The 123,932-nt window shown below is 38.2% G+C and overlaps 10 protein-coding genes across 11 annotated transcripts; 9 read left to right on the top strand and 1 right to left on the bottom strand.

Annotated features, from left to right (window-relative positions):
* Positions 1-2,873: 2,873 nt before the first annotated feature.
* Positions 2,874-15,105, top strand: LOC115438884 (uncharacterized). Of its 2 annotated transcripts, none has more exons than XM_030162761.1 (5): positions 2,874-2,933; positions 3,044-3,745; positions 14,245-14,358; positions 14,445-14,488; positions 14,740-15,105. In XM_030162761.1, the coding sequence occupies exons 1-5, from the start codon at positions 2,879-2,881 to the stop codon at positions 14,848-14,850; spliced, it is 1,026 nt and encodes a 341-aa protein (XP_030018621.1). In that variant the 5' UTR covers positions 2,874-2,878; the 3' UTR covers positions 14,851-15,105. The 2 variants fall into 2 exon arrangements, with proteins under 2 accessions (XP_030018621.1, XP_030018620.1); XM_030162760.1 differs by lacking the exons at positions 2,874-2,933; positions 3,044-3,745 and adding exons at positions 12,272-12,336; positions 12,447-13,148.
* A 4,667-nt stretch (positions 15,106-19,772) lies between these two features.
* On the top strand, positions 19,773-25,210 carry LOC115439004 (uncharacterized). Its single transcript, XM_030162898.1, has 4 exons — positions 19,773-19,827; positions 20,806-21,630; positions 24,747-24,778; positions 24,866-25,210. Exons 1-4 carry the CDS (start codon positions 19,773-19,775, stop codon positions 24,983-24,985), a joined length of 1,032 nt encoding a protein of 343 aa, XP_030018758.1. The 3' UTR covers positions 24,986-25,210.
* A 5,349-nt stretch (positions 25,211-30,559) lies between these two features.
* On the top strand, positions 30,560-33,823 carry LOC115438885 (uncharacterized). Its single transcript, XM_030162763.1, has 5 exons — positions 30,560-30,636; positions 30,747-31,448; positions 32,047-32,160; positions 32,247-32,290; positions 33,615-33,823. Exons 1-5 carry the CDS (start codon positions 30,582-30,584, stop codon positions 33,723-33,725), a joined length of 1,026 nt encoding a protein of 341 aa, XP_030018623.1. The 5' UTR covers positions 30,560-30,581; the 3' UTR covers positions 33,726-33,823.
* Positions 33,824-39,335: 5,512 nt separating this feature from the next.
* Positions 39,336-41,623, top strand: LOC115438207 (uncharacterized). Its single transcript, XM_030161648.1, has 5 exons — positions 39,336-39,727; positions 39,839-40,540; positions 40,635-40,748; positions 41,082-41,140; positions 41,233-41,623. The coding sequence occupies exons 1-5, from the start codon at positions 39,673-39,675 to the stop codon at positions 41,350-41,352; spliced, it is 1,050 nt and encodes a 349-aa protein (XP_030017508.1). The 5' UTR covers positions 39,336-39,672; the 3' UTR covers positions 41,353-41,623.
* Positions 41,624-47,234: 5,611 nt separating this feature from the next.
* Positions 47,235-48,307, top strand: LOC115439003 (immunoglobulin kappa light chain-like). The gene is made up of 2 exons (XM_030162897.1): positions 47,235-47,289; positions 47,604-48,307. Exons 1-2 carry the CDS (start codon positions 47,235-47,237, stop codon positions 48,305-48,307), a joined length of 759 nt encoding a protein of 252 aa, XP_030018757.1.
* An 8,824-nt stretch (positions 48,308-57,131) lies between these two features.
* LOC115439002 (uncharacterized) lies at positions 57,132-60,866 on the bottom strand. Its single transcript, XM_030162896.1, has 3 exons — positions 60,834-60,866; positions 60,391-60,756; positions 57,132-57,586 (listed from the first exon to the last, which is right to left on the bottom strand). Exons 1-3 carry the CDS (start codon positions 60,862-60,864, stop codon positions 57,132-57,134), a joined length of 852 nt encoding a protein of 283 aa, XP_030018756.1. The 5' UTR covers positions 60,865-60,866.
* A 3,860-nt stretch (positions 60,867-64,726) lies between these two features.
* On the top strand, positions 64,727-66,325 carry LOC115439001 (uncharacterized). Its single transcript, XM_030162895.1, has 6 exons — positions 64,727-64,772; positions 64,894-65,238; positions 65,342-65,383; positions 65,507-65,617; positions 65,736-65,770; positions 66,114-66,325. Exons 1-6 carry the CDS (start codon positions 64,727-64,729, stop codon positions 66,234-66,236), a joined length of 702 nt encoding a protein of 233 aa, XP_030018755.1. The 3' UTR covers positions 66,237-66,325.
* Positions 66,326-74,151: 7,826 nt separating this feature from the next.
* Positions 74,152-75,664, top strand: LOC115439000 (uncharacterized). Its single transcript, XM_030162894.1, has 6 exons — positions 74,152-74,197; positions 74,319-74,663; positions 74,767-74,808; positions 74,932-75,042; positions 75,162-75,196; positions 75,516-75,664. Exons 1-6 carry the CDS (start codon positions 74,152-74,154, stop codon positions 75,636-75,638), a joined length of 702 nt encoding a protein of 233 aa, XP_030018754.1. The 3' UTR covers positions 75,639-75,664.
* A 9,207-nt stretch (positions 75,665-84,871) lies between these two features.
* Positions 84,872-86,396, top strand: LOC115438998 (uncharacterized). The gene is made up of 6 exons (XM_030162893.1): positions 84,872-84,917; positions 85,039-85,383; positions 85,487-85,528; positions 85,652-85,768; positions 85,887-85,921; positions 86,250-86,396. Exons 1-6 carry the CDS (start codon positions 84,872-84,874, stop codon positions 86,370-86,372), a joined length of 708 nt encoding a protein of 235 aa, XP_030018753.1. The 3' UTR covers positions 86,373-86,396.
* A 23,913-nt stretch (positions 86,397-110,309) lies between these two features.
* On the top strand, positions 110,310-112,054 carry LOC115438997 (uncharacterized). The gene is made up of 5 exons (XM_030162892.1): positions 110,310-110,355; positions 110,508-110,852; positions 111,116-111,226; positions 111,346-111,380; positions 111,724-112,054. Exons 1-5 carry the CDS (start codon positions 110,310-110,312, stop codon positions 111,844-111,846), a joined length of 660 nt encoding a protein of 219 aa, XP_030018752.1. The 3' UTR covers positions 111,847-112,054.
* The last annotated feature ends 11,878 nt before the right edge of the window (positions 112,055-123,932 follow it).

Raw genomic sequence — 123,932 nt, 5'->3', positions numbered from 1 at the left:
AAATTTCAAATGTCTACAAAACATCCATTTTGTTTCAATTTACTTCAAACTTGGCACATACAGTACAGGCCAAAAGTTTGGACACACCTTCTCATTCTTTGCATTTTCTTTATTTTCATGACTATTTACTTTGTAGATTCTCACTGAAGGCATCAAAACTATGAATGAACACATGTGGAATTATGTAATTAACAAAAAAGTGTGAAATAACTGAAAACATCTCTTATATTCTAGTTTCTTCAAAGTAGCCACCCTTAGCTCTGATGACTGCTTTGCACACTCTTGCCATTCTCTTGATGAGCATCAAGAGGTAGTCACCTGAAATGGTTTCCTAACAGTGTTGAAGAAGTTCCCAGAGATGCTTAGCACTTGTTGGTCCTTTTGCCTTCACTCTGCGGTCCAGCTCACCCCAAACCATCTCGATTGGGTTCAGGTCCGGTGACTGTGGAGGCCAGGTCATCTGGCGCAGCACTCCATCACTCTCCTTCTTGGTCAAATATCCCTCACACAGCCTGGAGGTGTGTTTGGGGTCATTGTCCTGTTGAAACATAAATGATGGTCCAACTAAACGCAAACCGGATGGAATGGCATGTCACTTCAGGATGCTGTGGTAGCCATGCTGATTCAGGTTGCCTTCAATCTTGAATAAATCCCCAACAGCGTCACCAGCAAAGCACCCCCACACCATCACACCTCCCCCTCCATGCTTCACGGTGGGAACCAGGCATGTAGCATCCATCCGTTCACCTTTTCTGCGTCGCACAAAGACACGGCGGTTGGATCCAAAGATCTGAAATTTGGACTCATCAGACCAAAGCACAGATTTCCACTGGTCTAATGTCCATTCCTTGGGTTTCTTGGCCCAAATAAATCTCTTCTTTTTGTTGCCTTTCCTTAGCAGTGGTTTCCTAGCAGCTATTTGACCATGAAGGCCTGATTCACGCAGTCTCCTCTTAACAGTTGTTGTAGAGATGTGTCTGCTGCTAGAGCTCTGTGTGGTATTCATCTGGTCTCTAATCTGAGCTGCTGTTAATTTGCGATTTCTGAGGCTGGTGACTCAGATGAATTTATCTTCAGCATCAGAGGTGACTCTTGGTCTTCCTTTCCTGGGGCGGTCCTCATGTGAGCCAGTTTCGTTGGAGCACTTGATGGTTTTTGCGACTGCACTTGGGGACACATTCAAAGTTTTTGAAATTTTCTAGACTGACTGACCTTCATTTCTTAACGTAATGATGGCCACTCGTTTGTCTTTACTTAGCTGATTGGTTCTCGCCATAATATGCATTCTAACAGTTGTCCAATAGGGCTGTCAGCTGTGCATCAACCTGACTTCTGCACAACACAACTGATGGTCCCAACCCCATCAATAAGGCAAGAAATTCCACTAAGTAACCCTGACAAGGCACAGCTATGAAGTGAAAACCATTTCAGGTGACTACCTCTTGATGCTCATCAAGAGAATGCCAAGGGTGTGCAAGGCAGTCATCAGAGCTAAGGGTGGCTACTTTGAAGAAACTAGAAAATAAGAGATGTTTTCAGTTATTTCACACTTTTTTGTTAAGAACATAATTCCACATGTGTTCATTCATAGTTTTGATGCCTTCAGTGAGAATCTACAATGTAAATAGTCATGAAAATAAAGAAAATGCGAAGAATGAGAAGGTGTGTCCAAACTTTTGGCCTGTACTGTATATAGAAGCAACTGATATGCGGACATCAGCACATGCATGGACATGATGATATCAACTGGATCGATGCCAAAATAAGCTACAATAAGTGCGAGGGGCGGGGTTTGTTGTGCCTGGGACCTACTTTTTTCACTTCTGTTGCAGTAAAATCACACAAGATTGTGACGTGTCACTTGTACTTTGATGAGCACAAATTCGCTTTGACGACATCAGTGGTAAAGCGTGTGTCTTCATTTGAACTGTAGTCGTACCCACTTCCTCTGACTAAAAGTCCTTTCATCAGGTCGAGAACAAGCACAGTGAAAGCTCCAGTCGACATGGAAGTGTGTACAATACTAACACCAGTGCATGTGTCAGTGTATGTGTTATTTATGCAACGTGAGGGTTCGTTGGTGGTTAACGGTTCATTCTTTATAAAATGAGACAGCAGGACAGAGACAGGTTTCTTCTTGAACAGTGCTTTAGTTTTCACACACTGCCACAACACATCCTGACACCTATCCTCACATGACTGAACTAACCAATCAGGAGCTAGCAGTATTTAGATTGGCAAATGAAAGTGATTTAGAAAGGCACACAGTTTGTATAGGCTACTACTAATGAGAATAATTCAATGTGTAAATAACGATTCTGCAAATGTAAATGTAAATAGTTAACTGGATAAACACTGTTAATATATTTTTATCAAATACATGAATTCACTTATTCCCTGTGATATGAATTTACTTCACTGTTAAACCTTACACTTCTTCAACATAAATTACTTTAACTTGTGTTTGATTATGATTGTGTTTGTTCCTGCTATGAAAGCAGAAAAGCAATGTCACAGAGCCACTTTTAATCCCATGACTTTTGTTTTCTATGTACCTCAGCTGTGACATTTTGTGGGTTTTAGCAGGAAGTGTTTGAGTCTTGCACTTTTTTCTAAAGTAAGCGTTTAAACTTCCAAATCTTTATCAATTTGATCAAACCACAACCACAAAATAACACTAACATTACTGATAATGCAACTACTGTCACACTTCCAGTAAATATATCAAACCTTCTCATCAACCAGCCCTGATGCTAACAGTGGCTGTGATCACATGATCATGTTTGTTAACTAGGACATAGTTACACTATGACACCTGACACTATGTAGTGGAAAATCTGAGCTTTTTTTGTTCATTCAACACAACAATTTGAACAGGATGGCGTCTCAGATCTTTGTGTTTTATCTGACATGTCTGTTCACGGGGAAAATGGGTGAGTTGTGTCTTTAATGACTGCAGTTTGTATATTTAATGGAAATTATTATTCATTTTAATTTACTGATTCTGCTTCATTCTTTGTGTTTCTCTGCTGTTTTTCTTCAGCTCAGGTGACTGATCTGCGACAGTCCCCATCCGATCGTCAAAAAAGTGGATTAATTTCAGCAAATATAGGCGACAGTGTATCTTTACAATGTTTTTTTCCATCTGGAACATGGTTTCACTGGTATAAGCAAACTGTAGGACAGATGCCACGACTTATATCTACCTGTTATTCCTACGATTCAGTTGGTGTTTTTGACAGTGAATTCCAGAACAACCCACGCTTCACACTGGACACTACAAAAGAACACTGCCACTTGAACATCTCAGATTTACGTGTTTCAGACTCAGCTACCTACTTCTGCATAAATAGTCAATCAAGCAAAGTTACATTCTTGGAGAGCATTACTGTTAATGTAAAGGCTTCAGATTTTAACATCCAGACTTCGGTCCATCAGTCTGAATCTGAGAGCGTCCATCCAGGAGACTCTGTGACTCTGAACTGTACGGTTCATACTGGGACCTGTGATGGACAACACAGTGTTTACTGGTTCAAAAAGTCTGAAGACCCTCAACCAGGAATTATCTACACCCACGGAGGCACAAATCACCAGTGTGAGAAGAAAAATGACACACAAACACACACCTGTGTGTACAACCTGCCCATACTGGATGTGGATTATCCTCATGCTGGGACCTACTACTGTGCTGTTGCATCATGTGGACATGTACTGTTTGGAAACGGGACCACAGTGAACTTTAAGTGTAAGTATTCCAACTTACAAAGGACAGCTTATGTAATAAAAAACAAGATTATTTCTAAATCATCTAATGATTAGCAGAAACAGACTTTAAAGTTGTGGACCCACTCATGTCTCATATACTGCTCTGCTTGTTATGTATCTATTTTTGTGTTGTTGTGGCCTCAAATACTTTTTAGATCTTATAATTCTGGGTTGTCCTTTGAATTTCAGGGGACTTAAGTGCAGTCTGTGTCCAAGGTAGTAGTTGGTAGTAGTGGAAGGAGTTTAAGATTTTCTATAATATCACTGGTCTACAAGGAAAATGCTTCCAGAATAAAAGTAATGAAATTTTACCACATGAGAGTCACTGATAAAGAAAAATCAAGTCAAAAATGCTGGTTGGCTGAACTTTCCAAGATACAGCCTTGGGTCAAAATGTGAAATTCAAGAATTAACGAGAGAATGGGTTTGACTCAAGAGGAATATTTGTCTCAGAGCTGCAAGATCTACTTCAAAACACTGTCTGCACATTAGAATACATTCACTTTACAGGTTCTATTTAGTGGAAGATTTAAAAAACTATTATATAAATGTACATAAACCAATATAAGTGTAATAACACTTAATCATATACCTTGAAAATATCAGCAAACCGGCACTTTTGTCATTTATTTTCCAATTAATCTTATTAAAATACGTAACATTTAGCACATTTAATCTCTGAAGCAAATCATTTCTAAAAAATTGTGGACCTGTGTATTTTACTGTTACTATTATCTGGCCATTTTTGTGAAAGAAAGCTGGTAGCTATAAAACATATGCATAATCACAAATGTTTTCATATCCACATCAGTATTTTTCTTAAATTCATAGAAGACTGGCGCATGGTTGGAGGCTTTTCATCAACATTTTTAACTAAAACTGACAAACTCTTGCATCATTTTGCTTCATTGTTGCATTTCTTTGAGATATGTAGTACCCACATTTGGCTTGAATGTTGCGTCTAAACCTTAAAGCAAACTACATCATTTATATAGTGACTTTTACTGAAATTGCCTCGAGGACACAGGTGTCAAACATGCAGCCCAGGGGCCAAATCCAGCCCGCCAAAGGGTCCAGTCCGGCCCTTGGAATGAATTTGTGAAATGCAAAAATTACACTGAAGAAATAAACAATCCTTTTAGTTCAGGTTCCACATTCAGACCAATTCAATACTATCATAATAACATATAAATAATGACAACTCCAAATTTTTCTCTTTGTAAATGTAAATATTTGCAAATATTTGCTAAAACAAAGAATAATTTCTCAAAAAATGTGAATAACCTGAACAAATATGAACAACCTGAAACGTCTTAAGAGAAGCACAATTTTAACAATATTCCATCTGTTATTAAATGTTTTGCGTATTTGTAGATCCACTGTGATCTGTAAGTTATAATGAACATGTGTAAATGATAAACTGAGGCATAATATTGTTAAAATTACACTTATTTTTTTTCAGTTTGTTCATGTTATTCACATCTTTTGAAAGGACAGTTTGTAGATGTAAACCTTTTCATAATGTAAATTTACTTTTTTCGCTCTAAAACACAGAAAAAAGTTTGGAGTTGATATTATTTATTTATTATTATGTTATTATTTTACTGGTTTGGCCCACTTCATCTCAAATTAAGATGAATGTGGCCCCCGAATTAAAATGAGTTTGACACCCCTGCTCTAGGGAGTAAACAAAGTTATCTGAAGTGATATTTCATTTCATGTGCAGGTGATGGAGTCTCTGTTTATTACTGGAGTGGAGCTGTGGTGTTCGCTGTCCTGATAATTTTACTGGGTTTCTTACTGTACAAGATGAAAAAGATGAGCATCTCAGAGTCAGAAGGTAACTGATGCTGTTTGAATCATATTCTGCTGCTTGAACAGTTATTTATTTGTAATAATATGCGAATATCTGTGTCACACAACCAGAGTCTCAAGCACGATTTTCAGCTCCTTCTACAACAAACATAGAGGTAAGATTTGTCTAAATAACCCTTTAGGCAAATTTATCATTATTATTATTTATTTTTATTTTATTTATTTATTTTTTTTGTTTTTTTTATACATATTCAATTTTGATATCAATATCAAAAAGTGTATGTTGCTTGTTGCAATATTGTGACTTTGATGCTTAAAGGGTTTAATTACCTTTTGAAATAACAGCCAGCATTTTAACGTCTGTAATGTAACTGATCTTTTTTTTTTGTTTGTTTACCAGAATGTGGAAAGCCCCCACTATGCTGCTTTGACTATAAACGTCCCCAACACATTTAGACGACAAAGGAACAACACCAAGAGTGAATGCATGTACTCCACTGTGAAGATGTAGAATGGCTCTAAAATCAGATTATTATACTTTTCATGCATTCTAACAAACCAGAGAACCATCTGCTGTGGGCAACTCTTCTCATTAAGATGTAGGACTGAATTTCCCTCATAGTTTATCTGTGTATATGATTATATACTGTGTAGATGTGACGTATACAGTCATGGAAAAAAATATTAGACCATCAAAATTCACCAAAAACAATGGTTATGCAATCAGGTACTAACTCCTGTGTGTATCATGTGACTAAAACAGACAGAAAAGAAACATGGAATGACTAAAAGCATTGTTTTTGTCAGTACAATGCCATAGATATTGATTTAAGAACTGAAGTGATTTGGTTATTATCAAGAAAACCACAGAAAATGGATAGATATCAGCTCTGAAATTAAACTATTATGTGCTATTTTTGTTGTTATCAATATATTTGTCCAAACAAATATACTTTCAGTTGTACCAGGCTTTAAAATGAACAAGAAATTGAAGAAAACAAGGGGGGTCTAATAATCTTTCTCTGCGACTGTATTTTCTGTGCTATGGCAAGCCGAGTGAGCATTTATTAGATATCCTTGATATCCACTGCCGTTTTGCTGCACTAGTAAGGCAAAACGTCACACTAGTTTACTAGTGAGGTGCAAAAAGGTGCACTAGTTAACTGGTGAAGGCCAAAATGTTCACTAGTTAACTAGTGGATGCATTTTTGCCATTCCTAGTTTACTAGTGCAGCTAAAATCTCTCACTAGTTAACTAGTAGGAGCCAAAAATGTTCTCTAGTTAACTAGTGAATGCATTTTTTTACCTTACTAGTTACCTAGTAAAAGCCAAAATCCTCACTAGTTAACTAGTAGATGCATTTTAGACATACTAGTTAACTAGTATGGTGCAAAATGTCCACTAGTAAACTAGTTGAGCATATGCTAATGAGGAGGTGGGTACAAAGATTAAACCGAAGCATCCTATTGGCTTTTCCTGGAAGATTCCCACCTTAAAGTAAAATCATGTCCCAAGGCACGGCTGCACATTACGCATTTCCGGTGGAATATCAGGACGTCTTTTTTTTAATCCGTCAACTTTATTAAATAAAATCTGGACATACATCATGAAGAATTACAGAAATTTTTTTTTTTTTTTTTTTTCCAGACAGAGCATCAGTATTTGTAATCTCAGGACGTTAAATTACTTCCGCCGACCGTAGAGTGCAGAGCTACTGGGCCTGGCCAAGCAAAAGTGAACATCAGGGCCAATTTATTTTTTCTCCAAAACCATATTTCTGATTACTCAGTATGAAAGACATAGACCTCTAAGTTTCTAAAACTGTTTAATTTGTACCTGAATTACAACTGGATATATCAGAACATATATGAGAAAAAACTAATTTTTAATTTACAATTTTTAATTTACAGTGTAAATTAAGAACAGTTAAGGTTGTAAAGCATAAATTCTGAATGTTAATAGCAATGTGTAAATAAATATGTTCAAAATATATGCCTTTGTCTAATCGCATATTATACATTTCATCTTGAATATATATATATATATATATATATATATATATATATATATATATATATATATATATATATATATATGTGTATATATATATATATATATATTTTTTTTTTTTTTTTTTTTTATACATACACACACAAACACACACAGCAGAAAGATATTAAATGAAGTAATGAAACCTATGTTGCCAAAGACTGATAATTTTATCAGTATCTTGATAAAATCTTTGATTATTATGGTGCATCACACTGAACAAACACCTCAACCATGAATTGTTTTTTAAAACTAAAATAATAATGTTAGTTTCATTATTGGATATAATGTACTCTCATATATTAAGAAAAGTGTGGTATGCTAAATATTTGCACTTTCCTTGAGAAACAGCACTTTTTGGCATTTTTTCCAAACCTTGAATAACTGCTGTGCATTTTTCCTTACTCTGTTACTTTATCAATGATGATAAATTCATGTTTTTTTATTAAATATCTGGTGATTATTCCTGAATGGCATGTTAAAGTACTTGCTTAGACCTACAAATTGAGCTATTATGGTTTCTGCTAAATTAATTTTTAAAAACAGATATGGCATAAGACTGATGAGGTCTCTGATACTGTGTATTCAATAGTAACTTTTAATTTGTACGTTTTGTCACTTTTTTCACATGTTCCTGCAAAGTCCACATGCTTACCTTCTGTCAAAGACTGTCAGGGCCAGAGGTCAGGAAGACACAGTCTAATACAAGACAGAGTCCATGTTGAGGAACTTATTTGAAGGATGAAGGCGCGTGAAATGTTCAGTACAGTCATCCCTCTTTCACTCACATGCAGTATAAATCCACTTTACACAGTAGCCTGTCTATTGGCACACTACCAAAAAAGGCCCTTAGTTTAGGTCAGAGCAAGCAACAGTACAAGCAGAAATGCAATGGAACACCTTCAAACAGTGCTGTGAAACAATTATTTTAATCAGAATAAAGACCAAAAAAATACATGAATAAAAACAGTATGAATTCATTCTCAGCATTGTGTCCCTTCTATGTGACTTGTTCATAAGTATTTTGGCAAGTTGTTTTTTTTTTGTTTTTGTTTTTTTAAATATCACATCACTTTTTCAATGACCTTAACAAAGATCTGTCTGTATGAGCTGCAAATATGTCATCATGGGCACAGGTAATAAAGTCATACAAATCCATTGCTTTGATCTGCTTCCGCACTTGTCAGAAATATTTTGCACATGCCACAGTCAATGTCCTTTAAAGCACTTGCCTCCAGAATCTTGTAGGTTCATCTGAAATACACAAACAAAGATTGTAAATTGGTGTCAAGTACATCAGTTACTCAGCAATAATGTTGGAACCATATCTATATGTGCTTCAAGCTGTCAAAGACAAGACAGTTTTGAAATTGAACATGGGCAGTTTAGAGGGTAGCCAAGTAAGTGACATTTAGATTTTCTACCCTGTTTATTTACAGTGTTACAGAACTAGAATTCATGCCAACCTCCACACTCACCTACCCTGGAACTGCACTGCTACATTTTTAGCAAAGGTTTAGTCTTTACTTTGATCTGTTGTGAACTCCACAATGTTTTTATTCATCTTAATTATGTGCAGTAATCATTAATAGCAGCTACATATTTTTTTGCTTCTGTGGTTAGTGAAACTGAAATGTTGCAACGTTAGAAAAGAAAACTCAGGACAAGTTCAGCAGAACTTTGAACGTGACATTTAAGCTACTCGTCCTACTCTCAGCTTCTTCTGTGTCTCTGCCTTTTTCATACAGTAGCAGAATAGCGGTGATCTCTCACACAGATCTCATTTCTCGGCCTCTTTTACCCAACACTGTCAAAATAAAAATTAAATTGCGTTTCTAATAACGTGATTATCTGCTGCTGAACAGATTCCAACAGCCCAACGCTAATGTTAGCTAGGATGGCTAAGGTAACTTACCTTCAACATTGCACTGATCGGAAGACGGAAAAAACGTAAAACACTTTCTCGGGTTTGCTGTGCTAATTGTCCTGGAGCCTCAATAAATCATTGAGGGAAACTTTAGGCAATTCCAACAAACGAGTGAATCTGAACGACTGCCACGATCCTGCTTTCATCCGCTTCAAATCTCCCCGTCCGGCATCGAAAATTAGCCTTCTGTGAAACGTCCTGATATTCCACCGGAAATGCGTAATGTGCAGCCGTGCCTTGGGACATGATTTTACTTTAAGGTGGGAATCTTCCAGGAAAAGCCAATAGGAAGCTTCGGTTTAATCTTTGTACCCACCTCCTCATTAGCATATGCTCAACTAGTTTACTAGTAGGCATTTTGTACCATACTAGTTAACTAGTATGTCTAAAATGCATCTACTAGTTAACTAGTGAGGATTTTGGCTTTTACAAGTAAACTGGTAAGGTAAAATATGCATTCACTAGTTAACTAGAGAACATTTTTGGCTCCTACTGTTAACTAGTGAGAGATTTTAGCTGCACTAGTAAACTAGGAATGGCAAAAATGCATCCACTAGTTAACTAGTGAACATTTTGGCCTTCACTAGTTAACTAGTGCACGTTTTTGCCCCTCACTAGTAAACTAGTGTGACGTTTTGCTTTACTAGAGCAGCAAAACGGCTGTGGATATCAAGGATATCTAATAAATGCTCACTCAGCTTGCCATAAACATATCCAGGTGAAAAACCTTTACACTTCAATGTGAAACCCCATCATAGACCAGCAAGCTGCAGCTTCATTCACATAGTACAACAAAAACCGAGCATTATCAGATCTGAAATCTGGGAGGTTATAATAAGGTGTTCCATGTTTCGGTCTGTAAAATACACATAGGACAGGACAAGCTGTCAAAACACTTGAGGCTCTGTTAGTTCATAATTACCCCCCCCCCTCGAAGGGGAGGCAAGGAGTTGTTTGTTGTTTGTTTCTTAACACTCCAGCAGCAAAACTATTTGTTGAATTTATACCAGATTGGGTTTATAGATTGCCTGTTACCCAGAATGGATCTGATTATATTTTGGGAACAGTACATCAACATAAAAATTTTCATGAATTTTTAAAATCTTTTTTGTGCCATTTACTTATAATGGAAAAATTCCACATGTCTGTAGCAGCAACACTATTGGTTGAATTCATACCAAATTAGGTTTATAGATTGCCAGTGACCCAGAATAGATTTCATTACATTTTGGGAAAAGTAGGTCAAAGTTAAATTTTTTTTGCATTTTTTAAAATATTTTTTTCCCCCTTTACTTATAATGGGCGAAATTTCAAATGTCTGTAGTGGCAAAACTATTGGTTGAATCCATACCAAATTGGGTTTATATATTGCCAGTGACCTAGAATAGATGTGGTTACATTTTAGGAAAAGTAGATCAAAGTTTAAATTTTTTCTGAATTTTTTAAATCTTTTTTTTCTACCATTTACTTATAATGGGTGAAATTTCACATCTATAAAAACATCCATTTTGTTCCAATTTACTTCAAACTTGGCACATATATAGAGGCAATTGACATGCGGACATCAGCACACATAGACATGATGACATCAGCTGGATCGATGCCAAAATAAGCTACAATAAGTGTGAGGAGCGGGGTTTGTTGTGCCTGGGACCTACTTTTTTCACTTCTGTTGCAGTAAAATCACACAAGATTGTGACGTGTCACTTGTACTTTGATGAGCACAAATTCACTTTGACGACATCAGTGGTAAAGCGTGTGTCTTCATTTGAACTGTAGCCGTACCCACTTCCTCTGACTAAAAGTCCTTTCATCAGGTCGAGAACAAGCACAGTGAAAGCTCCAGTCGACATGGAAGTGTGTACAATACTAACACCAGTGCATGTGTCAGTGTATGTGTTATTTATGCAACGTGAGGGTTCGTTGGTGGTTAACGGTTCATTCTTTATAAAATGAGACAGCAGGACAGAGACAGGTTTCTTCTTGAACAGTGCTTTAGTTTTCACACACTGCCACAACACATCCTGACACCTATCGTCACATGACTGAACTAACCAATCAGGAGCTAGCAGTATTTAGATTGGCAAATGAAAGTGATTTAGAAAGGCACACTGTTTGAATAGGCTCCTGCTAATGAGAATAATTCAATGTGTAAATAATAGTTCTGCAAATATAAATGTAAATAGTTAACTGGATAAACACTGTTAATATATTTTTATCAAATACATGAATTCACTTATTCCCTGTGATATGAATTTACTTCACTGTTAAACCTTACACTTCTTCAACATAAATTACTTTAACTTGTGTTTGATTATGATTGTGTTTGTTCCTGCTATGAAAGCAGAAAAGCAATGTCACAGAGCCACTTTTAATCCCATGACTTTTGTTTTCTATGTACCTCAGCTGTGACATTTTGTGGGTTTTAGCAGGAAGTGTTTGAGTCTTGCACTTTTTTCTAAAGTAAGCGTTTAAACTTCCAAATCTTTATAAATTTGATCAAACCACAACCACAAAATAACACTAACATTACTGATGATGCAACTACTGTCACACTTCCAGTAAATATACCAAACCTTCTCATCAACCAGCCCTGATGCTAACAGTGGCTGTGATCACATGATCATGTTTGTTAACTAGGACATAGTTACACTATGACACCTAACACTATGTAGTGGAAAATCTGAGCTTTTTTTGTTCATTCAACACAGCAATTTGAACAGGATGGCATCTCAGATCGTTGTGTTTTATCTGACATGTCTGTTCACGGGGAAAATGGGTGAGTTGTGTCTTTAATGACTGCAGTTTGTATATTTAATGGAAATTATTATTCATTTTAATTTACTGATTCTGCTTCATTCTTTGTGTTTCTCTGCTGTTTTTCTTCAGCTCAGGTGACTGATCTGCGACAGTCCTCATCAGATCGTCAAAAAAGTGGATTAATTTCAGCAAATATAGGCGACAGTGTATCTTTACAATGTTTTTTTCTGTCTGGAGGATGGCTTCACTGGTATAAGCAAACTGTAGGACAGATGCCACGACTTATATCTACCTTCTATTCCTACGATCCAGCTGGTGTTTTTGACAGTGAATTCCAGAACAACCCACGCTTCACACTGGACACTACAAAAGAACACTGCCACTTGAACATCTCAGATTTACGTGTTTCAGACTCAGCTACCTACTTCTGCATAAATAGTCAATCAAGCAAAGTTACATTCTTGGAGAGCATTACTGTTAATGTAAAGGCTTCAGATTTTAACATCCAGACTTCGGTCCATCAGTCTGAATCTGAGAGCGTCCATCCAGGAGACTCTGTGACTCTGAACTGTACGGTTCATACTGGGACCTGTGATGGAGAACACAGTGTTTACTGGTTCAAAAAGTCTGAAGACCCTCAACCAGGAATCATCTACACCCACGGAGGCACAAATGACCAGTGTGAGAAGAAAAATGACACTCAAACCCACACCTGTGTGTACAACCTGCCCATTCTGGATGTGGATTATCCTCATGCTGGGACCTACTACTGTGCTGTTGTCTCATGTGGACATGTACTGTTTGGAAACGGGACCACACTGAACTTTAAGTGTAAGTATTCCAACTTACAAAGGACAGCTTATGTAATAAAAAAACAAGATGATTTCTAAATCATCTAATGATTAGCAGAAACAGACTTTAAAGTTGTGGACCCACTCATGTCTCATATACTGCTCTGCTTGTTATGTATCTATTTTTGTGTTGTTGTGGCCTCAAATACTTTTTAGATCTTACAATTCTGGGTTGTCCTTTGAATTTCAGGGGACTTAAGTGCAGTCTGTGTCCAAGGTAGTAGTTGGTAGTAGTGGAAGGAGTTTAAGATTTTCTATAATATCACTGGTCTACAAGGAAAATGCTTCCAGAATGAAAGTAATGAAATTTTACCACATGAGAGTCACTGATAAAGAAAAATCAAGTCAAAAATGCTGGTTTCCTGAACTTTCCAAGATACAGCCTTGGGTCAAAATGTGAAATTCAAGAATTAACGAGAGAATGGGTTTGACTCAAAAGGAATATTTGTCTCAGAGCTGCAAGATCTACTTCAAAACACTGTCTGCACATTAGAATACATTCACTTTACAGGTTCTATTTAGTGGAAGATTTAAAAAACTATTATATAAATGTACATAAACCAAAATATATGTGTAATAACACTTAATCATATACCTTGAAAACATCAGCAAACCGGCACTTTTGTCATTTATTTTCCAATTAATCTTATTAGAATACATAACATTTAGCACATTTAATCTCTGAAGCAAATCATTTCTAAAAAATTGTGGACCTGTGTATTTTACTGTTACTATTATCTGGCCATATTTGTGAAAGAAAGTTAGTAGCTATAAAACATATGCATAATCACAAATGTTTTCATATCCACATCAGTATTTTTCTTAAGTTCATAGAAGACTGGCGCATGGTTGGAAGCTTTTCATCAACATTTTTAACTAAAACTGACAAACTCTTGCATCATTTTGCTTCATTGTTGCATTTCTTTGAGATATGTAGTACCCACATTTGGCTTGAATGTTGTGTCTAAACCTTATAAAGTTAAAGCAAACTACATCATTTATATAGTGACTTTTACCGAAATTGCCTCTAGGGAATAAACAAAGTTATCTAAAGTGATATTTCATTTCATGTGCAGGTGATGCAGTCTCCGTGTATTACTGGAGTGGAGCTGTGGTGTTCGCCGTCCTGATAATTTTACTGGGTTTTTTACTGTACAAGATGAAAAAGAGGAGCGTCTCAGAGTCAGAAGGTAACTGATGCTGTTTGAATCATATTCTGCTGCTTGAACAGTTATTTATTTGTAATAATATGCGGATATCTGTGTCAAACAACCAGAGTCTCAAGCAAGATTGTCAGCTCCTTCTACAACAAACATAGAGGTAAGATTTGTCTAAATAACCCTTCAGGCACCAAATTTATCATTATTATTATTATTATTTTTTTTTTTTTTTTTTTTTTTTTTTTATTTATGCTTTTTATATATATTCAATTTTGATATCAACATTTTAAAAAGTGTATGTTGCTTGTTGCAATATTGCGACTTTGATACTTAATTACCTTTTGAAATAACAGCCAGCATTTTGTTAACGTCTGTAATATAACTGATCTTTTTTTTTTTTTTTTTTACCAGGATGTGGAAAGCCCCCACTATGCTGCTTTGACTATAAACGTCCCCAATACATCTCGACGACAAAGGAACAACGCCAAGAATGAATGCATGTACTCCACTGTGAAGATGTAGAATGGCTCTAAAATCAGATTATTATACTTTTCATTCTTTCTGACAAACCAGAGAACCATCTGCTGTGGGCGACTCTTCTTATTAAGATGGAGGACTGAATTTCTTTCACAGTTTATCTGTATATATGATTATATACTGTGTAGATGTGACGTATACAGTCACAGAAAAAATATCAGACCATCAAAATTCATCAAAAACAATGGTTATGCAAACAAGGACTAACTCCTGTGTGTATCGTGACTAAAACAGACAGAAAAGAAAACATGGAATGACTAAAAGCACTGTTTTGTCAGTACAATGCCATAGATATTGATTTAAGAAGTGAAGTGATTTGGTTATTATCAAGAAAACCACAGAAAATGGATAGATATCAGCTCTGAAATTAAACTCTTATGAGCTATTTTTGTTATCATTATATTTGTCCAAATAAATATACCTTTAGTTGTACCAGGCATTAAAATGAACAAGAAATTGAAGCAAACAAGAGTGGTCTAATAATCTTTTTCTGCAACTGTTTTATATGCAGCTCTTTGCTCAGTTTGTTTCTCGTGTTCTGCTGTTAAGACATAAATATCTAAGAACCTAATTTATTTGTTGTGGTCTTCTCTCTGTGGTTTCAGTCTTTATTCTTGTATATAGTACTTCCTGCTTGAGATCAACTATGTGTAAAAAGGTCAAGTTTGTTCTACATACTGACTGTAAATAATATAGTTTGCTTTTAGACACATTTGCTCAAGCTATTTCATTTTATCTTGCGATTTTTATGTCCATTATGATTAAAAAAAAAAAAAAAAAAAAAAGCTCTTTGTCGTCTTCTTTTTAACACAGGATCATAAAATATAACCTCACAAACCACAGCGAGTGGCCTTTCAGCACAGGAACAGGAAATAACTTTGCTAAGTTTAGATGGAAAATTGGTCATAGTAGATTCAGAGTAAGGCCTGCCTATAAACTAAAACCACAAACACATTGTGCTTCCTTGTATGTTCAGTGTCGGTGATCTGAGGCTGGTTTCTCAAAGGTAGAGCTCAGATCTAACTACTAGTTCGAGTGAATCTGCTGTAGACCTCATTGCAACCGATTTTTTTCACCTCAGTTCAGTTCAGTGCAGCAGAAAACTTCTATTTTATTGAAGAATTTTAACAAGTTACAAGATATTTTACAGGAAACATTCAGGAACAGGATATATCTAAGCATCTATTATGTTTTCTCTGTGTAAAACCAGCTTTTGGGGATAGAACTGGTAGTATCTTTTGAGGATTAAAGCCAGACTTAACTGTTCTGAACAAGTCTAATGGACCACTGAGAAATATAAAGCCATATGAGGCGCACAGATATGAAGTCACCAAGCACAGGCCCCATCTTCTCTGACCCCTCGTCCTCAACAGCCCCAAGTTATCTTTTTCCTACTTCTTTCTACACTTACTTGGGGTGTTGCCTTCCTGCTCCTAATTTCACCCAATCCCTTCACTTATCCCCCACAGTACAGCTGACTGCTTCATTCTCAGTCCCTGTCCTCACCCCCCAGGTCTCCTTAACTGTTCTTTTCATGGCTAATAAAACAACAAACATTCCGCACGCCTAAAAACCAAGCTAACCCACCTGTGACCCTTTGTCTAGTTTCCCATTCTACCTCTTGAAGCTTGTAATTGTGTGCTTCTATGAAACTGGGTTCATTTTAGTACCTGGCACTTTACCAGCTTTTTAGACCCAATGATAAAAGAGGAATTTAGACATGTATCCCCCCAGGATGTACTTAATGATGACCTCAGATAATTGCAAAAAAAATTATACTCTTGCATTGAGCTATCCCAAAATGGCTCAAGAGGTAGAGTGGGTCGTCCAATAACCGAAGGGTTGGCGGTAGGGATGGGAATCGACAACTGGTTCTTTTTGAGAATCGGATCCCAGTAGCTCGATTCCTTGGAATCGTTTGCCTGCTTTCTTAATGATTCAGTTTATTGATTCCGCCTTCGTTGCGCTGGCACGATGACGTCACAGGTACGCTGCATTGTTTTGGTCAGAACGTAGCCAACATGGCGCTGAGGCAGAAACGGTCTAAAAAGACGACACTGGGTCCACTGGAACACTGTCAAAGCTTCCATTTCTTCAAAAGGGTGGAATCCTGCCATTATGCTCAAACATTTGTCCACAGCATGTGATTCATTTGATTCGCTACTTAGCGGCGCTTGTGAATCTACTGGCAGAGTGAACACCAGGCTGTCATCTGGGCCCAGTTCTGGTTCCGGTGCGGGCAACAAACATCGTACCCCCTCAAATACAAGTTTCCGAAGGTAGGGGAAAGGAAACAAGGTGTACAACAACGGGAGATGGGTGTCATGTCGGCTCCCAGACCGTGTCTGGTTTTTGTCTGTCTTGTCTGTCATTTCTGTTTTGCCTGTAATTTCCTGTTTTATTTTGTTATGTTTCCCTCATGTGTCTTATCTGGTGTCTTTACTTCCCCTCCTTGATTGTTTCACCTGTTCCTGATTACCTGTCTCCGCCCTGATGTGTTCCACCTGTGTCTAATTGTCTTCCCGCCCTCTTGTGTATTTAAACCCTGTGTCTTCCCCTTTGTCTTCGCCAGTTTGTTTGCTCCCTCGTGTGTTTACTTAGCAGCGTTTCTTGGATCCTGTCAGTCTGTCTGCCCGTTGTGACCCGTTTTGTCTACCGACCACCGATTCTGCCTGTTCCTGTTCAGCCTACTCGTCTGTTGTGACCTGGTTCATTTATCCGACTACCGATTCTGCCTTTCCCCGGTGTACCTCAGCCTCCAACGATTACCTGTGTGTTCGATCCATCGCCTTGATTACTGACCGTGAGTTTAGCCTGTCCCTCATGTCCCATTGCCTATCGTATTGCCTTCCCGTGTATGACCTGGCCTGTTCTTTGACATCCCTCTGTTTATTCCTAGTCGGATTGCCATTGGGATTTCTCCGGCTCGGCCACGCTGGCCACCCGCTGACCTCACTCACGGCCCAGAAGACTAGTCCAGAACCCAGCGTCTTCACAGACTTGTTTTTCATTCTGTGTTGTGTTCTAACCTTTGTGATTGTGTTTAATAAACACTCTTGACTTCTAGTCAGTCTACTGGTCTTGCATTTGGGTTCAGCCTCTGTACCAGACCTGTTACAATGGGCAGAGTGAAACTGGTTCCACGTAGTGGAAATGCGTCTTTAGTTTCATTGTACCCCCCCCCAAAACCGGGCCCGGCGTCATCTGTTGTTATTATTTGTACATACTGTATATGTTATATTTTCTGGAAATATAAAAGACAGTTAATGCAAACACACCTGTTTGTACTCTTTTATTCCCTCACCCAATGAGAATCGATAAGAGAATCGATAAGGAATTGGATCGATAAGCAAAATCGATAATGGAATCGGAATCATTAAATTCTTATTGATTCCCATCCCTAGTTGGTGGTTCGAATCCCGCTCTGTCCTGGTCAGTCCATTGTGTTCCGTTGTGTCCTTGCCTCCAGTGTCACTCACACTGGTGCATGAATGGTGTTGGTAGGTTTGGTGTTGGTTTGGTGTAGGAGGGGCCATTTGGCGTGAATTGGCAGCCATGCTTCCATCAGCCTGCCCCAGGGCAGCTGTGGGTACAGATGTAGTTCACCACCACCAGAGTGTGAGTGTGAGAGCGAATGAATAATGGATCAATAACATAAAGCTATAGAAATCTAATCCATTATTATTATTATTATTATTATTATCATTATTATTATTATTATTATTATTATTATTATTAAAAATAGGACTAAAATTAGGACATGAAAAACTACCCAGGTGTCAGTGCATTTGGTCTGGAAAACATGGCTGTAAATGGTCTTATATACCGCTATAAATAAAGACACTGTGATAAATTTGACAGTTTTAGTGGCTTTTCTAATCCAGACCTGCAAGTTTTTCATCAATCTCAGGTTTTGTGTGTAACCAATCATGTCCACTTGTGTTACACACAGAACCTGCCCATTTAAACACAAATAAATTGCAAGTGATTTTGCTACAGCTGTCAGTTTTGTAAAACACTCTGCCTTGCATAATTAGATTGATTCCCAAAATGTACCTGTGAGAGAATGAAAAAATATTCAAAAAACAGTAGCGTGTAACTTTGGTGTCCTTTTGACCGTGTTACATACAGATTTTTGGATAAAAAAATAATATAAAAAAATGTAAGATGTGTTTTCTCTGAAAAACAGTTTCTTTTTTATCTCAGTAGATATTTATTTTTTAAAACGGACCCAAAGTGCTTCCAAACTTGCTTCATAACATTAGTCTACATCTGGTTTGAATTTTGAGCCCCCATGTCCTGTTTTTAGGGACCAGTTTCATAGAAGCACCCAACTCTTAAATGTCAATATACCAAATTAAGAACAAATCAGCAAAACACAGAAATCATAGCTATATCATATTAAATTCCGATAACAAAACATAAAAATCATGGTTATAACGTATTGCATTGTAATTATATAATGCTTCAGTTTTTTTATATGTTCTTCAACTGTATAATTCTAACATAGTTCAATTCTGTTTCAGACATCCTTACACCTGACGGGGGTGGACATGAAAGTGGATGTTGTGTTGTTGAAGATCAGAAAAGACCTTTGTTCTCCAAACTTCTCAGTTGTATTATGGGCTGTTGTACCCTTCTGAACTGCTCACATTCACACTGTCTAAACAGCTGTTTTATATATAAATGTAGGTTCAGTACACATTGGGTCAGATTGTCCAGTTTCAAAGCAAATACAAAGATGAGGACTCTTAACTGTGTCTTTATATGATAGGTGACACTGATCATGTGACTTTTTCCAAATGAGGTCATACAGCGTCACTTGTGTCGGACCAATCAAGTACAGTCTGATCTTTGTAGTGATGAAAGGATTGACAGTCTTCTCATTTAACACAACTGAACTGAACATGATGAGGTCTCCATGGTTTTTCTATCTGACCTGTCTGGTCTTGGGGGAAACAGGTGAGTTGTGTTTTTAACCCTTTCATGCATAGTGGTCACTACAGTGGACAGCTGTTCTCTTGTATATTCATGGATTTTGTTGTTTTAGTTCCATATCAGCGAACACAGTGGACACTTACACTGCAAAAATGTAACTCTGACCAAGTGTTTTTTTCTCATTTCTAGTCCAAATATCTCATCACACTTAAAATCAGACAGAATCACCTAAAGAGGAACTTTTCAGTGAGATAAAAGAACTGATTTATTGACAATAGATCTGGAAAATCTGAACAAGATAATTTTCATTTGTTCCATTGGCAATTTTTTTTGCTTGACTCTTTAGGTGATTATGTCTCATTTTAAGTGTGATGAGATATTTTGACTAGAAATGAGAAAAATACACTTGGTAAGATTCAGATTTTTACAGTGCATGCACCATCCCATACACTGCAATTCATACTGTTACTGTAACTTTGCTGTTCTTGATAAACCTGATCTGCACTAACATGTTTGAGTGTAAATCAGTTGCTTGTTATTGTTATTAAACTATAATTAACAGGTTTTTGGTTGTTTTTTGTTTTTGTTTTTTTGCAAATTATCTCAATGAAGTGAGTAATGACTAGTATTAGTGTATGTTAAAATGTGAGAAAACATCAGTGTAGCTGCATTAAAAATATTTTTATGTCATAGTTTTCACACAGTTTATCAGTAAATATGTTTCTTTGCTTCAGAAATGAAATTCATGGCGTCTAGCTGAGTGGACATTTTTGCAACTCCATGAAAAATGGTTTTATTAAGAACTATTTCAATTGCATTATTTTTTAATGCCTAGAGGAATAAAAACACTCAGGAAAAAAAAATCTTGATCAAGGCTCGCATAATTCGTGCATGAAAGGGTTAATGGCACCAGTTTTTATTTTCTAGATATGGGCACGTCTGCAGTAGATGCTTTTTTATTGGTTTTTTAACGGTTCAAGTGCGTTTGCTCTTTCATTTCAGCTCAGACAATTGGTGATGACGTCTCTTTTGTTCATCAAGAGGAACGGTTTGTATTCGTTAAAGCAGGAGATGACTTAAGTCTGCAATGTTCCTATGAACCTGATGTTGGAACAAGGTTTTACTGGTATAAGCAAATTCTGGGACAGAAACTGAGACTCATTTCTTCCTTCTATAAATACAATTCAGATTACACTTTTTATGGTGAATTTAACAACAATCCACGCTTCAAACTGGATACAGAAAATCATAAAAACCACTTGAACATCTCAGATTTGCACATTTCAGACTCCGGTACCTACTATTGTGCCAGTAGCTTTGCATACAACTTTGATATCGGTGAGGGCACGACTGTCAGTGTAGAAGGTTCAGACGTGAACGTCCAAGCTTTGGTCCATCAGTCTGAATCTGAGAGCGTCCATCCAGGAGACTCTGTGACTCTGAACTGTACGGTTCATACTGGGACCTGTGATGGAGAACGCAGTGTTTACTGGTTCAAAAAGTCTGAAGACCCTCAACCAGGAATTATCTACACCCATGGAGGCACAAATGACCAGTGTGAGAGGAAACCTGACACCCAAACACACACCTGTGTCTACAACCTGCCCATTCTGGATGTGAATCATACTCATGCTGGGACCTACTACTGTGCTGTTGCATCATGTGGACATATAACAATTGGAAACGGGACCAAGGTGGACTTCGAGAAAGAATCTCTGGTATTGGTGTATTTTTTGAGCGGAGCTTTGGGATTCACCACCATCCTCATTGTTTTATTGAGTTTCTCAGTCTACAAGATGAAAAGCAAAAACAACATCCAATTTTCAGGTATTTAAGTCTTTCTAATTATGACAGTGTAATTGTTTAACCCATAAATCCAACCCAATCCAACTTTCTTTTTTTATAAAGCACTTTAAAACAACCACAGTGGACCAAAGTGCTGTACAGAAAACTAAAAGCACAAAAAATTAATAAAAGCATTAAAAAGCATTCAAATCAAATAAATAAATAAAACAAGTTAAAATGTTTATTTATTTATTTATTTAATTTTTTAACCCTCCGGTATCTAGGTGTGCTTTTTAGGCACACTTTGCACTTTGTGTTAAAAAACTTCATATTATTTTTCACAATTTAAATAAGGTTAGAATTCAAAAGTTGTTCATTTGTGCATGATCTTTAAAATTCTGGCCACCAACTAAAATTTGCACAATGTAAACAAAAGAAAATTACAAGACTAGCATCTGTCACCCAAGTGTGCCTAAAACACACTATTTCTTCCATTATAACCACTGTTTTTGATCCGTAAGCTATTAAGGCATAAATCCTGCTTTTACTGATATCTGGGCTTCATTTGAGAGGAGAGGGTCTAAATTAATTTATTAACGTTGCTAATGTTGCTGGTAATCATTGACATATGCCAGGCTGCAAAAATCAAATGATATGTAATCCAATTTTTATGTAGTATTTTGAAAAAAAAACAAACAAACAAACAAAAAAAAAACATATTTTGTTTTTTGCATCAAAAAATGTAGTGACATCATGATGAAAAGAGATCGTGTAAAGGGTTAAAAAAAAAGTAAAATGAATGATTATTTGATATGTATGATTAGGGCTGACCTTGATTTACAAAAATAAAATCAAATTAGAGCAGAAAAATAAATCAATATGTATTATTTAATAGTTTGATTTATAGGTGTGCATTTTTGGCACACTTGGTGACAGATGCTATTTTTGAACATCTGACCAAGCGCCAAAAATAATAATGCAAATTAACTGATGTTGGAGTTAATCACTGACATATGCCAGGCTGCAAAAATCAAATAATATATGATCCACTTTTTATGTAGTGTATTGAAAAAAAATAAAATTTTTGTGGTTTTTTGCATCTAAAAAAATGGTTTGTTTACATTACAAACACAGCATTTAAAGGGTTAAAAATGTGACAGTTATTGAGTATTTGGTATTTTTATTTACGGCTCAAGTTGATGAAATAGAAAAAAAGTGTAAAAGAATTAAAAACAAACTGTGTGAAAAAATGTTTGACATTATTCCACAAGTGTGTCAAAAAGGTACACTTTGGGGCTTAGTAAGGGCCTTGCTGGACGGGATACCGGAGGGTTAAATTTTATTTTATTTTATTTTATTTTATTTAACCTTTATTTACCCAGGAAGTCCCTTGAGATGAAATCTTTTTTTCAAGGGAGACCTGACCAAGAGGCACATCAGTACAATACAAATGTACTAACAGAGTATAAAACTTACATACAATTAAGACAGCATAAAATGACTAAAAACATAAAAACTGAAAACCAGTTTAAGAATAGCAGTGACACACTTCTGTTAGACAGTTTGACAGAACAGATTTGAATCCACCCAAGGTAATGAAATGCAGAAGCTGAAGTGAGTTATGTAAATTGTTCCATGACCAAGGTCCATCATAGGAGAAGGCTGTTTTACCAAGTTCTGAGTGGATTCTAGGGACTCTAAGGAGGAGCCGATGTGATGAGCGGAAACTGTATCCACTGGTGGATGGAGACAGGAGGCGACAGAGATATGGGGGTAGTTTGCCCAAAACAGCCTTGTATATAGGGGTGTGTATTGGCAAGAATTTGGCGATATGACACAAATCACAATACTAGGATCACGATACAATATATCGCAATATATCCCGATACTGTTAACAAGGTGATATTTTTGATTTTGTTTATTTTTTTAAAAGACTATTTCCTGGAAAAACTTATAGTGCAGCATTTGGATAAATAAAGTTTTAACATGCGGCTTTACCAGAACAAAAATAAATAAATAAATAAATAAAGTTTTACAGACATTACAGTTTAAAATCCTGCTTAAATGTTCATATTCTATTGTGAAAAGAATGCATAGTGTTCAGTCCCTGAATCATCCGACAACAGAACATTATTATTGAATATTCCCCCCAAAAAAACTATCATTTGCCTCTTTCAGACAGTAAAAAGTGCTTTTAGGATGTTTGAAATAACCGTTATCAGTTTCAAAAAACTACATGTATGACCTGCAGTATGACAATACTACTAGTGTAGTATACAAACAACAGAGCAAAATACCCATGTGAATATAGAAATAAAAGAGCATGATAAACAACAAAAGAAAAGTGAATCTCCATATCTGCATTTGAAAAAATACTTAAAAATATCGATACAGTACCTTTTAATATCAATACAGTATCGTGAAGTGAAATATTGCGATATATTGCGGAACCGATATTTTCTTACACCCCTGCTTGTATATAAATCAAAATATATAATATAATATAATATAATATAATATATAATATAATATAATATAATATAATATAATATAATATAATATAATATATAAGCATCCAAACATCCACTGGCAACCAAAACCATCTACTGATATAAACTGTTTAATACCTATTGGTCAACTAATCCTATCAATACATGTAAATAATTGATAAATAATTGATAATAATAATAATTTCTCATCTTAAAATCATAATCGGATATGACTTATTTGGACGTTCAGAGGCTCTGTGGTGAACGTGAAAACACCGTCATCTTCTACAACATTCATTCACCAGTAAAACCTATAGAGTTGTATCAATGGCAGTGGATGGAGACACTTGTTTTTGCATTCATGAAAAAGTCACTTTTTCTTCAGTTTTTTTCTTCTGTTTTTCATATAATAAACTTCGATTTTACTCTGAATCTTTATGAACAGCTACATGATCAGTGAATTAGATACAGGGAAATACATGATTTACACTGAAGAATGCAAAATACAGCGGATAATATTAGAATAAATGATGAAAAATCACTTAAAAATTGTTAAAAATAAAGATAATATATTTGGTCAGAAAAGTAGCACTGGCTCTTTATGGGTTAATCCATTTTATTTATTTATTTATTTTCTAATAAAAAGTTTCTTGTCTAATCCCTGACCAGAATCTCAAAGCAGATATCCAGCAAATACAGAGGTGAGTTCTGGCATTATTTTATTATTTTTTATCACATAGAACTTGATTTTCTGCCAGGTGTTTTACATATCTTTATTTTTCTACCAGGATTACCCAGCTGCAGACAGCCTCCATTATGCAGCTCTGAACATTAGAGCACCCAACGCATCAAGAAGACAGACAAACGCCACCGATACTGACTGTGTGTACTCCAGCATGAAGAAGTAAAATAAGTAAAAGATGATGTCTGTCTAAATTTTATTTTTGCACACATGGAAAGTCCTGGTCGTTTTTTGCTTCTCTGTGTAAAGGATATTCCCTCAACTTAGAAGAAAAGTCAAAAAGAGCCAAAAATTCTGCAAATAACAGTAAATAAATCTGAGAGCTTCCAGTTTTCTATTCAGTTGTTTTTAAGAAATGATGTGAAATAGGTTAGGTGTATTCTGCTTTGAACAGGGACCTCACATGTTATTACTTTTATGTTAAAAATAGTAGAATAGAGCAGGTAAAAGCATACAGATGAGGTAACTGTGTAAGGCTCAGAAGTTAAAATTACACTGGTCTACAATTTTTTAGAAATGATTTGCTTCAGAGATTAAATGTGCTAAATGTTACGTATTTTAATAAGATTAATTGGAAAATAAATGACAAAAGTGACGGTTTGCTGATGTTTTCAAGGTATATGATTAAGTGTTATTACACATATATTGGTTTATGTACATTTATATAATAGTTTTATAAATCTTCCACTAAATAGAACCTGTAAAGTGAATGTATTCTAATGTGCAGACAGTGTTTTGAAGTAGATCTTGTAGCTCTGAGACAAATATTCCTTTTGAGTCAAACCCATTCTCTTGTTAATTCTTGAATTTCACATTTTGACCCAAGGCTGTATCTTGGAAAGTTCAGCCAACCAGCATTTTTTACTTGATTTTTCTTTATCAGTGACTCTCATGTGGTAAAATTTCATTACTTTTATTCTGGAAGCATTTTCCTTGTAAACCAGTGATATTTATGTTGAAGGAATGTAAGGTTTAACAATGGAATAAATGACAGGGAATAAGTTAATTTATGTATTTGTTAAAATATACTGACAGTGTTTGCCAAAATAACTGTTTACATTTATGTTTGCAGAATTATTATTTACACATATACACATTTAATTATTTTCATCCGTTGTATATAAGCAGCTAAAATAACCTGTTGAATGTGCCTTTTCTAAATCACTTATATTTACCGATCTAGGTACTGTTAGTTCCTGATTGGCTGGTTCGGTCATGTGAGATGATGTTTTCAGGAAGTGTTGTGGTAGCAGTTACAGTACGTGAAAAGTAAAGCACTGTTGTAAGAAGAAATCCGTCTCCATCCTGCAGTCTCATTTTATAAAGAATGAACTATTAACCACCAACGAACCCTCATGTTACGAAGTGACAGATTATGCTGCTTCAGTTTTTGGGTTTTTTTTTTCCTCTCCATAGATTTTTATCATAAGCCTTTGATTTGTTTGAAAGACTTTTTTTAGCAAATACAGTGAATCCCATTTATGCAAAATATCAGTATGCGTTTTAGCCATGACTGTACTTTGGAAATGCCTTTGTCTGTTGGAAGCTGTGACAGGGTTTATAAAGAATCTTGTACATCAGTGTTTGAAGGAAATAAATGGTTCATTTTGTACCATTTTTCTGCCTCTACATATCATCTTAAAGGATGTCTCACACTTGTAAAGTATAAAAAAATAATGGAATATACAAACCCTGGTGGGAGCAGTTCTATTAGTTACTTAAGCTTATCAAATCTGTGTTAAGGCTTTTGTGTATTAAATAAAAAAAATAATAAAAATGCATGATATTCATACATAATTGTCATCGTATGCTACTGGTGAATGAAATAAAACATTAATAATATTAATGCATTTAAATGAATGGGAACAAGACCGCTAGCTCGATGCTAACTTGAATGGGAACGCTAACGATTAGCATTTACAGATTAATTTAAGATTTACAACGTCTTTTTATCCAGCAACAAAGGTTCACATCAGAGATATTTTATACTATTCATTCTGACAACAACTGAACATAAAATACTCACAGGCAAATGTTTTTGGGGCCATACAAGCAGAGTGAAAGAAACGTGTCTGTTAGTTCCTTCTTATGTCAGAACTGACTACGGTAACACCGCAAGTACAAAACATATGTTAGTGACACTTATTCCAAAAATTAGAGGGCCCCCTTTGCTTGCTTTTAACAACTGAGCATCACGTATTATTGGGCTTATTAGTATTAGTACTTATTAGTGGGCTTAAGACTCCTGTCAATCACTCACAACCGGAAATAAACTGGTGGGGGACATAAACATGGAGAAAAGTACCAGTTTTTTACATGGACATTTTCATTTTAAATGTCTTCAGATGGTGGGATTGAGAAGGACGAAGTTGTTTGGAAGAACTGCAATGTGGAATTATTTTTATCACCGGAGTACTTCCAGTCTGAAATATCATTTAAAGGCAATACACGCTGTTGATCCCGGCAACCCCCTCTCCCATATAACTATGTGATTAATCGTGATTAATCGCAGAAATCCATGCGATTAATTGCGATTAAAAAACTTAATCGCTGCCCAGCACTAATTAATATATGTTTTCATGAATGGTATACTGCAGCTGAGCAGCAGCTACATGTCATATTCAACCATGAAAGACCCAAACAGACACCAGTGACCAAAAGTATGGACTGAGGTTAAAAGTTGACTCACTTCCAATCCACTAATCCTATCAATACATTGACAGAACCCCAGGAAAAATGCAGTTTTCATCTTCTCATGGTCATCACACATGACCCATTTGGACGTTCTGAGGCTCCGTAGTGAACATGGAAACACCGTCATCTTCTACAACACTGATTCACCAATAAAACCCATGGAGTTTGACAGATGGTACTTGTAGATACTTGTTTTTATGTCCAGTTAATGATATATTTTGCTGAAAAAGCCCTTATTTTCTTCAGTTTTCTCTGCTTTGATATAATAACCTTTGTATGTACTCAATAACAACAAGCGGTTCCAGCCACAACAGGCCCCTCACACGTATTGTAGCTTATTTTGGCATCGATCCAGCTGATGTCATTATGTCTATACGTGTGCTGATGTCAGCATATCAATTGCCTCTATATATGTGCCAAGTGTGAAGTAAATTGAAACTACACTGATGTTTTTATAGACATTTGAAATTTCGCCCATTATGAGTAAATGGGGGAAAAAATGATGTAAAAATTCATAAAAAATTTGAACTTTGACCTACTTTTCCCAAAATATAATCACATCTGTTCTGGGTCACTGGCAATCTATAAAGCCAATTTAGTATGAATTCAACCAATAGTTTTGCTGCTACAGACATTTGAAATTTCGCCCATTATAAGATAATGAGAAAAAAAAAAAGATTTGAAAAATTCATAAAAAAAATTTAACTCTGACCTACTTTTCCCAAAATGTAATCAGATCTATTCTGGGTCACTGGAAATCTATAAAACAAATCTGGTATGAATTCAACCTGTAGTTTTGCTGCTAGAGTGTTAACAAACAAACAAACAAACAAACCGAACCAAAAACAATACCCCTTGCCTCCCCTTCAGAGGGCAGGATAATTAGCAGATGTAATATCTGTGTAACGTCTGTGGCTGCGTTGTCTTTTTCTACGGCCCACATCCATGTGTCGCTGTAGTTAAAGCATGAACAGTCACAGTCTACAAAGAAAAGTTTGAAGCATATTTTACAGCTGCAGTGTGGTCTACAAGGTTTAAATACAAGCTCTAGGGTTTTTGGTTTGTCTGAGGTTTGCTCATGTGCCTGTTAAAGACCATGTGTATTTTTGTTGTCGTGTACTTGTGGCCTAAATTTCTAATCTGACAGGCTGCAATTTAGTATAATATAATTCTTGTTTTCGGTTATACACAGAATTGTGCAAAAGTCTGAGGCCAACTTTAGCTTTATTGTTTTTGCAGGGTTGAAATGAGCATACAGTATTTATTTCTTCATCTTTTTCCTCACATACAAGGAAATACATAAAAAAAAAAAATGTGCACAGCCTTAAAAGACACACAAAAAACTGAAGTAAATAGGTTCTACAGGCCACAGACACAGTAAAACCACCGACTAAACTAAAGATCTGTTTAGTATCATCCAAACAAGGTCAGATCTGTCACAGTTTAGTCTGAACAGTGGATCAACAAACAGCAACTTAGCACAGATACTAACATCACAGAATAACTTTATACCTTCATAAGCCTCAGAATCACACTCACCCATGTAGAAGAAACGCTGGGATTTCAGGATCGAACTCTATTATTTTTATTCTGTGTCCAGTGATGAAAACGACAACAGTGCTTCAAGCTAATATTACTTTTTTTGACTATATATGTTGTTTCTTAATGGTTCTCATTCCATTTCCTCATGTTCTGGTGCTTTGGTCAAAGGTCCTGTGCTGTTAGTTTTCCTCACTACTCCCTCACGTGGTCTCTTAAATCCACTAGATCATGGTTCTGAACATTCAGGTCATACCAATACGTTGGCATATTTGGCAGAACTTCAGATCCCTTTATTCTAAAAACTCTAATGATAATTTTTTGATATTTGAAAGCAAAAAGTGAAGGAATTCTACATATATCCACTTTAATGAACTTAGTTCATTGTTTGGGGTGGCATGAAGAACACTAAAAGACTGAACTGTGACTTGTTTTCTTTCTTTCTCTCTCTGTTGAAGGGTTCAATATTAACTGCAGGATCTCAATACACGAGTCAAACCACAAACCATAAATTATATCAATGTTGTAGAGACTCAACCCACAGGGTTTTTTGTTTTTTTTAATGTTTTTCAACTACAAAAATAGTTTTAAAAGTCTGTAAAATAAAAGACTTTTTAAAGACTTTATTTTTTATGAAACTGAAAAAATATCCAAATACCATTTTTTACAGCTGTGGTTTCTTATTGAGATATTCAAACTTCAACAGCCAACCTTGACACCAAAAGTGTCAGTAATCACATGATCACATTGTTAAACAGGACATGTGGAGCTTCCTCTTCACTGAGTTTTTTTATTCATTCAGCTCAACAGTTGGAACACGATCTCAGGCTTTTGTGTTATATCTGGTGAGTTTGTATCTTTCAGTGATAATGGGACTCACAGAAAAAACTATTGGACTACCCTTGTTTTCTTCAATTTCTTGTTCATTTTAATGACTGGTACAACTAAAAGTACATTTGTTTGGACAAATGTAACGATAACAAAAATATCTCACAAGAGTTTAATTTCAGAGCTGATATCTATTCATCTTCCATGTTTTCTTGATAATAACCAACATCACTTCAGTTCTTCCATCAATATCTATGGCATTGTACTGACAAAAACAGTGCTTTTAGGCATTCCATGTTTTCTTTTCTGTCTGTTTTAGTCACATGACACACACAGGAGTTAGTACTTGATTGCATAACTATTGTTTCTGATGACTTTTGATGATCTAATCATTTTTTCCACAACTGTATATTTAATTGTAGTTTCCTGATTGTGCTTCATTCTTTGCGTTTCTCTACTATTTTTCTTCAGCTCAGGTGAGGATATTTGATCAAACCACAACCGTAACCAAAATAGCACGACTACTGTCACACTTCCAGTAAATATACCAAACCTTCTCACCAACCAGCCCTGACGCTAAAAGTGGCTGTGATCACATGATCATGTTTGTTAACTAGAACATAGTTACACTATGACACCTGACACTATGTAGTGGAAAATCTGAGCTTTTTTTGTTCATTCAACACAGCAATTTGAACAGGATGGCGTCTCAGATCTTTGTGTTTTATCTGACATGTCTGTTCACGGGGAAAATGGGTGAGTTGTGTCTTTAATGACTGCAGTTTGTATATTTAATGGAAATTATTATTCATTTTAATTTACTGATTCTGCTTCATTCTTTGTGTTTCTCTGCTGTTTTTCTTCAGCTCAGGTGACTGATCTGCAACAGTCCTCATCCGATCATCAAAAAAGTGGGTTCATTTTAGCAAATATAGGCGACAGTGTATCTTTACAATGTTTTTTTCCGCCTGAAGGATGGGTTCACTGGTATAAGCAAACTGTAGGACAGAAGCCAAGACTTATATCTAACTTTTATTACTCCGATTCAGTTGGTGTTTTTGACAGTGAATTCCAGAACAATCCACGCTTCACACTGGACACTACAAAAGAACACTGCCACTTGAACATCTCAGATTTACAGGTTACAGACTCGGCTACCTACTTCTGCATAAGTAGTCGCCCACGCACAGTTACATTCTTGGAGAGCATGACTGTTCATGTAAAGACTTCAGATTTTAACATCCAGACTTCGGTCCATCAGTCTGAATCTGAGAGCGTCCATCCAGGAGACTCTGTGACTCTGAACTGTACGGTTCATACTGGGACCTGTGATGGAGAACACAGTGTTTACTGGTTCAAAAAGTCGGAAGACCCTCAACCAGGAATTATCTACACCCACGGAGGCACAAATGACCAGTGTGAGAGGAAAAATGACTCACAAACCCACATCTGTGTGTACAACCTGCCCATACTGGATGTGGATTATCCTCATGCTGGGAGCTACTACTGTGCTGTTGCATCATGTGGACATGTACTGTTTGGAAACGGGACCACACTGAACTTTAAGTGTAAGTATTCCAACTTACAAAGGACAGCTTAAGCTTACAGCTTATTCTAAATCACCTAATGATTAGCCGAAACAGACTTTAAAGTTGTGGACCCACTCATGTCTCATGTACTGCTCTGCTTGTTATGTATCTATTTTTGTGTTGTTGTGGCCTCAAATACTTTTTAGATCTTATAATTCTGGGTTGTCCTTTGAATTTCAGGGGATTTAAGTGCAGTCTGTGTCCAGGGGGTTGGTAGAAGTGGAAGGGGTTTAAGACTTTCTGTAATATTTTACTATTATCTGGCCATATTTGTGAAAGAAAGCTGGTAGCTATAAAACATACGCATAATCACAAATGTTTTCATATCCACATCAGTATTTTTCTTAAGTTCACAGAAGACTGGCGCATGGCTGGAGGCTTTTCATCAACATTTTTAACTAAAATTGACAAACCCTTGCATCATTTTGCTTCATTATTACATTTCTTTAAGACATATAGTACCCACATTTGGCTTGAATGTTGTGTCTAAACCTTATAAAGTTAAAGCAAACTATATAATTTATATAGTGACTTTTACCGAAATTGCTTCTAAAGTGATATTTCATTTCATGTGCAGGTGATGCAGTCTCCGTTTATTACTGGAGTGGAGCCGTGGTGTTCGCCGTCCTGATAATTTTACTGGGTTTCTTACTGTACAAGATGAAAAAGAGGAGCGTCTCAGAGTCAGAAGGTAACTGATACTGTTTGAATCATATTCTGCTGCTTGAACAGTTATTTATTTGTAATAATATGTGAATATCTGTGTCACACAACCAGAGTCTCAAGCAAGATTGTCAGCTCCTTCTACAACAAACATAGAGGTAAGATTTGTCTAAATAACCCTTTAGGTGCCTAATTTATTATTATTTTATATATATATATATGCATATATATATATACATATATATATATATATATATATATATATATATGTGTGTGTGTGTGTGTGTGTGTGTGTGTGTGTGTGTGTATATATATATATATATATATGTGTGTGTGTGTGTGTGTGTGTGTGTGTGTGTGTATATATATATATATATATATATATATATATATATATATATATATATATATATATATATATATATATATATATATTCAATTTTGATATCAACATTTCAAAAAGTGTATGTTGCTTGTTGCAATATTGCGACTTTGATACTTAACTCTTTCAATGCCACGGGCCGATCAGATCGGCTTTGGAGAACACGCCATATTTGTGTACAAACAAACCATCCACCCCCATTTCTTTCTCACATTTCGATGACGTTCTTTCTGTGTCCCCCTTTTGAGACCAAGCAGACGGGAATTTGAGGTCACGCGACCGAATAATATTTTTATATATTTTTAATGTTTCTTATTCTCCGGTGTTTCATCAGAGGGAGACCTCCATGCCGGGGGGCGGCTGTGGACTCCGGGGGCTGTGGCGGCGCCTTCTCTCACTGGGGTCCGCTCCTTTCTGGTGGGTGGGGGTCCCAGTTGGCCCTCTCCCACTAGCTGGGATGCGGGGCTGTGTTGCTGGTGCCTGGTCGCCGGGGTCGGCGGCTGCATCCTGGTGCGGATGGCTCCCTGAGACAGCGCCTCCTAAATTTATGTTTTACTTTTACTTGTACATTTTTGTTCTGGTCTACCCGTGCTCAGTCAGTCTTCTTAAGTATGTGCGAGCTTGTGGGTTTGCATGTATATGTGTGTGTGTGTGTGTGTGTGTGTGTGTGTGTGTGTGTGTGTGTGGGTGAGTGGGTGGGTGTGGGTGGGGGGCGGTACTGATTTTTAAACTGATATGTAAAGCACTTTGTGCTACAGTTTTTAATGTATGAAAAGTGCTATATAAATAAAGATTATTATTATTATTATTATAAATTATGCAAATTACGACCAATAATGAATCGGCTGCGTCTGGTGCGTTTTGAATCTAATCAGCAATCGGTCGGATGTTACCGAGCGGTTTCCTGCAGGATTCTTCAAATATTATAAAAACGGCGCGAAATACTGAAAAACGGCCAAATTCTGTGGCACTTTTAAGGCTTATTAGCCCCTTAACTGTCTGGCACCGAAAGAGTTAATTACCTTTTGAAATAACAGCCAGCATTTTGTTAACGTCTGTAATGTAACTGATCTTTTTTTTTTTGTTTGTTTGTTTACCAGGATGTGGAAAGCCCCCACTATGCTGCTTTGACTATAAACGTCCCCAACACATCTAGACGACAAAGGAACATCACCAAGAATGAATGCGTGTACTCCACTGTGAAGAAGTAGAATGGCTCTAAAATCAGATTATTATACTTTTCATTCATTCTAACAAACCAGAGAACCATCTGCTGTGGGCGACTCTTCTCATTAAGATGTAGGACTGACTGATACAGAAAAGTGAACTTCCTTCATAGTTTATCTGTATATATGATTATATACTGTGTAGATGTGAGGTATACAGTCACGGAAAAAATATTAGACCATCGAAAGTCATCAAAAACAATGGTTACACAATCAAGTACTAACTCCTGTGTGTATCATTTGACTAAAACAGACAGAAAAGAAAACATGGAATGATTAGAAGCACTGTTTTTGTCAGTACAATGCCACAGCTATGATTTAAGAACTGAAGTGATTTGGTTATTATCAAGAAAACACAGAAAATGGATCGATATCAGCTCTGAAATTAAACTATTATGTGCTATTTTTGTTGTTATCATTATGTTTGTCCAAACAAATATACCTTTAGTAATACCAGGCTTTAAAATGAACAAAAAATTGAAGAAAACAAGGGTAGTCTAATAATCTTTTTCTGTGACTGTATTTTATATGCAGCTCTTTGCTCAGTTTGTTTCTCATGCTTTGCTTTTAAGACATAAATATCTAAGAACCTAATTTATTTGCTGTGGTCTTCTCTCTGTGGTTTCAGTCTTTATTCTTGTATATAGTACCTCCTGTTTGAGATCAAATATGTGTAAAAAGGTCAAGTTTGTTCTACATACTGACTGTAAATAATATAGTTTGCTTTTAGACACATTCGCTCAAGCCATCCATCCATCCATTATCTTCCGCTTCTTCCGGGGCCGGGTCGCAGGGGCAAAAGTCTAAGCAGGGACACCCAGACTTCCCTCTCCCCAGACACCTCCTCCAGCTCTTCCGGGGGGACCCCGAGGCGTTCCCAGGCCAGCCGAGAGACATAGTCTCTGCAACGTATCCTGGGTCTCTCCCGAGGTCTCCTCCCGGTGGGACATGCCCGGAACACCTCCCCAGGCGTCCAGGAGGCATCCGAAACAGATGCCCGAGCCACCTCAACTCCGAGCTCCTCCCTGGTGACTGAGCTCCTCACCCTATCCCTAAGGGTGCGCCCAGCCACCCTGCGGAGGAAACTCATTTCGACCGCTTGTATCCGGGATCTTGTCCTTTCGGTCATGACCCAAAGCTCATGACCATAGGTGAGGGTAGGAACGTAGATTGACCGGTAAATCGAGAGCTTCGCCTCTCGGCTCAGCTCGTTCTTCACCACGACCGACCGATACAATGACTGCATCACTGCAGACGCTGCACCGATCTGTCTGTCAATCTCACACTCCATCCTTCCCTCACTCATGAACAAGACCCCGAGATACTTAAACTCCTCCACTTGGGGCAGAGACTCCCCACCAACCCGGAGAGTTTTCGCTCAAGCCATTTCATTTTATCGGGCCATTTTATGTCCATTATGATTAAAAAAGAAAAAAAAAAAAAAGCTCTTTGTCCTCTTCTTTTTAACACAGGATCATAAAATATAACCTCACAAACCACAGCGAGTGGCCTTTCAGCACAGGAACAGGAAATAACTTTGCTAAGTTTAGATGGAAAATTGGTCATAGTAGATTCAGAGTAAGGCCTGCCTATAAACTAAAACCACAAACACATTGTGCTTCCTTGTATGTTCAGTGTCAGTGATCTGAGGCTGGTTTCTCAAAGATAGAGCTCAGATCTAACTACTAGTTTGAATGAATCTGCTGTAGACCTCATTGTAACTGATTTTTTTCAACACTTAATTCAGTTCAGTGCTGCAGAAAACCTCTATTTTATTGAAGAATTTTAACAGTTATAAGATATTTTACTGGAAAAATTCAGGAACAGGATATATCTAAGCATCTATTATGTTTTCTCTGTGTAAAACCAGCTTTTGGGGATAGAATCGGTAGTATCTCTTTAGGATTAAAGTGAGACTTAACTGTTCTGAACAAGTCTAATGGACCATTGAGAAATATAAAGCCATATGAGGCACACAGATATGAAGTCCTCAAGCACAGGCCCCATCTTCTCTGACCCCTCGTCCTCAACAGCCCCAAGTTTTCTTTTTCCTACTTCTTTATACTCTTAGGGCCGGATCTACTAAGATCCCAATTTGCGTGTACTAATTTGCTTGTGCAATCTAGAATTTTGTGTGTGGGGTGTAACCGTGGTTTGCAGGTGATTTACTAAGATTGCTTGCGCAATTACAACAGGTGCAAAGTCTTGGAGACCACCCTATTTAAATGAGGGTTTTGCATGAGCTACTGGAGACAACACACTTTAGAAACTGCTCTGGGATACGCCAGCACTAATGGGAACAGTGCGCTGAATGATCCAGACGAACGGAAATGTGACGTTGGAGGAATTTTGTCATAGAAGGTATTGCATGACTCATTCATTCATTCATTTTTCACTTTAAAGGTGTGTGTATGTGTGTGTGTGTGTGTGGTGGGGGGGGGTTGTTGGATTGAATGACTGTCAGGTGCACATAATTTTGTTACACTGTATCCTAATGTTGTTGCATATTTTTAATCACAATTGTCAGGAGTGGAAAAGAGTCCCGTAAAGTGTTTGTGTGTGTGTGTGTGTGTGTGTGTGTGTGTGTGTGTGTGTGTGTGTGGGGGGGGGGGGGGGGCACATATGTCTCAATTATTTTTTCTTCCGTCACTTCAAAAATGTTCACAAAGGTGACAAATGCATTCTCTGCATCTCGTTTCATTATTTCGATGTCTCCTAACTACAGCCGCCATGTGTGCGCAATTATGCATCCAAACCCTTTGCACCTCCTTTTGAGACCTGTTAAATATAGACACAGTTTCTATCAGCAAAATTGCTTTCGGGTTTGATAAATCACTTTGTGTGTGCTAAATTAATATGTTTGCATTTTCTCCTCCCAGCACACGCACAATTGTGTGTCAACACCTCATATTGCATATTCATTGTGGCAAATATACTAACTGGATGCAGATGCACTATTTTGCACCTTTGAAAGACGTAACCCTTAGGGCTGGATCTACTAAAGGTTTGTGTGTAAAAACTGTACAAACTGATTTACTAACAGTGCGCTCTATGTTTGTATGTACTCAATAACAAGTGGTCCCAGGCACAACAAACCCTGTCCTTCACACGTATTGTAGTTTATTTTGGCATCGATCCAGCTGATGTCATTATGTCTGTGTGTGCTGATGTCAGCATATCAATTGCCTCTATATATGTGCCAAGTGTGAAGTGAATTGAAATAAAATGGATGTTTTTATGGACCTGTGAAATTTCGACCATTATAAGCCAATGGAGAAAAAAAAAAAAGATGTAAAAAAATTCACAAAAAAATTGAATTTTGACCTACTTTTCCCAAACTATAATCACATCTATTCTGGGTCACTGGCAATCTATAAAGCCAATTTGGTATGAATTCAACCAATACTTTTGCTGCTACAGACATTTGAAATTTCACCCATTATAAGATAATGGGGGAAAAGATTAAAAAATTCATAAAAAATTGAACTTTGACCTACTGTTCCCAAAATGTAATCAGATCTATTCTGGGTCACTGGATATCTATAAGCCAAATTTGGTATGAATTCAACCTGTAGTTTTGCAGCTAGAGTGTTAACAAACAAACAAACAAACAAACCGAACCAAAAACAATACCCCTTGCCTCCCCTTCAGAGGGCAGGATAATTAGCAGATGTAATATCTGTGTAACGTCTGTGGCTGCGTTGTCTTTTTCTACGGCCCACATCCATGTGTCGCTGTAGTTAAAGCATGAACAGTCACAGTCTACAAAGAAAAGTTTGAAGCATATTTTACAGCTGCAGTGTGGTCTACAAGGTTTAAATACAAGCTCTAGGGTTTTTGGTTTGTCTGAGGTTTGCTCATGTGCCTGTTAAAGACCATGTGTATTTTTGTTGTCGTGTACTTGTGGCCTAAATTTCTAATCTGACAGGCTGCAATTTAGTATAATATAATTCTTGTTTTCGGTTATACACAGAATTGTGCAAAAGTCTGAGGCCAACTTTAGCTTTATTGTTTTTGCAGGGTTGAAATGAGCATACAGTATTTATTTCTTCATCTTTTTCCTCACATACAAGGAAATACATAAAAAAAAAAAATGTGCACAGCCTTAAAAGACACACAAAAAACTGAAGTAAATAGGTTCTACAGGCCACAGACACAGTAAAACCACCGACTAAACTAAAGATCTGTTTAGTATCATCCAAACAAGGTCAGATCTGTCACAGTTTAGTCTGAATAGTGGATCAACAAACAGCAACTTAGCACAGATACTAACATCACAGAATAACTTTATACCTTCATAAGCCTCAGAATCACACTCACCCATGTAGAAGAAACACTGGGATTTCAGGATCGAACTCTATTATTTTTATTCTGTGTCCAGTTTTGAAAACGACAACAGTGCTCCTAGCCATTATAACTTTTTTTTTTTTTTTTTTTTACTTTAAAAGTTGTTTCTTAATGGTTCTCATTCCATTTCCTCATGTTCTGGTGCTTTGGTCACAGGTCCTGTGCTGTTAGTTTTCCTCACTACTCCCTCACGTGGTCTCTTAAATCCACTAGATCATGGTTCTGAACATTCAGGTCATACCAATACATTGGCATATTTGGCAGAACTTCAGATCCCTTTATTCTAAAAACTCTAATGATAATTTTTTGATATTTGAAAGCAAAAAGTGAAGGAATTCTACATATATCCTCTTTAATGAATTTAGTTTATTGCTTGAGGTGGCATGAAGAACACTAAAAGACTGAACTGTGACTTGTTTTCTTTCTTTCACTCTCTGTTGAAGGGTTCAATATTAACTGCAGGATCTCAATACATGAGTCAAACCACAAACCATAAATGTTATAACAGTGTTGTAGAGACTCAACCCACAGGTTGTTTTTGTTTTGTTTTTTATGTTTTTCATCTGCAAAAATAGCTTTAAAAGTCTGAAAAATAAAGAAATACTTTTAAAGACTTTTTTATGAAACTGAAAAATAACAAGAATACCATTCTTTACTGCTGTGGTTTCCTATTAAGATATTCAGCTATTAAAAAAAAAAAAAAAAATTAACAGCCAACCTTGACACCAAAAGTGTCAGTAATCACATGATCATATGTGTTAAACAGGACATGTGGTGCTTCCTCTTCACTGAGCTTATTCATTCGTTCAGCTCAACAGTTGGAACAGAATGGCATCTCGGGCTTTTGTGTTATATCTGGTGTGTCTGCTCTCAGGAAAAAGGGGTGAGTTTGTATCTTTCAGTGATAATGGTCACTCATACTCTATATACAGTCGCAGAAAAAAATTATCAGACCATCCTTGTTTTCTTCAATGTCTTATTCATTTTAATGCCTGGTACAACTCAAGGTACATTTGTTTGGACAAATGTAACGATAACAAAAATATCTCATAAGAGTTTAATTTCAGAGCTGATATCTATCCATTTTCCATGTTTTCTTGATAATAATCAAATCACTTCAGTTCTTACATCAATATCTATGGCATTGTACTGACAAAAACAGTGCTTTTAGGCATTCCATGTTTTCTTTTCTGTCTGTTTTAGTCACATGATACATACAGGAGTTAGTACTTCATTGCATAAGTATTGTTTTTGATGACTTTTGATGATCTAATCATTTTTTCCACAATTGTATATTTAATTGTAGTTTCCTGATTGTGCTTCATTCTTTGCGTTTCTCTACTATTTTTCTTCAGCTCAGGTGAGGATATTTGATCAAACCACAGCTGTAACCAAAATAGTCCAACTACTATCACACTTCCAGTAAATATACCAAACCTTCTCGTTAACCAGCCCTGACGCTAAAAGTGGCTGTGATCACATGATCATGTTTGTTAAGTAGGAAATAGTTACATTATGACACCTGACACTATGTAGTGGAAAATCTGAGCTTTTTTTGTTCATTCAACACAACAATTTGAACAGGATGGCGTCTCAGATCTTTGTGTTTTATCTGACATGTCTGTTCACGGGGAAAATGGGTGAGTTGTGTCTTTAATGACTGCAGTTTGTACATTTTAATGGAAATTATTATTCATTTTAATTTACTGATTCTGCTTCATTCTTTGTGTTTTTCTGCTGTTTTTCTTCAGCTCAGGTGACTGATCTGCAACAGTCCTCATCCGATCATCAAAAAAGTGGGTTCATTTCAGCAAATATAGGCGACAGTGTATCTTTACAATGTTTTTTTCCATCTGGAGGATGGTTTAACTGGTATAAGCAAACTGTAGGACAGAAGCCAAGACTTATATCTACCTTCTATTACTACGATTCAGTTGGTGTTTTTAACAGTGAATTCCAGAACAACCCACGCTTCACACTGGACCCCACGGACCAGAGCTGTCACTTGAACATCTCAGATTTACAGGTTTCAGACTCAGCTACCTACTTCTGCATAGGTAGTCACTCACGCAAAGTTACATTCTTGGAGAGCATTACTGTTGATGTAAAGACTTCAGATTTTAACATCCAGACTTCGGTCCATCAGTCTGAATCTGAGAGCGTCCATCCAGGAGACTCTGTGACTCTGAACTGTACGGTTCATACTGGGACCTGTGATGGAGAACACAGTGTTTACTGGTTCAAAAAGTCGGAAGACCCTCAACCAGGAATTATCTACACCCACGGAGGCACAAATGACCAGTGTGAGAGGAAAAATGACACTCAAACCCACACCTGTGTGTACAACCTGCCCATACTGGATGTGGATTATCCTCATGCTGGGACCTACTACTGTGCTGTTGCATCATGTGGGAACATATTGTTTGGCAACGGGACCATGCTGGACATTAAAGGTAAGCAATATTCCAGCTAAAATAGTTTGATCACTTGTGTAAAACTGGCGTAAAATGAACTCAACTTTTCTTTGTGATTTCCGGCTCCTTGCAGATGACACTATCATGTACTACTTGAGTGGAGCTTTTGCATTCACCTCCATACTAGTCATTGTATTGGCTTTCTCCACATGCATGATGAGTAAGAAAATCAACAGTCTTCTCGCAGGTAATGTTTACTGCCTAATCTAAAGGCATTGTCATTCAACATAAAGCTTAATATTGGTGCTTAATTGGTAAATTGTGAAGTTCTGGAAAATTCAGATAACTTTTACACATTAAAAAATCATGGATCTAAAAACAATTCTTAAAAAAATAGAGGTAGTATTGTTCTAAGGTGACAGATTCAGAGAAAAAGTGACAACAATGCCACAAATATCACCTAAACATGGCCTAGATATTAGCTATAGCTTTTGATAGTTGAGGATTTCAAAAAATAGAAACATACTGATCTGGGAGATTAACCTCTGCATGATTTAAAAATGTACATTATGTTTTCCAGAGTTACATAAAAGAGATTATGTGAACGTTACAGCTTTGGCCTCAAAAAGAGCTGCAAAGGTATTTTCTATTTTATCTCAAGTATCAGATTCACATTTAGACAGAATGTTCTAACACTATTTACATGTGTCATTGTGGTTTGTCACGTTCAGGGTCACTATAAAGGAGATATCTTGCAGTACGCCGCTACCCTGAGTATGCAGTCCGCCGGATCAAGACGCCCGACTGATGATATTTGGAGCGAATGTGTGTATTTTAATATAAAGCAGTAGAGACGCTCTCTTACTGATAAAAGCATCTTTGTACAACTTCAATCAGGTTGTGAAGTTAAAATCAAAGTTAACCCTATAAAACCTGACCCATCCAAAACTAGCCACAAAAATTACATTTTTCTGAGAATTGAAATATTTATTAGACTTTTTAATAATATCCAAACTAAATATTTTGTTAACGATAAATTTTTGTTTCACATTTGATACATTGGGTGTTTTTATAAAGCACCTTTTATATTGAATTTGATATACACATTTTAACATACTTTAATTGTACTATAAAGAATCAATTATCAAGTAACTATGCATTGTTTCAATACATGAAGTACTTTTTTTATTTTTTAATTAAGAACAATATAAATGTTCTTCTTAACACAACTTTTTGAAAATTATCAAAAACCTTCCTGCAAAAAGTGTGTGGATGATTTCACGATAGTGGCCATATTGAAAAAGAAAAAAAAAAAAAAAAAACACCCTGGCAGCAGTGGGATGATGACCCACCAGGGGGCAGAAAACACGTATCAGGTCATATACAACAGGTTTTTAAGGCAAGTATTGATTTTATGGCTAAGATAGTGGTCTCAGAACCTAGTGTAGCATATATGATACAAGTAGTTTTATAGGGTTAAGATATGGATTTGTGATTTTGACAGATTAGACTTAGTTCTTGCATTTTATGGACGTCAGTAGGTAGGGGATTGGTGGATATTTGTCCAAATTTACAGACCCAGGTTTTCATGCATGAGTGAGCAGGGGCAAATTGTGCAATCCAAGTTAAAACTGGTTTGCGTGAAGTAGCAGTGGGATTTAAATCCAATCAAAGGTCATGGGAGGGAACAATGGGCATCCATCTTGTTTTCCACAAAATTGCCAGGTTACAGCATTAACACTTTGGCCACCATGTCAGTTTCATTTGTTTACCCATGGCAGCTGTTCCTGCCTTTCAAAGTTAATTCAACTTGTTTAGGACTGAAAATGTCACTGAGGACAGACCAAGTTAGGGTTAGGGTTAACCCTAACCATGACCTTTGATTGGATTTAAATCCCACCACTACTTCGTGCAAACCAGTTTTAACTTGGATTGCACAATTTGCCCCTGCTCACTCATGCATGAAAACCTGAGTCTGTAAATTTGGACAAATATCCACCAATCCCCTACCTACCGACATCCATAAAAGAAAATTCCAAAAATTAACAAATGCAGAATTGGGGGTCATTTTTCAGAATGTATAGGTTTTTTTTGATACACCCTGTATAATATTGTAAAAAAAAACTTGATTTTACATTTGCGATTTTGAGCTTTATAAACAAAGATGACATTCTTGTATAAACCAAATGTATGACTCAAATGAAGGTTGACACAGTTATGTAAAGCTAAGTGCTGTATGTAATCACCTATATCAAATAAATAAATATACTTTGCACAATAACAGAGCATAGTGTGGATGTTTTGATGCCAAAATCCACTTTCACTTCTATCATTATATCTTTTATTTAACCTGGTGATATCCTCATTGAGGTTAAAATCTCTTTTTCAAGGTTGACCTGGCCAAGAGAGTAGAAGTTTCATTATGACATTTCACTCCAAATACAGACAGAACAAAGGAATAAACACAGAATCTAGTTGTAAAATCAATTTTTGGTAAGGGTAAAAGAACCCCAGTGTTAAATTTTTAGATCAGTCCTTTAAATAAGATTATAATTCTCCCAAAGTCTAGGGAGTTCCAACAGTTTTACATCCGTCTGTATCATAATACTCTAACTCTAGAAGGTTTTATGAGTGTTTTGGTTTTTTTTTTTTTTTTTGCACATGTATGTATGTGAGTAAGCCCAGGCACGAGCATACAGAGTACAGGCAGGTACATGATTTCCACCTCCAGTTAAGAAGCAGAAGCTCTGAGTGTCACAAACATAATACACCACAGTCCAAACCGCTCTAGTAGCTTAATGGCTTCACTTTACGACCGCAAGTTGCAAGAAACATCTGCATGCACAAAACAAAGCAACGATGTGCAAACTCAACATCCCCTCTGATCTATTAATACACAGGCTGCAGCTCATAAACTAACCAGCCAGGTCTCTGTTTTCGACGTTTGCTGTGACACCTGTGGTCAGTTAGGTGTGAATGAATTTCCACTGATGGAAACAGAACAGAGAAAACAAATGACCCGCTCCCTCCAGACCACAGTGTTAAAGTCACGAACAACAGCACATCTCATGCTCTGTCAGCTACAGCAAAAGGTGTTACTGCAGGTTAAAAGAAAACGACAGTGGACTGAAATAACAAAATACAACCTTATCTCTGTTCCTTTCAGTCTGAAGCTTTTCACTACTTAAGTTGCATTAATGATGAAAGATGTTGCACAGAAATCAATAATCTAAAAATGTCAAAAAAGAATCAGTAACTTCATGTTGTGGGATTAACATCAAATACCTTCAAAATTCTGCTTTCTGTACACATGTATTGTTTTTCTTGCTATTACCATTAGTTTCTGATGGGTTTATGTAGTTATGGGATGCAATAAAGATGGTTTGTTTGATAAACTCTTTAATCAAAGCTTTGAGAACAGAGGTTAGCAAGGCCACGGTCTGATACAATGGACAGTATATGGACCATATGTGCCCTGCTTCCTGCAATAACGCTGCGTTCCAGGCAACCCGAAACTCATGTTTTTCCAACCCTCTACCAGTGAAAAGGCACTGGAATGGCAGTCAAATCTGTGACTTTGCACCCGTGAACTCGAACTTGATCTGAGCTCTGACGTCACATAGCAATGGCAGCCCCCATGGATGGGATGTTTATGCAGATCGTTTATTAAAACAAAGTATTGCTCTGACATTATCTGGAAATGTTCTGCATAATCAGCAGCTACTCTAGAGCAGGGGTCTCAAACTCAACTTACCTGGGGGCCGCTGGAGGTAGAGTCTGGGTCAGGCTGGGCCACATTAAGTATTCCACAAAAAAGGGTTTCTTTACTTTACTCGCAACAAGTAACATGCACTTTTTGATGAACTCGCCTTCTTTGAATGGCTTTCTGGCCCTACCAATCATCTCAATCACCATGTAGCTAGCTTCAGTTGCTGCTTCATTCTCTTTGTTTGCTTTCTTGAATGAATTGATAGACATCTTTTTAGATTGGCAACCCGGTTCTTTTTATCTCCCTTGTATTTTGTAAACTCCTCAGCATGTTTAGTTGAGTAATGACGTCAGACGTTGTATTCCTTATACACCACAACTTTCTCTGGGCATATGAGACACGAATGTAGGACGTTTCGGACTTGGACGTTTCAGCCTAGGATGTTTCGGACTAGGATGTTTCGGACTGCACTTTTTGCAGTCCCTAACCCTAACCCTCGAAAGGCCGAAACGTCCGTGTCCGAAACGTCCGTCCACCATGAGACACATGGGGGTACCCCTGTGCTCAACAAAAAATATTCTGTCTCCCACTTTTTCTGAAATTGCCTGTACTTGTTGCCAACCTTTCTCTTCACGGCATGTTTTGAGAGAGACATGACTGGAACTGGGTGATGGCATATATTTTCCATCCACTTGGTGTCACCCTGGAATATGTTTCAACTAAGTGTCTAATTTTCATACTTCCCCAGGTACTTTGTGGTTGGCTAGCTTGACAACTGTTGAGGACAAATGCCGCCAGAAGCTGTCACACGACTATCTATGGTAGCCCATAAGTGATAAAAATAAATAAAATAAAAGCGTGGCAAGACTCAGCAAAAGGTACGTTTGAGAACTTTGTGTGGTCCACACTAACGCTAAACTTTGAGGTCAAGTAGGGGGCCGCAAAATATCATCCCAAGTTTGAGACCCCTGCTCTAGAGTTAGCTAGTTTTCAGTCCATTGAGTGCAACAATAAATTAATACCAAATACGTATCCAAATATCCAAATAACATAAAAAGTAGAACAGCTTCTCTTGACCTCAGGTGGCACATAAATACAGCTGCAGTAGTCGGCAAAGCGCAGCAGAGACTGTACTTTTTAAGACTACTAAAAAAATGCCACCTGGATGTGAATCTGCTGCAGACTTTTTACTGCTGCACTGTGGAAAGTGTGCTGACATACTGTGTGACAGTGTGGTATGCCGGCGGCACGGCCAAGGACAAAAAAGCCCTGCAGGGGGTCATAAAGTCAGCACAGAACATTATTGGCTGCCCCCTGCCCTCCCTGGAGGACATTGCGAACTCTAGGGGGTTGAAGAGGGCAAGGAACATCTTGCTGGACACATCCCACCCGGGACGGTGCCTCTTCAACCCCCTACCCTCAGGGAGGAGGTATCGGGTTCTGGGGAGCCGAGACTTAGAGACACTTTTTATCCCTGGACAATAAGACTTTTAAACAAGTAAACTTGGGTACTTTTATTTATTTATTTTTTTTAAGTCTTATTTATATACTATTGTGTTTTTATCTTGTTTATGCTGGATTGCACTGGGGGGGAGGCCTGCATAATTTCATTGTAACATGAGTACAATGACAATAAAGTTTATTCTATTCTATTCTATTATTCTTATGCACTGTTTTTCCTCTTCTGTTTCCCTCAAATAAGCAAAGAGCAAACACCTTTGGCGATAGAAATGATTGTAAATGAACATAACATATGGTCCACCATGCTGGCTTGTTTACATCTAGCTACTATAAGTCGTGAACCGTGGTTTGAAGTTGGGACTTATGGGCTCAAAAAAACAGCCTGGAACGCAGCATGAGTCACTTCATACATTATAGTTAATAGAGCTGCCATCTTGCTGCGATGATGAATTTTTCAGCTGGAGAGGTGAAATGCGATGATGTTTGTCCATCTGTCTGCCAAGTTTGCCGATCTTCACACTTTATTTTAGCTCAATCATACAGACCGATGCTTGTTTTAGATCAGAACTTTCAAAAATGATCAGAAACATGACAACTTGAACAATAATTAGCAGATGGAAGTGGGCCCAAAAACACAGACTGGGTGTGATTTATGAACACTACCAGCTACAAGGAGAGCAATCAATATATTTGGACACATTTAGAGGCTTTTGTTTTCATATACGGTCCTAAATGTGCACCAACACATTTCTATGCCACGCCTACACATGCACAGTACCTCAGAGAGGGAAGTATATGGTGAAAACTGAACCTAATCAAGTTTTTACATCAGTATGTAACTGTGGTGTTATGAGGAAATACCTGAGATTGTTTTTTCCAAACAGACACTGAAAGTAAACAATTTGTGTCCTTACAGTAGAGTTGTGAATTAATTGTGACGAAATAAATACAGAGAATAACATTATTATGATAGAGATAAATCACTTAAGAAAGGTTAAATAGAGAGAAAAATTAATTTGGGAACTGACCATAAAAATAAATAAATAAATAAATAAATAAATAAATAAATAAATAAATAAAAATAAAATAAAAAAATAAATAAAAACAAATAAATAAATAAAAAATTGGGAACTGACACCGAAGTAGCACTGGGTCTTTATGGGTTAAATATAAAACAAAAGTCAAGATAAGTAGTTATTTATGTCAGTAATTTCCCACATACCAGTAAATCAGTGAGCCTATGTTGTGAAGTGTATGGATTGCGCCCCCTTTCTTAAGTTCTTCAGCTTCACTATAAATTGTTATGTGTCAATTTGCAGTATGACAATGATTCTTTACTAAATGAATGCAGGTTTAAATGTCACGTTGTAATTTATGATGAAATGCATCTTTACCTTTAGTAAAGTAGAGTTCCTGCTCTTTGTTCTCACATGACGATATCCTCTGTTACATCGAATGGTGGGACTGGCCTGATTGATCTGATTGGCCAATCAAATTGAGTCTTCTCTCATAAGAGCAGAGTATGTACCGGGTTCAGTGCATTCACCACACATATGAAGCACAATGACACCTCTAAGCCTCATTTGGACGCTCTCATGTCTGGTTTTGGTGAATTCTGGTAAGTGACTTTATGCTGTTTTTATTCAGATTCAGATTTACTTGTCATTTCAGCACAGAAAATACACAGAAATAAAACATTATACTCAGGTCTCGATCGTCAACAGCATTTAGTAAATAATATAAAATACTGATAAAAATAATAAAATAGTAATAAAAAGCAATAACACCCCCCCCTTAAAGGTTACCTATAAATGACTAAAATTTGTATTTCTAAAGCGCTTTATCTATAACTGCATGACTGCTTTAACACATTTCATGCATTCTAAATAATAACTCATGGACTTGCATTGTTTCTTCATTTTTTCCCCTCAGCTCCTGTTACAACATTAAACCATTCACTTCTGGATCTTAAATCTGTTCATGTTGGAGACAGTGTGACCTTGCAGTGCGAATACCATGATAAATCTGCAGTATTATTTTTCTGGTATAAGCAAACTCTGGCACAAAAACCACAGCGGATGTCTTCATACTATGAGCATAATACTGAAGGAAGTTTTAATGATGAGTTTAAGGATAATCCACGATTCTCACTGGATAATAAAAACAGCCTGACGATTTCAGATTTACGCATTTCAGATTCTGCCATGTACTTCTGTGGAAGTACCAATTTAGACAGCTTTTACTTTGCAGAGGGTGTTACTGTCAGGGTAGAGGGTTCATATTTGAACGTCCAGACTTCGGTCCGTCAGTCTGAATCTGAAAGCGTCCATCCAGGAGACTCTGTGACTCTGAACTGTACGGTTCATACTGGGACCTGTGATGGAGAACACAGTGTTTACTGGTTCAAAAGTTATGAAGAGGAGCCACAACCAGGAATTATCTACACCCACAGAGGCAGAAATGACCAGTGTGAGAAGAAAAACGACACAGAAACAAAAACACACACCTGTGTCTACAACCTGCCCATACACAGTGTGGATCACACTCATGACCAGACTTACTGTGCTGTTGCATCATGTGGACGAGTACTGTTTGGACCCGGGACCAGGTTGGATTTACACAGTAAGTACCTATAGCCAAATCCGGCCCGCCAAAGGGTCCAATATGGCCTGTAGGATGAATTGGTGAAATGCAACAATTACACTTAAGATATTAACAATCAATGGTGTAAAAATCATTTTATTTCAGGTTCCATACATACACATATAAACCGATTAGATCTCAGTTGGGTCAGACCAGAAAAATACTGTCATAAATAATGACAACTACAGATTTTTATCTTTGTTTTAGTTTAAAAAAAAAAAAAAAAGTAAAATTACATGAAATTGTTTACATTAACAAACCATCCTTTTACAAAAAATATGAATAACCTGAAGAAATATGAACAACATGAAATGTCTTGGCAAAAGTAAATACAATTTTATCAATATCATACCTGTTACTTAATGTTTTATGTATTTGTAATTGTAAAGTAAGTTGTAATGCACATGTGTAAATGATAAACTGATGCAGAATATGGTTAAAACTGCACTTGTTTTTCTTAAAATATTTCAAGTTGTTCACGTTGTTTAGATTTTTAAGGAAACGATGTAGATATAAACATTATCATAATATAATTTTACGTTTTTCACTGTTATTATTTTACTGGTCTGGCCCATGTGAGATCAAATTGGGATGAATGTGGCCCCTGAACTAAAATGAGTTTGACACCCCTGACCTATAAGCTCTCTTTGTAAACTTTGCATATGCTTGTGTATTTATGTAAAAGCTGCAGGAGCTGAAATTAGAGGGAAAACACACAGAAAATAAACACATTATCTTTCTGTAGCTCTTTCCTCTCAGTTCAGCTTCAGAATAAATATAAATTAATCCTTTCATGCATAGTGGTCACTACAGAGGTCAGCTATTCTCCAGCTGTTCTTTTGCATGTCGGTGCTTCTATGAAACTGGTCCCTTAAAACAGGACATGGGGGCTAAAAAATCAAACCAGATGTAGCAAGTTTGGAAGCACTTTGGGTCTAGTTTAAAAATAAATTGTTTACTGAGATAAAAGAGAAACTATTTTTCAGATAAGACACATTTTTTTTTATTTTACATTATATTTGATACAAAAATCTGCATGTAACACGGTCAAAAGGACACAAAAATTACAGGCTACTATTTTTTAAATATCTTTTTAGTCTCTCACAGGTCCATTTTGGGAATTGAACTAATTATGTAAGGCAGAGTGTTTCACAAAAATGACCACTGTTGCAAAATCATTTCCGATTTATATGCATTCAACTGAAATTTAACTAAACTCAACTAAAGTTTAAGTGAAACTTTTTAAAATGTCATCCAAATCTGTCCATAACTTTTTGAGTTATCTTGCTAACAGACAGATGAACAAACAAAAAATCTGCCCCCCCCCCCCCCCCCCCCCCCCCCCATCACCAAAATGTAATCATTTATTCCTTGTGCCAGGATCAACATTTCCTGAAAATTTTATGGAAATCTGTCTGTTACATTTTGAGTTATCCTGCTAACAGACAGACAGACAAACCCCGATGAAAACATAACCTCCACCATTACACTTGGCAGAGGTAACAAACAAGTAAACACAAACCTCGTAGCATACCATTAAACAATAAGTTTCAGTTATTTTGTACTCTATCCACATAAAGGAGTAGTCACATACTATATCCTGTGTATAATGTAAAAGGAGGCAACTGGATGTTAATTGGTTACTTCAACTGTTAAACATGAGGGAAACAACAACTATAAAACTAAGCTAACACTCTGCTCATGTTGACTCAACAGATATGAAGGAATCTTCTGCTTTGGTTTATTTCTTGAGCGGAGCTTTGGCGTTCACCACCACCCTGATTGTTTTACTGACATTCTCAGTTTACCGGCTGAAACAGAGAACCTGCCAATGTACAGGTAACTGTTTGTTATGTTATGTTATGTTATGTTATGCTATGCTATGTTATGTTATGTTATGTTATGCTATGTTATGTTATGTTATGCTATGCTATGTTATGCTATGCTATGTTATGCTATGCTATGTCATGTTATGCTATGCTATGTTATGTTATGTTACGTTATGTTATGCTATGCTATGTTATGCTATGCTATGTTGTATTATGTTATATTGCAGCAGAAAACCCATTTTCACGGAATAATGCATTTTAATTAAAATTCTTTTGGTTTTGTTCTGCCTAACTTCAATGTCACTTTTCCAGCTGCTTCTCCTGTGAATAATGAGGTAAGCATGTTTATTATACAAACCTTTCAGCAGAACAGTGTTCAAAGTTTTTATATAGGCATCTGTTATAGCAACACAGGTGTCACTGATGAAAAAAAAAATCATAGTTTATGGAAAATATTTAGAATTAATATGTTTTGAGCCATAAAACAAGGTGCCAGAGTAATGAGTACTGCACTGGACATTAATGACAAATGTTGACAATATTATGTAAAACAATAATTAACACACTGAATTCTCTTCTGATTATGCATTAATTAGATCATAATGACACCCTCTGGGCTCCTTACACTTCTTCGTTTCTTACTTTCCATGTCAGGATGCACAGAACCTGCATTACGCTGCCCTTAAGTATGAAAACACCGACAGAGCCAGAAGACCAAGACGACAGAAGGATGACACCTTTACTGAATGTGTTTATTCCAGTGTTTATCAGTAAAGTCAAGTGAACGTTTAATCTAAATTTGGAAATATGATACTTGACTAAATAAACTTCACTGTTACGACCAAACGCCTGTTGTTAAATTTGTTTGAAGAGACTACCCTCCACATAAACACACATCTTACATAACTGATTAAAATCTCCTTCTCATAGTTTCCAAGATTTGCTGCATCAATGGCATCGCATGACATTCTCTGTTGTGTCTGATGTGTTTTACCTTAAAGCTACAGATACAAGAGGTGCTTTCTAATGGCACTGCAGTGGAAAGGAAAATGAGATGTGGGTGGGTGGGTGCGGTGGGCTTTTGTCTCTGTGGCTTAAGCCTGAACATGTCTACATGACATGAGTTTTCAATGTTGGTTTTCCTGTCTGTGCTACCTGACAACGTAGACACAAAGTTAATTTGCAGTTTCAGGAAAAGGGTTTTGTTTCAAAAGCAGCAAGAGGAAGGAACACTGAACTGTGATGCTGCTATTTTTACCTGCCTTTAGATTATTTTATCTAAATATATATATACAGGATGGGGAAGCAAAATTTACAATGAACATTTAGTTGTTTTTTCTCAGCAGGCACTACGTCAATTGTTTTGAAACCAAACATATATTGATGTCATAATCATACCTAACACTATTATCCATACCTTTTCAGAAACTTTTGCCCATATGAGTAATCAGGAAAGCAAACGTCAAAGAGTGTGTGATTTGCTGAATGCACTCGTCACACCAAAGGAGATTTCAAAAATAGTTGGAGTGTCCATAAAGACTGTTTATAATGGAAAGAAGAGAATGACTATGAGCAAAACTATTAGGAGAAAGTCTGGAAGATACTATTAAAGAAGAATGGGAGAAGCTGTCACCCGAATATTTGAGGAACACTTGCGCAAGTTTCAGGAAGCGTGTGAAGGCAGTTATTGAGAAAGAAGGAGGACACATAGAATAAAAACATTTTCTATTATGTCAATTTTCTTGTGGCAAATAAATTCTCATGACTTTCAATAAACTAATTGGTCATACACTGTCTTTCAATCCCTGCCTCAAAATATTGTAAATTTTGCTTCCCCACCCTGTATATATTTAACAAGATGAATGAAGCCTCTTTAAAATTATGTCATAAACTAGTCAAGCTAATTGAAGACCCTGGTGCTAAAAGTACTGAAGTCATAAAAAAAAGTCGTAAAAATATTTATAGGGTGGACTTAGCCAAACAAATATAACATGTTTATATGCTGAACTTGAATTGTTCAGTACTTTTAACACCAGGGTCTTCAGTTATGTCCATCTGTCATTCAATAGTCAGACTTCATCCAGGTTTCTTCTTGGAAAATGAAATAAACTTATGTTCATCAACAGTTAAATGTACATGCCAATGAGTAATAATAGAAAACATACAGTATTACTATGCTATTACGCTATAATTATCACTCATAGAAATCACTTCAATTCAAACATTATTGAAGTGACACCTACTGCAGCGGTATATTAGTGATTAGCAGTTTCTTATTTTTAGCCATGTCAGGATGCAGCGAACCTCTTTACACTGCACTGAGGTACTGAAAGACCCACAAGACCACCAAGTTGACAAAGGGACAACAATTTGAATGTATTTAATCCAGAGTTCAGCACATGTTTACTTCTGTTGGACCAAGACGCCCACTTATTAGTCATGTCAACATTTTAGTTAAATTTGACTTTACAGGTGGAGAAAAAACATCACACAAAAAGAACAAGTGTTTCAGTAGTCGCTTTTCCATTGGACATCTGCGCAAAACTTAACTGATATTTACTAAATGTCGAAAAAACAGAAGTGCATAATGTCGGTTTTCCATTAAATCACAAATGCGATGATTTGTTTATTTATTATCGTGAGATGACACGAGAAGTAATTCCATAAACATGGTAACGAACGTAAATATGGTGTTGATTTACAGATATATTCATTATGTTCGCCGGGAGGTATTGTGATCACTTTGCTTTGTGTGTTTGCTTGTTTGTGTGTTTGTTTGTTTGTTAGCAACTTTACGGGAAAACTATTGCAACCATCTTTACCAAATTTTACCCACAGATAGGCCTAGGCCCTGGGACAAACCCATTAAATTTTGGGCCAAGTAGGCCAAAGTTCAAGGTCACAAAATCTACAATTTTCCTATCTCTCATCATTGAGCAATTTTCGAAAATTCATAAAAAAATTCAGAACGACTCCGATTAGCCTCCAATTTGATACACCTGTAGCTTACAACAATATCTTGTATCTGGCACAAAACTGTCCACATCCACTGTGGAATGTGGACTCTGTGGACATTTCAATTTAACATAGAAAATCCCATTTACGACACATTTTTCATTATAACTCAACAAATATTGATTGGAATTTAATATAATTTGACATACACATGACTGGTACCAAGCTTCAACTTTTTCTGCTGTATGGAACAACCTTGAAACTGTTTAATTTAAAAAGAAATAGTCAATCCACACATGCTTGGGATGCTCGGGATGCTTGGTGGTGGTTTGCGTTCTCTGAACACTTGTTAGTATTATATATTACCCCTCTGTCTCATACTAAATTAAAAAATGATTGGGTTTCCTGGTGTGTCTACACATATCACGACGTGTTTCTTCTTCTTCTTCGCTTGTTGTAACGTCCGTCAACATCCATTTTTTTAATTCACCTGACTCTAGTTGCGCAAAAGGTCTTTCCATTGCAGTTTTGTGTGATATACCATTTGCGCTACGCCCGAAAAACCACCTCTTGCCAGCGCAAAAACTTTTAATCGAAAAATGAGACTTTTGCCGGAGTTGTTGTTTTTCCATCAGGTATATTTTTATGCGCAAGTTATGTTTGCGCAATTTGAGGGTCAATGGAAAAGCAACTAGTGAAGAGACTGATCTACACAGCAAATGAAGATGTTACTGTGCAATGCATAATATTTTAAACGAATAATAATAATAATAATACATTTTATTTGTTCAGCGCTTTTCATGGAACTCAAAGACACTTTACATATAGCAGATAAAAACAGAAACCAAACACATTAAAAACAGATAAAAGCAGGTGCAGAAGGCAGGTACATACATATAAAACAGTTAAACATTAAAAGCAATCTTAAATAAGTGAGTTTTTAAAAGGGATTTGAAGGTGTTGAGGTCGGAGCAGTGTCGGATGGTAGGTGGGAGGGAGTTCCAGAGGTTTGGGGCAGCGATAGAAAAAGCTCTTACAACTTTTAAGCCTATTCACTGATTTTAACCAAGTCTATATCATCAGGATCACAGTTACGCTACGTTTTAAACCTCAAAGGTCATCACAGAGCTGTCTCAGCTGTAGATGTAAGAGGCATTTTCTCGCTTCTCTGCTGAGACCTCATAAGAGAACCCAGTGGGTCTTTGTCTGTGTGGTTTTCAGCAGGATGCGTCTACATCGGCGGTTGTCAAGGTTGGTTTGTTTTTTGTGCTAACAGACAGGTAAATACAGCTCTAAATTATGTAATCAGGAAAAGGGCTGTTTCATGAGAAGCAAAAGTAAGAAACACTGATCTGCTAATCTTTTGTTGCAACATGACATCAGATGGTTTGATTTTCCCAGAGAAAAAAATCTCAAAAATATCCAAATTGCATGTTGAGAAGTAAAAGTGTATAAATCAGATATTAAATACATCTTGTGCAATAAGTATATTTCCTCTGATGAAGCACTATCCAAAAAAGATGCAAGGAATTTTGTTAAAATGGTCTGCTAATGGAGGAAATTTTGACATCAAACCACCAGAAAGTGTCTATTTGCAGATGAACTTATTACAAACACAAAAGTTTAGAGTAAGGACTGTGAAAATTACCTTCAGGAGGGGATTATTTCATGCAAAGAGTAAAGAGTAGACACATTTACAGAAACAGAAGACAGCTGTATAATTTTAACACAGACTTAAATCATCCTTTTTGCTCTGTATCACAATTAAATTGATTCTTGCATTTAAAAAAAACAAAAACCTCGGGTTAAATGTTACAAAGGAGGCTCACTTATTACACTTCAGCTGGAAATATGTGTTTATATAGAAGTGCTGCTGAAACGTTGCTCCCTCCATTGTGACCAAACCGACTGAGCAGCCAATCGAGTGAAGCGTCAGACAACTGTGATGATCCAATCAGAAAGCTCAGACATTTCACATGGCGTTTCATCAGTTGACCGTACATCATGAACCTGTTCAGACCCGCTCTGTCATTTCAACAAGAAAGATGAAGCTACTAGCAGAGATGATGATACATGTTTTCCTGCTCTGGTTTCTATGTAAGTAGCAAAATTCCACTTGCAAATGTATTTTAGCTACCTAAATACACAAAAACTATCTTATTCAATGGGTTTTTTTATTATTATTTCAGGTGTAGCTCAGTTACGTGATATCCTTCAGCCTGATTTCTACCAAACAGCTGAGTTAGGAGACGCAGTAAATATCAGATGTCGTAGTTTGAGAGTTAAAGTATGGTACAAGCTGACCACGACAAGGAAATTACAATTGGTGGCATCAACAAACACTTTTTATAACCTGACAACTAGGGATGGGAATCGAGAACCGGTTCTTTTTGAGAACCGGTTCCCAGTAGCTCGATTCCTTGAAATCGTGTGCCTGCCTGCTTAACGACTCTGCTTATCGATTTCGTCTTCATTGCGCATGCTCGATGACATCACACGTACGCTGCATTGTTTTGGTCAGAACGAAGCCAACATGGCATTGAGGCAGAAACGGTCTAAAAAGATGACACCAGGTCTACTTACTTGGAACACTTGCAAAGTTTCCATGTCTTCACAAGGGTGGAATCCCTCCAATATCCTCAAACATTTGTCCAAAACATGTGAATCATTTACAGGAATGTCACGTATTTAATACACTACTCAGCGATGCTTGTGAATGTAGCGGCAGAGTGAACGCCAGGCCGGTTCCGGTGTGGGCAACAAACATCGTACCCCCTCAAATACAAGTTTCCAAAGGTAAGAAGGGAAAGGAAATGAGGTGCACCACAACGGGAGACAAGCCGAGCTGAGTCGAACTGGTTCCACGTAGTAGGAATGCGGCAATAGAGGAATTAGTAAAGCATCTTTAGTTTCACTTTCACTGTAGGCCCCCGCCCCCGAACCAGGCCTGGCGTCATCTGTTATTATTATTTGTACATACTGTATATGTTATATTTTCTGTGCAGAGATGAAAACATAAAAGACAGTTAATGCAAACACACCCGTTTGTACTCTTTTATTCCCTCACCCATTGAGAATTGATAAGGAATCGGATTGATAAGCAAAATCGATAATGGAATCGGAATCGTTAAATTCTTAACAATTCCCATCCCTAGCCGTCACTGTGGGCCCCTAAGGTTTAAGTAATTTTTATTTAGCATGTGTACATTTAATCACCTACATAAGGGCTGATTTTATCATTTATTGTGTCATTTAATAATGATGATTAAATAAATACAGTATGTTATTTGTGTTTTCATCAACTGATTATTACTGCAATCCTGATTTGTCAGCGTTTGATTTTTAAGCTAACATTCTTACAGGTTTATTCTCCTTTAAACATGTATTTTACTTGTAATGTACAGAAATACATATATATATATATATTTTTTTTTTTTTTTTTTTTTTTTTTTTTTTTTTTTTTCCGACATCTTATTTTTGGCACTAAACCAACAAAATAGAAGCCTTTCTGACAAATTGTCAAACTGAAAAGGCTTGTTATCACAAAAGCACAAGATGCTTTACGTCATAACCTCTTAAAATAATGAAATTATTTAATTGTAACAGCTCCAGCAGCTAAATTAATTACATTTATAACACATCTCTGGACAGTCAGTGGGTTTAGTAAGTGTAAAACTGTGTAAAGTGTTTTCAGTGATTATGTGCAGTTTCTGTGTAACTGTCAAACATGAAAAACTGACCAATGTTCAAAACAGTTTTTGTCATGTTCTTAGAAATAATGCTAACCTTCATGTCCACATAAAACAGTGTAGGTGTGTTTGATTCTTTGTATAATTTCGACTTTAATCAATTTGTTAAATACGCAGCTGCTTTTTCTTATTAAATACTGACACAAAAACTGCTATAAAATAGATTTTTATTCAGCAAAGCATAAATGAGCTCCAAAAAGTGTACATATCTAACATTGGCATGGTGGCATTTGTTGTATTCTGCAACATTTTCAGATCCTGAACAGGGATAAAACCAAACTACATTAAGACTTATACCTGTTCTTTTTCATGAAAAGCAGAGGACAAACAGTAAGAAATAACAGGAGCGTCCCGGTCCGAATGATTGACAGCCAGACTAAAATCTTTATTGCTGTTGCTGGGTTTCCATCATCATTGATTTGCAGCTTGGTTCCATTTCCAAACATGATGGCGCCACAGGAAGCCACAGCGCAGTAGTACGTTCCAGCGTCAGAGGAGCTCACGTTGGTCTTCTCTAAATGGTACACACAGCTCTGTGAAGATGACGCCGATGGAGGAGCATGTTTACACTGATCGCTGTGGATGTAGACGATTCCTTGGTGAGACGCGCGTTTGAACCAGTACACGCCGCACTCTGCGTTACAGTTTCCAGTTTTCACCGAACAGTTGAACGTTACAGATTTTCCCGGCTGCGTCGACTCGGACACTGGCTCCTGGACGACTGCCTTAAAGTTGTCTCCTACATGAACAGAGGGTCAGGGGTCAGAGAGCTGGCCTTTCCTGGCTTTAAATACAGTTCTGATCTTTATGCACTCTGATTTACTGTAGAATTGTTGTAAAAAATGAGACAAATCTAAATTATGTGTTGTTTTTAGTGAGGATGGACAACATTACTTGCATTTACAGAACAATTCAACAGTCTACAATTCTGTCTCAGATTAAATCACAGGTGTCAAACATGCGGCCCGGGGACCAAATCCGGCCCTCCAAAGGGTCCAGTCCGGCCCTTGGGATGAATTTGTGAAATGCAAAAAATTACACTAAAATATTAACAATCCTTTTAGTTCAGGTTCCACATTCAGACCAATTCAATCTCCAGTGGGCAGGACCAGTAAAATACTATCATAATAACATATAAATACTCACAACTCCAAATTTTTCTTTGTGTACATGTAAATATTTTCATTTATTTACACCAAAACAAAGTATAATTTTGCAAAAATGTGAATAACCTGAACAAATATGAACAACCTGAAATGTCTTAAGAGAAATAAGTGTAATTTTAACAATATTCTGCCTGTTACTCAATGTTTTGTGCATTTGTAGATCCACTGTGATCTGTAAGTTATAATGTACATGTGTAAATGATAAACTGACGCATAATATTGTTAAAATTACACTTATTTTTTCACTTTTTCATGTTATTCACATCTTTTGAAAGGATAGTTTGTAGGTGTAAACTTTTTCATAATGTAAATTTACTTTTTTCAATCTAAAACAAAGAAAAAAGTTTGGAGTTGACATAATTTCTATATTATTATGTTATTATTTTACTGGTTCGGCCCACTTCACATCAAATTTAGGTGAATGTGGTCCCTGAACTAAAATGAGTTTGACACCCCTGGATTAAATGTTATAAATATTACATACTTTATTAAGATGATTCGGAAAACAAATGACAAAAGTGCTGACTGGCTGATAATTTCAATATATTTGATAAAGTGCTATTACATATACATATTAAGAAGCTTTATTGTCATCATATTAGCACAAGACATCACATGACGAAATTCAAGTCAGTGCCAATCAAGCTTAACATAAAAGAAAACATATGCTATATCTAAAATAAGGGTAGCTAAAAACAATATTGTTTTTAATTAATTAAAAGCAGCTAAGACAATAAAAGTATCTGAGACAAAATAAAATAATACAGTACATATTGGGTTATATGCATATTTATATAGCAAACTTATAAAAATTCCACTAGAAAGAACTACAAAAGTGATGTTTTGTAATGTGTAGTGTCAGACAGTGTTTTGAAGTAGATCTGGTAGCTCTGAGACAAACATTCCTTTGGAGTAAAACTCATAATCTCATTAATTCTCACTATTTCATATTTTGTCCTAAAATGGTACAATGGAAATTACAGCCAACCAGCATTTTAAGGTTGATTTTTATTTATTAGTGACTGAAAGTTGGTGGCATTCACTACTTTTATTCTAGTGGCATTTTACTTGTAGATCAGCCTTACCCTGTTTTGATACACGCAGTTATCATGACATTAACCCATAAAGACCCAAATATCCACTATAGACCAAAACCATGTACTGACGTAAACTGTTTAATACCTGTTGTTCCACTAATCCTATCAATATGTGTAAATAATTGGTGTAAAATGCAGTTTGTCATCTTTTAATAGTCATCAGATAAGACACATTTGGATGTTCAGAGGCTCTGTAGTTACCATGGAAACACTGTCATCTTCTACAACATTGATTCACCAGTAAAACCCATGAAGTTGGATCAATGACAGTGGATGGAGACACTTGGTTTATGTTCAGTTAATGATAGATTTGACTGAAAAAGTCACTTTTTCTGTAGTTTTCTCTGTTTTTGGTATAATAACCCTCAACTTTATTCTGAGCTTTTATGAACATCTACATCAGTGTTTTTCAACCTTGGGGTCGGGACCCCATGTGGGGTCGCCTGGAATTCAAATGGGGTCGCCTGAAATTTCTAGTAATTGATAAAAAAAAAAAAAAAAAATTACAAATAAAAAATATATGGTGAGTTGACAGACAATCCCAATACATACAAGACATGACAAACTGTGAAGCTGAAACTGAAGCACTTTGCTTCTGTTTATCTTTCAAATGTTCATTGTGATCGGTTTCAGATGCTGCAGCTCTGTCATAATTCATAGTTTGAGTTATTTTTTGTTCAATATTAATTTGCAGCCTTGTAAATACAATCAAAATAATAAAAAATAAAATTCTCACTTTGTGCAGTAATCTACACCTGGCTTTTCTGCCTCTGTCCATAATAATATACATTATATAGACTAAATGTCATCTAAAATTAACATTTATTTACAACATACAGTAGTATAGCAAACTATTCCATGATCAAAAACAACAAATTAATTTTAGCAAAAAAAAAAAAAAAGCCTCCATTTTGAATGTCTGGGGTTTGCCAGAAATTTGTGATGTTAAAATGGGGTCATGAGCCAAAAAAGTTTGGAAACCACTGATCTACATTATCAGTGAATTTAACACAGAAAAATACCTGATTTATATTGAAAAAATACAAAGTGCAGAGGATAGTAATATAAACAAATGGTGATAAATCACTTAAGAAAAGATAGATATAGAGAAAATTCCATGTGAGAACTGACATAAAAGTAAACGCTGGGTCTTTATGGATTAAAAATCAACTATAGTAATTTTTTTTACAGGTGGTTAAAAACATTGACTGTGCGAATAAGAGTGATGTGTTACAGCTTCATAAAAAGTGAATAAAAAAAACAAAAAACATTTTAAGTACCTCTGACACTGAGAAAGACTCCCTCTCCAAATTCCACCATGTTGGAGTGAGAGATTCCACAGAAATAGAAGCCTGAATCATCTGGCTGGACACCAGAAATGTGCAGATGGTTCATCCCCTCCTGTCTCTGCACAGAGAAACGAGGGTTCTTCTCCAGCCAGTGGAACATCCTGGCCGGTGTGTCGTACTTGTAAACATTCGACAGGAGCTCAGGTCGGCCTCCTATGCTTTGCCGATACCAGGAGAAATGCATCGCCACTTGGCTTTCAGGGTAACAGTGTAAAATCACGCTGTCACCAACATTGACCGTTTTAACCCCGGTGTCCTGTTTGACCACTGATGACTGGGTTACTGCCGACAGCGGCGCTATAACAAATACAGAGAATAGTTAAGAATGAAAATTTAGCTACTTACATTTAGCAAATATCTTCTATCAGACTTACAAAGTACGCAGAGAATCAGGTACGTGTACATCATCTCGGAGCTCTCACAAACTGAAGGATGTGAGAAAAAGCGCTGACAGACGTTCATAAATGGGGTTACATTTGATTGGTTGGTAAGAGGGTCAAAAACAAGAAAAAAGACTGCGCTGGCCTTTGCCTCAAATACGCAGAAAGGAAAATGTACAGTAGACAATTTGCGAGATAGAAATGTATTCTGTTTGACATTTTTTTAAATCCCTTTAAAGACTTGTTGGAGGGAATGTGGAGAATTTGATGTAGATCACACGCATGTTTTTTGGAAATGTGATAAAATAATTGGGTTTTGAGAAATGGTGTGTAGAGTACTAAAACAAATAATGGGGTATGAGATTCCAATATGCTGTGATGTACTGTATTTTTGTAACTTATCCGATGGAAATGTAGCGGGAAACGACATATACTTGGTAAAGATACTTTTAGTGGCTTTAGTGACTCACAGACTGCGACTACAGGAAGCGCAAATGGACAAAAAGTGGAACAAATGGACTGTTTACAGAGCTCAGAAGGGTGAAAAGACTGGACAATGCAAATATATTGAAATATGTGTAATGTACCCAAGCAATGTTGTTTTTTTGTTTTGTTTTGTCAAATATGTGTAAAAAATTTCAACGAAAATTCAAGTGGAAAATAAATAAATAAATAAAAAAAGACAAGCTGGCTCAGTTAGAGGTGTTTAAATCATTGAGATAGTCAGAAATGTCTCCATTAAAAGCCTGATCATTCTGCATGTTTAACCCTTTAACCCCTGAGATATTATGTTGATGAAACGTGCTGCTGTGAATTTCCGTCTGTTTCAGGTTCATAAAAGCTGCTGTGAGTATGTGCTGGTGTGCCTTTTCTGCAGTGGTTTTGTTTTACTGTGTGTTTTAGGGTCAAAACAGGGTGGAATATCAGAAAAATAAAAACAGGAATGGAAGTTTGACAGGTTTTTACTAAGTAAGGCACTCAGAATGTACATCAAAAACAGATTTAGGATGTTGAACATGAACTGAACTGTAAAAACTGAATGACAACTATTTGAATTTTGGCCCAGTAGTTTATGTTTTGGCCTCTTTTTTTCTAAATCAGACCAGCTGCTTTTTGACAGCTGGTTGAACTCCAAAAAGCAGTTACATGCTCAAAACTCACTAAAAAAAACAGTAAAAAAAAAAAAAAAAAAAAAAAAGGGAAAACACGATAACACTGCAAAGAACAGTAAAAACAAAAGAATGACAAGGAAAACTATTAAAAAAAAGTCCAAATCATCTATTTATAGTGAGTCAGTCTCACTTACTGCTCCATGTTTTGCCCCCATTCCACAGGTGATGGGGGATGCACTGAGCATGCTCAGATGTCTCTGGAAAGCACAACGTCTATTCTATCAGCACGTTTTGAAACTTTTCCTATTGAGCAAACGGTTGAATTTTTATGAATATTTAAAATAAATCATATATTTAGAACTATCACCACAGACACATCAGGAGTTAAAGAGTAAACCTGCTCCAAAACCATCTTTTAGAAATGAAATTTTTTTGAAAACTGCATGAAGGTTTCTTAGTTCGTCACTTTTTTAATCTTTGTATGAATTGATTTGTTCAACTTTACAAAGAGATACAGTTCCAAATACAGGAGGTCCTCGGGTTACGAACGAGTTCCATTCCTACGCTGGTGACATAACCCGAATTTCCGCGTAAGTCGGAATTAACCCTTTAATACCCCCTAAATACCTAATACTAGGTGGCTGGAGAAGAAGGAGGGGAGGCTGTGAGAGCTGCTGCTGGGGAATCCGGATTATCTGGAGGGGTAGCAGGTGCAGGATCTTCTGTAGACATTGAAGGTACGGGTTCTACTGGCCTCTCCACCTTTGTGAAGTAGTTGGAGATGTACGTCTGGAAGGAAATCTTCCTCTTTTCCTCCCAGATCTCACGGTAGCACCGTACACTGTCCATCACTCCCCTTGAAGCTTTCGAAAATCGTTCCATATTGGGATCCTCTGCGGACGAGACTCAGGCGTCGTAAAGTCGAAACTGCATAGGTCGAGTACCGCGTAACCAGAGGACCACCTGTATGTTGGGACACCTTCAGTCACTACTACCACTGTGTAGCATCTGTCTTCTTTTAACAACAGTTCATTAACACCTGCGACACCAGATACTGGGATTCGAGGAGAGAAATGTTGTTCCATTCTTTTCTGATATTGGATTCCAGCTGGTCAACAGTCCTGGGACTTCTTTGTTGTATTTTGTCTCATGATGCACCAAAGTTCTCAGTTGGTCAAAGTCCAGTGGTTCCTAACCTTTTTTGGCTTGTGAAAACCAATTTCTGGCAACCCCAGACATTCAAAACTGAGACTTTTTTTGCTAAAATTAATTTGTTGTTGATCATGTAATAGTTTGCTGTACAATGTTGCAAATAAGTGTTTATTTTAGATGACATTTAGTCTATATAATGTATATTATTGTATACAAATGTCGTACCCCCTCAAATACAAGTTTCCGAAGGTGGGGAAAAGGAAATGAGGTGCACAACAAGACTGGCCGTGTCAAACTGGTTCCACGTAGTGGAAATGCGGTAGTGGAGGAATTATTAAAGTGTGTTTAGTTTCACTTTCACTGTACGCGCACCCCCCAAACTGGGCCTGGCATCATCTGTTATTATTATTTGTACATACTGTGTATGTTATATTTTCTGTGCAGAGATGGAAATATAAAAGACAGTTAATGCAAACACACCCATTTGTACTCTTTTATTTCCTCATCCAATGAGAAAAGATAGGAGAATCAATAAGGAATCGGATCAATAAGCAAAATCGCTAATGGAATCGGAATCGTTAAATTCTTATCGATTCCCATCCCTAGTAACTGAAGTATCAGTGGTTTAAGAATCCAACATAAAAAGGCGTTTTTGCAGTTTGTATGACATTTTTTATTGAAGAATGACAGAAAACTGTAGCACCTCCTAGAGGAAAGCCTAAATATTTCCTAAGCAGGAATAAAATGTAATTTAACCTGATCTTTTAGGTTTATAATGTCTTTACTGTGGTGCAGCTGATCACAGGAAGACTGAGCTGATCTCCATGACACTGATCTTGTACACGGTCTCCTTGTGTTTTCATGATCAGGTTCTGAAAACCCAGGTCTACAGTGAAATATCAATGCATACTCCAACATCCAGCATAGACCACATATTTTAAGTTCAACAAGAAAAGCACACGGAGAGTGCAGACTTCCACCAAGACAGATCTGCCCCACCCCCCCAATCACCACCAAAATTTAATAATTTCTTCCTTGTGCCAGTATCAACATTTCCTGAAAATTTCATGAAAATCTGTCCATAACTTTTTGAGTTATCTTGCTAACAAACAAACACGCAAACACACAAAGCAAAGTGATCACAATACCTCCTGGTGGAGGTAATTAAGACCCAAACAGGTGAGTTTTTGTCTAAAACATCAAAGAACAGAGATGAAACTGGTGGGTAAATGATCTAACACTGCCTCCTTTCTTGGATGTCACATCAATGCCACGTTTCAGTAGAAAACAAAACTGCTGATGTGCTTTCTCATAATACTCTACTGTCTTATCCTTTGCTAGTAACCCCCCCCTTTCTCCTGGTGCTTTGCTGAATCCCTTCTGTTATCTGTGTTGTTGCTCTTACGAATGGAGCAACATTCTGTGAATCCTTTTTTAACAACAGGATTCATGTCAATGTCCACGTTACTTTCCTTTTCTACTGTAGTTTGAGGTAGATTTTATCTCAGATAGTGTGAGACATCACAGCTTCATTTCAAAGCTTTTCAACACCCCGCCCCTTCCCCATGAAACCCCCCTTGCAGGGGTATAAAATGCCTTTGCTGCGATGCATCTTTGATGACAATGAGCGTCTTCACCGTAATAACAGTTTTATTTCTCAGCTGCCACAGTAAGTACTGGTTTTCAATCTTTACAAATAGAACTACTGTTTAATCCAGTGAGATACAGCTGTTTTAACATGGAAATGAAGTAAATCATATTTCATCAGCTATTCCTCTGGTCCATTTCAGGTTGGACCTCAGGGTCTGTTCCTGAGTCTCAGACTGTGGAGGTCCAGCCTGGTGAAAACATCACATTGTCATGTATTAATAAGGCTGGATCCGCCACTCAAACAGAATGGTTCAGAGTGACCAACAGAACCAAGGCCAGCTGTATCTCCTCTATGTTTGAGCATGATGAGACAGCTTCATTCTGCGATGGATTTGGAAAGGAGAAATATGAGATGATGGCAAACACCTCCAAGATCTTTCTTCATATCAAGGATTTGGATTTCTCTGACTCGGGGCTGTACTTCTGTGGATTTTATCTGAACGCACATACAGTCATTTCAGAGACGACATACTTAAATGTTCAAGGTAAGCATGTGATCTGGTCTTGCATTCAGATTTCATATCTATGTTATGTAACTCAAATATTTTGTCACAATGATTAAGGATAGCAATATACTTCTCTTTAAAGTTACCAGTGATTCTGACAAGGATGCAAACATTAGGACTATAGGTGAAAGTTTTTTTATTCTCTAAATATTTGTTGGGTTAACAAGGACACCAAACAGCCAATTAATTTGTCTTTATTCAGTTTAATGACAGCTTTGATTTTTTTTTTTTTTTTTTTTTACCCAAGATGAGCCTGATGGGATAAAAATCCTGATTATTGCTGTCCTGGGGGGTCTGAGCGGGGTCCTTGCCATTGTAGCAATTGCTCTGGCAGTTAAAATCAGGAAACTGCAGACAGGTACTACTGGTTCATACGTTGTTTAACGCTCCCTTCTTATGTTGTGTCTATGAAATGGGTGTATCCATACTAAAATAGTCAAAATGATCTAATCTAAGTTCCTACCTTTGTCATTTAGCTGTAAATGAAGAGCTGCAGCAGGAGAGAAACAAGGTAAATCCTGTTTTAAGTATAGATTGTGGGTTATATAAAAATGTGACATCCATTCGGAACAGAAAATTCAGCAAGGAAGCCACCATAAAAAACATTTTTAAAAAATCTAAAACTTCAAGTAACATTCATACATTTGATGATTATGATACATAACACAAAAAATTGTTAATTTTACAGTAAAACAGCCTTGTTAGTCCTTTTCCTTTTTTTTTTTTTTTTTTTTAACTTGAGCATACATTCTGTGCCTTTAAGCCCTCACCATTTTATTCAATCTGTTGAAACTCAGTTGCATGATCTAAACATTTTGTATGTGACTCATGAGTGTAATTACTCTTATTTTCAGAATGTGCCGTCGGATAACCTGACCTACGCAGCTATCAATTTCCAAGCAAAACCAAAAAGAAAGCGACGACCGGCATCTGGAAGAGAAATCGAGCCAAATGTTGTATATGCTGCCACCAGATAAACTTAACTGGAACTGGTGGTCGAAGTCTGCTTTGTCATATCATTGTACTGGTGTGTTTATATGTGATTTATTGATGCCAAAAAGGCCAGAATAAATACATTTTTAGAGGCTGTATGGCTTTTCCTTCTGCTTTTGTTCCAAAGTTTCTGTATTTGTGTCAGCCTGTTGTCTAGGGAAAAAAAGCAGTTTGACTTTTGATGAAGTGGCCAGAAAAGACATTAATGACTGTACAAACAACCTGTGGTGGAATCAGTGACTGAGATAAACATCAGATCTTCAACAGGAAGAGACAGTGCAGTGTGGTCTGAGCACAACTGACGGGGCAAAGTACAAAAAAACAAACAAAGATGAAAACTGACCTATTTGATTTTATCATCTTCTGTTCACCTATAAAAACCAGACCCAGCGGTACAAACTGTTATCAGCATGTTTAGAAAGTAAATGGCTGAAATAAACAAGCACCTGTGGTGACACACGGCACTGTCAGTTTGACATGAAACTAGGCCAGGAAGACATGATTCATACAGAAATAAGGCAAAGATTTGACTGTTTAAAGACTATGGACTCATTCAGCTGTTCAATATTTTATACAAAGTTCAACTTGTTTTCCTTCACCTGCTGCAACAATATCCACCTCCACACTTATATCATAATATTTGGTAGAATACAGTCACTGCTCTGTCACTGGTCCACCTTTAACTTGACTGTGACATATCAGTCATGGTATCATTTCATTGAGATTATGCAATGTCACCTTTATTACACTATAGGGGTGTGCCAAAAAAAATCGATTCATATAACAAATCGCGATTCTCATTTACTGCGATTCAGAATGGATTTAAAATGTCCCAAAATCTATTTTAAAAAAATGAAACAAATCTGCCAGCAGTCTGCACGCCATAGTGGTTAGTGCGATTAGCGGTTAGGGTTAGGTTTAGGGTTAGCATGATTAGCGGTTAGGGTTAATGATTAACGCGATTAGCAGTTAGCGCATTGACACACTATCAAATGGTGTTAAGTAACACATGAAAGGATCAAAATGCTTACATATAGCACCCCAAATGCAATAAACTGGTGTCACATACAACACGATTTCATGAGATCAGTCTGTCAGCTGCATCACCCAGAGCTTAAGGACACGGTGCAGTCAACCACCAGCGGCAAACCAGTGCACACTGATGTGCCTCACCAAACTCCCTGCCAAGCATGGATAAATATTTAAACATAATAAATGTGAAAAAGACATTTTAATGTCTGCCTTTGTCATTCTGTCTTGCAAAGCAGACTGGAGTAGATCATGAGGATCCTTTGTAAACCTATTGACTGAAGCAGAAATCATTATGAATCAAATAGTTTTGAATCAAAAATCAGTTTTGAATCAAATCGTAGCCCCAAAAATCAGAATCGAATCGAATCCTGAGATAGTAAAAGATTCCCACTCCTATTATGTTATTCAAGATCAGTTTTGTTTCTATAGCACATTTACAACAACGCGAAGTGGCATCTGTCAAACCGCCAGTGTACCTACTCCCAGAAATACAGCCTTTAAACTACTTATTTTTTGCTTTTTAACGCTTTTTTCACTCAATCCTAACTTCTTAACCATGTGTTTTTAACTTGATTGGTCTAATCTAATAATCGAAGTGATCGATTGTTAGATTTCTTTTCTCTCCGTCTTTTTACCCATATAGTGCCATCGACCCAAACTGCCATCAAGGCAGGTAAGTATTGTAAGTGGATCCTTGCCTGTAGCTGTCACCGACTGCTTCCCGCCTGGTATCTCGCTGCTACCACCATGGCGTCATCTACAACACCCGCAGATAGTCTGCTTGTCCAAGCCAACAAAACCCTGGTAAAGGCCTACCAGATGATCACGGATCTCAAAGAGGAAATACTACGCCTCTCTGCAGGACTAGCAGAGAAAAATGCCCAGCTCTCTGGTTTCTCCAGCCACCTTCCCACACTGTCCAGTCTGTTTCTGAAAAGCGCAGAGAAGCCCAAAGCCTCCTATGATGATACGGTGTTATGGGATCCATCCTCTGCATGTCCTCGTCCCCTGTGTTCTACACCCTGGTCTGAAGTGGTGATTTGTGGCCGCAAAAAGAACACGAGCAAAGTCTCACCACCGCTGACCATCAGCACATCAAACCGCTTTGGCGTCCTGTCTGTGGAGGACGCTCCGGCTCCCCCCGCCGCGGCTGGTGTTTTCCCCATCCCACCTGGCTCTGTCCGGGAACCGGCTCCTGCTGACACCGTTGCCGCCACCGAGCTAATTACCGGCGACGGTCGTGACACCGGTCCCCCTGTGAAGCCTTTGACCCAAGGGCCCCGCTCCTTGGCCCGGCGCCGCCTTCTCCGAGAGGCCATCCACCATCACTCCGACGGTCCACCTATGGAATGTCCACCTGAAGAGACCAGTAACCCTTTACCCTCAACACCGTCTCCTCGACCACTTTTCCCTCCAACCACCGCCATCCTCAGGGACTCCATCATCCGTAAGGTCCGTTTCTTTAATGCCATAACCAAGTGTTTTCCCAGTTCTACTGTCACCTCCATCCTCCATGAACTGCCTCAGCTGCTGCTCTCACTGCCGTCCACCGTTACTCGGATCATAGTTCACGTGGGCTTCAATGATACCTTTCTTCATCAGTCCAAAGTGACAAAGGTTCATTTTAAAAACCTCTTTGATAAACTGAAAGGATCCGTGAAGGCTGTTTTCATTTCCAGGCCCCTCCCCTCCTTTGCCCGTGGTGTGGGGCGTTTCAGCCGACTCCTCAGCCTGAACACCTGGCTCCAGTCCGCTTCTAGTCTGAACGGCTTCAGTTTTATTGATAACTTTAATCTGTTCTGGAACCGCTCCTCCTTTTACAAGTCTGATGGTGTCCACCCCTCTAGACTGGGCAGCAGGGTCTTGGCTCAAAACATTCAACACGCTGTCCTAATTAAAACCACACCCACACCTATGTGACTATGCCCTCCCTCTTCTGCTGCAGCCACCTGCTCCCCCTGCTGGTCACATCTAATATCACCACGTTCAGAGTCTCCTGTACAGCCTGTAGGGAGAATGAACAGCACCCCAACTGATCTCTCCTCCTCTCCCAGGCCCTCACTGTTCACCTGTCAATCAACCTCCTCAGTGAATTCTTCTCCTTCCCCATCACCGGCAGCCTACACCTCTGCCTTGCTCTTCCCCATTCCTGTTATTTCCAGTTCACGTATGGGGTTTCACTCTGCTAAAAGTCATCGTAGGTGGTTGAGACTGATCCCATTACACACAGCGGTCACGAACACCATGACGTCACCACCACCTAGTCGGTTTGGGTTACTAAATGCATGTTCCATTGCTAATAAATCCTTCTCCCTAAATGAGCTTTTTACCAACAGGAACTTGGACACATTATTCCTGACGGAGACGTGGCAGAGGGATGGGGAGTTCATTCATTTAAATGAGCTGTGCCCTCCTGGCTGTTCTGCTGTTGGTCAGCCCCACCCCCAACACAAACACATGTGGGGCCACCATGGAAACTGCGGATAAACCCACATGGGACCCTTATATGCAGCCCACTTGTAACCCTTCTGGGGCCCACATGGACATGCTGGCTAGGTTCTCCTCTTACCTGACTGGCAGAAGCTTCAGCGTGTCAATCAATAACATCCGGTCTGACTCAGCGGATCTACTGTGTGGTGTGCTCCAAGGCTCTGTCCTGGGACCAGTCCTGTTCTTACTCTGTCCTCCCGCTTGGCCACATTATCCGGCAGTATAGTGATGTCTCCTATCATCTATTCGCGGATGACATCCAGATATACTGCTCCTTTAAATCCTCTGAGCCCCACAAACTGAGTTCCTTAATCAACTGCTTGTCAGAGCTGAAACAGTGGCTAAATGATAACAGCCTCCAGCTGAACTCCAGCCAAACGGTGACCCTCATTATTGCCCCAGACAGTGCAATCCCAGGGATTAAACAACACCTCGGAGACCTGAGCTCTCCAGTAAAGACCAAACTGAGGAATCTGGGTGTCATCTTTGACAAGGCCATGTCTTTAGAATTTTACTCCAAACACTTAGTGAAAAACTGTTTCTTCTAACTACGCAACATCTCCAAACTCAGGTCTATGGTGTCCATCAATGAGCTTGAGATGATCGTTCACGCTTTTGTGTCTTCTCGCTTAGACTACTGCAACAGCCTGTTTACATGCTTAAACAAGAAGGAGCTGGCCCGTCTACAGTTTGTCCAGAACTCTGCTGTAAGGCTTCTGACCCGCACAAACAGGAGAACCCACATCACTCCCATTCTTAAATCTCTCCACTGGCTCCCTGTTCTATATCGTTTTCATTTCAAAATTCTGGTGCTAACCTTCCGGGCCCTACATGGCCAGGCCCCTGCACACATTGCTTCCCTGATCCAGCCTTACAGCTCAGCTCGTAGCCTGAGGTCTTCAGAACAGCACCTGCTGATGGTTCCACACACCTGTTTTAGCACACGCGGTGACAGGTCCTTTAAAGCTGTAGCACCACGTCTGTGGAATGACCTGCCTCTACACCTACGGTCCATGGACTGCAGAGAGTTTTAAAAAAACACCTCAAAACACTCCTGTTCAAACAGGCTTTTTATTTTCCCACCTGACTCAGGGCCACCACAAACTGATTGCACTCTATGTATTCATCATATTTTAAACTGTTTTAATGGTACTTTACTGTGTTTCACGGGTATTCTAATTGTATTCTACTTGTACTGTTTTATTCATTTTTCACAATGTAAAGTTGCTACTTTACAGTGTTACATGTACTCCATGTGTCTCCCCCTACCTACCCCCTCTTCCCCAGTCTCTCTATATCTCTATCACTCTCTCTTTTCTCCTCCTTTACTCTCTCTCTTTTAACCCCACTGGTCAAGGCAGACGGTCATCCTTCAGGAGTCTGGGTCTGCTCAAGGATTCTGCTGTTAAAGGGAAGTTTTTCCTCGCCACTGTCACCAGTCACAAGTGTTTGCTCCTGGAGGATTCTGTTGGGTTTCTGTAAATTTGATTTGATTTTGATTTGATAAAGCACTTTGTGACTGTCTGTGAAAAGTGCTCTATAAATAACATTTACTTCCTTACTTACTAAGAGTCCAAACTGCTGCACAAGGACAGGTAAAAACACAAAATATAAGAAAAATATATAGATATAAAAGATAATACTAAAACTGAGAAAAAAGATACACAATAATAAGATAAACAGCGTCTAAAAATACAACCAGAAGATAAAATAAAGTAAAAGTTGCACATTTGTTTTAAAAGCCAGTGCAAATAGGTGAGTCTTTAAAAGATATTTAAAATGATCAATGGACTGTGTACATATGTGTGATATGTTGGGGCACAGAGTTCCAGAGTTTTTGATCATGTAATAGTTTGCTATACTACGTTGCAAATAAACGTTAATTTTAGATGACATTTAGTCTATATAATGTATATTATTATGGACGGAGGTAGAAAAGCCAGGTGTAGATTACTGCACAAAGTGAGAATTTTATTTTCCTTGGTCAGGATATGTACAGTCAGTCCAGCTTGGATTTACAAGGCTGACAATTAATACTGAACAAACAATACATCAAACTATGAATTATGAAAGAGCTGCAACATCTGCAACCTGCCACAATAAACATTTGACAGATAAACAGTACCACAGTGCTTCAGTTTCAGCTTCACAGTTTGTCATGTCTTTTATGGATTGTGATTGTCTCCCTCAACTCATCATATATTTTTTATTAGTAAATTTTGTTTTTTTTGTTGTTGTTTTTTTAAATTTTTTTTATTTTTATCAATTACTAGAAATTTCAGGTGACCCCATGTGGGGTCCTGACCCCAAGGTTGAAAAACACTGACCTAAACAGTACAGGATGGAATAAATATTAGGTTTATTCATTTGGTTGCAAACTAAAGGGATGACCCAATGCTAATGTTAAATTCTAAAGCCCTAGTCAGATGGGATTAGTTTTACATAGGTGCGTTGTTTTTTTCCTTTTTTTTTTTTTTTTTATCAATTACTAGAAATTTCAGGCGACCCCATTTGAATTCCAGACGACCCTACATGGGGTCCCGACCCCAAGGTTGGAAGAACACTGGTCTAGTCTGAAGGCAGGTCAGTTCAGGATATGAAGGAAGTCATGCTGTTGTAACTCAGGCACTGTGTGGTTTAGTATCGTCTGAATGACATATGCAAGGCCTTCCCTGAAAAAGACAATGTCTGGATGGAAGCATGTGTTTAACTAAAACTTCTGTATACCAGCATTAATGGTGTTTTCCCAGATGTGTAAGTTGCCAATTCCATACACACCATTGCAGCTCCATCCCATCACAGACGCAGGCTTTACAGCTGAATACTGATAGGCCAGACGTTCCCTCTCCTCTTTAGTCTGGAGGACACAGCATCTATAAAGGAGATTGTGCATGTTTGGATGTCTTTGGAAAGCACAATGTCTATCAGCGAATCTGTTTCCCACTTTGCCTCCATCCGTGTTAAATGAGCGTAGGCCCATAGACTGATGTTTTTGGATCATGTTCACACAAATGTCGATTTAAGTGCCATCATGCAAACTGTACACAGATGATGATTTCTAGAAGCCCATGCATGATTTCTATGACAGAATCATACCTGCTTTTAATGCAGTGCTGCCTGAGGGCCCAAAGATCACAGACTGTCATTACTGATTTTCAGCCTTGTCCCTAAGATTTCACCCAGAATCCTCTGAATCTTTTATTATATTATCTGCTGTAGATGATGAAATAATCAGACTTTGCAGTTTACTTTCATGTTACTGACCTGTTACCATTTCTTTTTAACACCACTGTTTCTGCTCTTGTCCCAAAATTTTACAGAAATGTTGCTGCCATCGAATTAACATGGGTTTGATATTTGCAAATCATTGCATCATGATTTAATTTACATTTTACACAATGTCCCATGGAACTGGAGGGGTTGTAATTTCATTACTTGTAATTTCACTACTACAGGAAATTGTTTTTAAGTATAGGATTTTGACAAGTGGCGAAGTCACAACACATCACATGCAAAATTTTAAACAAAATTTACCGAAAATACAGTTTGAAAAGTCTGGGTAACTAAAGTATCAGTGGTTTAAGAGCCCAACATAAAGAGGCGTTTTTGCAGTTTGTATGACATTTTTATTGAAGAATGACAGAAAACTGTAGCACCTCCTAGAGGAAAGCCTAAACATTTCCTAAGCAGGAATAAAATGTAATTTAACCTGATCTTTTGGGTTTATAATGTCTTTACTGTGGTGCAGCTGATCACAGAACTGAGCTGATCTCCATGACACTGATCTTCTACATGGTCTCCTTATGTTTCCGCAATCAGGTTGTGAAAACCCAGGTCTACAGTGAAATATCAATGCATACTCCAACATCCAGCATAGACCACATATTTTAAGTTCAATTAAGACCCAAACAGATGAGTTTTTCTCTAAAACAACAAAAAAAACAGAGATGAAACTGGTGGGTAAATGATCTAACACTGCCTCCTTTCTTGGAAGTCACATCAATACCACGTTTCAGTAAAAAACAAAACTGCTGATGTGCTTTCTCATGATACTCTACTGTCTTAACCTTTGCTAGTAAACCCCCCCCCCCCCCCCCCCCCTTTCTTCTGGTGCTTTGCTGCATCCCTTCTGTTATCTGTGTTGTTGCTCTTACTAATGGAGCAACATTCTGTGAATCCTTCTTTAACAACAGGAAACATGATTAATGTCAATGTCCATGTTACTTTCCTTTTCTACTGTAGTTTGAGGTTTATTTCATCTCAGATTGTGAGACATCACAGCTTCATTTCAAAGCTTTTCAATACCCCGCCCCTTCCCCATGAAACCCCCCTTGCAGGGGTATAAAATGCCTTTGCTGCGATGCATCTTTGATGACAATGAGCGTCTTCACCGTAATAACAGTTTTATTTCTCAGCTGCCACAGTAAGTACTGGTTTTCAATCTTTACAAATAGAACTACTGTTTAATCCAGTGAGATACAGCTGTTTTAACATGGAAATGAAGTAAATCATATTTCATCAGCTATTCCTCTGGTCCATTTCAGGTTGGACCTCAGGGTCTGTTCCTGAGTCTCAGACTGTGGAGGTCCAGCCTGGTGAAAACATCACATTGTCGTGTATTAATAAGGCTAGATATCGCACTATAACAGACTGGTTCAGAGTGACCAACAGAACCAAGGCCAGCTGTATCTCCTCTAAATTTGGCCATGATGGTAAAGTTTCATTCTGCGATGGATTTGGAAAAGAGAAATATGAGATGATGGTAAACCCCTCCAAGATCTCTCTTCACATCAAGGATTTGGATTTCTCTGACTCGGGGCTGTACTTATGTGGATTTTATTTGAACAGACATACAGTCATTTCAGAGACGACATACTTAAATGTTCAAGGTAAGCATGTGATCTGGTCTTGCATTCAGATTTCATATCTATGTTATGTAACTCAAATATTTTGTCACAATGATTAAGGATAGCAATATACTTCTCTTTAAAGGTAACAGTGGTTCTGACAAGGATGCAAACATTAGGACTGAAGGTGAAAGTTTTTTTATTCTCTAAATGTTTGTTTGATTAACAAGGACACCAAACAGCCAATTAATTTGTCTTTATTCAGTTTAATGACAGCTTTGATTTTTTTTTTTTAATTTTTTTACCCAAGATGACCCTGATGGGATAAAAATCCTGATTATTGCTGTCCTGGGGGGTCTGAGCGGGGTCCTTGCCATTGTAACAATTGCTCTGGCAGTTAAAATCAGGAAACTGCAGACAGGTACTACTGGTTCATACGTTACTTAATGCTCCCTTCTTATGTTGTGTCTATGAAATGGGTGTATCCATACTAAAATAGTAAAACATGATCTAATCTAAGTTCCTACCTTTGTCATTTAGCTGTAAATGAAGAGCTGCAGAAGGAGAGAAACAAGGTAAATCCTGTTTTAAATATAGATTGTGGGTTATGTAAAAATGTGACATCCATTTGGAACAGAAAATTCAGCACGGAAGCAACCAAAAAAAAACCCCCTAAAACCTCAGGTAACATTCATACATTTAACGATTATGATACATAATACAAAAAATTGTTAATTTTACAGTAAAACAGCCTTGTTAGTCTTTTTCCTTTTTTACATGAGCATACATTCTGTGCCTTTAAGCCCTCACTATTTTATTCAATCTGTTGAAACTCACTTGCATGATCTAAACATTTTGTATGTGACTCATGAGTGTAATTACTCTTATTTTCAGAATGTGCTGTCGGATAACCTGACCTACGCAGCTATCAATTTCCAAGCAAAACCAAAAAGAAAGCGAAGACCGGCATCTGGAGGAGAAATCGAGCCACATGTTGTATATGCTGCCACCAGATAAACTTAACTGGAACTGGTGGTCGAAGTCTGCTTTGTCGTATCATTCTACTGATGTGTCTTTTTTTTATTGATGCCAAAAAGGCCAGAATAAATACATTTTTAGAGGCTGTATGGCTTTTCCTTCTGCTTTTGTTTCAAAGTTTCAGTTTTTGTGTCAGCAGTTTGACTTTTGATGAAGTGGCCAGAAAAGACATTAATGACTGTACAAACAACCTGTGGTGGAATCAGTGACTGAGATAAACATCAGATCTTCGACAGGAAGAGACAGCGCAGTGTGGTCTGAGCACAACTGACGAGACAAAGTAAAAAAAAAAAAAACAAACAAAGATGAAAACTGACCTATTTGATTTTATCATCTTCTGTACACCTATAAAAACCAGACCCAGCGGTACAAACTGGTATCAGCATGTTTAGAAAGTAAATGGCTGAAATAAACAAGCACCTGTGGTGACACACGGCATTGTCAGTTTGACATAAACTTGGCCAGGAAGACATGATTCATACAGAAATAAGTCAAAGATTTGACTGTGTAAAGACTATGGACTCATTCAGCTGTTCAATATTTTATACAAAGTTCAACTTGTTTTCCTTCACCTGCTGCAACAATATCCACCTCCACACTTACATCATAATATTTGGTAGAATACAGTCACTGCTCTGTCACTGGTCCACCTTTAACTTGATTGTGACGTATCAGTCATGGTATCATTTCATTGAGATTATGCAATGTCACCTTTATTACGTTATAGGGGTGTGCCAAAAAAATCAATTCAAATAACAAATCGCAATTCTCATTTACTATGATTAAGAATGGATTTAAAATGTCCCAAAATCTATTTTAAAAAATGAAACAAATCTGCTAGCAGTCTGCACGCCATAGCGGTTAGTGCGATTAGCGGTTAGGGTTAGGTTTAGCGCGATTAGTGGCTAGCACGATTAGCGGTTAGGGTTAATGATTAGCGCGATTAGCGGTTAGCGCATTGACACACTATCAAATGTTGTTAAATCACACATGAAAGGATCAAAATGCTTACATATAGCACCCCAAATGTAATAAACTTGCGTCACATACAACATGATTTCATGAGATCAGTCTGTCAGCTGCATCACCCAGAGCTTAAGGACACGGTGCAGTCAACCACCAGCGGCTAACAAACGCACAATGATGTGCCTCACCAAACTCCCTGCCAAGCATGGATAAATATTTAAACATAATAAATGTGAAAAAGACATTTTAATGTCTGCCTTTGTCATTCTGTCTTGCAAAGCAGACTGGAGTAGATCATGAGGATCCTTTGTAAACCTATTGACTGAAGCAGAAATCATTATGAATCAAATAGTTTTGAATCAAAAATTGATTTTGAATCAAATCGTAGCCCCAAAAATCAGAATCGAATCGAATCCTGAGATAGTAAAAGATTTTCACTCCTATTATGTTATTCAAGGTCAGTTTTGTTTCTATAGCACATTTACAACAACGCAAAGTGGCATCTGTCAAACCGCCAGTGTACCTACTCCCAGAAATATAGCCTTTAAACTACTTATTTTTTGCCTTTTAACACTTTTTTCACTCAATCTTAACTTCTTAACAATGTCTTTTTAACTTGATTGGTCTAATCTAATAATCGAAGTGATCGATTGTTAGATTTCTTTTCTCTCCGTCTTTTTACCCATACAGCGCCATCGACCCAAACTGCCATCAAGGCAGGTAAGTATTGTAAGTGGATCCTTATCTGTGGCTGTCACCGACCGCTTCCCGCACTCTGCCCCTGGTATCTCGCTGCTACCACCATGGCGTCATCCACAACACCCGGAGATAGTCCGCTTGTCCAAGCCAACAAAACCCTGGTAAAGGCCTACCAGATGATCGCGGATCTCAAAGAGGAAATACTGCGCCTCTCTGCAGAACTAGCGGAGAAAAATGCCCAGCTCTCTGGGATCCATCCTCTGCATGTCCTTGTCCCCTGTGTTCTACACCCTGGTCTGAAGTGGTGATTCGTGGTCACAAAAAGAACACAAGCAAAGTCTCACCAACGCCAAGCATCAGCACATCAAACCGCTTCGGCGTCCTGTCCATGGAGGATGCTCCGGCTCCCCCCGCCACTGTTAGTGTGCTCCCCATCCCACCTGGCTCTGTCTGGGAACCGGCTCCTGCTGACACCGTGGCTGCCACCGAGCTAATTACTGGCGACAGCCGTGACACCGGCCCCCCTGTGAAGCCTTCGACCCAGGGTCCCCGCCCCTCGGCCCAGCGCCGCCTTCTCCGAGAGGCCGTCTGCCGTCACTCTGACGGTCCACCCGTGGAATGTCCACCTGAAGAGACCAGAAACCCTTCACCCTCAACACCGTCTCCTCGACCACTTTTCCCTCCAACCACCGCTATCCTTGGGGACTCCATCATCCGTAAGGTCCGTTTCTTTAATGCCATAACCAAGTGTTTCCCCGGTTCAACTGTCACTTCTATCCTCCATGAACTGCCTCAGCTGCTGCTCTCACTGCCGTCCACCATTACCCGTATCATAGTTCACGTGGGCTTTAATGATACTTCTCTTCAACAGTCCGAAGTGACAAAGGTTCATTTTAAAAACTTCTTTGATAAACTGACAGGATCTGGGAAGGCTGTTTTCATTTCCGGGCCCCTCCACTCCTTTGCCCGTGGTGTGGGGCGTTTCAGCCGACTCCTCAGCCTGAACACCTGGCTCCAGTCTGCTTGCACTCTGAATGGCTTCAGTTTTATTGATAACTTTAATCTGTTCTGGAACCGCTCCTCCTTTTACTAGTCCGATGGTGTCCACCCCTCTAGACTGGGCAGCAGGGTCTTGGCTCAAAACATCCAACACGCTGTCCTGACTAAAACCACACCCACGCCTATGTGATTATGCTCTACCTCTTCTGCTGCAGTCACCTGCTCCCCCTGCTGGTCACATCTAATATCACCATGTTCAGAGTCTCCTGTAAAATCTGTAATGAGAATGATTACCACTCCAACTGATCTCTCCTCCTCTCCCAGGCCCTCACTGTTCAGCTGTCAATCAACCTCCTCAGTGAATTCTTCTCCTTCCCCATCACCGGCAGCCTACACCTCTGCCTTGCTCTTCCCCATTCCTGTTATTTCCAGTTCACGTATGGGGTTGCACCCTGCTAAAAGTTATCGTAGGTGGTTGAGACTGATCCCATTACACACAGCGGTCACGAACACCATGACGTCACCACCCCCTAGTCGGTTTGGGTTACTAAATACACGTTCCATCGCTAACAAATCCTTCTCCCTAAATGAGCTTTTCACTAGCAGCAACTTGGACACATTATTCCTGACGGAGACGTGGCAGAGGGATGGGGAGTTCATTCATTTAAATGAGCTGTGCCCTCCTGGCTGTTCTGCTGTTGGTCAGCCCCGCCCCCGTCGCCGGGGTGGTGGCCTTGTTGTAGTGTACCAAGACAAATACACATGCAGAAGGATGAGCACCAATGACTTTCCCTCACTTGAATCACAAATGATCAAGACTGGCTCCTCCAGTGTGTTTTACTGTTTTTTAATCTACCGTCCCCCTGGCCCTGCTGGTGCCTTCTTAAATGATTTTAGTGATTTCCTAACATCAATAAGATGTGGAGAAGGTTTTAATTCTTGGGGATTTTAATCTGCACATTGACAATGACTCATCCAGCCCAGCAATGGAACTTTTAACTATGACTGACACTTTTGACCTTAAGCAACATGTATCTGGCCCCACCCACAGGGAAGGGCATACCCTGGACTTTGTATTCTCACTGGGCTTACACGTCACAAATGTGTGTGTTGAGGATGTCCACTTAAGTGATCATTGTGGTGTGTTTTTTGATTTGTGTGTGCCTTTTGAGCCCAAAGCCTGCACCTAGAAGGGCCAAGAGGAGGATTATTACAGAGTCCACAGCCCAGGATTTCCATGCCCTGTTTAACTCTTATCTTTTTAATGAGCGTTCCAATGTTGATGAGTTTATGCAGTGCTTTGCCACACACTGCAGCTCTATTCTTGACCAGGTGGCTCCCCTGAAAACCAATGTCACTCGCAAGTGGTCTTGTCCTTGGATGAATGAAAACATTTTAAATTTCAGGAGAATTTGTTGCAAAACTGAGCGTCTTTGGAAATCAACCCAGTTGGAAGTACACAGGTCACATCTTAAGGATCTCATAACCTCCTTAAATAAAATGATTAAAGAGGCAAGATCCAGCTATTTCCACAAACTTATAGCTACAAACAAGAAAAACCCCAAAGTAATCTTTGACACAATCCAGTCCATTGTGTCCCCTGCTGTCCCTGTTGCCCCCATGCTAAAGCTGACATCAATGACTTCCTAAACTTTTTCACAGATAAGCTCAGGGATATTAAACAATATCCCACCACCCTCTGGCTGTCTGACCCGAGCTGATCCCCCTCTTCAAACTTGGTCCTCCTTCGACCCTGTGACATTGGAGACATCTCGGCACTTTTATCTAAAACGAGACCCTCCTCCAACTCTGCAGACATCCTCCCCCATAAGCTTCTTGTCAGTGTCTTTGACACAATTGGACCATGGGTCACAAAGTTTTTTAACCTGTCGCTCTCAACTGGTTTGTTTCCCAGCTCCTTCAAACAGGCCATCGTAGAACCAAAACTAAAGAAAACCATCATGGACCCCACTGAACTCAAAAGCCACAGGCCGATATCACAGCTCCCCCTACTGGCCAAAATCCTTGAGAAGGCAGTATCTAAACAACTTACAGCTTTTCTGGAGACACACCAGAATTATGACACTTTTCAGTCTGGGTTTAGACAACGCCACTCAACAGAAACCACACTATTAAAAGTGTCTAGTGAAATCCTGATGGCGGCCGACTCCGAGAAATCCACGGTCTTGGTCCTGCTAGATCTCTCCTTGGCCTTTGACACAGTGGACCATACCATAATGATTGAGAGACTGAGGAACCTGGAAGGGATGTCAGGTCCTGTGCCAGACTGGTTCTCCTCTTAACTGACTGGCAGAAGCTTCAGCGTGTCAATCAATAACATCCGGTCTGACTCAGCGGATCTACTGTGTGGTGTGCTCCAAGGCTCTGTCCTGTGATCAGTCCTGTTCTTACTCTGTCCTCCCTCTTGGCCACATTATCCGGCAGTATAGTGATGTCTCCTATCATCTATTCGCGGATGACATCCAGATATACTGCTCCTTTAAATCCTCTGAGCCCCACAAACTGAGTTCCTTAATCAACTGCTTGTCAGAGCTGAAACAGTGGCTAAATGATAACAGCCTCCAGCTGAACTCCAGCCAAACGGTGACCCTCATTATTGCCCCAGACAGTGCAATCCCAGGGATTAAACAACACCTCGGAGACCTGAGCTCTCCAGTAAAGACCAAACTGAGGAATCTGGGTGTCATCTTTGACAAGGCCATGTCTTTAGAATTTTACTCCAAACACTTAGTGAAAAACTGTTTCTTCTAACTACGCAACATCTCCAAACTCAGGTCTATGGTGTCCATCAATGAGCTTGAGATGATTGTTCACGCTTTTGTGTCTTCTCGCTTAGACTACTGTAACAGCCTGTTTACATGCTTAAACAAGAAGGAGCTGGCCCGTCTACAGTTTGTCCAGAACTCTGCTGTAAGGCTTCTGACCCGCACAAACAGGAGAACCCACATCACTCCCATTCTTAAATCTCTCCACTGGCTCCCTGTTTTATATCGTTTTCATTTCAAAATTCTGGTGCTAACCTTCCGGGCCCTACATGGCCAGGCCCCTGCACACATTGCTTCCCTGATCCAGCCTTACAGCTCAGCTCGTAGCCTGAGGTCTTCAGAACAGCACCTGCTGATGGTTCCACACACCTGTTTTAGCACACGCGGTGACAGGTCTTTTAAAGCTGTAGCACCACGTCTGTGGAATGACCTGCCTCTACACCTACGGTCCATGGACTGCAGAGAGTTTTAAAAAAACACCTCAAAACACTCCTGTTCAAACAGGCTTTTTATTTTCCCACCTGACTCAGGGCCACCACAAACTGATTGCACTCTATGTATTCATCATATTTTAAACTGTTTTAATGGTACTTTACTGTGTTTCACGGGTATTCTAATTGTATTCTACTTGTACTGTTTTATTCATTTTTCACAATGTAAAGTTGCTACTTTACAGTGTTACATGTACTCCATGTGTCTCCCCCTACCTACCCCCTCTTCCCCAGTCTCTCTATATCTCTATCACTCTCTCTTTTCTCCTCCTTTACTCTCTCTCTTTTAACCCCACTGGTCAAGGCAGACGGTCATCCTTCAGGAGTCTGGGTCTGCTCAAGGATTCTGCTGTTAAAGGGAAGTTTTTCCTCGCTACTGTCACCAGTCACAAGTGTTTGCTCCTGGAGGATTCTGTTGGGTTTCTGTAAATTTGATTTTGATTTTGATTTGATTTGATAAAGCACTTTGTGACTGTCTGTGAAAAGTGCTCTATAAATAACATTTACTTACTTACTTACTAAGAGTCCAAACTGCTGCACAAGGACAGGTAAAAACACAAAATATAAGAAAAATATATAGATATAAAAGATAATACTAAAACTGAGAAAAAAGATACACAATAATAAGATAAACAGCGTCTAAAAATACAACCAGAAGATAAAATAAAGTAAAAGTTGCACATTTGTTTTAAAAGCCAGTGCAAATAGGTGAGTCTTTAAAAGATATTTAAAATGATCAATGGACTGTGTACATATGTGTGAAATGTTGGGGCACAGAGTTCCAGAGTTTTTGATCATGTAATAGTTTGCTATACTACGTTGCAAATAAACGTTAATTTTAGATGACATTTAGTCTATATAATGTATATTATTATGGACGGAGGTAGAAAAGCCAGGTGTAGATTACTGCACAAAGTGAGAATTTTATTTTCCTTGGTCAGGATATGTACAGTCAGTCCAGCCTGGATTTAGAAGGCTGACAATTAATACTGAACAAACAATACATCAAACTATGAATTATGAAAGAGCTGCAACATCTGCAACCTGCCACAATAAACATTTGACAGATAAACAGTACCACAGTGCTTCAGTTTCAGCTTCACAGTTGTCATGTCTTTTATGGATTGGGATTGTCTCCCTCAACTCATCATATATTTTTTATTAGTATTTTTATTTTTTTTTCATCAATTACTAGAAATTTCAGGAGACCCCCTGTGGGGTCCCGACCCCAAGGTTGAAAAACACTGACCTAAACAGTACAGGATGGAATAAATATTAGGTTTATTCATTTGGTAGCAAACTAAAGGGATGACCCAATGCTAATGTTAAATTCTAAAGCCCCATTCGGATGGGGTTAGTTTTACATAGGTGCGTTGTTTTTTTCTGTTTTCTATCAATTAGTAGAAATTTAAAGTGACCCCATTTGAATTCCAGAAAACCCTACGTGGGGTCCTGACCCCAAGGTTGGAAAAACACTGGTCTAGTCTGAAGGCAGGTCAGTTCAGGATATGAAGGAAGTCATGCTGTTGTAACTCAGGCACCATGTGGTTTAGTATCGTCTGAATGACATATGCAAGGCCTTCCCTGAAAAAGACAATGTCTGGATGGGAGCATGTGTTTAACTAAAACTTCTGTATACCAGCATTAATGGTGTTTTTCCAGATGTGTAAGTTCCACAGACACCATTGCAGCTCCATCCCATCACAGACGCAGGCTTTACAGCTGAATACTGATAGGCCAGACGTTCCCTCTCCTCTTTAGTCTGGAGGACACAGCATCCATAAAGGAGATTGTGCATGTTCGGATGTCTTTGGAAAGCACAATGTCTATCAGCGAATCTGTTCTCCACTTTGCCTTCATCCATGTTAAATGAGCATAGGCCCATAGACTGATGTTTTTGGATCATGTTCATACAAATGTAGATTTAAGTGCCATCATGCAAACTGTACACAGATGATGATTTCTAGAACCCCATGCATGATTTCTATGACAGAATCATACCTGCTTTTAATGCAGTGCTGCCTGAGGGCCCAAAGATCACAGACTGTCATTACAGATTTTCAACTTTGTCCCTAAGATTTCACCCAGAATCCTCTGAATCTTTTATTATATTATCTGCTGTAGATGATGAAATAATCAGACTTTGCAGTTTACTTTCATGTTACTGACCTGTTACCATTTCTTTTTAACACCACTTTTGTTGCTCTTGTCCCAAAATTTTACAGAAATGTTGCTGCCATCGAATTAACATGGGTTTGATTTTTGCAAATCATTGCATCATGATTTAATTTACATTTTACACAATGTCCCATGGAACTGGAGGGGTTGTAATTTCATTACTTGTAATTTCACTACTACAGGAAATTGTTTTTAAGTATAGGATTTTGACAAGTGGCGAAGCCACAACATATCATATGCAAAATTTTAAACAAAATTTACCGAAAATACAGTTTGAAAAGTCTGGGTAACTAAAGTATCAGTGGTTTAAGAGTCCAACATAAAGAGGTGTTTTTGCAGTTTGTATGACATTTTTATTGAAGAATGACAGAAAACTGTAGCACCTCCTAGAGGAAAGCCTAAACATTTCCTAAGCAGGAATAAAATGTAATTTAACCTGATCTTTTGGGTTTATAATGTCTTTACTGTGGTGCAGCTGATCACAGAACTGAGCTGATCTCCATGACACTGATCTTCTACATGGTCTCCTTATGTTTCCGCGATCAGGTTGTGAAAACCCAGGTCTACAGTGAAATATCAATGCATACTCCAACATCCAGCATAGACCACATATTTTAAGTTCAATTAAGACCCAAACAGATGAGTTTTTCTCTAAAACAACAAAAAAACAGATGAAACTGGTGGGTAAATGATCTAACACTGCCTCCTTTCTTGGAAGTCACATCAATGCCATGTTTCAGTAAAAAACAAAACTGCTGATGTGCTCTCTCATGATACTCTACTGTCTTATCCTTTGCTAGTAAACCCCCCCCCCCCCTTTCTTCTGGTGCTTTGCTGCATCCCTTCTGTTATCTGTGTTGTTGCTCTTACTAATGGAGCAACATTCTGTGAATCCTTCTTTAACAACAGGAAACATGATTAATGTCAATGTCCATGTTGCTTTCCTTTTCTACTGTAGTTTGAGGTAGATTTTATCTCAGATTGTGAGACATCACAGCTTCATTTCAAAGCTTTTCAACACCCCGCCTCTTCCCCATGAAACCCCCCTTGCAGGGGTATAAAATGCCTTTGCTGCGATGCATCTTTGGTGACAATGAGCGTCTTCACCGTAATAACAGTTTTATTTCTCAGCTGCCACAGTAAGTACTGGTTTTCAATCTTTACAAATAGAACTACTGTTTAATCCAGTGAGATACAGCTGTTTTAACATGGAACTGAAGTAAATCATATTTCATCAGCTATTCCTCTGGTCCATTTCAGGTTGGACCTCAGGGTCTGTTCCTGAGTCTCAGACTGTGGAGGTCCAGCCTGGTGAAAACATCACATTGTCGTGTATTAATAAGGCTGGACAGACCACTGTAACAGACTGGTTCAGAGTGACCAACAGAACCAAGGCCAGCTGTATCTCCTCTATGTTTGAGCATGATGAGACAGCTTCATTCTGCGATGGATTTGGAAAGGAGAAATATGAGATGATGGTAAACCCCTCCAAGATCTCTCTTCATATTAAGGATTTGGATTTCTCTGACTCGGGGCTGTACTTCTGTGGATTTTATTTGAACGGACATACAGTCATTTCAGAGACGACATACTTAAATGTTCAAGGTAAGCATGTGATCTGGTCTTGCATTCAGATTTCATTTCTATGTTATGTAACTCAAATATTTTGTCCCAGTGATTAAGGATAGCAATATACTTCTTTTTAAAGGTAACAGTGGTTCTGACAAGGATGCAAACATTAGGACGCAAGGTGAAAGTTTTTTTATTCTCTAAATGTTTGTTTGGTTAACAAGGACACCAAACAGCCAATTAATTAGTCTTTATTCAGTTTAATGACAGCTTTGATTTTTTTTTTTTTTTTTTTTTACCCAAGATGACCCTGATGGGATAAAAATCCTGATTATTGCTGTCCTGGGGGGTCTGAGTGTGAGTGGAGTCCTACCCGTTGTGACAATTGCTCTGGCAGTTAAAATCAGGAAACGGCAGACAGGTACTACTGGTTCATACGATGTTTAACGCTCCCTTCTTATGTTGTGTCTATGAAATGGGTGAATCCATACCAAAATAGTCAAAATTATCTAATCTAAGTTCCTACCTTTGTCATTTAGCTGTAAATGAAGAGCTGCAGCAGGAGAGAAACAAGGTAAATCCTGTTTTAAGTATAGATTGTGGGTTATATAAAAATGTGACACCCATTCGGAACAGAAAATTCAGGAAGGAAACAACCATTTAAAAAAAGCCTAAAATCTCAAGTAACATTCATACATTTGATGATTATGATAGGCAACACAAAAAATTTGTAAATGTTACTGTAAAACAGCCTTGTTAGTCCTTTTCCTTATTTTTTGTTTAACTTGAGCATACATTCTGTGCCATTAAGCCCTCACCATTTTATTCAATCTGTTGAAACACAGTTGCATGATCTAAACATTTAGTATGTGACTCGTGAGTGTAATTACTCTTATTTTCAGAATGTGCCGTCAGACGACCTGACTTACGCAACTATCAACTGCCAAGGAAAACCAAAACGAAAGCGAAGACCGGCATCTGGAAGAGAAGTCGAGTCAAATGTTGTATATGCTGCCACCAGATAAACTTCGCTGGAGCTGGTGCTTGAAGTCAGCTTTGTCATATCATTCTACTGGTGTCTTTTTTTTTATTGATGCAAAAAAGGCCAGAATAAATACATTTTTAGAGGCTGTATGGCTTTTCCTTCTGCTTTTATTCCAAAGTTTCTGTATTTGTGTCAGCCTGTTGTCTAGGGAAAAAAAAGCAGTTTGACTTTTGATGAAGTGGCCAGAAAAGACATTAATGACTGTACAAACAACCTGTGGTGGAATCAGTGACTGAGATAAACATCAGATCTTCGACAGGAAGAGACAGTGCAGTGTGGTCTGAGCACAACTGACGGGGCAAAGTACAAAAAAAACAAAGATGAAAACTGACCTATTTGATTTTATCATCTTCTGTACACCTATAAAAACCAGACCCAGCAGTACAAACTGTTATCAGCATGTTTAGAAAGTAAATGGCTGAAATAAACAAGCACCTGTGGTGACACACGGCATTGTCAGTTTGACATGAAACTAGGCCAGGAAGACATGATTCATACAGAAATAAGTCAAAGATCTGACTGTTTAAAGACTACGGACTCATTCAGCTGTTCAATATTTTATACAAAGTTCAACGTGTTTTCCGTCACCTGCTGCAACAATATCCACCTCCACACTTATATCATAATAATTGGTAGAATACAGTCACTGCCCTGTCACCGACAGAGCACAGCAAGATTTAGCTTACTTACACATATTCTAATTTTCATTGGTCCACCTTTAACTTGATTGTGACGTATCAGTCATGGTATCATTTCACTGAGATTATGCAATGTTACGTTTATTACATTATAATATATATTACATTAAAATCGCGATTCTCATTTACTACGATTCAGAATTGATTTAAGATGTCCCAAAATCGATTTTAAAAAATGAAACAAATCTGCCAGCAGTCTGCACGCCATAGTGGTTAGCGCGATTAGAGGTTAGGGTTAGGGTTAGCGTGATTAGCGGCTAGCGCGATTGGTGGTTAGGGTTAATGATAAGTGCGATTAGCGGTTAGCGCATTGACACGCTATCAAATGGTGTTAAATCACACACGCAAGGATGAAAATGCTTACATATAGCACCCCAAATGCAATAAACTTGCGTCACATACAACACTATTTCATGAGATCAGTCTGTCAGCTGCATCACCCAGAGCTTAAGGACACGGTGCAGTCAACCACCAGCGGCAAACCAACGCACACTGATGTGCCTCACCAAACTCCCTGCCAAGCATGGATAAAAATTTAAAACTTAATAAATGTGAAAGACATTTTAATGTCTGCATTTGTCATTCTGTCTTGCAAAGCAGACTGGAGTAGATCATGAGGATCCTTTGTAAACCTATAGACTGAAGCAGAAATCATTATGAATCAAATAGTTTTGAATCAAAAATCAATTTTGAATTGAATCGTAGCCCCAAAAATCAGAATCGAATCGTGAGATAGTAAAAGACTCCCACTCCTCTTATGTTATTCAAGGTCAGTTTTGTTTCTATAGCACATTTACAACAACACAAAGTGTCCAAACTGCTGCACAAGGATATAGGTAAAAATACAAAATATAATAACAATATAGATATAAAAGGTAATACTGAAACTGATAAAACTGATACAATAATAAGATAAACAGTGTCTAAAAATACAACCAGAAGATAAAATAAAGTTAAAGTTGCACATTTGTTTTAAGAGCCAGTGCAAATAGATGAGTCTTTAGAAGATATTTAAAATGACCAATGGACTGTTGTGACATAGGCTGGCTATTTAGCTATTGGAGATAAGTGAAATGAAGGAGGAGAAGAGGCAGGAGATGGCGTGGTCCACAATTTTTTAAAAATATTTTCAGTAATCCCCATTTCCAAGCAAAGTGCATGTGCTAAAAAGTGCATGTGCTAAAAAGTGCATGTGCAGATGGAGGTCGGAGCAGCACTGTCTTCTCCAGCAGCAGAACCACAACTGATGGAAACTGTCGCCCTTTATACTATTCAGCCAACTGGATAAAACCACTACAACCCAACAGGGGATTTACAAATCTACATGAATGGTTAAAACTAATCTGCAACCTCCATAACCAAAACCCACAACCATAACGTATAAAACCCAAACTATATACCTACAACTCTAAACCCAAGCACAAAATGTAATAGAATTTACAAACATTTTATTGTATTGTCACCGCCTGTTCTCAAACTGATGTCCGTTCTGGTCCAGACACTGCTGACAACGCCAAGCAATGGATCACACACATCACCAAACAATTCCCTTGGGATTTGCGTGCATTCACGTTCAGTGGCTGCTTTCAATTCAGTGACTGTTGCAGGTCTCATAGTGTAGACTTTATCTTTTAGGTATCCCCATAAAAAGTCTAGTGGTGTGAGGTCTGGTGAACTTGCCAAACAGGTGGATTAGACGGAGGGGTTTCGTTGAACACCCTCTGTGTTCACCAGACTGCTGTAACAGTGCATTTGCAAAATAGTGTTGGGAGAGAAGTTATTTTGGTGGAACATGTGCATGAGGGAGCCTTTTGTAGCATTAGAATAACTAAATCCTCTTGTACAACGAGACAAAAAAGTTACATTAACAACTGGAAGCACTCGGAGAGCGCAGACCTCCGCCAAGGCAGATCAGTGGGCCCCCATGGCCCCCCGATCACCACCAAAATTGAATCATTTGTTCCTTGTGCCAGTATCAACATTTCCTGAAATTTCATCAAAATCCATCCATAACTTTTTGAGCTATCTTGCACACAGACAGACAAACAAATCATTGCCGACAAAAACATAACCTCCTTGGCAGAGGTAAAAATTACTATAGTTTCCACACAGGGGTTGGAAACAATAAAAAAAAAAAAAAAAAAAATCGGATCAATGGCCCTGCAGCTTACCGGCCAAATTAAAAGCTTTGAGAAATGTATCCAGATGCCATTTATTATCACCCAGTTCTGTGTATTTATTCTATTACAGAAATAGCCCATGTTTCGGTCATATTCCAATCAGATTTGTAAAAAATTCAAATTCCAACTTGAGATCACTGATATTTACTGATTTATTGGATCAGTCCACTTCCTTTCTCTTATAATGGGGAAATTTTTCAAAGTCGCACCAAATCCAGAATCAGATCCGGATCGAAATCAGTTCAATACCTTGTGTTGACATCATCATACAGAAGCTGTATACCAAGTTTGAAGTCAATCAGAACTGGAGTTTAGGAGAAGAAGACGACTGAAATTTTTTCCCCATAAGAGCCCATGTTAAATTTTCCATCAGTTCCCAGATCCAGAAGAAGATCCAGATCAGCATGTGGACATTATGTTTTGATCATCTCCCCATCAGGGCTGGACTGTAGAAATTTACACTGGATATCATTTATATTTACTGAGTTATTGCATCAATTTACTTCCTATCTCTTACAATGGGGAAATTTTTCAAAGTCGCACCAAATCCAGAATCAGATCCGGATCCAAATAATTTCACTAACTTTTGTTGACATCATCATAAAGAACCTGTATACCAAGTTTGCAGTCAATCGGAATTGTAGTTTCGGAGAAGAAGATTGAAATTTTTGTAACAGACGACAACGACGGACGACAATAGTTTACGGCCTCTCAGCCGGTAAGCTAATAAAAAGGGGGAGGAGGGTCTAAAAAGTGGTTGCAGGCAAGAAGATCATTGGACCCAAAAATAATGAGAGTATAAAATGGGAGTTGATAGATGAGTGGGGGGGGGGGGGGGGGGGGTTTAAAACAAACACGACAACTCAGGTTATACCCTTTAAAACACAGACTATAAGGGAGCTGTTTACTCCTTGGTGGTAAGAACCAAACTGAGCAGAAGGTTGTCAACCTCCTTATATCACCACCAAACCGACCAATCACCTTCAGCTGTGGTGAGAACAAGAGGTGCATCCAATAGAGGGTATGCACGTGACGTCACCGCTAGCGGAAGTCACCGCGGTTACGTCCACTGAGTGGCAGAAAGAGGGAGATGAGTAGCGACTTTGGCTTGAATACTGCGAAAACTTTAGAACAATCTAAAAAATGGGGAAGAGCTGTTGTGTGTTGATTGCACAAATAGGTTTAAAAAGCACTCAGAGCTATCGTTTTAGCAGCTACCTAAAACCAAAGACAGAAGAAGCAGATGGATTGCTGCAATTCGTAGAAATAACTGGAATCCAGGCAACGAAACCTGGATTTGTGGTTGCCATTTCGTGTCAGGTAATGTTAATTTATGCTGTATTCTTGTGTAAAATCATACCTTAAATTACATATGGCTTTGGCTAACGTTACTTCGTAGTAAAGCTCTTAATGTTAGCATCTGTCATTTAGTTCTATATTTCATAACTGAAACGTTTGTCTTCAATTGTGTGATTCTGAACCTTGAGCTCTACATAATTTGTAAGCACTCACTGTCGACTTTTCTTTTCTTTGACATTGCTGCAGATGGGTTCTGAGCAGTAGAAGAGTGATAACACGAAGTGGCTCAGGCTCCGTAAAATCAAGTCATTGCGCCTAATGCGTCACCTGGTGGTGAAATGCCTGTCATTACAAGTCCAAGTCAAATGAATGCAATCATTCAATCATTCACGTCAAACATTTATTCTGTATCAATCTTCGGCGGGCCGGATTAAAAAGACCAACGGGCTGGATGTGGCCCACAGGCCGTAGTTTGCCCACCCCTGTCTGAGAGGAAAGCCTAAATATTTCCTAAGCAGGAATAAAATGTAATTTAACCTGATCTTTTGGGTTTATAATGTCTTTACTGTGGTGCAGCTGATCACAGAACTGAGCTGATCTCCATGACAGTAATCTTCTACATGGTCTCCTTGTGTTTCCACGATCAGGTTGTGAAAACCCAGGTCTACAGTGAAATATCAATGCATACTCCAACATCCAGCATAGACCACATATTTTAAGTTCAATTAAGACCCAAACAGATGAGTTTCTCTCTAAAACAACACAAGAGCAGAGATGATACTGGTGGTTAAATGATCTAACACTGCCTCCTTTCTTGGATGTCACATCAATGCCACGTTTCAGTAGAAAACAAAACTGCTGATGTGCTTTCTCATGATACTCTACTGTCTTATCCTTTGCTGGTAACCTTTCACCCCCCTATTCTTCTGGTGCTTTGCTGCATCCCTTCTGTTATCTGTGTTGTTGCTCTTACTAATGGAGCAACATTCTGTGAATCCTTTTTTAACAACAGGAAACATGATTAATGTCAATGTCCATGTTACTTTCCTTTTCTAATGTACTTTGAAGTATATTTCATCTCAGATTGTGAGACATCACAGCTGCATTTCACAGCTTTTCAATACCCCGCCCCTTCCCCATGAAACCCCCCTTGCAGGGGTATAAAATGCCTTTGCTGCGATGCATCTTTGGTGACAATGAGCGTCGTCACCTTAATAACAGTTTTATTTCTCAGCTGCCACAGTAAGTACTGGTTTTCAATCTTTACAAATAGAACTACTGTTTAATCCAGTGAGATACAGCTGTTTTAACATGGAAATGAAGTAAATCATATTTCATCAGCTATTCCTCTGGTCCATTTCAGGTTGGACCTCAGGGTCTGTTCCTGAGTCTCAGACTGTGGAGGTCCAGCCTGGTGAAAACATCATATTGTCGTGTATTAATAAGGCTGGACAGACCACTGTAACAGAATGGTTCAGAGTGACCAACAGAACCAAGGTCAGATGTATCTCCTATATGTTTGGCCATGATGGTACAGCTTCATTCTGCGATGGATTTGGAAAGGAGAAATATGAGATGATGGCAAACCCCTCCAAGATCTTTCTTCATATCAAGGATTTGGATTTCTCTGACTCGGGGCTGTACTTCTGTGGATTTTATTTGCGCACACATGCAGTCATTTCAGAGACGACATACTTAAATGTTCAAGGTAAGCATGTGATCTGGTCTTGCATTCAGATTTCATTTCTATGTTATGTAACTCAAATATTTTGTCATAATGATTAAGGATAGCAATATACTTCTCTTTAAAGGTAACAGTGGTTCTGACAAGGATGCAAACATTAGGACTGAAGGTGAAAGTTTTTTATTCTCTAAATGTTTGTTTGGTTAACAAGGACACCAAACAGCCAATTAATTTGTCTTTATTCAGTTTAATGACAGCTTTGATTTTTTGGGGGGGTTTTTTTTACCCAAGATGAGCATGATGGGATAAAAATCCTGATTATTGCTGTCCTGGGGGGTCTGAGCGGGGTCCTCGCCATTGTAATAATTGCTCTGGCAGTTAAAATCAGGAAACTGCAGACAGGTACTACTGGTTCATACATCAGTTAACGCTCCCTTCTTATGTTGTGTCTATGAAATGGGTGTATCCATCCTAAAATAGTCAAAATGATCTAATCCAAGTTCCTACCTTTGTCATTTAGCTGTAAATGAAGAGCTGCAGCAGGAGAGAAACAAGGTAAATCCTGTTTTAAGTATAGATTGTGGGTTATGTAAAAATGTGACATCCATTCGGAACAGAAAATTCAGCAAGGAAGCAACCATAAAATAAATAAATAAATAAATAAATATGAAAAACCTTAAGTAACATTCATACATTTGATGATTATGATACATAACACAAAAAAAGGTAAATTTTACAGTAAAACAGCCTTGTTAGTCTTTTTCCTTTTTTTTTTTTTTTTGACTTGAGCATACATTCTGTGCCTTTAAGCCCTCACTATTTTATTCTATCTGTTGAAACTCAGTTGCATGATCTAAACATTTAGTATGTGACTCGTGAGTGTAATTACTCTTATTTTCAGAACGGGCTGTCGGATAACCTGACCTACGCAGCTGTCAATTTCCAAGCAAAACCAAAAAGAAACCGAAGACCGGCATCTGGAAGAGAAATGGAACCAAATGTTGTATATGCTGCCACCAGATGAACTTAACTGGAACTGGTGCATATATAACTGGTGAATGTATTATGTAATTATATATTATATTATATAATGTCCCATAGTTGCATTATGTTTTCACCAAAATCTTGTATGAATGATGGGAGACTTGGACCACTGCTCTTCTTAAAGATTCCCAAAGCGGTTCAAGTCTGGACTCTGTGGTGGTCGATCCTTGTGTGAAAATCATGTCTCATGTTCCCTGAACCAATTGTTCACAATAACTTGGAAAAACCTGGTCATTCAGTATTTTCACAGTCAGCTGACCTCATTTTTTAGACACATAATGCTGAACTTAAACTTGACAAACTGAAGCAATCCCAGATCATACCACTGCCCCCCCCCCGACCCCCCCCCCCCCCACACACACATAGAAGCAGTCTAATCTTTATGCTCTTTATCAAATTGATGGTTGTTTAACAAATGAGACGCTACTCACTGCATCAGTTAGTATGAAAGGACTTGCAGCTGAAACATTACTACAGTCATTATCCAATGGAAGGATCTGAACTAAATTATTTGATTCATTAAATCCAGTCGGTGACTCTTTTGGTCCTGTAGTGTTATTTTTACAGTGCACATACAGGGCGTCCTAAAAAAAATGTATACACACTTTAAATAATTGTAAAGTAGGTGTTTATTAAAATTCATTTAATTTTCAAAATGTAATAGAATTTACAAACATTTTATTGTTTTGTCACCTCCTGTTCTCAAACTGACGTCCATTCTGGTCCAGACACTGCTGACAACGCCAAGCACTGGAATCACACACATCACCAAACAATTCCTTTGGTATTTGTGTACGTTTATGTTCAATGGCTGCTCTCAATTCAGTGACTGTTGCAGGTCTCATAGCGTAGACTTTGTCTTTAAGGTATCCCCATAAAAAGTCTAGTGGTGTGAGGTCTGGTGAACTTACCAAACAGGTGGATTGAACAGAGGGGTTTCGTTGAAAACCCTCCGTTTTCACCAGACCTCACACAACTAGACGTTTTTTTTAATGAGGATACCTGAAAGACAAAGTCTACGCTATGAGACCTGCAACAGTCGCTGAATTGAGAGCAGCCATTGAATGTGAATGCACGCAAATACCAAAGGAATTGTTTCGTGGTGTGTGCGATTCCATTGTTTGGCGTTGTAGGCAGTGTCTGGACCAGAACAAATGTCAGTTTGAGAACAGGCGCGGACAAAACAATAAAATGATGTTTGTAAATTCTATTACACGTTGAAAATTTTATGAATTTTAATAAACACCAACTTTACAATTATTTAAAGTGTGAATACAGGGTGGGGAAGCAAAATTTACAATGATCATTTAGTTGTTTTTTCTCAGCAGGCACTACGTCAATTGTTTTGAAACCAAACATATATTGATGTCATAATCATACCTAACACTATTATCCATACCTTTTCAGAAACTTTTGCCCATATGAGTAATCAGGAAAGCAAACGTCAAAGAGTGTGTGATTTGCTGAATGCACTCGTCACACCAAAGGAGATTTCAAAAATAGTTGGAGTGTCCATAAAGACTGTTTATAATGGAAAGAAGAGAATGACTATGAGCAAAACTATTAGGAGAAAGTCTGGAAGATACTATTAAAGAAGAATGGGAGAAGTTGTCACCCGAATATTTGAGGAACACTTGTGCAAGTTTCAGGAAGCGTGTGAAGGCAGTTATTGAGAAAGAAGGAGGACACATAGAATAAAAACATTTTCTATTATGTCAATTTTCTTGTGGCAAATAAATTCTCATGACTTTCAATAAACTAATTGGTCATACACTGTCTTTCAATCCCTGCCTCAAAATATTGTAAATTTTGCTTCCCCACCCTGTACATTTTTTTAGGAATCCTGTACTTGGGGTTGTTTCAAACATTCAGTTAAAACATGTGCCTCAGCTGACCTTAATGGCCTCTATACACAGCCCCACTACTTCCTGAACTTCAGGTGGGTCCTTTATTTTCTGTCTTTCATTATTGGACACACTGATTAATCCAGATGTGCCTAATTAATCAGTAGTCACAACAAGAAGTAGCAGACACACCTGGATTAATAATGAAAGAAAGGAAATAAAAGAGCCACCTGAAGTTCAGGAAGTAGTTGGGCTGTGCATAGAGCCCTTTACAGAGTATTCAGTCTCCCACTGAAAAAAAAAAAAGAAACAGACTTCAGGGAGTGGGCTGGACTCAACAGCAGTCTGTCCAAAACCATAGGAAGCATGAAGACACTGGAAATGCACATATGAAAAAAGCCTTGTCATATATGTCTTCACATGCCTTTAAGTGATTGGAGGAAAGACTGTTGAACCATAACAGTATCTTCTCTGGTCTGCCTAAAAAGTCTATCAGATGACTGCAGCTGATCCAGAATCCTGCTGCTCAAGTCCTCACGAAGACCAAGACAGTGGACCACATCAGTCCAGTTCTGAAGTCTCTACACTGGCTCCCTGTCTCTCAGAGAATAAACTTTAAAATTCTCTTGCTAGCATATAAAGCACTGAATGGTTTAGGCCCAAAATACATCAGAGACCTTCTAGTCCAGTATGAACCATCCAGACCACTCAGGTCATCTGGTGCAGGTCTGCTCTGTGTTCCAAAAGTCAGAACTAAACATGGAGAATCAGCGTTCAGTTTCTATGCTCCGTACATCTGGAACAAACTACCAGAAAATATCAGGTCTGCTGAGAGTCTGAGTTCTTTTAAGTCAAGGTTAAAGACTCACCTGTTCACTGCTGCCTTTGACTAAAAGGCTTTTGACTTTTTAAGTTTTAGACTGTCTTTCCAAACTCTGCACTGCAACTCTTACTTTAATATGTGTGTGTTTTTATAGTTTTGGATTTTATGTGTTGTTTTCTAACTTGCTATTTTTAATCACCTTTTACATGTTTCTTTTATAATGTTTTAAACGTGTTTCTTTTTCCCTGTCATTGTATTTCGATGTCCTGAGTGAAGCACCTTGAATTGCCTTGTTGCTGAAATGTGCTATACAAATAAACTTACCTTGCCTTGCCATAACAGTGTGGCAAACATTGCACTTTTATCTTTTCTCCAGTGTTGCTTTTAGTGTTCACATAGGTCCTTGTGGCTAGTCCTTTCACAGCATAAAAACATGACTTGGGGTTACACAATGACTGTAGAGTTTCACAGGGGTGTGAAGTAGACAGGAAGAGACAGCACTGTGTGGTTTAACATGACTAACTTTCATTTTATTTAAATAAAAGATGTGTGTATTGCATGAGAAATACAACGATGTAACATCATCGGTGAGAGGGAACATAGTTTTTATCATTAATATGCTGTTACTTTTTCATTCTTAGCCCAATTCTTATGTTGTCCTATCACTTGTGTTCATTTTAAAGTGACAATTAAAAATCATTTCTTTGACAAATTAGGTTGGAGCAGTGTTTTTGAACACAAATGGGTTCGGGGGTTTGTTCAAGCTCCATGTAAATCATATTAAAAAGAAATAAAAACACTACTTTAAAAACACGTGATCGACACTTGTTTTTCGATTGTCTCTTCTGTATTGCTTTGTGTTCATGTGGTCTGTATGTGTGCTTCCGTGGTCAGGTAACAACTGTCATGGCCCCACCCTTTTATTTTCCACTGTGGTGAAAACACTACATCTATTGGTCCAAACAAAAGCCACAGGAAGACCGGCCTTTCATTCTCTGCAGTAAAACCACATGCAACAAAAGCTGAGTCGCTTTCACATGTGAAGTCCTGCTTTGTGCAAGGGTTCTTTTTGAAAATGTAGAAATGCAAATGCTAAAACTGAAAATATACAATTATTGAAAAAAAAAAAAAGAATATACTCTCATATTGGACAAGATGCACTGGGCTGATGATGTTCCTGCTATTTAGTTTCTGTCCACCAGAGGAAGCATCGAGCACAGTGCACTGCAACGACCCACCACGAAGCCTTCATGTGTCTTTGCTACTTTCCGCCCACGTTTCCATGACTACAAGCTGGACAGTTATTTTGAACCACTGTTTCCTGTGCATAGTGCATTGAACACTCATCACTTACTGTCTCAAGATGCAATTTTGATATTTACCCAAATAAGTGTCTTATTTGGGTAAATATCAAAATTGCATCTTGAGACAGTGGCGTATTTGTCTTGGATCAGAGAAACTTGAAAATAAAACTAAGAGTGCAGCTGATGTTCTATGCATCTAATGATTTTGTCAATGATCTGCTTTTTATTTTTTGCCGCTTAGCTCCTTATTAAATTACATATCGTTTTGGCTAACGTTACTTCTTAGTAAAGCTCTTAATGTTAGCATCTGTCATTTAGTTCTGTGTTTCATAACTGAAACATTTTTGTCTTCAGTTGTGTGATTCTGAACCTTGTGCTCTACATAATTTGTGAACTAGCTTAAACTGAGGCTAACCTAGTTTTCCAAATAAGGGGGTACTCTAGCACAAAGCTGTTGGAGCTGTGTTGTATCAAGTATTTGATGTTAACTCTACTTAAATCTCCACAGTACCAGTCGATCATCCACTCACTTGGGTCAATACTAAGGGTTCAACTCCAGTAAATCAGTATTGAAGTGTGAGCACTACTGCTGGGCCCTTACCTTGGCAATCACCGCCAAGAAAATATGTCTGCACTGACAGAAAACCTCAAAAACAATAGTATGTTGAATTGAAAGCACTCACCAGCTGTAATCCTCTAATTAACGATGACGAGGATGTCAACAACTCTTTGTCTTTTGTATGCTTTCAGCCTTTGCATTGTGGATTTTCCCGGCGTTGAAATCAGGTTCATATAAATGTCAGGATACGTGATTTGCGGCCACATATCAATGTTCGTAGACCACTTGCTGTTTGGTAGCTTGTATGGATCCATGTCCAGTCCAATTGTCTTTAATTTCATGTTATATTCCACATTTTTCCCAGTCTCGCTGTAGTTACTGCTATGCTCCGCCATGTTGAGCCGGTTTGTTTTTGCCACTCGGTCTGACTTAGAGGGGCGTGGCCCGGGGGGAAGTGACGTATCTGCATTCCCTCTGTAGCTCCTAATCAGCAGAACCTGGACCCTAACACTATGTTCACACTGCAGGAAAAATGGCCTAAATCCCACTTTTACATATCATTAGCCTCATAGCATTTTTTTTTTTAGGTAGTCAATGATGAAAGTGTTAGGAGAATAAAGGTACACAGATATCACAATTTGGCCAAAAATATGGCTCAGGCAATCATGCTATGAGGCTGATGATATGCAATAGATATTAAAACACAATTAGAACAAGCAATGTGTACAATATGCACTAAACAAATATTGTCAATATGTTAAATAAAACAAATATACATGAATACCAGTTACAAATCTGATACATATCTGATGTTTTGTAACGTGACATAATTCTGAGCGGTCATGCTGCATTCCATCCAACTTTTACATCATTAAAATGTGACAGACATCACAATTCCACACTGAAGGAGGCGGGGCCCGGCAAGATCCATATATACTTCTGTAAACGCAGTGTGCTGTGTGTGACGTCAGTCTTCATCTGCACATGTGGGTCACTTCCAGACCGTAGACTGTTCACACGAGTCTGACAGCAGTTACATTTGAATTATAATCAGAACAACCATGCAAAAAAAGAAAAAAAATCTGATTTCAACAAAAAAATGGAACTGAGTATTAGGACCTGCAGTGTGAATGTAGCGTAAAAGTATTTTGCCATGTATACATGTAGTCAGGTATCTGGAAAAATGGATATTTTCTCAAGTGGTTTTTTTTTTGCCTTTCATCCACAGGAAAACTCTGGTTGAGGTCACTGAAAATTATTATTTCTGAAAACTCTGGCCAAAGTGCAGATTGATGGAAAACTTGTTCTCAGGACATAAAATACTTGCTGTCTCTCCCATGCACTCTTTGAGAAACTCCCCTTCGGAGAAAGGTCTGCTGGCTTTTGTTAATTTGAATGCCAGTAAATAACTTGTCTTCATGTTTGATTCTTGGATGGAAGCTGTTTGGATAAAGGTGTTTTGCTGAGCCTGCAAGCTAGCTACCAACCTATGAGCGGTACTTGTCCGTTCTTGCGTTGACAGGTTGTTAGCATAATTAGCATGCTTGGTGGAAAAGTGACAGCTGATGTTGTATTCCTTTAAAACTGCAACTGTTTCTTAGTAAATAAGACATACAGCCTTTGACCGGACTTCAGTAAAAAAGTATTTAGGTGTCCATTCCTTATTAAACGCCCGGCATTCACTGTCGACTTTTCTTTTCTTTGACGCTGCTGCAGATGGGTTCTGAGCAGTAGAAGAGTGATAACACGAAGTGGCTCAGCCTCCGCAAAATCAAGTCATTGCACCTAATGCGTCACCTGGTGGTGAAATGCCTGTCATTACAAGTCAAAGTCAAATGAATGCAATCATTCAATCATTCACATCAAATATGTATTCTGTATCAATCTTCGGCGGGCCGGATTAAAAAGATCAACAGGCTGAATGTGGCCCACAGGCCGTAGTTTGCCCACCCCTGTCCTAGAGGAAAGCCTAAATATTTCCTGAGCAGGAATAAAATGTAATTTAACCTGATCTTTTGGGTTTAGAATGTCTTTACTGTGGTGCAGCTGATCACAGAACTGAGCTGATCTCCATGACAGTAATCTTCTACATGGTCTCCTTGTGTTTCCACGATCAGGTTCTGAAAACCCAGGTCCACAGTGAAATATCAATGCATACTCCAACATCCAGCATAGACCACATATTTTAAGTTCAATTAAGACCCGAACAGATGAGTTTCTGTCTAAAACAACACAAGAACAGAGATGATACTGGTGGTTAAATGATCTAACACTGCCTCCTTTCTTGGATGTCACATCAATGCCACGTTTCAGTAGAAAACAAAACTGCTGATGTGCTTTCTCATGATACTCTACTGTCTGAACCTTTGCTGGTAACCTTTCACCCCCCTTTTCTTCTGGTGCTTTGCTGCATCCCTTCTGTTATCTGTGTTGTTGCTCTTACTAATGGAGCAACATTCTGTGAATCCTTTTTTAACAACAGGAAACATGATTAATGTCAATGTCCACGTTACTTTCCTTTTCTACTGTACTTTGAAGTATATTTCATCTCAGATTGTGAGACATCACAGCTTCATTTCACAGCTTTTCAATACCCCGCCCCTTCCCCATGAAACCCCCCTTGCAGGGGTATAAAATGCCTTTGCTGCGATGCATCTTTGGTGACAATGAGCGTCGTCACCTTAATAACAGTTTTATTTCTCAGCTGCCACAGTAAGTACTGGTTTTCAATCTTTACAAATAGAACTACTGTTTAATCCAGTGAGATACAGCTGTTTTAAAATGAAAATGAAGTAAATCATATTTCATCAGCTATTCCTCTGGTCCATTTCAGGTTGGACCTCAGGGTCTGTTCCAGAGTCTCAGACTGTGGAGGTCCAGCCTGGTGAAAACATCACATTGTCATGTATTAATAAGACTAGATATCCCACTGTAACAGAATGGTTCAGAGTGACCAACAGAACCAAGGCCAGCTGTATCTCCGCTATGTTTGGCCATGATGGTGAAGTTTCATTCTGCGATGGATTTGGAAAGGAGAAATATGATATGACGGCAAACCCCTCCAAGATCTCTCTTCATATCAAGGATTTGGATTTCTCTGACTCGGGGCTGTACTTCTGTGGATTTTAAGTGGGCAAAAATACAGTCATTTCAGAGACGACATATTAAATGTTCAAGGTAAGCATGTGATCTGGTCTTGCATTCAGATTTCATATCTATGTTATGTAACTCAAATATTTTGTCACAATGATTAAGGATAGCAATATACTTCTCTTTAAAAGTAACAGTGGTTCTGACAAGGATGCAAACATTAGGACTAAAGGTGAAAGTTTTTTTATTCTCTAAATGTTTGTTTGGTTAACAAGGACACCAAACAGCCAATTAATTTGTCTTTATTCAGTTTAATGACAGCTTTGATTTTTTTTTTTTTTTTTTTTTTTTTTTTTTTTACCCAAGATGACCCTGATGGGATAAAAATCCTGATTATTGCTGTCCTGGGGGGTCTGAGTGTGAGTGGAGTCCTACCCATTGTGACAATTGCTCTGGCAGTTAAAATCAGGAAACGGCAGACAGGTACTACTGGTTCATACATTGTTTAACGCTCCCTTCTTATGCTGTGTCTATGAAATGGGTGAATCCATACCAAAATAGTCAAAAATGATCTAATCTAAGTTCCTACCTTTGTCATTTAGCTGTAAATGAAGAGCTGCAGCAGGAGAGAAACAAGGTAAATCCTGTTTTAAGTATAGATTGTGGGTTATATAAAAATATGACATCCATTCGGAACAGAAAATTCAGCACGGAACCAACCATTTAAAAGAAACCTAAAACCTCAAGTAACATTCATACATTTAATGATTACGATAGGCAACACAAAATTTTGTAAATTTTACCGTAAAACAGCCTTCTTAGTCCTTTTCCTTATTTTTTGTTTAACTTGAGCATACATTCTGTGCCATTAAGCCCTCACCATTTTATTCAATCTGTTGAAACTCAGTTGCATGATCTAAACATTTAGTATGTGACTCATGAGTGTAATTACTCTTATTTTCAGAATGTGCCGTCAGACGACCTGACCCACGCAACTACCAACTTCCAAGGAAAACCAAAAAAAAAAGCGAAGACCAGCATCTGGAAGAGAAATTGAGTCAAATGTTGTATATGCTGCCACCAGATAAACTTCGCTGGAGCTGGTGCTTGAAGTCAGCTTTGTCATATCATTCTGCTGATGTCTTTTTTTTTTTTTTATTGATGCAAAAAAGGCCAGAATAAATACATTTTTAGAGGCTGTATGGCTTTTCCTTCTGCTTTTATTCCAAAGTTTCTGTATTTGTGTCAGCCTGTTGTCTAGGGAAAAAAAGCAGTTTGACTTTTGATGAAGTGGCCAGAAAAGACATTAATGACTGAATAAACAACCTGTGGTGGAATCAGTGACTGAGATAAACATCAGATCTTCGACAGGAAGAGACGGTGCAGTGTGGTCTGAGCACAACTGACGGGGCAAAGTAAAAAAAAAAAAATGATGAAAACTGACCTATTTGATTTTATCATCTTCTGTTCACCCATAAAAACCAGACCCAGCAGTACAAACTGTTATCAGCATGTTTAGAAAGTAAATGGCTGAAATAAACAAGCACCTGTGCTGACACACGGCATTATCAGTTTGACATGAAACTAGGCCAGGAAGACATGATTCATACAGAAATAAGGCAAAGATCTGACTGTTTAAAGACTATGGACTCATTCAGCTGTTCAATATTTTATACAAAGTTCAACGTGTTTTCCGTCACCTGCTGCAACAATATCCACCTCCACACTTACATCATAATATTTGGTAGAATACAGTCACTGCTCTGTCACTGGTCCACCTTTAACTTGATTGTGACTAGTATCAGTCATGGTATCATTTCATTGAGATTATGCAATGTCACCTTTATTACGTTATAGGGGTGTGCCAAAAAAAATCGATTCATATATAAAAATCGCGATTCTCATTTATTACGATTCAGAATGGATTTAAAATGTCCCAAAATCTATTTTAAAAAATGAAACAAATCTGCCAGCAGTCTGCACGCCATAGCAGTTACCACGATTAGAGGTTAGGGTTAGGTTTAGGGTTAGCGCGATTGGTAGCAAGCGCGATTAGCAGTTAGGGTTAATGATTAGCACGATTAGCAGTTAGCGAATTGACACGCTATCAAATGGTGTTAAATAACACACGAAAGGATGAAAATGCTTACATATAGCACCCCAAATGCAATAAACTGGTGTCACATACAACACGATTTCATGAGATCAGTCTGTCAGCTGCATCACCCAGAGCTTAAGGACATGGTACTGAGTCAGCCTGTCATGTCGGCTCCCAGACTGTGTCTGGATTTGTCTGTCTTGTCTGTCTTTTATGTTGTCTGTCATTTCCTGTTTTATTTTTTTAAGTTTCCCTCATGTGTCTTGTCTGGTGTCTTTACTTCCCTTCCCTGATTGTTTCCACCTGCTCCTGATTACCTGACTCCACCCTGATGTGTTCCACCTGTGTCTAATTGTCTTCCCGCCCTCTTGTGTATTTAAACCCTGTGTCTTCCCCTGTCTTGTTGCCAGTTTGTTTGCTACACTTGTGTGCTTACTAACCAGCGTTTTTGGATCCTGTCAGTCTGTCTGCCCATTGTGACCCGTTTTTGTTTACCGACCACCGATTCTGCCCGTTCCTGATCTGCCTGCAAGTCCGTTTGTGACCTGGTTTGTTCATCTGACTACCGATTCTGCCTTTTCCCCTGGATACCTCAGCCTCCAACGATTACCTGTGTGTTTTGACCCTCGCCTGGATTTTGACTGTGAGTAGCCTGTCCCTCATGTATCGTTGCTTTCTGTTCTGCTCTCCCGTGTATGACCTGGCCTGTTTTTTGACATCCCTCTGTTCTGCCCTAGTCGGGTTGCTGTCGGGATTACTCCGGCTCGGCCGTGCGGATCGCCCGCTGACCCCGCTCACAGCCCGGACGTCAAGTCCAGATTCCCACACCTTCACAGACATGTCAACTATTCTGTGTTGTTTCCCCTGTGATTGTGTTAAATAAACACTCAACTTTTCATCTGTCTACTGGTCTTGCAATTGGGTTCAGCCTCTGTACTAGTCGCATCACAGAGCCACCAGCGGCAAACCAACGCACACTGATGTGCCTCACCAAACTCCCTGCCAAGCATGGATAAATATTTAAACCTAATAAATGTGAAAAAGACATTATAATGTCTGCCTCTGTCATTTCTGTCTTGCAAAGTAGACTGGAGTAGATCATGAGGATCCTTTGTAAACATATAGACTGAAGCAGAAATCATTATGAATCAAATAGTTTTGAATCAAAAATCAATTTTGAATTGAATCGTAGCCCCAAAAATCAGAATCGAATCATGAGATAGTAAAAGACTCCCACTCCTATTATGTTATTCAAGGTCAGTTTTGTTTCTATAGCACATTTACAACAACACAAAGTGTCCAAACTGCTGCACAAGGATATAGGTAAAAATACAAAATATAATAATATATAGATATAAAAGGTAATACTGAAACTGATAATACAGATACAATTATAAGATAAATAGTGTCTAAAAATACAACCAGAAGATAAAATAAAGTTAAAGTTGCACATTTGTTTTAAGAGCCAGTGCAAATAGATGAGTCTTTAAAAGATATTTAAAATGACCAATGGACTGTGTTGTGACATAGGCTGGCCGTTTAGCAGTTGGAGATAAGTGAAATGAGGAAGAAGAAGAGGCAGGAGATGGCGTGGTCCACAATTTTTAAAAAATATTTTCAATAATCCTCATTTCCAAGTGAAGTGCATGTGCTAAAAAAGTGCATGTGCTAAAAAGTGCATGTGCAGATGGAGGTCAAAGCAGCACTGTCTTCTCCAGCAGCAGAACCACAACTGATGGAAACTGTCGCCCTTTATACTATTCAGCCAACTGGATAAAACCACTACAACCCAACAGGGGATTTACAAATCTACATGAATGGTTAAAACTAATCTGCAACCTCCATAACCAAAACCCACAACCATAACGTATAAAACCCAAACTATATACCTACAACTCTAAACCCAAACACAAAATGTAATAGAATTTACAAACATTTTATTGTTTTGTCACCGCCTGTTCTCAAACTGACGTCCGTTCTGGTCCAGACACTGCTGACAACGCCAAGCAATGGAATCACACACATCATGAAACAATTCCTTTGGTATTTGCATGCATTCACGTTCAATGGCTCCTTTCAATTCAGTGACTGTTGCAGGTCTCATAGTGTAGACTTTATCTTTTAGGTATCCCCATAAAAAAGTCTAGTGGTGTGAGGTCTGGTGAACTTGCCAAACAGGTGGATTGGACGGAGGGGTTTCGTTGAATACCCTCCGCGTTCACCAGACTGCTGTAACAGTGCATTTGCAAAATAGTGTTGGGAGAGAAGTTATTTTGGTGGAACATGTGCATGAGGGAGCCTTTTGTAGCATTAGAATAACTAAATCCTCTTGTACAACGAGACAAAAAAGTTACATTAACAACTAGAAGCACTCGAAAAGCGCATACCTCCACTAAGGCAGATCATTGCCTTGGACTTGGATGAAAATTTCAGGAAATGTTGATACTGGCACAAGGAACAAATGATTCAATTTTGGTGGTGATCGGGGGTGGGGGGGCCATGGGGGCCCACTGATCTGCCTTGGCGGAGGTCTGCGCTGTCTTTTCTAGAAAAGCACTCGGAGAGTGCAGACCTCCGCCAAGGCACATCAGTGGGCCCCCATGGCCCCCCCACCCCCGATCACCACCAAAATTGAATCATTTATTCCTTGTGCCAGTATCAACATTTCCTGAAATTTCATCAAAATCCATCCATAACTTTTTGAGCTATCTTGCACACAGACAGACAGACAAACAGACAAACAAATCAATGCCGACAAAAACATAACCTCTTTGGCAGAAGTAAAAATTACTATAGTTTCCACACAGGGGTTGGAAACAATAAAAAAAAAAAATCGGACCAATGGCCCTGTAGCTTACCGGCTAAATTAAAAGCTTTGAGAAATGTATCCAGATGCCATTTATTATCACCCAGTTCTGTGTATTTATTCTATTACAGAAATAGCCCATGTTTTGGTCATATTCCAATCAGATCTGTAAAAAATTCAAATTCCAACTTGATATCATTGATACTGATTTATTGGATCAATCCCCTTCCTATCTCTTATAATGGGGAAACTTTTCAAAGTTGCACCAAATCCAGAATCAGACCCGGATCGAAATCATTTCAATACCATGTGTTGACATCATCATACAGAAGCTGTATACCAAGTTTGAAGTCAATCAGAACTGGAGTTTAGGTGAAGAAGACGATTGATTTTTTTTCCCCATAAGAGCCCATGTTAAATTTTCCGTAAGTTCACAGATCCAGAAGATCATCTGATCAGCATGTGAACATTTTGTTTTGATCATCTCCCCATCAGGGCTGGACTGTAGAAATTTACACTGGATATCATTTATATTTACTGAGTTATTGCATCGATTTACTTCCTATCTCTTATAATGGGGAAATTTTTCAAAGTCGCACCAAATCCAGAATGAGATCCGGATCCAAATAATTTCACCAACTTTTATTGACATCATCATAAAGAACCTGTATACCAAGTTTGAAGTCAATCGGAATTGTAGTTTCGGAGAAGAAGACGATTGAAATTTTTGTAACAGACGACAACGACGGACACCGCATGACGACAATAGTTTACGGCCTCTCAGCCGGTAAACTAATAAAAAGGGGGAGGAGGGTCTAAAAGGTGGTTGTAGGCAAGAAGATCACTGGACCCAAAAATAATGAGAGTATAAAATGGGAGCTGATAGATGAGTGGGGGGGGGGGTTAAAATAAACACCACAACTCAGTTTATACCCTTTAAAACACAGACTATAAGGGAGCTGTTTACTCCTTGGTGGTAAGAACCAAACTGAGCAGAAGGTTGTCAACCTCCTTATATCACCGCCAAACCGACCAATCACCTTCAGCTGTGGTGAGAACTACAGGTGCATCCAATAGCTCCTAATCAGCAGAACCTGGACCCTAACACTATGTTCACACTGCAGGAAAAATGGCCTAAATCCCACTTTTACATATCATTAGCCTCATAGCATTTTTTTTTTTTTAGGTAGTCAATGATGAAAGTGTTAGGAGAATAAAGTATACAGATATCACAATTTGGCCAAAAATATGGCTCAGGCCATAATGCTATGAGGATGATGATATGCAATAGATATTAAAACACAATTAGAACAAGCAATGTGCACAATATGCACTAAACAAATATTATCAATATGTTAAATCAAAGAAATATACATGAATACCAGTTACAAATCTGATACATACCTGATGTTTTGTAACGTGACATAATTCTGAGCGGTCATGCTGCATTTCATCTGACTTTCACATCATTAAAATGTGACACACATCACAATTCCACACTGAAGGAGGCGGGGCCCGGCAAGATCCATATATACTTCTGTAAACGCAGTGTGCTGTGTGTGACGTCAAGTCTTTATCTGCACATGTGGGTCACTTCCAGACCGTAGACTGTTCACACATGAGTCTGACAGCAGATACATTTGAATTATAATCAGAACAACCATGCAAAAAAAAAAAAAAAAAAAAAAAAAAAAAAAAAAAATTCTGATTTCAACAAAAAATGGAACTGAGAATTAAGACCTGCAGTGTGAATGTAGCGTAACAGTATTTTGCCATGTATACGTGTAGTCAGGTATCTGGAAAAACGGATATTTTCTCAAGTGTTTTTTTTTTGCCTTTCATCAACAGGAAAACTCTGGTTGAGGTCACTGAAAATTATTATTTCTGAAAACTCTGGCCAAAGTGCGGATTGATGGAAAACTTGTTCTCAGGACATAAAATACTTGCTGTCTCTCCCATGCACTCTTTGAGAAACTCCCCTTCGGAGAAAGGTTTGCTGGCTTTTGTTAATTTGAATGCTAGTAAATAAGTTGTCTTCGTGTTTGATTGTTGGATGGAAGCTGTTTGGATAAAGGTGTTTTGCTGAGCCTGCAAGCTAGCTACCAACCTATGAGTGGTACCCGTCCTTTCTTGCGTTGACAGGTTGTTAGCATAATTAGCATGCTTGGTGGAAAAGTGACAGCTGATGTTGTATTCCTTTAAAACTGCAACTGTTTCTTGGTAAATAAGACATACAGCCTTTGACCGGACTTCAGTAAAAAAGTATTTAGGTGTCCATTCCTTATTAAATGCCCGGCACTCACTGTCGACTTTTCTTTTCTTTGACATTGCTGCAGATGGGTTCTGAGCAGTAGAAGAGTGATAACACGAAGTGGCTCAGCCTCCGCAAAATCGAGTCATTGCACCTAATGCGTCACCTGGTGGTGAAATGCCTGTCATTACAAGTCAAAGTCAAATGAATGCAATCATTCAATCATTCACATCCACTGTTGTATCTGTATCAATCTTCGGCGGGCCGGATTAAAAAGACCAATGGGTTGGATGTGGCCCACGGGCCGTAGTTTGCCCACCCCTGTCTGAGAGAAAAGCCTAAATATTTCCTGAGCAGGAATAAAATGTAATTTAACCAGGGGCCTCATGTATAAAGCGTGCGTACGCACAAAAACCTGGCGTACGCCCTTTTCCACGCTCACGTTCAGATGTATAAAGAGTGAAATGACCGTGGAAATGTGCGGTCCTTCACGCCAAGTCCATAGCTGGCGTACGCACGTTTCTAGTGCTTTGGAACCATTGGCGACACTTAGAGGTGACACTGAAAAACTGTTAATAATGTGAAAAAGGTCATTCCTCCGATTGATGGGCACATCAGAGATACACAGAAGAACAATGAACACACCAACACGTCATCCTGCTGTCAGAGCAGCACATCCACCACCAGAACCAGAACCAACCCCACCAACCCTGGACCCATCAGTGCCAATCCTGCCCGGGAGGACATTAAGCAACAACCATATAAAGAGACAAGGACATAAAATTCATTGGTTGATAAATATAGTGTTCATGTCTGTGAGAACATTTATTAGTCGGTCCAGTCACTCATTGACTCCTCACGATGTCCTCTTGTGACTCGGGTCAGTACAGACCCATGCCGGTCTGATGGGCATCAGCAGTGGGCTGTGGACCAGAGGACTGGCTAACGCTGGGGAGGCAACAGGAAGCCTCTGTGACAGGAGGATGATACTGCGTCTGACCGTCTTCTGTCTCATTGTTGGAAAATAATAATTTGAGTGATTAAACATGAGTCAAAGTCTTTGATTTTCCTCTTTGATATCCTGACATGATTACACATGAACCTTTATCTAGTTTGGCTGTGATCAGACTGTGTATGACCCATAGAATGAACTAATATGTGAGATATACTAATACTAAATATATATTTATCTTGGGGGTGATCCGCATCAGCCCTGTGAGAAAAGTGTCACAATATCGGCGACTCTTTCCTCAAACGGTCTGAGTTCATCTCTTTTTCTCCTTCCGCCTGTTTTGGCCTCCGCTTCTCCACCACCTTGACATCATCGTCTGATCACGCAGACAGGGGAATCCCAGAGGGAATCCCACCTGCAGACCCCGTTTATGCTGATTTGCATATTTAAATGTGGGCGTGGAGAGGGAGGAGTCAGGTACTCCAACATATGCACTCAATTCCTCGCTGATTGGGATGTATAAAGGAAGTGTACTTGGATTCGGGCGTACGCACAGTTTTATACATCTGGATTTTTTTGTGCATTCGGACTGTTCTGGATTTGGGCATAGGCAAAGTTTCAGTATGAAATCCACGCAAGTCTTTATACATGAGGCCCCTGATCTTTTGGGTTTATAATGTCTTCACTGTGGTGCAGCTGATCACAGGAAGACTGAGCTGATCTCCATGACACTAATCTTCTACATGGTCTCCTTGTGTTTCCACGATCAGGTTCTGAAAACCCAGGTCTACAGTGAAATATCAATGCATACTCCAACATCCAGCATAGACCACATATTTTAAGTTCAGTTAAGATCCAAACAGATGAGTTTCTGTCTAAAACAAAAGAACAGAGATGAAACTGGTGGGTAAATGATCTAACACTGCCTCCTTTCTTGGATGTCACATCAATGCCACGTTTCAGTGGAAAACAAACCTGTTGATGTCCTTTCTCATGATACTCTAATGTCTGAACCTTTGCTGGTAACCTTTCACCCCCCTTTTCTTCTGGTGCTTTGCTGCATCCCTTCTGTTATCTGTGTTGTTGCTCTTACTAATGGAGCAACATTCTGTGAATCCTTCTTTAACAACACGAAACATGATTCATGTCAATGTCCACGTTACTTTCCTTTTCTAATGTACTTTGAAGTATATTTCATCTCAGATTGTGAGACATCACAGCTTCATTTCAAAGCTTTTCAATACCCCGCCCCTTCCCCATGAAACCCCCCTTGCAGGGGTATAAAATGCCTTTGCTGCGATGCATCTTTGATGACAATGAGCGTCTTCACCGTAATAACAGTTTTATTTCTCAGCTGCCACAGTAAGTACTGGTTTTCAATCTTTACAAATAGAACTACTGTTTAATCCAGTGAGATACAGCTGTTTTAAAATGGAAATGGAGTAAATCATATTTCATCAGCTATTCCTCTGGTCCATTTCAGGTTGGACCTCAGGGTCTGTTCCAGAGTCTCAGACTGTGGAGGTCCAGCCTGGTGAAAACATCACATTGTCGTGTATTAATAAGGTTGGACATACCACTGTAACAGAATGGTTCAGAGTGACCAACAGAACCAAGGCCAGATGTATCTCCTATATGTTTGGCCATGCTGGTACAGCTTCATTCTGCGATGGATTTGGAAAGGAGAAATATGAGATGATGGTAAACCCCTCCAAGATCTTTCTTCATATCAAGGATTTGGATTTCTCTGACTCGGGGCTGTACTTCTGTGGATTTTATTTGCGCACACATGCAGTCATTTCAGAGACGACATACTTAAATGTTCAAGGTAAGCATGTGATCTGGTCTTGCATTCAGAGTTCATATCTATGTTATGTAACTCAAATATTTTGTCACAATGATTAAGGATAGCAATATACTTCTCTTTAAAGGTAACAGTGGTTCTGACAAGGATGCAAACATTAGGACTAAAGGTGAAAGTTTTTTATTCTCTAAATGTTTTTTGGGTTAACAAGGACACCAAACAGCCAATTAATTTGTCTTTATTCAGTTTAATAACAGCTTTGATTTTTTTTGTTTTTTTTACCCAAGATGAGCCTGATTGGATAAAAATCCTGATTTTTGCCGTCCTGGGGGGTCTGAGCGGGGTCCTCGCCATTGTAATAATTGCTCTGGCAGTTAAAATCAGGAAACTGCAGACAGGTACTACTGGTTCATACATCAGTTAACGCTCCCTTCTTATGTTGTGTCTATGAAATGGGTGTATCCATACTAAAATAGTCAAAAATGATCTAATCCAAGTTCCTACCTTTGTCATTTAGCTGTAAATGAAGAGCTGCAGCAGGAGAGAAACAAGGTAAATCCTGTTTTAAGTATAGATTGTGGGTTATGTAAAAATGTGACATCCATTCGGAACAGAAAATTCAGCAAGGAAGCAACCATAAAATAAATAAATAAATAAATAAATATGAAAAACCTTAAGTAACATTCATACATTTGATGATTATGATACATAACACAAAAAAAGGTAAATTTTACAGTAAAACAGCCTTGTTAGTCTTTTTCCTTTTTTTTTTTTTGACTTGAGCATACATTCTGTGCCTTTAAGCCCTCACTATTTTATTCTATCTGTTGAAACTCAGTTGCATGATCTAAACATTTAGTATGTGACTCGTGAGTGTAATTACTCTTATTTTCAGAACGGGCTGTCGGATAACCTGACCTACGCAGCTGTCAATTTCCAAGCAAAACCAAAAAGAAACCGAAGACCGGCATCTGGAAGAGAAATGGAACCAAATGTTGTATATGCTGCCACCAGATGAACTTAACTGGAACTGGTGCATATATAACTGGTGAATGTATTATGTAATTATATATTATATTATATAATGTCCCATAGTTGCATTATGTTTTCACCAAAATCTTGTATGAATGATGGGAGACTTGGACCACTGCTCTTCTTAAAGATTCCCAAAGCGGTTCAAGTCTGGACTCTGTGGTGGTCGATCCTTGTGTGAAAATCATGTCTCATGTTCCCTGAACCAATTGTTCACAATAACTTGGAAAAACCTGGTCATTCAGTATTTTCAGAGTCAGCTGACCTCATTTTTTAGACACATAATGCTGAACTTAAACTTGACAAACTGAAGCAATCCCAGATCATACCACTGCCCCCCCCACATAGAAGCAGTCTAATCTTTATGCTCTTTATCAAATTGATGGTTGTTTAACAAATGAGACGCTACTCACTGCATCAGTTAGTATGAAAGGACTTGCAGCTGAAACATTACTACAGTAATTATCCAATGGAAGGATCTGAACTAAATTATTTGATTCATTAAATCCAGTCGGTGACTCTTTTGGTCCTGTAGTGTTATTTTTACAGTGCACATACAGGACGTCCTAAAAAAATGTATACACACTTTAAATAATTGTAAAGTAGGTGTTTATTAAAATTCATTTAATTTTCAAAATGTAATAGAATTTACAAACATTTTATTGTTTTGTCACCTCCTGTTCTCAAACTGACGTCCATTCTGGTCCAGACACTGCTGACAACGCCAAGCACTGGAATCACACACATCACCAAACAATTCCTTTGGTATTTGTGTACGTTTATGTTCAATGGCTGCTCTCAATTCAGTGACTGTTGCAGGTCTCATAGCGTAGACTTTGTCTTTAAGGTATCCCCATAAAAAGTCTAGTGGTGTGAGGTCTGGTGAACTTACCAAACAGGTGGATTGAACAGAGGGGTTTCGTTGAAAACCCTCCGTTTTCACCAGACCTCACACAACTAGACGTTTTTTTTAATGAGGATACCTGAAAGACAAAGTCTACGCTATGAGACCTGCAACAGTCGCTGAATTGAGAGCAGCCATTGAATGTGAATGCACGCAAATACCAAAGGAATTGTTTCGTGGTGTGTGCGATTCCATTGTTTGGCGTTGTAGGCAGTGTCTGGACCAGAACAAATGTCAGTTTGAGAACAGGCGCGGACAAAACAATAAAATGATGTTTGTAAATTCTATTACACGTTGAAAATTTTATGAATTTTAATAAACACCAACTTTACAATTATTTAAAGTGTGAATACAGGGTGGGGAAGCAAAATTTACAATGATCATTTAGTTGTTTTTTCTCAGCAGGCACTACGTCAATTGTTTTGAAACCAAACATATATTGATGTCATAATCATACCTAACACTATTATCCATACCTTTTCAGAAACTTTTGCCCATATGAGTAATCAGGAAAGTAAACGTCAAAGAGTGTGTGATTTGCTGAATGCACTCGTCACACCAAAGGAGATTTCAAAAATAGTTGGAGTGTCCATAAAGACTGTTTATAATGGAAAGAAGAGAATGACTATGAGCAAAACTATTACGAGAAAGTCTGGAAGATACTATTAAAGAAGAATGGGAGAAGTTGTCACCCGAATATTTGAGGAACACTTGTGCAAGTTTCAGGAAGCGTGTGAAGGCAGTTATTGAGAAAGAAGGAGGACACATAGAATAAAAACATTTTCTATTATGTCAATTTTCTTGTGGCAAATAAATTCTCATGACTTTCAATAAACTAATTGGTCATACACTGTCTTTCAATCCCTGCCTCAAAATATTGTAAATTTTGCTTCCCCACCCTGTACATTTTTTTAGGAATCCTGTACTTGGGGTTGTTTCAAACATTCAGTTAAAACATGTGCCTCAGCTGACCTTAATGGCCTCTATACACAGCCCCACTACTTCCTGAACTTCAGGTGGGTCCTTTATTTTCTGTCTTTCATTATTGGACACACTGATTAATCCAGATGTGCCTAATTAATCAGTAGTCACAACAAGAAGTAGCAGACACACCTGGATTAATAATGAAAGAAAGGAAATAAAAGAGCCACCTGAAGTTCAGGAAGTAGTTGGGCTGTGCATAGAGCCCTTTACAGAGTATTCAGTCTCCCACTGAAAAAAAAAAAAAGAAACAGACTTCAGGGAGTGGGCTGGACTCAACAGCAGTCTGTCCAAAACCATAGGAAGCATGAAGACACTGGAAATGCACATATGAAAAAAGCCTTGTCATATATGTCTTCACATGCCTTTAAGTGATTGGAGGAAAGACTGTTGAACCATAACAGTATCTTCTCTGGTCTGCCTAAAAAGTCTATCAGACAACTGCAGCTGATCCAGAATCCTGCTGCTCCAGTCCTCACGAAGACCAAGACAGTGGACCACATCAGTCCAGTTCTGAAGTCTCTACACTGGTTCCCTGTCTCTCAGAGAATAAACTTTAAAATTCTCTTGCTAGCATATAAAGCACTGAATGGTTTAGGCCCAAAATACATCAGAGACCTTCTAGTCCAGTATGAACCATCCAGACCACTCAGGTCATCTGGTGCAGGTCTGCTCTGTGTTCCAAAAGTCAGAACTAAACATGGAGAGTCAGCGTTCAGTTTCTATGCTCCGTACATCTGGAACAAACTACCAGAAAATATCAGGTCTGCTGAGAGTCTGAGTTCTTTTAAGTCAAGGTTAAAGACTCACCTGTTCACTGCTGCCTTTGACTAAAAGGCTTTTGACTTTTTAAGTTTTAGACTGTCTTTCCAAACTCTGCACTGCAACTCTTACTTTAATATGTGTGTGTTTTTATATTTTTGGATTTTATGTGTTGTTTTCTTACTTGCTATTTTTAATCACCTTTTACATGTTTCTTTTATAATGTTTTAAACGTGTTTCTTTTTCCCTGTCGTTGTATTTCGATGTCCTGAGTGAAGCACCTTGAATTGCCTTGTTGCTGAAATGTGCTATACAAATAAACTTACCTTGCCTTGCCATAACAGTGTGGCAAACATTGCACTTTTATCTTTTCTCCAGTGTTGCTTTTAGTGTTCACATAGGTCCTTGTGGCTAGTCCTTTCACAGCATAAAAACATGACTTGGGGTTATACAATGACTGTAGAGTTTCACAGGGGTGTGAAGTAGACAGGAAGAGACAGCACTGTGTGGTTTAACATGACTAACTTTCATTTTATTTAAATAAAAGATGTGTGTATTGCATGAGAAATACAACGATGTAACATCATCGGTGAGAGGGAACATAGTTTTTATCATTAATATGCTGTTACTTTTTCATTCTTAGCCCAATTCTTATGTTGTCCTATCACTTGTGTTCATTTTAAAGTGACAATTAAAAATCATTTCTTTGACAAATTAGGTTGGAGCAGTGTTTTTGAACACAAATGGGTTCGGGGGTTTGTTCAAGCTCCATGTAAATCATATTAAAAAGAAATAAAAACACTACTTTAAAAACACGTGATCGACACTTGTTTTTCGATTGTCTCTTCTGTATTGCTTTGTGTTCATGTGGTCTGTATGTGTGCTTCCGTGGTCAGGTAACAACTGTCATGGCCCCACCCTTTTATTTTCCACTGTGGTGAAAACACTACATCTATTGGCCCAAACAAAAGCCACAGGAAGACCGGCCTTTCATTCTCTGCAGTAAAACCACATGCAACAAAAGCTGAGTCGCTTTCACATGTGAAGTCCTGCTTTGTGCAAGGGTTCTTTTTGAAAATGTAGAAATGCAAATGCTAAAACTGAAAATATACAATTATTAAAAAAAAAAAAGAATATACTCTCATATTGGACAAGATGCACTGGGCTGATGATGTTCCTGCTATTTAGTTTCTGTCCACCAGAGGAAGCATCGAGCACAGTGCACTGCAACGACCCACCACTGAGCCTTCATGTGTCTTTGCTACTTTCCGCCCACGTTTCCATGACTACAAGCTGGACAGTTATTTTGAACCACTGTTTCCTGTGCATAGTGCATTGAACACTTATCACTTACTGTCTCAAGATGCAATTTTGATATATACCCAAATAAGTGTCTTATTTGGGTAAATATCAAAATTGCATCTTGAGACAGTGGCATATTTGTCTTGGATCAGAGAGACTTGAAAATAAAACTAAGAGTGCAGCTGATGTTCTATGCATCTAAAGATTTTGTCAATGATCTGCTTTTTATTTTTTGCCGCTTAGCTCCTTATTAAAGACAAAATGCAGCTCTGAAAAAAATAAATAAACAAACAAACAAAAAACACACAAGAGCAAAAGTCCAAACTGCATTATGTAATACCTTTCTTTCCTGTAGATGGTGCACTGTACAACATCATGTCTGCTGTTACTTGACTAATCTATCAGATGTCCAAACAACTGGTGCAAATATAGTCATGGAAAAAAATATTAGACCATCCTTGTTACTTACTCCTGGTCTACAAAGCATGGAATGACCTTGGACCTAAATACATCCTAGACTTGTTAGTTCCCTATGAAGCATCCAGACCCCTGAGGTCATCAGGGATAGGTTTACTGTGTGTTCCCAAAATCAGAACCAAACAAAGTGAAGCAGCATTCAGTTCTTCGGCTCCTCACCTGTGAACTAACTTCCTGAATACCTGAGGTCAGCTCATTTAAATCAGGCCTGAAAACATTGTTTACTGCAGCTTTCCCTTAAACTCTTAAATGATGCCGATGATTTTAACGTCCATTTTCATTTTAATGTTTTTCTATTTTAACTTTCTCTCATCTTAAATGTATTTTTATGCCTCTCCTGTGATGCTTTTATATTTTATGTAAAGCACTTTGAATTATCCTCTACATCACGGGTGTCAAACTCATTTTAGTTCAGGGGCCACTTTCAGCTAAATTTGATCGGAAGTGGGCTGAACCATTAAAATAATAACATAATAATATATAAATAATGCCAACTCCAAACTTTTCTCTATGTTTTAGACCGAAAAAAGTAAATTTATGTTATGAAAAGGTTTACATCTACAAACTATCCTTTCAAAAGATGTGAATAACATGAAGAAACTGAAAAAATAAGTGTAATTTTAACAATATTCTGCCTCAGTTTATCATTTACACATGTACATTATAATATAAAAAATACACAAAACATTTAGTAACAGGCGGAATCTTAAAAAATTAAAATTGTACTTACTTCTCTTAAGACATTTCAGGTTGTTCATATTTGTTCAGGTTATTCACATTTTTTGCAAAATTATACTTTGTTTTAGTGTAAAAACATGAAAATATTTACATTTACAAACAGAAAAATTTGGAGTTGCCATTATTTATATGTTATTATGATAGTATTTTACTGGTCCTGCCCACTTGAGATGGAATTGGTCTGAATGTGGAACTTGAACTAAAAGGACTGTTAATATCTTATTTTTGCATTTCACAAATTCATCCCAAGGGCCGGACTGGACCCTTTGGCGGGCCGGATTTGGCCCCCGGGCCACATGTTTGACACCTGTGCTCTACATGAAAGGTGCTGCACAAATAAACTTGCCTTGCCTTGCCTTGTTTTCTTCAATTTCTTGTTCATTTTAATGCCTAGTACAAATAAAAGTACATTTGTTTGGACAAATATAATGATAAAAACAAAAATAGCTCATAAGAGTTTAATTTCAGAGCTGATATCTAGCCATTTTCCATGTTTTCTTGATAATAACCAAAATCACTTCAGTTCTCACATCAATATCTATGGCATTGTACTGCCAAAAACAGTGCTTTTAGGCATTTCATGTTTTCTTTTCTGTCTGTTTTAGTCACATGATACACATAGGAGTTAGCACTTCATTGCATAACCATTTTTTTTTATGACTTTTGATGGTCTAATAGTTTTTTCTGTGACTGTAGGTCTCATAACTATAGAAATGTCTCAACAGATCGTAATATACAGAGACCAGTATCTGGAAGGTCCATTCACTGGTTAATCAGTATTCCTGACCACAATAACAGCATGACTGAAGCTCAGTTAAACCCATCATTAATAGATAGAAGGGATATGACATATGAGGAAACTGTGGAGACTATGCAGGCAACAGCTGTTGTTCAGTCAAAACCGTATTGGAGAGTGACAAAGAGGTAACGGAACTAACAAGAGAGTTCACCAACAGGGCTAATTCCAAGCAAAAAAAGGTGGAAAATATCTAAGGGGTGAGTATCGTCTATAGGTGCGGTTCCAGGTCGTGACAAAACAGTTTGCCGGTGAACTTTCCATCCTAATATAGCTAATATAGCCAAGCTCTGGCTCTGTTTCCTGTACAAGTGCTCCAAGCCTCTGAGGACGCACGATTCATGCATGAAGAGGCGTACGCGCAGAGGGGGGAGGGACACATGGCAGTTGAGTTTGATAGACATATCACCGTTCAATCATTTTGATTAGGCGCTTAAAAAGATTGGATGGTGTTTTTTCAGTCCTGTCCGTTCCACAGGTGACAAAATTTTTTTATTTTTGTGTTAGAGCATTTAATCAATTGGTTGTAATCGGGGTGTGAAGAGGATTTTAAGCAATATAGTAAAAAATACTCCAGGAAAACATCTTTCGCCCCATCTTTAAATGTGACCTAATTAATTCACATATATTTTCTTTTTGAGGCTGGCAGGTGGAGCTGGATGAAGCACTGGCTACAATAATTATGACTGATGCACATCCTTTTTCTATAGTGGAAGACAAAAGCCTCAGAGCCTTTGTGTGAAAGTTTGAACCCATGTATGTGCTATAGACTCACTAGGCCTTGAAATCCTTAGAGAAACCCATGAAATAGCTGGAAAACCATTACTTCCAGCAAGTAATGAGCATTACTGTAGACATGTGGACATCTGGCAACATGGATGCATACCTTGGGGTCACGTGCTTTTCATAGATGAATAAAGTGCATGTCTAGTGTGCAAGTGTTCTACTTGGTGTGGGTGCTGCGCTCTCCACCCGGACATTCGAGGGAGATGGCTGCGTTGTATGTGTTATTGAAATGACTTGCTACGTGTCCTCACTCGTCCGGGATTTATTCAACAGCCGCCGTTACAACACTCAACTCAACGACACACATGCACACAACAACTTCCTCCCAGACAATATGAATCGATCAGACATTAAACATCAAACAAAACAGTATATCCCTTGTTTAAAATAAAACCTTTGTAGATGCATCTGATTTCCAAACAAAATATGTAGCGATTTTAATACCAATTTTAAATGTAATATTAAATTTATATATACCCATATTTTCCCTTATTAATTAAATATAAATGTAATTATACTGAACCTGTACAAATTTCTATAAAGCTATAATAATACCTGGGAACAAATAGACCCATCAATGACCTCTGAAGAACATTTCAAAGTAATAATGCACTTTCTCAATTACAAAAAAATAAGGCCTTTTAACCTGTCACATTGGCCACTTTTCACAATCACACACAGTAGAGCACCTGAAGGAAACGACGGATTTCCACCTTCAGAGAATGTACTTTACACCTCAAAGGTCATTAACCTCATCACAGACAACGCATATAATACGGTTTTGTTTCCGAAACTTTTGAAACTGAGAAATGAGTCCTGTTTTGCATACAGTTCGATGGTGAAATAGGCACTGGAGCAAAGGCTGATTTATAAATCAAAGCTCAGAAAACTGTGAGTTTCTTCAAAACAAACGTTAATCTTGGAGAAATAAAAACTCAGTTCAATTAGCTACATCGTAAATTAATACAAGAAATCGACACCTAGTGGAATTTGACATTGTTCATGCTACAACACCTTCAGGAGCAATGTGAAACAGTTGGGGGTGGCGTTCGTAAATCATGGCAACAGACATACCTCCTCTGCTCTTTTCAGTGCATGCTTGAAGGTTCTGGAACCATTTCACCAAACCTCTACAGCAGGGGTGTCAAACTCATTTTCTTCCGGGGGCCACATTCAGCCCAATTTAATCTGAAGTGGGCCGGACCAGTAAAATAATAGCACGATAACCAATAAATAATGACAACTCCAAATTGTTTTAGTGCAAAAAATAACATTCAATTATGCCAATATTTACATTTACAAACTATCCAGACAAAAAGGATGTAAATAATGTGGGAAAAAAATGAAATTTGTTATGAAATGCAAGTACAATTTTAGCAATATTCTGCCTTGACTTCTCATTTATACGTATGCATAACGGATCTGATCTACAAAAGGCACAAAACATTCAGTAACAGGCAAAATATTGTTAAAATTGCACTTAATTTTCTATAGACATTTCAGGTTGTTCTTATTTGTTCAGGTTATTCACATGTTATTGTTAAAGGATTGTTTCTTAATTTAAATATTTTCATAATTTAATGTTTTTTGCACTAAATCATAGAGAATAAAAATTGGTGTTGTCATTATTTATAGGTTATTATGATATTATTTTTGAGTTTGATGCCCTAAGTTGCACTTTGAAAATTCATCCCGCGGGCCGGACTGGAAACTTTGGCGGGCCGGTTTTGGCCCCCGGGCCGCATGTTTGACACCTGTGCTCTACAGAATTATCCCCAACCCCCATTTCTTTTTTTTTTTTTTTCAGCTGCACAAACTGTCAATGAAGGCTGCAGGACTGAGAAACCCCACAGCGGTTCAACTGAATCAACACTTACAGCATTATTTTCCACAAAACTCAGTGTGAAGAACATCTGAGTTTTGGCCATGACCACTGGACTCCTGGACCACAGATGTAATGGACGGAGAGTCTGGCAGACACAAAATGTTCAGGTGGGCTTCAATTTCTGCAGATTTCCACAAGCTGAAATATGCTAAAATTACTAATGGTTATCTACAGCAGTGAATCCACCCACTAGCCTCCACCAAAAGGCTTGAACTGGAGTCTAGCATTTCCAGGGCAAATATATAAGAACCACACGTGACATTGTAAGAAGTAGTAACTTGCTCTCTCTCTTTATCTCCACAGCTGAGACAGTCTTATCTTATCTGATGTGATCTGCATGAGTGAAGTGTCAAACAGAAGGAAACAGACCATGATTTGTAACTGGTAATAGTCTCATACCTCCCTCTATGTATTTGACGCCTTGCAAACTGCAATAACAGCTGCGGTGGCACTACCACCAGTGGGTTCTCACACCTCCTACCATCTGTGAAACGACTGGTATAAGATGTTCACTGTTGTACAGCTTCACATGGGACTGTCATCAGACCTCCTATTCCTGTGTAACTGAGCCATAAAACATGAATTAATCAAATATTATTGACCAGGTACGGTTTAAACTAACTGACATGGTGGGTTTGCAGTTATGGTTATTTATATACAGTTGATATAGTAACAAATGCATATATGCTCACTTTTCTACATTTCAACCATTACTTACTCCTTTAAACTTTTAAACTTTCACACAAACATTACAAATATTCTTTTTTTTTTTTTCAGTCGTATGTTAAAGCTATACCTACCGATGTGGCATTTCTCACAGCATTTAGTAAAAGTTTGAACATGAACCACCCGCCTCCCTCCAAAGCCCCGCCCACTTCCCCCTGCCACTTCCCTCTGACACTCCTCCTCTCACCTGATGCATGTGGTGGAAGCAGAGGTGGAGGCAGAAGTCTGGTCTGCTTCGGCGTGCCCACAGACCCCTCCCTCAGTAATCAGATACATCATCCACCTGCCGTGGCCCCTGTTTCATATGTAGACCCAGTATTTAAGGATCTGGTGTGTGCAGTGCTGGGTCAGTCCGTGCGTTTACATGACAACTTTTATTCCTGGTTTAAACTGTTTAAGGTTAGATCCTATTTCAGATGCCCATGTAAACACCTTATTCCAGTTGAAAAAGAAAAATTGGGATTAAATTTAAACCCGATTAAAGTCACTGGTTTAATCCACTTTTGAATCCGGTCTAAATTATTCCTGGGACATGTAAACCCTTTATTCCGTTTGGACTTTATTCCTGCTATTCTGCGCATGCTCGTTGTCTTGTCCTGTCGCGATGACGCACACATTCTGCGCTGGCGGAAGAATATACAATGCAGTCTAATCAACCCAAACTGTTCCAGTGGGCTATTCTGATGGGATCTACCAGCCTGGAAAACCCTGAAGAATTAGTTCACCACTTTGTTTTTATTAATTCATTTGTCATGCACTAATGAATTCGATAAGTGGGCTAAACAGTTTGCACTGCAGTGCACCGATTGCCTTGTTCTCACAGCCCTTCCGTTAGCTTAGCTTAGCTTAGCATAATCGCTTCATTCCTATGGTCAGACGTAGCCAGGCTTTTATAGGTGATTTGAAGTATTTTATGAGTGATTTTGTGAAATTCAATTCTCCCTAATCATTACTTTAGTCCGCTGGGGTCGATATGATCACAAATTGAGGCTCAAATCATGGCCATGTGACTTACTGCAGTAATAAAATCTTGGGAAATAAAAACTAATGCAAAGCTAAAACGGTAAAGCAAAGCTAATTTGGCGCATGCATCCCTTCCAACAAAAAGATTTTCCAACTTCTGTCAACACAACAGTCCCAAGATTGTATGAGTGCAGTAAGTCGCAGATCTAAAGAAATAATTAGGGAGAATCGGATTTCAGAAAATCACTTACAAAAGACGACAGATCATCTTTAAAAAACTGGCTACGTGTGACCATGGAAATGCAGTGACTATGCTAAGCTAAGCTAACAGAAGGGCTGTGAGAACCGAATAAACGTTTCTCATGTAAACCTTTATTCAGGTTTAACATTTCCATGTAAACAGAAGACAAGGCGCTTTAGTTCCAGATTAATTTCTTCTGGAAAAATAAATTGGATTTAAAAAAAACATCATGTAACCGTACCCAGTGTCTTCACATCGCCCAGCTGATGAGGGGCCCAGGCGATGGGTGTGCACACTGTGAACGTGCGGCCTCCATGAATTTTCCGTGGACATTTGAGGTTTCACAGTCCATACATTTATCATCCTACATAATCCTACATTGTGTTGCACCATGTACATGTACGAGTATGAGTCCAGCGGTCATAAAAGCTGACCTTTATGCAGACCTGTCTGTTTAGTCCAGTACACCAGACTCCAGACTTTTATCTCCATCCTTCATTCATCGGACTCCTGTTTGTTCCCCTTAGGTGTTGTTTCTGTTAACAAATCCGTTTTTTCCCTTCATGTGCATTTGAGTTCTATCCATACACATCCTAGACAGTAGACTGTGGTCAGTGACAGGAGGAGCAGTGCGAGTGAAACGTCACATTCAGAGGTACATATCGGATGCAGGGACAGCGATAATGGATGATTGACAGGAGGCTCAGCCAGGTTCGCCCAATTATTTCATTCGGACCGAATAAAATGATTGGTCAGAATTGTATCAGAAATATGAGCAATATATCAGAATTAAACATTTTTGAGTTTCAATACCTGGTGGATTTCTTTTACATTTTAGTTTGACACATGTTTATTAGGAGCATTTTAAGATGATAAAAGAAAAGTATAAAAATGCCACATCATACGCTATAGTTTTACATTGTTAGTAAGTTAATAAGTTGGATCCAAATGTGTTGAAGACTGCAGTGCACATATTGTTTATAGATGTCATCTGACTTGTTTGTTGTTTATATTTAGCTGTATTCGTATATACTTTTATACTGTTGTTATTATTTTTATATTGATATTTTATTATATATCCTTTTACTTTTATACTTTTTATGATTGTTGTTTCTGCTGGTTCTGGAATAAAGAACAAATTGTTTGGTGTTTTCAGACGTGTCTGTTTCACATTTTTACTTTTGTTTTGCCTATTCAAATAACAATTTTAATCAGGTTGAACTGAAGAAAATAATCATTAGATTAGTTGATTATAAAAATAATTGATAGCTGCAGCTCTACTCCACTGCATGTGTCTACACATTAAGAATAACTGTCAGCAGGTTAGTACAGTATATCAGAAACAATCAGTTTGACAAAATATTATAAAACATCTACCATTTAATGGAATTACTCTTGAATACCTCTACTCTTGTTACATGCAAATATAGGAGTTGAAGTACACAAGCCTCTGACTTCAGACAAATGAAATGGACAAAAAACATAACTTTTGATCTAAAGTTCTTAAGAGA

This window comes from Sphaeramia orbicularis, chromosome 18 (genome assembly GCF_902148855.1).
Source record: "Sphaeramia orbicularis chromosome 18, fSphaOr1.1, whole genome shotgun sequence".
NCBI lineage: Eukaryota > Metazoa > Chordata > Actinopteri > Kurtiformes > Apogonidae > Sphaeramia > Sphaeramia orbicularis.
Note: the sequence above shows the minus strand (reverse complement) of the source record. Positions and strands in the feature narration are given on the sequence as shown.

Coding starts and splice junctions, on each gene's coding strand:
- LOC115438998 (XM_030162893.1), top strand. CDS start 84,872: ATGAGCGTCTTCACCGTAATAACAGTTTTATTTCTCAGCTGCCACA. Junction 85,529..85,651: donor TGCAAACATTAGGACGCAAG/GTGAAAGTTTTT, acceptor TTTTTACCCAAG/ATGACCCTGATGGGATAAAA. Junction 85,769..85,886: donor AATCAGGAAACGGCAGACAG/GTACTACTGGTT, acceptor TTTGTCATTTAG/CTGTAAATGAAGAGCTGCAG.
- LOC115439000 (XM_030162894.1), top strand. CDS start 74,152: ATGAGCGTCTTCACCGTAATAACAGTTTTATTTCTCAGCTGCCACA. Junction 74,664..74,766: donor GACATACTTAAATGTTCAAG/GTAAGCATGTGA, acceptor TTCTCTTTAAAG/GTAACAGTGGTTCTGACAAG. Junction 75,043..75,161: donor AATCAGGAAACTGCAGACAG/GTACTACTGGTT, acceptor TTTGTCATTTAG/CTGTAAATGAAGAGCTGCAG.
- LOC115439003 (XM_030162897.1), top strand. CDS start 47,235: ATGACACCTCTAAGCCTCATTTGGACGCTCTCATGTCTGGTTTTGGTG. Junction 47,290..47,603: donor TCTGGTTTTGGTGAATTCTG/GTAAGTGACTTT, acceptor TTTTCCCCTCAG/CTCCTGTTACAACATTAAAC.
- LOC115439002 (XM_030162896.1), bottom strand. CDS start 60,864: ATGTACACGTACCTGATTCTCTGCGTACTTT. Junction 60,757..60,833: donor CCTGATTCTCTGCGTACTTT/GTAAGTCTGATA, acceptor TATTTGTTATAG/CGCCGCTGTCGGCAGTAACC. Junction 57,587..60,390: donor AGTCTTTCTCAGTGTCAGAG/GTACTTAAAATG, acceptor CTGTTCATGTAG/GAGACAACTTTAAGGCAGTC.
- LOC115438997 (XM_030162892.1), top strand. CDS start 110,310: ATGCCTTTGCTGCGATGCATCTTTGATGACAATGAGCGTCTTCACC. Junction 111,227..111,345: donor AATCAGGAAACTGCAGACAG/GTACTACTGGTT, acceptor TTTGTCATTTAG/CTGTAAATGAAGAGCTGCAG. Junction 111,381..111,723: donor TGCAGCAGGAGAGAAACAAG/GTAAATCCTGTT, acceptor TCTTATTTTCAG/AACGGGCTGTCGGATAACCT.
- LOC115439004 (XM_030162898.1), top strand. CDS start 19,773: ATGATGAGGTCTCCATGGTTTTTCTATCTGACCTGTCTGGTCTTGGGG. Junction 19,828..20,805: donor TCTGGTCTTGGGGGAAACAG/GTGAGTTGTGTT, acceptor CTTTCATTTCAG/CTCAGACAATTGGTGATGAC. Junction 24,779..24,865: donor GATATCCAGCAAATACAGAG/GTGAGTTCTGGC, acceptor TTTTTCTACCAG/GATTACCCAGCTGCAGACAG.
- LOC115438885 (XM_030162763.1), top strand. CDS start 30,582: ATGGCGTCTCAGATCTTTGTGTTTTATCTGACATGTCTGTTCACGGGG. Junction 32,161..32,246: donor GAGCGTCTCAGAGTCAGAAG/GTAACTGATACT, acceptor TCACACAACCAG/AGTCTCAAGCAAGATTGTCA. Junction 32,291..33,614: donor CTTCTACAACAAACATAGAG/GTAAGATTTGTC, acceptor TTTGTTTACCAG/GATGTGGAAAGCCCCCACTA.
- LOC115438884 (XM_030162761.1), top strand. CDS start 2,879: ATGGCGTCTCAGATCTTTGTGTTTTATCTGACATGTCTGTTCACGGGG. Junction 2,934..3,043: donor TCTGTTCACGGGGAAAATGG/GTGAGTTGTGTC, acceptor GTTTTTCTTCAG/CTCAGGTGACTGATCTGCGA. Junction 3,746..14,244: donor GACCACAGTGAACTTTAAGT/GTAAGTATTCCA, acceptor TTTCATGTGCAG/GTGATGCAGTCTCCGTGTAT.
- LOC115439001 (XM_030162895.1), top strand. CDS start 64,727: ATGAGCGTCTTCACCGTAATAACAGTTTTATTTCTCAGCTGCCACA. Junction 64,773..64,893: donor TTTATTTCTCAGCTGCCACA/GTAAGTACTGGT, acceptor GGTCCATTTCAG/GTTGGACCTCAGGGTCTGTT. Junction 65,771..66,113: donor TGCAGCAGGAGAGAAACAAG/GTAAATCCTGTT, acceptor TCTTATTTTCAG/AATGTGCCGTCGGATAACCT.
- LOC115438207 (XM_030161648.1), top strand. CDS start 39,673: ATGGCGTCTCAGATCTTTGTGTTTTATCTGACATGTCTGTTCACGGGG. Junction 39,728..39,838: donor TCTGTTCACGGGGAAAATGG/GTGAGTTGTGTC, acceptor GTTTTTCTTCAG/CTCAGGTGACTGATCTGCAA. Junction 40,541..40,634: donor GACCATGCTGGACATTAAAG/GTAAGCAATATT, acceptor GGCTCCTTGCAG/ATGACACTATCATGTACTAC.